This window comes from Oreochromis niloticus, linkage group LG16 (genome assembly GCF_001858045.2).
Source record: "Oreochromis niloticus isolate F11D_XX linkage group LG16, O_niloticus_UMD_NMBU, whole genome shotgun sequence".
NCBI lineage: Eukaryota > Metazoa > Chordata > Actinopteri > Cichliformes > Cichlidae > Oreochromis > Oreochromis niloticus.
Window position 1 is genome coordinate 25,964,057 of NC_031987.2, and position 110,325 is coordinate 26,074,381.

The 110,325-nt window shown below is 40.4% G+C and overlaps 4 protein-coding genes and 8 non-coding genes across 18 annotated transcripts; 6 read left to right on the forward strand and 6 right to left on the reverse strand.

Moving 5' to 3' along the window:
• Window positions 1–29,337: 29,337 nt before the first annotated feature.
• On the reverse strand, window positions 29,338–29,456 carry LOC112844252 (5S ribosomal RNA). The gene has a single exon (XR_003216997.1). It is a non-coding gene; the product is annotated as a 5S ribosomal RNA (ribosomal RNA).
• Window positions 29,457–29,922: 466 nt separating this feature from the next.
• On the forward strand, window positions 29,923–30,041 carry LOC112844254 (5S ribosomal RNA). The gene has a single exon (XR_003216999.1). It is a non-coding gene; the product is annotated as a 5S ribosomal RNA (ribosomal RNA).
• Window positions 30,042–31,470: 1,429 nt separating this feature from the next.
• LOC112844241 (5S ribosomal RNA) lies at window positions 31,471–31,589 on the reverse strand. The gene has a single exon (XR_003216990.1). It is a non-coding gene; the product is annotated as a 5S ribosomal RNA (ribosomal RNA).
• Window positions 31,590–31,899: 310 nt separating this feature from the next.
• On the forward strand, window positions 31,900–32,018 carry LOC112844255 (5S ribosomal RNA). The gene has a single exon (XR_003217000.1). It is a non-coding gene; the product is annotated as a 5S ribosomal RNA (ribosomal RNA).
• A 1,170-nt stretch (window positions 32,019–33,188) lies between these two features.
• Window positions 33,189–33,307, forward strand: LOC112844242 (5S ribosomal RNA). The gene has a single exon (XR_003216991.1). It is a non-coding gene; the product is annotated as a 5S ribosomal RNA (ribosomal RNA).
• A 969-nt stretch (window positions 33,308–34,276) lies between these two features.
• trnal-caa (transfer RNA leucine (anticodon CAA)) lies at window positions 34,277–34,386 on the reverse strand. The gene is made up of 2 exons: window positions 34,349–34,386; window positions 34,277–34,322 (listed from the first exon to the last, which is right to left on the reverse strand). It is a non-coding gene; the product is annotated as a tRNA-Leu (tRNA).
• A 413-nt stretch (window positions 34,387–34,799) lies between these two features.
• LOC112844256 (5S ribosomal RNA) lies at window positions 34,800–34,918 on the forward strand. Its single transcript, XR_003217001.1, has one exon. It is a non-coding gene; the product is annotated as a 5S ribosomal RNA (ribosomal RNA).
• An 8,205-nt stretch (window positions 34,919–43,123) lies between these two features.
• Window positions 43,124–43,232, reverse strand: trnal-caa (transfer RNA leucine (anticodon CAA)). Its single transcript has 2 exons — window positions 43,195–43,232; window positions 43,124–43,169 (listed from the first exon to the last, which is right to left on the reverse strand). It is a non-coding gene; the product is annotated as a tRNA-Leu (tRNA).
• Window positions 43,233–43,484: 252 nt separating this feature from the next.
• On the forward strand, window positions 43,485–47,586 carry dhrs12 (dehydrogenase/reductase (SDR family) member 12). Of its 2 annotated transcripts, none has more exons than XM_025903496.1 (10): window positions 43,485–43,686; window positions 44,209–44,342; window positions 44,440–44,522; window positions 44,857–44,949; window positions 45,039–45,120; window positions 45,483–45,544; window positions 45,635–45,739; window positions 45,830–45,920; window positions 46,047–46,184; window positions 46,697–46,916. In XM_025903496.1, the coding sequence occupies exons 1-10, from the start codon at window positions 43,631–43,633 to the stop codon at window positions 46,708–46,710; spliced, it is 858 nt and encodes a 285-aa protein (XP_025759281.1). In that variant the 5' UTR covers window positions 43,485–43,630; the 3' UTR covers window positions 46,711–46,916. The 2 variants fall into 2 exon arrangements, with proteins under 2 accessions (XP_025759281.1, XP_003454954.1); XM_003454906.5 differs by lacking the exon at window positions 46,697–46,916 and adding an exon at window positions 47,105–47,586 and having other exon boundaries at window positions 43,486–43,686.
• A 313-nt stretch (window positions 47,587–47,899) lies between these two features.
• Window positions 47,900–68,388, reverse strand: wdfy2 (WD repeat and FYVE domain containing 2). 2 transcript variants are annotated; one of them, XM_003454905.5, is made up of 12 exons: window positions 68,080–68,216; window positions 66,400–66,467; window positions 61,145–61,218; window positions 59,922–59,976; window positions 58,916–59,066; window positions 56,826–56,938; window positions 55,622–55,748; window positions 54,989–55,094; window positions 53,544–53,645; window positions 52,307–52,437; window positions 52,096–52,204; window positions 47,900–50,685 (listed from the first exon to the last, which is right to left on the reverse strand). In XM_003454905.5, the coding sequence occupies exons 1-12, from the start codon at window positions 68,214–68,216 to the stop codon at window positions 50,656–50,658; spliced, it is 1,203 nt and encodes a 400-aa protein (XP_003454953.1). In that variant the 3' UTR covers window positions 47,900–50,655. The 2 variants fall into 2 exon arrangements, with proteins under 2 accessions (XP_003454953.1, XP_019208503.1); XM_019352958.2 differs by lacking the exons at window positions 52,096–52,204; window positions 52,307–52,437 and having other exon boundaries at window positions 68,080–68,388.
• A 2,871-nt stretch (window positions 68,389–71,259) lies between these two features.
• Window positions 71,260–92,401, forward strand: ints6 (integrator complex subunit 6). The gene is made up of 18 exons (XM_005475376.4): window positions 71,260–71,718; window positions 71,857–71,934; window positions 72,547–72,696; window positions 77,053–77,142; window positions 78,041–78,224; window positions 81,256–81,381; window positions 81,703–81,854; window positions 83,671–83,823; window positions 84,588–84,720; window positions 84,946–85,040; window positions 85,156–85,266; window positions 87,285–87,500; window positions 87,858–87,984; window positions 88,137–88,279; window positions 88,385–88,571; window positions 89,150–89,521; window positions 90,207–90,300; window positions 90,611–92,401. The coding sequence occupies exons 1-18, from the start codon at window positions 71,608–71,610 to the stop codon at window positions 90,702–90,704; spliced, it is 2,616 nt and encodes an 871-aa protein (XP_005475433.1). The 5' UTR covers window positions 71,260–71,607; the 3' UTR covers window positions 90,705–92,401.
• On the reverse strand, window positions 92,069–107,310 carry serpine3 (serpin peptidase inhibitor, clade E (nexin, plasminogen activator inhibitor type 1), member 3). 5 transcript variants are annotated; one of them, XM_025903500.1, is made up of 12 exons: window positions 107,260–107,310; window positions 104,397–104,550; window positions 102,552–102,792; window positions 97,954–98,248; window positions 96,955–97,283; window positions 95,976–96,203; window positions 95,236–95,478; window positions 94,340–94,538; window positions 94,132–94,232; window positions 93,957–94,043; window positions 93,791–93,874; window positions 92,069–92,698 (listed from the first exon to the last, which is right to left on the reverse strand). In XM_025903500.1, exons 5-12 carry the CDS (start codon window positions 97,217–97,219, stop codon window positions 92,646–92,648), a joined length of 1,260 nt encoding a protein of 419 aa, XP_025759285.1. In that variant the 5' UTR covers window positions 97,220–97,283; window positions 97,954–98,248; window positions 102,552–102,792; window positions 104,397–104,550; window positions 107,260–107,310; the 3' UTR covers window positions 92,069–92,645. The 5 variants fall into 5 exon arrangements, with proteins under 5 accessions (XP_025759285.1, XP_025759284.1, XP_025759282.1 ...); XM_025903499.1 differs by having other exon boundaries at window positions 104,302–104,550; XM_025903497.1 differs by having other exon boundaries at window positions 102,552–104,550.
• Between the last annotated feature and the right edge of the window lie 3,015 nt (window positions 107,311–110,325).

Below are 110,325 nucleotides of genomic sequence, written 5' to 3' on the forward strand. Positions count from 1 at the left end.
CACACACAGACATGCACTCAACACTGTTGTTTCTTTCTCTAGTGGTTATGTTGAAGTCAACCAGTGTTGGCCATACGTGAATCAAAAAATATATATGTGTGGTGGAAATTTGACAGGGCACTCAATTGTTGAGCTGCGGACTTTTACAGATGATGAAGTTAAGAATGTATTCACCAACATGAATATTGATGGAGACATATTCATGATGGGTACATGATTTGTTTCTCTGATATTTTGCTACACCCACTTTGAACACAGCCTAAAGAAGGTAGTAAAGCTTGATGAGCATGCCTACATAAGCCTTGGTTCCACCACAGGAACTTTACCCAGGGATCTTGCAGCTGTCTCTGCAGCCAGTGAAAACATCGTTTGATTTTTTGGAGAATACTCCAAATAGTAGTATTATGTACATTAACATTTAATTGCATCAGGTAATTTCCCATTTTTCTAAGACATTAGTCTACAGCACACGTTCACTATTCCAAATCCAGAAGATGGATCTCTCTTTCGGATTGTGTAGTGTAGAGCACCCTTTTTAAAGTAAACTTTAATAAGCATGGTAAAGTGATGTATTGCGACTCTTTGTTAGGTATTAACATAAAAGTGACCTAAATTTCAATGACCGAATGGGCGTCACTTCATCATCACAGAATATCCCAATTAGTTTTTATATCTGGAAGACAAGTTTTTTGGTGTAGAAACATGAGCTGTTGTAGAAGATGCCTAAAACATAATTTCTCCCTTATAGGTTAAAGGAGTTTTTCCACACTCATTATTCATTAAGAGTCGTGTTGTGTACTGAGGTGACATTAATAAACTTGGAGGCCTAGAGAATGGACAGGTCTTCAAGGAGATGTGCACCGGGCCTATGGGGTAGAAAAGCAGAGAAGGTGGGGGTGATTTGGACCCACTTGGCAGCTTACCATACTAGCTCTCCTTCAATTCTTCAGCAATTATGCTGTCATCAAGCCATTTTGCCTTTTTTGAGAATGAAGAGAGCAACACAAATAAGGGCCACGCTGATTTAATTAAACTAATACCAATTCATGTTCGAGCGAGATGCTTGAGGCGTCATTAGAGGGAGAAGGACAGAAAGGGTCTGTTCCTGTGTGTTTGTGTGTGTTTGTCCGTGCCCGTGAGTCTATGCATGGATGCCCATTATATATGTGAGAAATTCTGAGCATTTGTGCATGTGAGTGTGTATGTGTGGGCGTGTGTCCCCTCACTTCCAGTCCATTGACCTGCTGCGGTGCTGGTGCATGCTCTCTGCTGTCCTGGTTTTGGTCCAACAGAACATAATGTGTGGAGGGAAGGAGAGAGGCGATGGGAGAAAGCAGAAAGCGAGGGGGGGGTTGCACGGAGGGGGCTGTTTGTCACTGTGAATCGGCTCAGGGTGGTTCACATCATCTGGCCATTGATGGCTGCCCCTCCCCTGTTGTAAAACAAGCTCCTGTGGGCCTGCCTGAACACTGGGGGCATTGTGTCCCACCCTTGCAGGAAACATACCACCCAAAGTGCTGCTACCCCCCACCACCACCGTCCACCAACAGCATCTCCAGTCCTTTGCCCTCTCCATCTCGCTCCATCTTTTCCACCCTTGCTCCAGCACAGCCTTGTGTCAACCTCAAGCTGGTGGCGGAGGCAGCACAACATAATGGTGTAGCACGATCATTTGAATGCAACAGGTAGGACTAAAGAAGATGGAGGGAAAGAGGGAGTGAGCAGCAAGTGGAGGAGCCTGAGGGAGGTGCAGGGAGAATGACAGATTTGAAGGGCTGGTGTAAAGGGGGCGTTCCCCGCGGTTTCCGTAAGATGGAGGGCTAATGGGAAGATTGATGGATTGAGACAGCAAAACAAAACAAGGGGTGGTGATAAAATGTAAAGTGGGGGATAAAGCAAGTAGGGCTTGGGCTGAATTGTGTCTTGAAGCCTCAATTCTGAGGTTGTGTGAGTGTGTGTGTCACAAGGCCAGGAGAAGGAGGAAAATTTACTGCCTTTGGGGGCAGGGAGTAGGTGCGACTCGTTCCCTAATTGCCAGGGAGGTCTCGGGATCTTTGGGTACAAGACAAGTGTGAAGGGTGGGAGAATAAGACAGGATACAAGGGGTTAGTGCAGGTCAATGCTGACCACCTAAGATGCCCCTCGCAAAAGACGCACACCCTCCCCCCATTCCATTTCACCCCTCACCAAGTGCCCTGGCTGAATGCTATAAATAAATATCGTGTCTTCCCCACTAAAAGCTGATAATTTACTGCCCACCCATCCCGTTCTGCCCATCTCTTCTCCATTTCTCAGCTCCGTTGCCAGGCGGTGAATGAAGCTCGTCCTTTGAGATTGGAGAGCCGGGCCTGTGTTTTCTGGAGGGGCTGTCCTCAAAGTTTGGAGCACTCTGGAGTGGACACACACAAACACACATATGCTTATATGTTGAATGCCACACATGCTCCTTTTATCAGCCACCTCTATAACAGCTACCCTCATGGCAAGAATTTAAGGTTTGTTCAATGCAGGTGAAGAGAGCTAACTCTTTTCTTTTCTAATTAAATGTGAGGCTAACAGGTGCTTCAGGTTGATGATTCTTAACTCTGGGTCAGAGTGAAAGGCAGATTTGCACTCTCTTAATTCATCTGCGTTGTCTGTCTGCACTTTGTTCACAAAGACTTCACTAGTAAAGTTAGTAAAACTTGTTAACCTAAAAATGTAATCCATTGTGTATGTTATACATGCATGCTTAGAGATGCTTGCAGGTGTTTTATGCAGGTTTAACATGAACAGTGCGTACACCTACTGGTAAATTTGTACAAATATGCCCTAAAAGCCCCAGAAACAAGCATGAGAAAGAAAAAAAGTCAGTAATTCAGGAGATCTGCACTAGTTTTTAGAGTACCAAGCCTAATCAGGTTACTTAGTCGGTCACTGTTAAGTGCAGTTTTTAAGATGAACTTTGCATTGGTTGCATTTACTTGACGCCTGGTTTCAGCAATACACATTCAAGTGAATGCACATTTGACTGGCTTTTCCTAGCAGCATACACTGTCTTGCTATTTTGAAATTTCTGATTTGTGGAAACTACGGAGCATCAAAGTTAAAGAAAAATAAATCTCACTATCACACAGGAAAATCAGTAGAGTTGAACGTTCAGCATAACTTCAGTTCATTTTTTTTCATTTTTACCCGCCTTTACCGCTTCCTCCCTCTGTGTGCTATCTGCGTGCACTTTGTGGTTCAACCATAATGTAGTAAATACAGGACGACGCCCTCCTTGCGACTGGCTTGTCCATTGATTGGATTTGATTTTTTTACCTTTGGTGAAGGATTGTAAGTAGTTGCAGCAACCAGAGTGCAACACCCTCAATCTCTGGGTGTCAGCTTTTGATTGATTTGACTCAACTAGTTGTGTTCTGGTATTATTCCTTTATAAAAGCAGGGTTGCCAAGCATTTTTCAGTTAAATCGTCATCCTGCAGTAACTACGTCACTATTTGTGAAATTTCAGTTTCACGTTAGTTTCAAATTTCTGTCGTTCTGTCTGTAAGTGACTCTGATTGAAAGTAGCTAATGTGAATTTCTATCTGTGTTGTTGTCTGTTGCATGTAGTTACCAACCTGACCCCGTTCAATCACAAACCGAGGTCAGACTGACTCTTATTGCTGTTTTATCACTGTCGTGATGCACCAAAGTGCTTTGAAGGTAGCAGCTGACCACGAGTGGTCACAGTCCCAGTCACCATCTTTGAAGCAATCATTTTGAAGGTAACAGGACTGCAAGTTCACCGTTTTGCCAAGTGTGACTGCAGCAATAACCGTGAAATAAAAGACACCACTGATAAACTAAACAAAAAGGAGAAATCAAAATCAAGGCAGCCAAGATATTGTTATGTGTCCTTTGAATTCCATGCTAGAGGATGAGGTAAATATTGGCAACTTTAAAGATGAGAACATGAAGGCAAACAATGTTGACAGCTACAAGAAAGTGACCCAGATTAATGTTTGCTAATCATTTTGGCATAAATGTAATTTTAGGTCACTTTTGATATTTTGAACATGAGGACCTGTTGCTTTGTCCCATATTGTGTTTAGCAATTTCCACAGGATTTCTCCAATAAATTGTTTTAATTGCTTTTTCTTTGGCACTTTTGCTTCCTATTTCTTTCTTGCAGCCATCTGCTTCCCTGGCGCCCTTGCCTGCCTGGCATCCACCTGGAAAGAAAAATACAAGAAAGAACGACAAAGCCGACAAAGACAGATACAAGTATGAAACTGCCAGGGCTGCCATGGAGTCGTTCACTGACCTACTGTAGCTCAAAAGAGGACAGAGTGAAAGAATAAGAGGGAAAAAAGAATCAAAGGGGAGGAGAGTGTGCTGGCAGCCTCTCCCTGCCTCTGCTGCCATGCCAGAGTCAAACAGGCACAACTAAGAAATTGTTACCCTAACAGGGGGCACAGGGAGGGCAGAGAGGGATGGAAGAGGGTCTATTGAGGAAGAAAATAGTGCCTGTATTCCCCAGTAAATCAGTGTTGTTGAGAAGATTGGCCTTGCCAGTAAAGTGAAGAAACGACAGTGGCAGCTGCACCCAGTTCAGTTCCTGCTGACAGAGATGAGGCTTTTGTTTGGGACACAGTGAACGACATAGGGTGGCATGGTCTGGAATGTGACATTATTGTTTTTTTTAATAGAGATGGGGTCAAAATGGGGCACACTCAGGGAGCAATTGGGAACCAGATTTTGTTTGTGTGTCGTTATAATACATGTGTGCCATTTATAGCAAGTTCAGTCATAAAGCAAACGCTCCTACTTTGAGTTTAAGCCAGAAATAAGCTATTTTAATGTTGAATGTAAAGTCAGTGTCAATTTCTTAATTTGGAACTGAACTCACCTTGTTGTTGAGTTCCAAGAGAAAGCACAAAAGGAGACACTAACAGGAAAAGTAAAACACGGTTTGGATCCACAGCGCATCTTAGAGGAAGGGGCTGCTGCAACTCGATTCAAGAGTGATCACGTTTATCCTATGAAACATTTCTATCCTGGCAGGAGGGATCTTGTCTAGCATAATGGTGCCCCCATCCACAGGGCTAGAGATTACTTCTGTTATATAAATGCAAGCGTGAAAAATAAAAGCAAAATGTTTGTCTTGTTGCAAGCAATTCAAGTTATTAGTTGTTGTTGATGCTTGTTAATCCACCTGGACTAATATTACATGATGCATTGAACATACAGCTGCTTTACCCTGACGACAGTTAACAAGTCAACGCGTGACTTCATTCTGGCTGCACCTGCAGTGTGCTTGAGTGTTTTTGCATGCGTGTGCGCAAGTGTGTGTCCCTGCATGGATGCATGTGTGTGAATTTAACAGGCAGGTGGTAATGAGGCAGACCGAGCTGTGCTGGCTTCTATAATGAGGAGGCAGGCAGTGAGGGGCAGGGCCAATGCTACTAATGGGCCCCTATAGCCTTTAATAAGCAGTAATTATAGTGTGTGTTTACCAAGTGGCTCCAACCTGGTTGAAAATGGTTACCTTCACTCGTAGCTACTTCACGGCTGGCCCTCCCACCCAGGAATACAACAGAACAATGCTGCACAAAGCTTTTTGTGCACTGCATGTGTGTTGGAATTAGCATGTATGCTAAAGTCCTGCCTTCGGTGCACTACCATCTAAAGGGTTTTTTGTATCATTTGTTGAAAAGCTGTAATGTGTTTGTGCATGATTTTCAGTTTCTGAATCTAACAGTGAATACCAAAGCATCCACGTTTAAACAGGGCAGTGACGAGCATTCCAGTGCGTATGAAGCACCTGAAGCAGATCTACTCAGATTTCATTCTCATGCTGCGTATTACAATGTAAAAATTGATGTAGTGCTTTAATACTTTGTGTCTCCCCTTTGGTTGCACTTTGACCTCTGTCCAACCTCTGGCTGACCCTGTGGAGACACTCAGCGATTTGGGGAAGCCCTCTCAGTGACCTCATCAATCACAACACCAGCAGCCAGGCTCCAGGTTCTCCCTCTTTCTGTGGCGGCTGCTGCATTGTCTTCTTTCCGTCTCCTTCTCTACGTTGATGTAACACTCACTTTCTCTTGTTCTACTTTTCTTCCTATTCTCTCATCACGCCCTCAAACCTCACTCTGACTTTCATTAGTGTTCAACTGTCAGATGTTCGACAAACTAATATCATTCCTGCCTGTCATGCACTCAGTCCCTCAGTTTACCAAAACTTCCTTCCACATTGTCTCAACATTTTCCTCTCTCCTTCGTTTTCCCCTTAATTTCTGAAAGGATGGAAGTTAGCTGAGGAAAGGCTTGTTCTTTCGTCAGAAGCTATTGAGTTAGGATGATTAACAGGTGGAGCTCTCACTGAGACACACATACTGTGCTGAAAAAAAATATTAAACCGCCACCCAGTGTGAGGTTTATCTCACTGCTGTCCAAAATTAACAGTATTAGTAATTACCAAGCTCTTTAATCAACATGACATTTTTTAAATACTAAAATATAATAATATAGTTGCTATGTTGTTACATAGTTGTTACATAGTTGTGACTCTATTTAAACACAAAAGCAGAAAAATGTAGTGAAGCAATTTATTTGCTTTCATTCCTGAACATAAGAAACAGTTTTATGCTTCTCAGAGAAGTCCAGTGTGCCGGCTCAATCAGTTTGTAATTTGCCTAATAAATAACAATATTTTTTTTTTAGTTACAAAAAAGTTTTTGATAGATTTTTAAAACATTTGTCTATTCTTGTTTTGTGACAGGTGGTCTAATAAATTTGTTAAGCGCTGTATCTATTCTGCTTTACGACAGCATGGTTATAAACTAACCAAACACAGTGTCTCAGTGCAGTGGAGCATAAACTGGCTCTAGGATGTTATAGCAGGTTTCCAGAGCTTGGCTGGTCCATCCAGTCATGGTTAGTCCAAGTATGGTTACAGATGAAGCGAGATTAAAGCTTTCGTTAGTAAAACACAAAGATTTTACGTCCTTGCATAACCAAATGATTCACCTCATTATGTTGCATATGATTTGAAGCCTTTTCTCACTGAATAACATGCCTGGATTTTTTTGCTCTGATAGTTCCTTCAGTGAAAACAATACTTTTAAAATATTTGTAGCAGGGAAAATGTTACTATGATTAGCATACATGGCTATATGTGGTCTGTACACAGTGCTCAGTCCTTTGAGAATGAACTTGAACACCTCACCGCCACAACTCTAGCTCACTATAGCTGATTAAATCCCATGGTTTTAAGTGACATGCTCTATAGGTGTAATGTTTGGGTGTTGACGTACTTTTATCCATATGGTCTTTATCAATGGGCTGTGTTATGTGTTCAGCTAAACCGAAAAATAAAACACTGAAGTGATTACACAAAGTTTGAAGGCACCGCAGCGGTTTAACGAGTACAAAGAGGTGGATTTAACGTGATATTCACACATCAGTCTGCTTTTGTCTGACAAAGATAAGCTTCAATACTTCATTATGTGAGAGAGAGAGAGACAAAACTGCCAGCCAGCTTAACAGCAGCCTGATCAGATATCAACATTCACTCATAAACACACACACACACAAACACTTGCTGCTTTCTGCTTTTGGACGTCTGCAGAGGGCCTTCGCTCGCTTTCAGGGTGGTATTTCTCTGACGGTTGGGCCCATCTTTGATGTGGAGATGAATGTGTAGGATAAAGTTGGTCCACTATCTCAGTGGCCATTCACACGTCATGAGAACAGCAAACCAGTAAAATAACAGGGTTTCTAATCTGGTGCCCATGCTGGGACAGAACCACAAGTTTGCTCACGCCACAGTTTGTGCTCTTTCTGTCTCCCTCTGTCTGTTTCAGTGTGTGTGTGTGTGTGTGTGTGTGTGTGTGTCCATGGTGCAAGAACACACAACTGCTTCATAATCAAACTTTGTGAAACACCCAAAGAAAAACTGCCATAATTAAAGGTAACATTAAAAATTGCATTGTAAGACCCAAATTTTAGCAGATGACTGTTAAAAAGGCGTAAGGTAAAAGCTGTAACTGTGATGGGATTAATGAATTTAGCACAATAGCACGTTACGTCACTGCATCACTGAAAAATGTAATGTGATTGCAGTTATGCCCAACACTGTTGTTAACATAAGTTGATTTATATTCACAGCTTGTACAAAGCCCAGTGTTCTGCTTACTTACTGTATTTACCAAAACTTTACTGAATATAATTTAAAGAAGAGCGGCAGCATCAGTTCAAAAACAACATCTGTTCACATCCGCAGTGAAGGAGGACGTCGGGAGACATTGTAGGGAGGTGGATGGGTGGGTCATCAAAGCATTAAACTTTATCAAAGATGTTTTTAATGTAACTCATCTCCTGCTAATAAAGCTCTTTAATCTTAGCAAAATACTGCAAGTTACCTAAACAAAGTTGTTTTTTTGTCGAGAGCTGATTTTGCCTGTCGACAAACAAGCGAAGGATTCGTGCTGGTTCAAGCTCGGGAGGAGACCCTTTGGGGTTTATGTCAGGGACATTCATTCGTGGAAGTGGAAGCCAGAGAATTTTTTTTGAGCAAATAGCAGTGGAAACGAGAATAAGTATTTTATATTCTGGCTTTTTGTGGAGAAACAGCTGTTAAGTGTAAATCTGTATCTGCAGTATAGAAAGCAAAGGTGGTGTAGGATCACTTTTAACTACATCTGGCAGCATCTCCCCACAAGATTCCCAAAGTAAGACACTCAGGCTATATAAATAAAAGTCAAAGTAATTTTCAATTTGACCTAAATCTCAAGTTTTTAAGAACAATAATCATATCAGAATTATATTTTACAAATTATTAAATTAATTAACTGTTTTTCTCACACTACATTCATTTGAGGATTGTACTTTTTTAGTAACTTTCCGCCATCGGGGTTTGTACACATCCTGCCTCCACCACTGAGAAAGAAATAGGCCACATTTGAGTAGTTGCGTTATCACTTGGCCCATCACTGTTTTTCCATGACAATGAAAACAAATCCAGCTTACACTCATTTCTGTTTTCTCTCAGACTCTCTGTGTGTGAGAGAAAGCCTCCCTCTGTCCTCACTCTATAAAGGCTTGATCTCTGCCTCTGTTGAATATGTTAATCCATCTGGTGGTCCCCCTGCTCTTTCTCTCTGCCCACGAGACCCCCACTACCCCACTCTCCCTTACCAAGTAGGGGAAAGGGGATCTGGGATACTTCAGCAGAGGCTTGGTGGGCCAGGACTTCATCCCCTGGATGATTATTTGTGGTGAAGAGAAGAGGGAGAAGGAGAGGTGCAGGACATAATCCTATTGACCATCCCTGTCCCATATGGTGAACGCACTGGCCTCTCCAGTGGTACAGTCAGTGGAGTGGCAGGGACAGCTTGCCTCTCCAGTCAGGGCACATTTTCACTAAGGCCCACCATCTCACGCTCTCATGCAGGATCACTGAAAAGACAAGGATTTTTTTTGTTAGTCTGTCACAGAGATGGGAGTCTAATGCTGTCTGATCACAGTTTAATTACACATGTACACGTCTGTTTACTATACTACTGTTTCTAGCCATCTTGCTAATGATCGGGTAACATATAACTAGAACAGAGGGAGGCTAAAACACACATGTATACATACATATATATATATATACACTTGGTTAAAAAAAGGGTGAAAAGACAAATAATAGTAGTAAGTTTTTTTTGTATAGGTATATTTGGATAAATACAGATGTATAAAATTGTCTGTATGCATCTTTTTTTTTCTTGGCATGAAAAAAAATGAATTCAATAACAATTTCTAATCAATATTTATTAATTAATTTGCCAAAACTGGGGGGAAAGGGCCTGAAACTATACAAATATAGGCCTCTGCAATTTTGCATTTCTCCCCAAATTTTAATGGCATGCTGGGAAAAGTTGGACGTTGCAACAACTGCAAAGAACTAAAAAGTCTAAAGACAGTAAATATATGTTGTGTACAATATTGAGTTTAGTCATTTTGTTAATGCATGACTAAAAAACACAGCTCAACAGCATCATCTGTGAAATCTGCATTAAAATCACTGCAATATCATACCAAAAACTTTTGTGTGTGCGTGCGTTTGCGTGTGTGTCTACGTCTCAGTGTCGGTGGGGGGATCTGGCCTTGTGTCAGCGGCAGGCTGAACGTCTGTTCAGCTCTGGTGGAGGTGTGGGAGCCCGCAGGGGGGCTTTTTGTCCGAGGACCACTGTTACAATCCACGTTAGCCATTCAGCCCTAGCCATGTCAATTGGCATATGGTTGATCCAACCCCAATGTGTTCATGTAACCAGAAAATGCTGCCTTTCAGGGACCTGCATTCTCCATCAAGCAAGTGAGATTAAGATGTAATGTTGCTCTCTCCCTCCACAACAGGGGGTCAGTGGAAGTGACGGGGAGAGGGAGACGATTAGGGCGCATGAGCCTGCAGAAGATGCCCCCGGGGCAAAGGAGAATGAAGCCAGAGGGAGCATGGGACACGATGGTGTTGGTTTCATGTTACCCACAGCACAAAGAATGAAAATCATATAATTACACTTGGTTGCTTTGAAACGTTAGCAAACAGTGTTGTCAAGGGAATAAGTGAATATAAAAGATTACGAAACGGGGAGAAGAGTAGAAACTGCTTTTTAGAAACTGCCAAACCAATCTTAATTTGAGGTCCATCAAACTCACAGAGGCTGGTCCTCCAACTAACCAAATTTGTCACCTATTTTCTTAGTGCAGCATTCAGCTGTGCTAAACTAATTAACTAGCCTTTTAACGTGATAAACTTGCATTAGGTAACACGATGTGTCCCTGGAACACTGTTGTTTTCACTTGGCTGTTGAAAACAAATTAAAATACAGTTAATAGAAGCAATTCAATCTAGCTATCTAAAAGCATATATATGTATATATGTAGATTATTATGAAATATTTTGCTCAATACATTTTTAACTGCAACATTGCAAGTGTGAATAATTTCGCATCTTCTGGCACTAGGTTGTCCATTTGTTTCTTTAAAGGTCTGTTTAAGGAACGATATTACTTTATGTGTCTGTGTTCTAGAAATATATTTTGATGTCTGTAATCTGGGTTCAGATTGCAACAGACAAGCATCAACTATAAATGAGTAAAAGGCATCACCCATTCATTTTTGTAGATTCTTATCTAACTTGTAGTTGGGGTGGAGCCAGCAGTCGAAGGGTTAACCCTGGGCCGGTCCTGACGACCACAGGCTCACATCCACAACTGAAGCCAGTTGACTGGCTCTGACTCCCACTTACTCAGAGAAGTGCTCCGACACCCCAGTTGTTTCTATTTCTCTTTGAACCTTGCTCTTGTTCTCTCTGCTTCAGTTTTTAGTTCCCACAGTTCAGTGTTCTGAGTCTGATTCCCACCAACGGAGCCACTATTAAGAGTAGCTTATCAGGAAGCCACATTCCCAAACCCGGTAATTCCATTGTCCACCTTATGCGCAACAGCTTCTTACCAAAAACGATTTTGAGTGACATGCCCATACACACAAACACACACTCTCAAATACACACAAATGCACAGAACTTGTCTCTCCTCTGTCAGCTTAATTTGGCTCTAACGTGGAGAATGGACACGCCCTCCTCTAATGAGAACAAATCTCTGCCTTTCTCTGCTGTCGCTCAGCTTCCTTTTCCTTCCTTCACTCTCTCCATCTCCTCACCCCTCTGGTCCCACCAGCCTTTGCTTCCTGCCTTTTGATATTGTAGCCATCTTACTAATGCCACCAATTAGCAGCATAATAGACCAGCATGCTGCTGACTGCTTGGACCTCAGTGATCCACTGCTGCTGAAGGGCCACAGGGCAGATGTAAAGTCAAGAGAGAGGTTTTGTACATTTGGCAGGGCAGACAGGAACAGAGGAAAAGAATGGGTGTAATCAAAAAAGTCCCCATGATGCCCTTCACTTCTTCACAGTCATCTTTTTTTTCTTCATTTTTATGTCAATGGAAAACAAAATGAATTAGGAAAACCCTGAAATGTAGTAGGCTTTATGGTGGAGGCTATGGTATAATAGAAAATTCAAGCTAACTAAACAAAAATGATCCTAACTCTAATGGAGAACCTTTACAGGGATTTTGCTTACATTTTTCTAAGTTTAGATAGCCATTGGCTATTGTTGTCTATCTACCCTGATTGCTCTACAAGTCAATGCAATCTTTGAAAAAAATCATTAAATAAAAATAAGGACTAGAACTAATTTGGAAATATTATTCTTTAGTTCCATTTTGGAAATTAAGTTTGGTCCTATGTTGCAATTTTTAAACCTTTTCTAGCTCTAAAGCTCTAGCTTCCTTTGTGTAAAATGTTTTATATTGTGTGTGTGTATACATTCATCTGGGCCATACTACAATGTGATTACACACAGTGCTATTAATTTTGATTGTATTGCTCTATATGTAGGGGGTGCAGACAATTGTGTGTCAGAAGTGTCAGAAAAGTGTTGGTCTTTGTAATGCAAGACGGCACCACATAGAGGTATTTTTCATACACAGATATATTTAGTGTGATCTTAATATAGGCACCTTGTTAATCATTAACACATGGCCCTACCCGCCATAGTTAAATATTAATATTTAGCACTGTGCAAAAAATTTAAGCTACCACAATTTCTTTATCTTTTTCTAGGAAAAATGAAAACTTATTGAATTGAAACATGCAAACAAATATGCCAAAACAGAGTCTGAACTATGGTTCTGTCGGAGGTTTATTCCTGGTCAAAGGGAGTTTTTTCTTTCCACTTTCACCAAAGTGCTTGCTGATAGGGTCGTTTGATTGTTGGGTTTTCTCTGTTTTCTCTATTGTATGATCCTTACATTACAATATAAAGTGCCTTGACGCAACTGGCAACTGTGACTGATATGATATAAATAAAATTGAATTGAATGCTGGATCAAAATCTGATAGTATGTGTTCATAATTCCATCAATGTTAATAAAATCCCCAACACAACTGGCTGGAGCAGCTCCTCTGTCAGTTGGATCCAGGGGTGTAATTTCCAGGGGGGGTAGGGGGGTTATGACTCCCCCACCCCCAATAATCAGACCCAACCAATATACCCCCCACCCCCCAATAAAATTATTAATTATCTTGGATAAATAAGCTGTTGATTTTATTTACTCATTTCAGTTATTACCAGCAAAATAGTTGCATGTTTAATCATCTGGGAATTTACCCAGATTTATTTATTTATTTAGACAGAGATCTTGAACATTGACCCCAATGTTCAGCACAAAGTTACGCCGATGATTGGATTTATCCCTTCATAAGACCTGTTAGCAATTATTTTCTGTGCAGTTCTTTTGTAATTTGGCATACTTGAGCCTTTTCTCCCTGTTTCCCTTCCTTAAGAATGGCTTCTTGACAGCCACCCTTCCACTGAGACCATTTCTGATGATGCTTCAGTGAAGAGTCGATGGATCAACTGAAGGAACAGGTTATGTGTCAGGTCTTTGGTGAATTTGACTCTACTTCTTAAGGGCATGAATTTCAGATACGTTTCATCTACTCTAGAAAGTTATTGTAGGCCTGCCGCTTGTCCAGCTTCCTTAAGTTTTTTGCTAATGGCCCCCTGAATCATCTTGTTGGTGCAAAAGTACTGTTTTATGCATTCAGGTCAGGTACAAGAACTGGGCTAAAATGAGTGAAAGCAACATTTTGAAACACTTTTAGAGAACCATTGCTCAAAAACATTTTACATTCCCAGATTGAGGACCTGTCCAGGGTGTACCCTGCCTCTAATCCTGCGGTAGGTGGGATAGCCCCTCCACCACCCTGATAAGGATAAGTGGAAGAGAATGAATGAATGGATAACTCAGCCTAAACCCTTTGTTGTAGATCGTGTATAGATATGAAGATATTGTGCAAAGGGACATGACGGTAAAGTTCTAAATGCACATAGCCTAGAACCAACTGCTGCTAAAACAACATCAGCTCTTTGAAAGAGTTTCCACAGACAGCTAGTAGTGAAGAACCCAGAAAAATGTTGGAGTTGAATTTCATCAGGTAGCAATATCAGCGACCAGCTGCCAGGCTTTTAGCACTGTAGCCTTTATTTCTACCTATTTCTAACTTTATGGCCACAAAAATGTTCTTTGCAATTGTTTTTGGTTTTGTGTCGTTAGGATAGATATCTGTGTCAGATTGTGAGCATGAAGCCTTTATTAAGGTCTTTATTACAAAACAAAAGCACTGTAAATTACAAAAGCATTTGAATAAGTAATGTATACTTTATGTATACTTTATTGATCCCCATGGGGAAATTCCTCTCTGCATTTAACCCATTCACTCTGTGAAGTAGTATTTTTTTACGTTTTTTAGGAAATGTAACAAAGCATCAAGTAATGAGTAACACATTTCTTTTTTGAGTAACAGTCTCTAAGACTTCCTCTTCCATGCACTGGCTGTTGTTTCAAGCCCAACTATTAATGCAAGTAGAAAAGCCCAAGTGAATATTTTAGTTTTGAAGATTACATTTTAGCTAGTTTGCTCCTCTGTTACTCTGTTTACTTGCATGCAGAAACCAGAAATCCAGCTCTTTGCTTGCAGATTGTGTAAATATACATAAGCACATATGTATATGTTTACATAGATTAACCACTCAACAGCCTATAACATATGGATCTGTGTGCTGACACATGTAAGTAGGAGCGTGTTACTCTTAACTGTTTTTGTTGTCAGAATGTCCCATATGCATCTAGTTTGGTTCCCATCATCCGTCAGCTGAGATCTGTTTAATGTAGGTTAATAACCAACGCTACAAAACAGCTTTTTCAGACAAAACAGTCCAAACGGTGCGTCTGGCTGCAGGCCTTTTGAATTAGTTTGTTGGGATTCATGTGTCTAAACTTTGGTTTTTCTCATTAAAACCAAACCAGTGTTTGTAACACTGAATGTAATATTCAGTAATCTGTTAAACCTTATGATTAATAATTGTTTTACATTAGACCGTATCATACACGTACACTATTCGCCGCCACTAACGGCAGCTAGCGTGTCATTAAAAGGAGGCCATTGTTGTCGATTAATTAATGAGCATTTTTTTGTTCATGCTAAACTGGGATTAGCATATTCATAAGGGTAGACATCTTTCAGACAGCTTTGAGCGAATCTGGCAGGTCTGTTTTCTCACTGTGTTCTTGTTTGCGCCCATACATAACCCCGTTTGTTGACCGCGGTCCTACCCCATTAACTCCCATGATCCTCGATGTCATAGACACAGCGATCCAAATGCACCAGAGAGAAAAAAGCAAGACACACGGCCCCATTTTCACACTTGAGAGAGCACGCCCCCAGGATTACAGACTAAATTGGTCCGGGTTACAAACTGATTACCATGTCGTGTTACATCTTTATTCTCATACATAATAAACAATGAGCGACTATTAAAACATGTTGCACTCAATGCCCTCTTACCTCCATCACCACTAGGCTAATGAAATCAAAGGAAAAACTGATTTAAAAAAATTAATCACATACTGTAACCATGTAATCTAAAATCCTAGTTGCCAAATACAGCGATACATGTAACGTTTTACTTTTTCTTTAAACGGACGTTTTATATCAATAAAATATTTGTAGTCACAGAATTGCCCTCTATTTGTGTCAGCATCATCTTTGTATTTAATACATTATTTTGTCTTTTTTTATGGATGGTATACTTACTTATTTATGTATCTATTTATTAATTTAGGATGTCTAATTGCATCTAACGCTTCATATAATTTTCCCAGTATGCAAGTTCTGAAATGGGCACTCAAAATGCAAGTCCACAAGAAATATATACCGACAGTCAAAGTTTTGGAAATGAATGGGAAAAAAAAAAAACTACATAATTTTCACAATACAATTTTTTTTCACAATCCAATTTCTTTAAAAAACATAATACTATTAATTATAATTAAATCATGATGGCTAGCCAAGTCCTCCACCATAAACTACCACATAAGATGTCCCTGTAAATGGTCCGCAGAGGTGTTGCAGTGTCCACAGATCTATAAATATATAAACCTTGTATAATAATTTGTTATATAAACTCACTTTACATCCAGGGACACATACAGCCACTTTGATCTTACTTGATGAGTGAAGCTCCACTTTCTGTCAGTGTAAAGAAGTTTAACAACACATTTAATCTCTGAGATATCTTAAAATAAGATAAAGAAACGCAAACTGTAAAACATGAAAATATGATTAAAAGTCCTAAAATTTGTGCCCTCCTTCATATTTTCCAAAGCTGGATTGGAGTCTTTGGAGCCAATTCTGGTCCCCGGGTCATATGATTGCTTTATATGGTGTGACAATGCTGTGGTTAATAATTTAGTTATAGAGAAATCTGGGTTGTAGATCAAATACGTTTGCAGGACCTTAAACCTCATGGTTACAGGAACAAACATGACCATAGCTACATCCCTTATTTGTCGCCTAACTCAACCGTTTTACACGTCTCTAATGTTGTAACGACGTTACAAAATCTCCTTTCCCTTTGCTACAATAAATACAACCCCTGCAGTCACTGTCACTTTGTCACATATCAGGTTTTGGAGAATTTGTGATGCTCAACAGTGAAATGTTGTCTCCAAAACCTGCTCGCAAACACAAAAGGTCATTTTTATGGGACAAAGGTCACCTGTTGCCATAACAACGTAGGGTTACATGGTAGTGATTGAGGTCACTGTGTCCCAGCATGGGGAATGAGATGCTTATTGTTATTTAATTTAACTTAATTTATTTCAATTTTTTTCTTATAAACTATAAAATGTTGGTAATATGCTTGAGTTGGCTGTTTCTTTGTGTTTTTTTTTCTTTGTACACACACAAAATACATCTAATAATATCTGAATACAGAGCTTTCAATTGTGCTTTTTTGGAATTTTGATTGTTTTTCCCACAATAATTGGAGCATCACTGTGTTCTGGTTCAGTTAATGATGTAGAGAACTTGGCTGCTGGCAGCCTGATGTGGCAGTAAAAGGCCAAGTTTGAGTGACTTATTTTTCCTCCATCACATTTTCTCCCCGCCTCTCATCTTATCTGATCTCTAAGCTGCATCGCTGCCTTATTAGTAATGTCCATCTAACTTTCTCTGACCCGCTATTTCAAGCTCTGGCCACACACAGACACGCTCATGTCGGGCTGCACTCAAATACATGCGCACACACACAGACACGTACGAAGAAGTGCATACGCACACGCACGCCCCTGTACGCGGGCAGACTGACACACTTCCCTACTCACCAGCAATTTGTTGCTTGTGACATCACATTGTGTGTTAAAGCCGTACTGGCACCGGGCTGCAGCTTCGTTAACTTCCCTCTTTAATGAGCAGTTTAATTGAGCTGTCTACCAGGCCACCTGTCGGCCCGCAGCCTCATTACCATACTAATGGACTGGGATTGTTGCTGCTCTGACAGCTCGGGCTGCATGGCCCTAACAGAAGCTGAGGAGAGGGAGGGGACAGAGAGAGGGAGGCCAAGTAGGAAAAGGGGGACTGAGGGCCACACTGGAAGAGAGGGATTACCAGACCACAAGATTTAAAAAAGAGGGGAACCTAAACTGGTTTGAACACTTTAAAGGAAGCAATATGAAAAAAAACCCACATTAATTGTTCTTTCAAGCAAATATTGCCTGTGTAATAAATTTGGTATAATCCTGATAAATGTTTCCTCTTAGTTATAGCTAAAAACTTTTAAACCCACCGCCGAGTCACACTAAATGCTAAGCCCAGGTTTGTTTTAATCAATATAACAAGAGAAAGTTTCACTGCTCAATCTACTTTTTCCCAGCAATTATCAGCAGTTATTCCAGCTATTAAGTATGATTAACATGGAAGTTTTTCTGGTTTTGTTTATATCCCGGCAACTTCACTGTACCATCATTAGCTCAAAATAAAAAAGAAAATTCCCCATAAAAGTAGCATTCCCATCTGCCTCAGTGGTAGTCTGTGGTATCCCCTAAACAGCTGGCATCAGGGTGCTAAAACTGTACACAGAGTGCATATAAAAGACAGAAAAAAAGGCATAAAAGGAGGCTGGCATGGGGCAACCACTTTTATAATGAATTCATGATATCAATCACTACTTTCAAGATTTATTGACTGAAAAAAACAAGGTTCAGATTTTAAGTTACAGTCAAAAAGAAGATGAGATCAGGGTATGTTCTGGGGCAAGCACATGTTGCAATTGACACACTACTGTCATGTAAGCATTCATTGATCCATCTCGTATTTATACAGTCTGTTGTCGAATATTGCTAATGTTATCACTTAGATCAGGGGTGTCAACCATAAGGTCCGGGGGCCAGAGTCAGCCTGGCAGAGACTTCAGTCTGGGCCCAGTGGACAATTTTAGAAAATATGAAGGAGTGCATAGATTTTGAATGTTTAAAGTTTTACAGCTTTTCTTATTGGTGAAGATCCTCCCCACCCCCACAACCCCCATGGTAATTCTGTAAGTAACTTTCTTACATATCAAAATACAACCTTTGCTAATAAGCCTTCCAGGGTATTCACGGAAATACTTAGAAATTCAAAATTTCAAACCCAGAGTGTCCCTGGAGGATATAAGATTTTTTAATGCAAATAAAGTTAGATCATTTCTTACCGGCAAAAAGGTTACTCTGTAAGATTCTGCTTCATAAAAAATAAGGTATTGAATTAGATCCAAGGTTACCTAATATAAAACACAAAATGAGCTACATCAGTAAAAAAAAATCTCTGCAGACTGTTGGAACTTGAAATGCTCACTAATTCAGTGCTCATGACTTCAGTCACTTAAATGTAATCAATGACCACATTTAAATGGGATTTACCTGCAAAATGTACTTTCTACAGCACAAAATATAAAACTTCAAAGACTGCGGCAAATAAGGAGAAACCCAAAGAACAGTGCAGGTTGTGTGCTGCTCACTGTGTTGATGAGCGCTAATGTGACAGGGGAAAGCTGGCATGAGGCGATCTCGGCACAATGGCGGAACAGGCACCACACTGGGCCTGCTACTTTGCTCTTTTCCAGGCTCATATAGCAGAGACAACAAGCTGAGTGAAAGTCAGCCCGAACAGAAGCTGTGGTAGGCTTCAACAAAATGAAAGAATAATTCAAGTTAAAACGAGTTTCAAATGTGTCCTTACAAACCGTGTAGGAACTGCTGAGTAACATCCACAGTTTCTGGTCAGTTATTCTCGATACAGTATCAGATTTATATTGTGACACTGGAAAGATAAGCTTACAGTGTTAGCAGTGTTGAGCCTACCAACTAGTATGTGACATTTCATTTGTTCCTACATCTAATTATCCAGCTTAATTTGTTTTGAGTTAGGATTCCAGGGAGCCTATTCCGGGCAGAATGATGGCATAAAAACCACGAAGGCGACAGAAAAGCTGTAGAAACTGAATGAAAAAGGAGGCCAAACAGGGTGATTACAAGTGAAAGGTGGCCATGGGAATGATGGACAGGCTGAGGGGAAGAGAGGTGGGGGTATGGCCGTAGTACTGAAGTAATATGCATTCAAGGAGCCAGTGAATGCACCCCAACTCTACAGAGCCACATGCTAATGACGGCCACTATTTAATGTGTCAAATTCACAACTCCCTTCGTTTTTTTCCCTCTTTCTCTCTCCTCCGTGGGGCTAATTGCTCCATCCCCTCCTTTTTGACAGAGAGGCTGTTGGTCTGAATTAAAGCCCATATTGTGCCGTGCGTGCCCAACCTGCAACTCTAAAAGCAGGAGCACATGCAAACAGACGCACACAGTGCTGGACAATCAACTGGTCCACCTTGCACATGTCTTCAGCCATGTGCGCATTAATAGACAAAGATTTTTCAGATCACAAGAAGGCAGATTGCACAAGCTGAAATTACTGCTGAAATCTCTAAAATAAAAAGACAATGCTTTATGTTTGTACTGCTTAGGTTGGTATGAGAGAAAGCTTGCATCATTTATGAAAGGCTGAAGTATAAAATGCAAAAAACAGGGTCGGGAATCGGAAAAATACTCAGTCGCCTTTTTTACATCAAAGACGGAAAAATACAAAAATTAAGGAGCCTAATTTTCTGTTAAATAAAGATTAGAATAACACTGGTCTGTGTAAATGTATTCTGCTACAGGCGTGGTTATTTCTGTTTCATTCTGATGACTACTTGAGATCAGAAGAGATTTTCATTTCTGATCAAATATTTGTCCTAATGTTTTCTCAACTTCAGGGAATTTAAGAAAAGGATAAGAGACACAAACTGCGTTAGCTTGTTCAATTAACACTGTTATTAACGTTACAGAAGGACTGATAATGTTTGCTACCTAGCTCCAACATTATTATTTCAGTTTTATTAGTAGCCATAGGCAGTAACCAGAACCTTAGTGATAACTTTATAATGTCTAATGTGGGTAATTGCTAATAGTTAAATGGCTAAAGTTAATATGTACGCTGGAAAGATTGATATTTAGAATAACTGTTTAACACTTCAGTATAGTTGAAACAATAGCTTTACTGAACTCACAAAATTCCCCACAAAAACAGAGATCTTTTTAAGACGCTTCAAGTTTGTTGTCTTGCTGTCCACCTGTTTAGCTGCTAGTGGGGGGAGGGGCTGTGCTGATTCAAGTTATGTGCTAGCTGAGGTAGGCAAACACAGCACTGCTGCAATGAATGCTGTTGCAAATGAGTATCTAATCCAATAGTAGTTATTATTATCCGATTGACAACTTTTTTTTTGCAACCCTACTTTGTACATATGCTGCCTTCGCCATCTATGGTAGTCAAAAGAAAAGATATTTGGGAATTTTGCTACCATAAATATCAGTACTGGTGAAAAATAAGAGGAACTGCTGTAAGGTTTTTCATCTTTTATTATGACATGGCAGCACATTTATGAGTTCATTTCAGTTTTATTTATATAGCACCAATTCACAACAGCTGTCGCGTTGAGTCGCTTTATATTGTAGGTTGCAGACCCGGCAGTATTAAACAAGAAATCAGAAGAAAAGTAACGAATCAGATCAATCAGAAAGTATTTGGTGATAGTGGGAAGGAGAAACTCCCTTTTAATAGGAAGAAACCTCTGCAGAAGAAGTAGAGAGAGTATATGTCTCCAAACTGGGAGCTGGTTCCACAGAAGAGGGGCCTGAAAGTTGAAGGCTCTGCCTCCCGTATACTGTTAAATATCCTTGGAAACACAAGTACGGCAGCAGTCGGAGAGTGATGTGCTCAGTTTGGATAATATGGTACTATGGGGTCTGTAAGATACGAGACCTCGTATGTGAGGAGAAGGATTTTAAATTAAATTCTAGACTTGACATGTACTCAATGAAGAGATGCTAATATAGGAGAAATATGATATCTCTTTCTAGTCCCTTTCAATACACTCGCTGGATTAACTGGAAACAATGGGAATGAAGATCCTGTTAGCATTGAATTAAAATAGTTCAGTCTATAAATGCATGAAGTAGTTTTTCAGCATCACTCTGAGATCAAATGTTTCCAATTTTAACAATATTGAGCAAGTGAAAGAAGGCAGTCCAACATGTTTGTTTAAGTTCTGCGTTGAAGGACATATCTTAATCAAAAATGAACCCAAGAATCCTCATAGTGTTAGGGGAGGCCAAAGTAATGTCATCCAGAGTACATATCTGGTAAGATGCCATATTTCTAAGGCTTTTAAGGCCAAGTACAATAACCCCATTTAGAATACAACCACAAAGTCATAATTGACACTTATGTATGAGCTTTAACCTTAAAGGCTGACCACACTAAACACAAGAAATACCACAAATGAATTTATGCATCTGTTTTATCATTTAAACATCACAGAGTGAACTTGCCAGTTTTATAAAATCGAATGTTACGGCTGGGATTTGCTTCTTTTTGGGTGGCTGTAGCTCAGGAGGTAGAACAGGTCATCTGCTAATCAGAAGGTTGATGGTTTGATCCCTGGCTCCTCCAGTCTGCATACCAGGTATCCTTATCATATCTAAGATACTAACCCCAAGATGCTCTCTGATGCATCCATTGGAGTGTGAATGTTAGACACAAAGCACTTGCATAGAAAAAAAGAATGGGTGCTTGGGAGAATGAAGCAAGTTGTATAAAGCCCTGTAAGGTATCGGGTAGAGTAGAAAAGCACAATATAAGAACCAGTCCATTTAGTTTACTGGTAACGGTCAGATGAATGAGTGTGTGCTGTTCAGAACATTATCTTATCACCAAATGTAAATTATTGTTATACTTTTTATAAGTGTCCACATTACTGTGGACACAAACTTGCTTTGAGCGCCAGGAGTATGCAGTGTACAGACTCTGCTTTATGTGTTACTGTCCTGCTGCTTTCCCTTTATTCACACAGAGGGCCCCCCATGGCCAACACAAGAAGAGCCAGCGACCCCTTCCCGAGCAAGGTCGGTGGTAGCTATGGGCCGGGGTGTGCTCAGCCCACCCAAAAGTGCATCCTGCCCACCCAATCGAGTTAAGAACTTTTTTCTGTTCAGCCAACAGAAAAATTGCATAGAAAACATCAGCGCCAGCTTTAACCTCTGACTAGGGGGGACAGCCAACGTCCTGCTTTGAAAGCGCCTCCTAGGACCGTCATTAACGAAAGAAAATCTACTGAAATCGGGCCTCTTCAACAAATCATTTAGTTGTGGGGGTTGTGTGGTGGGGGTGGGTGAATTTGTGTGCGTGCAAGTTATCATCGCTCTACCTGCGAGCTTTAGGAGCCTAATTGAAATAAATAGACATTTCAACTCATTATTTTATATCAAATATTCAAGGCAATATCAGTCAAACAGGCTTCACTACATAAACAGTCGTGGTATAATTTTTCAGCTTAGACAAGCTGCATAGCTGCTTAAAGGTGAGCTGGTAAAGCCCTCATTGGAGGTGCTTGCAGAGTGTAAAAAGATTATAAAACAAAATATATTAAACGACATTCTGGTGTGTTAGGATTCAGTGCATCAAGCACAGAAAACAAGCTAACTTAGCTTACAATTCGCTTACAGTTTTTAGATATGTGTTGTTGTTTGTAGAGCTGTGATATGCAGACTGCTACAAAGTTAACACTTGGGCTTTACTGGTCATCCATTTGAACAAAATGACTAGGTTTCAATTAATTTAGAGCTGACTCTGAGAAAAAGTTCAGAAAATGCAAAAAGGTAAATTAGTTAGACTTCACGGTCTCCCCTAAGGAGAGTTTGGTCAGAAGAAAGCATATCAGCATAATAATCAACCAGTTGTGCAGGAGAGTAAAGCCCTCCTGCCCAGTCTCTCTTCTTAGTGAGTGTAAGGTACACAGAGCTCTGAAGCACACACGCTGTAGCACAGTTGCCAAACTATTTTTCTACAATCCTACCCTAACACAGCGCATTAAAAACAGTCTCGTTCGAGAGTCTAATAAGCTGTTCAAAGACTGTGTGTGTTTCAGGGCTCCGGATGGTCAGACGTGGGGTTAGGGACGGGATGTGGCCCGCCCAGAAAGAGGCCACACTTTCTTTGCTTAGCATTAACAGAACATTTTGAGCCCTTCTGACCACCTGCTTCCTGATTGATGGGCTGAACCAAAAACACAAAACACAAGAAGCTTGAATGAGAGTCAGAATGTCGGGAGCATTTCTTCTATGACTCTGTAGAAACTTGTGTTAGTGTGTGTTAGTGTGTGCATGTTCCTGTACTTCTGTACTCCGGGACACTCAGTTTGTAATGTGAGAAAAAATGTAGTGGGTTATTTTATCACTATATGTGCTGTTGGACTGTTTTATTGTTTACCTGAAAATTGAGCCCCAGTGTGCAGAGTGATATTTCTTTGTAAGGCAACACAAAATAACCAGTTTCAAAATGATATCAAAACTGAAATTCAGCTTTAACTCAAGATGTTAGGAAAAGACAACATTTTGAAAAACTTGGAACTTCAAGGTGAGGTAAATTGCTTTTAGATTGCAATGTTGTTTTAGTGAGCTTCCCCCAAAGCACTTAAATAAAAATAAATGCAAAATATTCTATAAAATTGTATTCATTTTGTCTAAATGTAAAAATATGCAAATTATAATAATTTAATTAATTAATTTGAAAAATAAAATAAATGTAGGCATTTAAAAGTGTTTTTTGTGTATTAATTTTGTTTGTTTATTTCTCTATAAACTTCCTTTATTTTGAGGTTTTCTTTTTACATTTCTTTTCTTTATGGATTTGTATTTTATTATGATAATTTACTGGGTGTAATTAGGTCAGATTTGTTGATTTTTGTTTAACTCACAGGGGGGTCACTAGTATAGTTTTTAATTAGTTAGTTTGTGTTATTTTGTTCATTCTTTATGCACAAGAAAGAAAGTAAAACGTAAAAAGAAAATACATGACTAAACAGATTTCAGGGTTATATAAACACAGTGCATTTTTGTGTCGTTTACTCCTTTTTGTGTACAGCAGTTTCAGAGCTCCATAGTGAAAAAGTAACTTGTTTCCATGAATGTGCATGCGTTTATGTTCATGTGCACAGAGGCAAACTTTGGCTTCCATCTGTTGCATCCACCTCCTGATCTGTGTTTCTGCCACTCTAACAAATAGTGTTAATGTCATAATGGGGTCCAAATGGTGGGTGGATGTACAGGGAGGAAAGCATTTTGGAACCTAGCCACTCAGTGCACTGTGCCAACACTTTTCATTTCAAGTAGAAAAGCCAGGGACAAATGGTTGGAACGAAACACAGCAGTGTGTGGAGGTTGAAAAAAATCTGAGCTGAGTTTGTGACTAGATTTGATTTCTTAGGCTTAAACGAGATGCAAAATTTGTGAATGTTGAAGTTACAGATATGAGCCAGAAATAAGAACATTTTTCCGCCCTGTGGAGAGAGGTAGATTGTAGATTCTGTTCAGATTCTGTTCAGCATGTTCAGATGTCTTAAACTCATGACAATGTACCCCAGTGTACCCACGTTTAACATAGTGGGTACATTGTTAAATGTATAAACTGTTATAATTATCTTTATCTTCAAGCGATGTCATAGTATAGTGATTTAAACATTTAGCTAAGAAGCACAAAAAGTTGAAACTACAGAAGAGGATTTGTACGGAAGAGGATTAGGGCCACCGAAAAAAAAAGGTAGACACGTCTTTTTTTTTCTTTCCCAGAATTCTGAGAAAAAAGTCAGAATTCTGACATTAATCTCAGAATTCTGACTTTTTTCTCAGAATTCTTTTTTCTCAGAATTCTGACATTAATCTCAGAATTCAGACTTTTTCTCAGAATTCTTTTTTCTCAGAATTCTGAGATCAAAGTCGGAATTCTGACTTTTTTCTCAGAATTCTGACTTTTTTCTCAGGATTCTTTTTTCGCAAAATTCTTTTTTCTCGAAATTCTGAGATTAAAGTCAGAATTCTCAGATTAATGTCAGGATTCCCAGAAAAAAGAATCCTGAGGGAAAAAAAGTCAGAATTCTTTTTTCTCAGAATTCTTTCTTCTCAGAATTCTGACATTAATCTGAGAATTCTGACTTTAATCTCAGATTTCTGATTTTTTTCTCAGAATTCTTTTTTCTAAAAATTCTTTTTTCTCAGAATTCTGAGATTAAAGTCAGAATTCTGACTTTTTTTCTCAGAATTCTGACATTAATCTGAGAATTCTGACTTTTTTCTCAGAATTCTGGAAAAGAAAAAAAAAAGACCTGCCCACTTTTTTTTCCCAGTGGCCCTAATCCTCTTCCATATCTTTCGTATAATCCTCTTCCATACTAAACCACTTGTGATTGAGGAAGCAGCTGAAAGGAGTTTTTGTCTTCCAAGTTTGAGGCTTTACATGATTTAGAGCCCAACTGCGTTATCGACATCCTGATATTATCGGCCAACACTATTTGCCAGTTTGTTGTATTGGCATTTATAACAGCCAATAAAAGAAAATTTAGAAGAAAAATAAGAGATAGAAGAAACACCTTTTAACCATGTTATCAGTGTTGATGTTGCATAGTTTGTCCACAAGAGGGCACTCTGCAACTTCCCTACTGGCAACACACGTTTTGATTACCACAAACACAACGACCAGCTGATCTGAGCAGAGTCCAGCAATATAAATATATAAATGAGTAAATACTTGAGCATCACAAATGTTAGGGAAATCTGTTGCTGTGTCGTGTGTCTGAAAAAAACCCCAAAATATCAGCTGATATATCAGATTTTTAAATCACCAAATATTGATATCACTTGCGATGACTAACTGTTATGTCGCTCAGCCTCTAATATGAACATATTAGAGTCCCTTATAATCCCGTGTGCCTTATGTATGAATTCTGGTTGTGTTTACTGACCTCGAAACGATTTTATGTACACGGAGCTCGAAAATCTGTCAAATGTTTTAGTATGACTTTGCTAAGCTACGAAGCCGCACCGCTTGATGGATTGTCGGAGCATTACGGCTATCGTAGGCAGGCGCCTCGCGGAGTGATACGTACTGTGCTTCAACATAATATTACCGTATTGTGTGTGTATAACCTCTTTTTAAGTTTTGTGGATATTCTACATGGTTATGCTGAGGATATGTCGGCCAATTTCCACTGGAAATGCCTTTTGGTTAAACTGTCAGCGAGGAATTTGCACTGTTACATTTTTATATAACTTTGATGCACATAAAAAACAGCTGCTTGTTTAAGTGAAAATACATTGATGGGGTTTTTTTGCACTAATAAAGTTGTGGAGTTGTAAAGTATTTTGTCTAGTGTCAATTATATCGTCAGTTATATCGTTATCGCAAATTTTCAAATGTATATCGTGATAAATATTTTTGGTCATATCGCCCTGCTCTACTTACCAGAATACTTTAGTTATTTATTTAGCGTCTACGTATTTGGTTTTTATTTGATTTTTATTTGATTTTTTATATATATACATATATGCCTGTACAAACATTGCATGACAGAATTGTGGTACCCTCTACCGACAAGTTGTCAGAAGTACAGGAAGTGTGGTGTGGTCCTCCTAATACCCGTCTGCTTGCCTTCTTGTGTGGGTGCGTGTGAAACTGTCGTGAAACTCGTGTTCCCTGCATGCCTTTCCCTTTCTTCAACGTGCTCTTGACTCGATGCTGCCGCTGCGACCTAATCCTCTGATCAGCATGCTGAGAAGAGCACACACAGGCCTGACTGGGCCAGTGGAGAACAGGGGACTGAGGTGCTGCCTTGCTCCAGCCACTTTCTCAGATTGTTTCAGCCACTTGTGCTGATGCAGTGTGAACTTCGCTCATTGTTGACCAGGGGTGGAGGTGTAAGGGGGGGCACACACCCCATCTGCTCAACATCCATCGCCCTACTGTGATCCCTTCTTCCACAGAGGTGAGAGCTGGGTGAAAGAGAACAAGTTGTCCGTCCAAATGTTTACAAAATGCTAATTTGGTACCTGGACACTGCAGACAGATCTTTCAAAAGACAGAATTAAAACATAAACAAGGGCAAGAAAGAACTTTTCCTTAGTTCAGTGTGTCAGGTTCAAGACAAACCAGACAAAGACTGGGGTGAATAGAGTGACTTAAGAGACCAAGGGATTGAGGGGAGTTACTTGGCACACAAACAAAAAGCACTCATCCCTGCATAGCTTGCAGTGGTCCCAAATCCCCACATTTGTCCGGACAAATTGACTGGACCCCAGGTCTTGTTTGTGTAGCTCCGCTGGTCTGCTGGAGAGGACTTGAGGACAGTGGGGGATACCCCTCCAGCAGGCTTGGCTCATGGGAACAGAACAAATAAGATGTTCAGACCGAGCTCGGCAACAGTCTTTAATTCTTTCTATGGTAAAATCAAGAAACTAACCACCAGGGATACGATGATTAGGTTGTGCCTTAAACACTTATATGCAGTCTATAGTGCCATCCCAAAATCAGAAATCTTTCAGGCGGCTGAAAGAAATTTAATGCAGCATTTTACAGCCTCTCAGCTTGTTGTTATCTCAGCAGTGTTAGCACACAGTTGGAGTAACCCATTATTGGGCTCCAAGTGGTACAAAAAGAAGTTTGTGGGATCTGGTCTATACTGCTTGTAATTGTGTTCATGGAACCAAACATGTTTTTAAAGTTTCAGAATCTATAAAAGAGCAAGTTCAATTATTACAATTATGTTAATTCAAGAATAATTTGATATTATAATAATGACCCCAGACTGTGCCTATTCCAAGCTGTTATTTGAAGCTCAAGCGCTTAGTGTTTTGGGGGGTTTTCATATACAAAAATGATAATTTTACAGAAATGGAACGATATCTGATGTAGCTATTAGCCAGCTTTAATATGCAATCCCAAGCCAAGTAAACACAGCTGTCTTTATAGCATTAAAATACATTTTCAGAGTAATAGATACAAGTAGGGTGTTATCATATTTTGACAAATCCTCACCGTTCAATCTGCAGATTACTCCATTTCAGTATAAACACAGATAAAAATCCTACAAATATATGGACATTTTTTTTCATGAGTCATGAGAATCATGAGAAAACAATATGAAGACTGCAGCTGTTTTCAGACTATTTAGAAGCTTTAATGAAAAGGCAGATTGTGCAAAGGCAGAGATTTGTTGGCCATCTGTTCTTTGAGGTAAGTTGTGCAAAACTTTTCAGCAGTGGAGGTGCAGTATCGTGAAGCACTTCGAGTGTATCGGGTTTTTCAAATTTTTCATCTTTTATTTAACAAGTGCAGCACAATCATCACACTCCTGTGGATAGTGTGAGATGAAACTGTGGATTGGAGAAACCATCACTGCAGTGACCTTACAGTTTCAATGCTTTGTGTCGTTGGAAGGCTTATGGAAGACTGCCATCTAGTGCACACTGTAGGGTTATAAAACAAGTTATCCAAAGTTTATTTCTGTATAATATAAGTGAGCCTATCTCTTTTTTTTTTTTAAAGAATCGGAGTAAATCACTTTTCATTTTCATGTTAAAACTATGTCATCTACCCAAGAGTGTAAGGCTGGAAAAAAAAACAACAGAACAAGCCAGATAAGCCAAGTCAGAGTCATTGTGTACTGACTAGTGTAAATGCTGCTCCCTACCATACCACCAAACATGCTCAATTTTCAGGAGCTAAGCAGGGTCAGGTCTCATTAGTGCTTGGATGGGAGAATGTGTGCAAATCTGTGTGTATTTTATACACATGGGATAGATTTAAGTTTTCATTGACATATTTTAAAAGACAAGAAAAGTGAAAGAAAAGGAAAAAATCCTTGCCCATTGACTCCTTGAAAACAAAAGCTGTGCCCTTTTTGTTATGTCACCATATTATTTAGTAAAGCAGCAAACATGAAGCTGCGGGAGCACAAAAATTCCGAAACCAACAAAGATGAGGAGCAACAGCGCCCCCTGGTGTATAAAAAGAAAAGCTTACAGCACCTGGTATTCCCAGGCGGTCTCCCATCCAAGTACTGACCAGGCCCGACCCTGCTTAGCTTCCGAGATCAGACGAGATCGGGCGTGTTCAGGGTGGTATGGCCGTAAGCGACTGTGGAACTAACTTGAAGCATATTTATGCGTGCAAACTTCAAGGGGCGCTACCTTCCCACTTAGATTTGGATTTATCTTTGCCCACACAAAGATAGTAATGGCGCGGCAGTATTAATTCTTCATATATTCTTATCACGTTTGGTTAAAACTCTCAGTCCTGTAAATTAAAAACGTGTCAATCCAGTAGAAAACTAATAATAAATATATTTTCAGTTTGCGCCCAGCTGAAATATATTTACCTTAAATAACCTAAACTTTTGGACCAGAAAAAAATGAAAACAAAGGACAATGCTCATCCAGGTTTCAAAAAGCTAAAAACATATAGCACGGAACATGTGTTTTAGCTTCGCTACGAATCCCAAGTTGTTAAAACCTGATTCATTTCGAAGAAGTAAATCAAAATACGCCAACATAGTTCGTGTTTTCTACCATATAAAAAGCCTTCTTGTGATCGTAGCAGTCGCTTACGGCCATACCACCCTGAACACGCCCGATCTCGTCTGATCTCGGAAGCTAAGCAGGGTCGGGCCTGGTCAGTACTTGGATGGGAGACCGCCTGGGAATACCAGGTGCTGTAAGCTTTTGCTTTTATGCACCAGGGGGCGCTGCTGTAATATCGTGGTACTTTCCGAATTCTTGTGCTTCATATTTGCTTTGTTTGAAGGGGCGGGTGCTCAAGGTTAAAAAGGGGCACATAGACACATGCTGTGCACACACAGCATGCTCAGTTGTTTCAATTCATTAGCTGCCACAAGACAACTTACAAACGTGTGCATAATAATACTCTTAACCCTCCTGTGTGCTAAAGACTATCCACCCCACTTACTGTTTTTTGTTACATCAGTCTGCCTCCCAATTAATTTATGTGTTTCTTCTGCAGCTCCACACCGCCCAGGCTGCAAAAAAAGCGTGTGCTCGTAGTGAGCTCGTTGTCGGCTCTCTGCCATCAAGAGTGAGCATTGGTTAATGGTCATCATGTGACCGATGCATGCCAGCTTCTTTTACTTAGCAAAACTGTGATTAATAGTTAAACGTTTTGTTAAGGGGCATGGGCAAGACCATACACACACATTAAAATATTTAACAAAAAATGCCTGAAGAAAAGGGCACTTTAGATACCTAAGAAGAAAGGGGCAGGTGCTCATGCCCCCTCCCTCCCTGCACATGCCTGACTGTTACTAATATTAATATTGATGCATGTTCACAGTGGTATGGCCATAACCCCAGGATATTTTGATGTCATGCTGATTTGTATTTGTATTTTTCTTTTTTTTTTTGTTGATTAAAAAAAAAAAGATCCAATCTAAAGGTCTTCTATGTTTTGACACTCATGACACTCTATAGTCTTCTGTTGGATTTATACACTGTTGATTTTTATGGTATTATAACACTGTTTCGTTAATGCTGTCATCACTGTCTTTAATTGAATTGAATTAATTTAATTGAATAAACAAAGTCTTAATCTAAAGACAGAAGATAGCAAGCATTATACTTTGATACATAAACAGCCTTTTCATGAGTTCTGATGTACCTTACAGTAAGACAACCCTCGACGGACCCAATCCCTTCTAATCTTGGAAGCTAATTGGAATCAGGCCCTGGGTAGTACTTGCGTGACAAGCTTAAGTTGGGTGCTGCTGCATCTTTTATTGGAGAAAGTTTTGAAAAGCAGGGATGTCAAAAATCACCAAGGAAAGAAAATCACTTATTCACTTAAATTCAGTTATGAATAGTATTAAAAAAAACAGCAATGATTTAAAAACCGTCTTTGACAAATATTATTATTGTCATTATTGTTGTCTTTTAATAGATGGATAAGCACCTTGAGTCAGCTGTTGTGATTTACAGTTGATTTGAATTGAACTGAATTAAATGTCTCCATTATCACACGTTAACTTTATTTCTTTTTGTTATTTCACCATATTATTTAGTAAAGCAGCAAATATGAAGCACAAGAATTCGGAAAGTACCACGATATGACAGCAGCGCCCCCTGGTGCATGAAAGAAAAGGCTTACAGCACCTGGTATTCCCAGGCGGTCTCCCATCCAAGTACTGACCAGGCCCGACCCTGCTTAGCTTCCGAGATCAGACGAGATCGGGCGTGTTCAGGGTGGTATGGCCGTAAGCGACAGCTTCACCCACATGAAGTCTATTTATGCATCTCAGTGTTCGTTGTGTTTAGTTTTAGATTGTCACTGTAATGGAAATGTGAATTAAAAACGTGTAAATCCCGTGCAAAACTGATAGGAAAAAAAAAGATATCCAGATTGAGGCCCTTTTAACAATGAAATGTAGCAGTCAATAGGCTTCACCAGGTTTCCCATAATAAAAATATGGCGGAAAGAACAAAATAATAAACTACGTTACATTTGTTTTAGCTTCCAGTTCATAGCCTTTGTTGTTGCATATAAAAAGGTTTCCTGTTAGCATAACAGTCGCTTACGGCCATACCACCCTGAACACGCCCGATCTCGTCTGATCTCGGAAGCTAAGCAGGGTCGGGCCTGGTCAGTACTTGGATGGGAGACCGCCTGGGAATACCAGGTGCTGTAAGCTTTTTTTCTTTTATGCACCGGGGGCGCTGTTGCTTCATTACAACAATTTTTTTAAAACAATGAGTCACTAAACAATGTTCGTTTTTCTCCCTTTTTTTTAATTTGTCAATCAGGTCTTATAACTCGCAGGATATCTGTGTCACGGTTTTTACATTTTCAAAAGAAATACACTTTTTTTTTCTCAACTGCAAGTAGTAATATTTCCAGCCACTTCATCGGATTTACACACATTAAATTTATAGCATTATAACACTGTTTCATCATTGCTGCCATCATATGGTCGTTAAACAAGTTTTAAAAGTCTTAATCTAAAGACAAGAGACAGCAAGCATCATGATTTGATTCATAAACAGCCTTTTCATGAGTTATGACGTTCCTTACAGTCATACAAACCTTGAAGGACCCAGACTCTTGTGATCTCCTTCTGAACTCGGGTTATTCTGGTTAGTACTTGGTTGAGAGACCACCTCCGGATGGGAAAAAACAAAACATAACAGTGAATCTGTGTATAAGACAGTTTATATGGTGACATGTCATTTCAGTTTATGTCACTTCTGCAATGTGAAGTCCATCAATACTGTTGTCTTTTAATGGGTGAATATTCCCTTATTGCAGTGCAGACTGCTGCTTTAGTGTGTTTTTTGTTACGTCACCGTATTATTTACCAGAGCAGCTCATATGAAGCAAATATGAGCGCAAAAGTCAAAAAACAAAGATGAAGCAGCAGCGCCCCCTGGTGTATAAGAGACAATTTTACAGTACTTGGCATTCCCACGGCACTCTCTAATCCAAGTACCGAACTGTTCCTGTTTAGCTTCCGAGATCAGGGGTGTTCAGGGTTGTATGGCCGTAACCGTAAATATTCTGAGCTTTTAAAATGTAAAAGATAATTAAATAATTAGAAGTTTGTTCATGTTTATCAAACACATGCGCAGAAAGTATGCAATAAATGATAAATATATACCGGTACAACAGTGAGATGTAGGAGTCAGACTTTCCAGGTTTCGCAAACTGAAAAACATATAAATAGAAAAAACAAACAGCAGGTTTGTTTTATCTTCAGTACGAATCCTAAGTTATTAAGGCCTGATTTATTTCAAAGAGGAAAATATCACTGCGTCGTGTTTTTATTTTGTTGCATATAAATATGCTTCAAGTTAACATTGCAGTCGTTTACGGCCATACCACCCTGAACACGCCCGATCTCGTCTGATCTCGGAAGCTAAGCAGGGTCGGGCCTGGTCAGTACTTGGATGGGAGACCGCCTGGGAATACCAGGTGCTGTAAGCTTTTGCTTTCATGCACCAGGGGGCGCTGCTGCTCCTCATCGGGGGACACAGCTATGGGGGAAAAGACTGAAAGGTGAAATTTTATATATTTATCAAAAATGGCTGTTTGTGTGGGTTTTACCTGCACTAAGTTCAACATTTTATTGTACCTCTGATCACATTAAGATCATGAGTGCTGGGAGAGTTTTTCTTTTTTGGGTGGATGTGTTGGGCTGCCCATAGCTAGAACCTGCCTCAGTGTAAGTTATCATGTTTAGAAGTAATAATCTGGTATCATTGCTGAAAGATATACAGCAATCAAATTACAAATTACATCAAGGGCCAGTGTCCTGCAGGTTTTAGATGTGTCTTGATCCAACACAGCTGATTTAAATGGCCAAAAAACCTCCTCGGCATGTCTTGAAGTTCACTAGAGGCCTGGTGATGAACTAATCATTTGACTCAGGTGTGTTGGCCCAGGGTGAGATCTAAAACCTGCAGGACACTGGCCCTTGAGGCCTGGAGTTCCCCACCCCCTGTCATGGATGATGACAGAAGAGTGGATGAAAAACTCAACTATCTGCCATGTGGAGGTGAAAAAAGAGTGATTAGAAGAGTGGGCAGGTGATTTCATTGAGGGGGTAGGCCTAAGGAATGAGAAGTGAGGTAAGGGTAAAGTGGTGTGGAGAAAGGAGGAGACAGATAAGTAAAATAATCAGCATTTCTGCTACAACAGCACTGAATTGCAAAAATGTTAATGTGTGCCTATTTGAGGAACTCCTTGTTGAAAGAATTTTTCATTTCACATTTACACATTTTTTTGTCATATCGTCCTATCCTATTTGTCCTATCCTATTTTTCAGCTTTAAAAAGGTTTTGATTCGTATACAAAGCAGGATTTGTAAAGTGGTCGTTATCAAGGTACTCAAGTAAAGCTAAACTGAATAATAGTTTTTATTAATAATTTTTTAAAGTAACAAAAAAAAAGTATTGTCAGAAGTGGGATTCGAACCCACGCCTCCATTCGGAGACCAGAAGTCCCGTGTTGAGGAAGGTTTGTCACCTTGAGTCTGGCGCCTTAGACCGCTCGGCCATCCTGACAACTGCGATCCTCGGCCGTCAGAAAGCTGTTTCACTGCTGCTAACCAAAGTTTGCAGCTGAGACTTTCTGTCACTTTGAAAAAACAAACGGCATTTTTTAAAGAGTTTAACGTAGAGTTTATTAAAGACCTTAAGTTTGTTTGGGTTACGGTTCACTTTTATTTTCTGTTTTTATTTCGTTTTTCCGTTAATAAGAAAAACATAAAGGCACCGCCAGGAAGAGAAAAGACACAAAAAACACTACTCGACTAGCCGACCTGTGTTGAGAATTGGACTAAATAGCTATAAATATGCTTCATGTTAGCTCCACACTCGCTTACGGCCATACCACCCTGAACACGTTGCATTACATTTGTTTTAGCTTCCAGCCTTTTTTGTTGCATATAAATACGCTTCATGTTAACTTCATGATCGCTTACGGCCATACCACCCTGAACACGCCCGATCTCGTCTGATCTCGGAAGCTAAGCAGGGTCGGGCCTGGTCAGTACTTGGATGGGAGACCGCCTGGGAATACCAGGTGCTGTAAGCTTTTGCTTTCATGCACCAGGGGGCGCTGTTGCTTCGTTACAACAAAGCTTTCAAAACAATAACGAGTACTTGACAATGTTCGTTTTTGTTTTTCTCCTTTTTTTTCTGTCACAGGATATCACGAGAGCACTTCCTTTTGTACACCAGGGGGAGCTGCTGCTACACCATTGTAGACGACTTTGACAAAACATTTGGCAAGAAGTCTGAAAGAAGGAAAATCATTTATTCATCCTTAAATAAATAGTAGAAAAAATAAAGAAAATCTCAATTGACAAATAAAGATTTGAACGAGAAAAATGTCGTATAAAATGGGTTCCAAGAATTATAAAGTAACTGAAGTTTTTTTGGGTGTGTGGGGGGGTTCCTGTTTATTTATAGAATTTTTACACGTAGTTTGATATATCAGGCCTAATAAAACAAGTACCAATGATACAAAGACATACCTCAATACAGTTCAGGTCATTACAATTTGGATTTTTGAGAACTACTGAACTGCATATAACCAATACCCAGTAGCGGTTTTAGATACGGGCGACACGGGCGGTTGCCCGGGGCGGCATCGTGATGGGGGGCGGCATCACGGGCATCGGTAAAAAAAAAAAAAAAAAAAAAAAATGCTCGTATTCATGCTGCCCCAACGTCAGCCAGCGCATATTGGGAATGGCATGAGCACCGATCGGTTTTCTATCGCCCATTTGCTGGGAGTAAGGGCGCCCTCCGTTTGCGAGGTGCGCCTGCTACTTGCGGCACAGGGAGGAGAGGGCGGGGCGGCGGGGGATTCTCTGACCGGCTGGAGCAGCATCTAATTACCAACTCGCAAAGTAAAACAAAATAAAAACAAACCAACAAACACGAAAACACCAGACATTATAATACAGACCTATAATTTGCACCGATGTTTTTTCGAAATTCTATACACGAAAAGTGAGCGCGAGAGCCCTCGGTGCGCCTGCTCGCTGCTGAAGTCAAAGTAAACTTTATTGTCATCTCCGCTTCATACAGTACAGTATATAGAGAGACGACCAGGCTCCAGTTACAGCAGTTCAAGTAAACAAACAATATATATAAGAAGAGTAAGAAAATAAATATACACTTTAGGACCAGGGGTAAAGGGATCAATAACAATTTAAAATTTATAATTTACAGTTTGATGATTTAAAGTCTCACACACAACCCGTCGAAAGGGGAAGGGGGGGGGGCTGCTTCCAAATAGAGCACATTTCATTCATAATGATGTAAATCCAAGTCCATTGTGTATTCATGATTTGAATCCTGGGTTGTGTGAAATCTCAGAAATAAACCCTAGACAAAGTGAATCTGTGAACTAAGGTGTAGGTCCATTAGGTTATGTTGTGGTGATCCTCGGGTTGAGGGATGGGTGTTCATACTGGCGTGCAACATTAAAACCAATGGAAGATGGACAAGAAAAGTTCAAAGCCCAGAGCAGAAGCAGAGACTGAACTGAAGTGACGCCGGAATTGTTACCATATTTTTAGAGAGGAAATTACAACAGGGTTATCTGTAAATTGTAACAGGGAAACAGGAAGAGATGAAAATAATAGTGCTGAAAGTGAGGTAGAGATTGAGCCTCGAGGCAACACCAAGTAGGCTGAGGATCATTCAGCGAATAAGTATACTTTTGAATGTTGGCTGCCCAATAATAAAACATCAAGTTGGGTAGAGCTAGACCACCACTGAGCCTACCCTGTTGTAGTGAGGTCATACTAATCCTGGGGGTCTTGTTTGCCCATATAAATGATGAAATCAGTGGGAAAAACAGTGGGATACACTGAAGAAGAAATTTGAAGAAAGGAATATGGGTAGAATATTATTTTTTATAATATTAATCCTACCAAGAAGTGATACAGGAAGGTTTGCCGACCTTTGAAAAGCCAACCTTACATAGGTTAGCAAAGGATTCAAATTTGCAGTTTGGAAAGCTTTAAATGAACTGGTAATATGTAGTCCCTACTCCTGCACTGTAAAATATAACTTGTTGTTTCAACTTAAAAATATGAGGTAAAGGGCTGCCTTAAAATTTTAAGTTAAGTCAAGAAATAGAGTTTGTTCTTATAACACAACCAATTGTTATCTTAATGAAAAATCACATGTTGTCTAAACTTTCATCTTAGTTTAGTTGACTGAGATTTATTAGTCAGTTCAACTCCTTTAATTGTCATCTTTACTTGGGAAAACCCTTTCAGCTAAATTAAAATAATCTATTGTTTAAACTCTTGTCCTAGTTCAGTTGACTTGGGTTTTTTAGTTAATTCAAATACTTTAGTAGTTCTTTTAACTTAGGAATCTATTTTAGCTTAACTAACATAATCTGTTAGCTAAGTTGATTTAAGTTTATTAATTAACTGAGCTCCTTAAGGTAGCTGAGTGAACTTGTAAATCAGTTTCATTTTAATTATCAGAGTTGATTGACTGGATGTAAAGAAAAATGTGTATTAAACATCTTAAGTTTTGTTTTGTTTTTTTTTGGCTTTCTAACATCCATTTCAGCAAAACTACCTGTTAGGTTTATCTTAGATCTCAGGTTTAAATATCTACATTCCTTTAAATTAATTTTCTGTTGTTTACAGAAAAAAAATAAAACCCCACAGATTCCATTAAAGTCTATCTGATCATTTCATACAGAAAGTTTGTTTTAAGAACATGACAAGACAATTACTCATGAGCACCCAACATTCACCATTTATTGTGCCATCTTAGTCATCTGAGAAACAGAAAAATCAGTGACGTAGCTCATCAGGCTCACAATCCATCAAAACTCAAAGGCTGCTCCCTGTGAAACAATAAATTTGAACTTGGTCTTGAGCCCAGTTTGGGTGAAGATGAAATTCTGACCAATACTCTAGGAGCAGTAGTGATTCTTGTGAAGTAACAACATAAAGTCTGCATTAATGTAATGTATCAACGGGACACTTGCTATTTTAGAAAAGTTATTCTTTACATTTACAAAATTTTTAAACTTCATTGTGCTCAGTCACACCTGTTAGCATAAAACTTGAAATATTAAAATAGTACAAAACCTTTGATAAGTGACAGTAAAGATCAGTTTATAACAACTAAGACATCAAACTCTTGTATTTGTCTTCATTTACAATTGCAACAAATTCCACAGAACCAATATCTCTGAAAATGAGTGCATGCTTCTGAAACATTTGATAATATGAATATTTCAGAAACATCAGTTTGAGTCTGCTCAATTGCAAAACAAAGGAAAAACTACTGACTTGCATGAGATAAGCATCTGCAGAGTCCACCATTATATTGTTGTTCACATAAGTTTCTTAAACCATGAACAAATGAGTAATTGTCTAATCTGGAATGTAAAGTGTAGTCATTTAGTGACATACAAAAGTGAGAATGAGAACTTGCAAGAATAAAAAAACAAACAGTAAAATAAAAACTGTCCTTAACACTAAGGATCATACAATTACAGTTCTGCATGGCTTTCTGCAAGAGTCTGTTTCTTAGACCATGCACTAGTGAGATGCACTGCCTTCCACCAATGTTCATTAGGATGTTCTGAATGACTTCAAAGATGTCCTTAAGTTCCTTTGGATAGTGTATGTTGAGGGCAAAAAGAAGGCCCATCAGCATGGAAATGGCACTTGAGACATCCCTCAGATTAGACAGGATTACTGCCGCCTCAAGGACAACCAACACATCGATGATGTCTTCTTCTTTCACCATCACAATGCCAACTTTCATCCTCTTAGAAAACGTGTCTTCAATACCTGTCGGCTATAAAAGGGTTCAAAGACAAAAAAAAAAAAAAATTACACAATTACAATTACACAATATCCCGTGTGCTTAACAATTCATGTCTTTCCAAAGAAGAGCCATACTGATGCTTTGGATGATGGTGATTGGCTTTGGGTAACACTTATTAGTTGTTAAAGTTTTTTCAGAATGAGATATGCACCCCCATGTTACAAATCCATTTCTTGCTTTAAACAAAGACCATGTTCATAAATAACTGAGCATGTCTTCAATTGCAGAATTCAAACAAAATTTTCAATTTAAATGGTAAATGGCCTGTATTTGTATAGCGCTTTACTAGTCCCCTAAGGACTCCAAAGTGCTTTACACATTCAGTCATTCACACACATGGGTGGATGACTGAAACTCAAGAGTTGACAGTTCGTCTTATAATCGGAAGGTTGCCGGTTCGAGCCCTGGCTCCGACAGTTTCAGTCGTTGTGTCCTTGGGCAAGACACTTCACCTGTTGCCTACTGGTGGTGGTCAGAGGGCCCGGTGGTGCCAGTGTCCGGCAGCCTCGCCTCTGTCAGTGCGCCCCAGGGTGGCTGTGGCTACAATGTAGCTTGCCATCACCAGTGTGTGAATTTAAATCTACTTATGCTAAATATTGGCTGTGCTCTAAACCAAATCTGGCTGAGAATACATGAAATGTGCAAACTGCAGCTACACTACAGGATCAGATTATGGCTCCATAGACAATGCTTCTTTAATCAGTTTATTGATTAAAGTTTATTTTTCCCCCTATATTAACAGCATGAAAAAAGAGCATATAGACATGGCTGAACAGGTTGCATAATTGGCACTGAATATCAACATCCACCTTTACCCAGCTGCCCAATGACTCTCGGCCAGTAACCTTTAATTGCTTACCCAGTCTACACAGTCTCTTTTCCAGGGTCCAGGACATTTCACCAAAGTATTGCCCCCCACAGCTGTAGCAGCCACTGCAGCCCCTTAAATATCCTAATATCTCTGCCATTACAATATACAATGTGAGAAATCAAACGTAAAGCTGAAGTGAACAGTACAGCAGCGAAATGTCAAAGACCCTGGTGAAGACATGAATAAACACAAGACACTAATAATATCAATGCTAGCTTGCCAGTTAGTTTCTCTGAAACCCAGACCAAATCCAGTGTCAAAGATCTTGTAATAATACATTTGGTGAGGAAAAAGTACACATGTACTTTTTAATTTAAAATCCACTGTGGTGCTGTCATTATTAAATTTACTAAAAGAAACAATGCTAACCTTCACAGTCTTGAAAGTGTGTGAGGGATCTTCCTTTAGAAAATGAGGTCCTCTGTCCTCTTCCTTTGTGTAGGGCTCTGGTCAAAGAAGTCAAAAAGAAAACAAAAACACTTTTTAAACAGTGTTTATGAAGCATGTAGACAGCTCCAAATTCACAGCTTTTTCATGCATAATTCCATCAATATATGATTATCATTGGAGATTTTGAATCAGGCTTATCAGGACATTCAAGTAGAATATGATATCCAACCTACCACCAATATACATAGATTCTGTAAAAGTTACCACACTAAATGTCCAGTTGTGAAATATGATGACAGACTTTACTTATCAGCTTTCTTTCAATGAGTTCATCAGTTGAACTGGATAACCTAAAACTTAAACAAAGGATTAGATTTCGCAGTTGAACACTTACATCATCTCCGAAGCATCTTATGAGCCTAGTTAGCCTTTCTATGCCGCTCTTGATTTTGTACAGCTCCACGAACCTCTCCATAATGGTCAAGCACAGCAAAAAGGAACCCTTTCAGGTCAACAGATGTAAGACGGGCAAATTCTGCTTCAACCTGAGCAATAGAAGAAGAGGGGTGGAGAGTACAGGCAGAATTAAAAAAAGATTCTTTGAGACCCAAATTTAAGCAAACAGTCATCTGAGGCCCATTAGAGAAAACACAAACACACAAAAGCAAACAAACAAAAAGATGCACTTTACCTGCCGTTCAGCAAACAAGGAAGTTCAGAGAACAATAAGCTCTGTCTTGAAATCTTTTAAAGTAGAATGATTGTGAAAATGACTTATGTGATGTAAAACTTTAGTAAACGTGCGATTAAAAGAACACTGAGTAAAAGGACAAGTAACAGTTTCCTTATTCCTCAGATGTTTACCTTGATGAGCAATACTGTTTTAGTCCAACTGCCTCATTAAAGTTACACAACAGGCTTTTTACATTAAAGCCAGCAAGTCCATTACATACTCCCTTTTTAGATCTGAAATACTGTGCAGATTCTGTGTATATGTAGTGGACAGCAATTTACCCAAAAGAGCGCAAAGTTTGCAAGTCCACCTCATTTAAATGACAAAGTCAAATGTGATCATCTAGACCTGTGAAAATAAATTAATGACAAACTTGCAGTTATGGATGTTATTACAACCACAAGAACCTAAACAGTCTGCTCCATTGCTTTTGTTAATGAATCATTTGTTGGTAACACATCTGAATATTTAGTTTATGCCACCTGCATGTGATCATCAATAGTGCCATATTACTTCTTAAGAAGTACCCTGACACTACAATCTTTATATCATTTGTTCTACAGAGCTATTAAATTACAATATAATCTGAGGTGTTTCCAGTATGACAAAATGCACAAATTGTAACTTACCATTTGACTCCACTGACAAAAATAAATCCCCAGCATCAAGTTTGGCTTCACAGACCTAAAATAAGTAAAATAAAAATATATGTTATAATTATATTGTTTTCGCCATTTATTCATGTTTGCTAATTTTCTGACATATAAACAATGTTAGTTTTGTTACAATACAGAGAATGCAGTTTAATTAAAAGGTAAATTATGCAAAAAAAAACAAACTTCTGCAGTATACCATGCCAAAAATCAGTGTCTCTGATGCCAATTATTTTATCACTACAGCTCTTTTAGTATGGAAACTCACACAATCTAGTCATACTGATCACAAGAGTTCAAAAATAAGTCAAAATAGTGAGCTGTTGTTAAGCATAAAGCATTTCAGGGTAACAAATAACTGCACAATATAATTAAAGCAAAAAATAAGCACACTGAAGGACTATCTGATAAAAACTAATATAATGCTGGTTTGTAGACCATATTTTGTCTCAGTCCTCAGTGCACTCTTGCAGCTTAGCATGCAGCAGTTAATAACACCTTAAGTGATTACATAGGGGTAAACAGATGACAACAAGCATCCGAGTCCTGCCAAAAAGTTCTTTTTGAACCCAGCCAGTTATTGGAAATATTGCCAAAATGAACTTCCACCAAAATACAACAGCCTGTGAACTTGAAAGAAATTTACAAGTACAGAGACAATATGAAATAAGCTTTATTAATTAGCTGAGTTAGCTTGCTAATATCGCAACAGGGTGAGTGCACAACCTTAAAGCTAGCGGCACAATACTTGTGATTTGCTCAGCGCCACATTAAACCCATAAAAAAGGCCATGTGTCAGTTTATTAGGTCAAGTTTGGTCATGACACACAAGCTGGACCTTGTCGGCTAAAGCTACATTAGCTAAAGCAAACATTTCGGTAAAAGAGAAAAACACACATCATGCCATAGATTCAAAACATGTTCCAACTTTTGTAGCTCTCTTTCCTTATAGTTATAACCAATGTTACTCACCTTGAAAGCATATTCCAAAGAAGACGATTAGAAAACGTCCAAGTAAAGTGAGCATGTCGTTAACCGCCAATTCCCCATGATGCACCTCGGTAGCAGTCACGTGAGGCAGTTTTGAATCCTGCTGTGCTCAACTTACCCGCATTGTCAAGTTCACATAAGTTTCTGATTTAGCTGGACATGAGTTTTCAAGTTAGCTTTTTTTGGTGTAATTGGGACGTTTTTAACTTGTAATTCTATGTTATAACAACAACTTCAGTCATCTATCGTCAAACTGATATAGAATAATATGTTGAAACAACAAACAGCTAGAATTACATTTTACAGTGTGGATATCTGAAGCCTGAGGACGGTAAACGTCAAGTTTTAAGCATATATTATAAATGATCAGTTCAAGACCGAGACGGAGATCTAAGTAAGTAAACATAACCGTTTTTTAAGCACAGACTCGACAATTTATTTATTTATTTTTTATTTATTGTCTCTGGCAGCACTTTACATGTAGTTAAACTAACATGTGATTATGAATTAATTACCCTGAAGGAGAAATGTGCGGATTATAAACTACGATTCTGTTTCCGTATTTTATTTTTGACCGTAAACACGGTTTATTAGTAGTATTAAAAATGCATAGTAGTCTTAAAACATGTCAGTGTTTTAAGACTGTCGGGTTTTTTCGTTTGCGGAGAAGGGACGATAATGTATCCTGTAAGATAACATGTTATGTAAACGTAACAGCAGACGTAGCAGACGAAGAACGACGAAAGAAAGCAGCATAGCCCACAGAAAGAAAAAAAAAGGTATTGTCAGAAGTGGGATTCGAACCCACGCCTCCATTCGGAGACCAGAAGTCCCGTTTCACAGGAAGGTTTAACCTTGAGTCTGGCGCCTTAGACCACTCGGCCATCCTGACAACTCTGCCGAGCGAGCTGAAACAAACACTCATATAGCCACAACTCACTGTGCCACGATTGTGACTGCCAGAGATGCACCGAAGAGCCATTTCTCCTTTAGGTTCTTTGACATCAGTTCAAACTGAGCTTAAATTAGTTTGTTTAAATAAATGAATGGTTTATTTCGCAGCTGTTTACGAAACTGCAGTAAGCGAACATATCCGCCAGGGGCAGTATACATACGTTATGAAATATACTTCCGGTGCTTATACACGTGATTCTCCGCCCATTTCTCACTACAGACCTCTGCTTACTACATAACAAGCTGCAGTCATCCTTATGAAACGCAAATACTGGACTGTGTCCACTGTTAGGGCGACTAAAGAGCGAATTGTGTAGAGAAGCTGCGCGTATTAAAATGTCCTTTTACAGGAATACTGTGTGGTTTGTCAAAGGACTCCAGGAGTATACAAAGTAAGTGGACAGTTTCCTTTTCTGATGGGACTCTATTATGTAGTCAAATGACTTGTAGTGTTAATTGTTTGTGGTACATATAGGCTACACAACCTTCCGACACGCCGCCCAAAGTTTAACCACGTTTGCTTTGTTAGTGATAGCACTCGGTTACTGCGCGTTTGTGTCCTACAGCATGCTACAGGTAAACGATTACACAATGCTGCAAGCTTACCGTATAATCAAGACTACAACCTCTGTAAAAGATGTTTGAAACAGTAAAAGTGCTTCTTACATATGTAACTCAAATTAACACAGTGGATAAAGACATGTATAAAGCAGGGGAGTGGTCATATGGAAGAAGATTGTTTTACTTGATAAATGACCCAAATTATTACTCCGTTATATCTAGTGATTTGCTTATGGTATGCTTATTGTATCCTAGTAACCACACCCAATAGTGATGACACTGTTACATCACTGCATGTAGAAATATGGGTGACAGTGTAATGTGCTCACTGAACTCCTCTTTGCTCATACCAGGAGTGGCTATGAAGCAGCAGCAAAGCATTTTGTTCCAGCTGACCTGGATGTAAACTTGAATGGAAGGTCCTTCATGGTGACAGGTGCCAACAGCGGGATAGGGAAAGCCGCAGCGCAGGAAATCGCTAAGAGAGGTGAGAGTCTCACAGCTGACAGAAGGCAGTTTTCCTCCTTCCTGCTGGTATTTGTGTGTCCATTGTTTGCTGATAATGTTTTCATTTGTGTCTGCAGGGGGAACGGTTCACATGGTGTGTCGAAACAAGGGGCGAGCAGAAGCAGCCAAAGATGAAATCGTTGAAAGCAGTAAAAATGAGGTGAGATTTTAACCGTGCATCTGTTAAAATCTCTGTTAAAATCTGAGTTATTTCTTCTTCTTCTTTATACAGGAGCTCTCTTGTAGTTACGTTTACCTTGTGCAAATTGAGGTCCCCGAAATAAAGTGAAGCTTCGCTTTTTCTTTAATAAAAATATGCTCACATGCTTGTTTTTTTTCCCCATCAGATTTTTAAACTTATCTGTCAAGAAACGTGAATGAAAATAAACCAATCAAACAAAACAAACTAGATGAGAATATTCATACCTGCTTTTCCACCCAATTAGATTAGACTTAAAACTAACCCACACCTTTATTTTCCTGTCTACTCCCAGAATGTTCACGTCCACATTGTTGACATGTCGAGCGTGAGGCAAGTGTGGGAGTTCGCGCAGAGCTTCTCACAGAACAACACACTGCATGTGCTGGTGAGTAGCTGCAGATACGTTGTGGCTCATCTGCAGTAAAAATATTTTAATGTTAACGTTAATCTCAATCTGTTTATGGTGGTTCTCAGATCAACAATGCAGGCTGTATGGTCAACCAGAGAGAATTAACTGAGGAGGGTTTGGAGAAGAACTTTGCCACAAATACATTGGGTAAGACAAAAAAACGTATTTCTGATGCATGTTCCAACAACAAAAAGGAATCGTAACTTTGTGTAAAATTATAGTTTTCAACATTTTCTTTCCTGCAAAAATCACTTCTCAGTACTGATTGTAATTCAGATGGTCTAAAAAAAACTTACAAAACAGGCAAAATGTAAAATATTAAGATTAAAATAAGCATTTTGTATTTAAATTTAGGGGAGGTGACTGTAATGATCACTGCTGTTGGCCTTATTTGACAAATTATGTTGTTATTTAATGTCATTTCTGCAAATTTGCAACGAAAAAAAGTATGTGAAAGACTAATTTTGGCTATAAATAAATACTCTTCTGTGCGTAACTTTGTTTTTCAGGTACATACATCCTCACCACTGCACTGATACCTGCACTGAAGAAGGTCGAAGACCCAAGAGTGGTGGGTTGAATTACAACAGCACAAAAATAAATAACCAGGATGCACATATGCACGACTGAAAATGAAAGATTTCTTCTGTTTCCCCTCCAGATTACTGTCTCCTCGGGTGGCATGCTCACACAGAAATTGGACGTGGACGACCTCCAATTTGAGAAGGGGACATTTGACGGCACCATGGCCTACGCTCAGAATAAAGTAGAGTGACTGACTGAAAGATGTAGAGATCTACAGAGAAATTGTTGTGGTATTTATATTGATATGCATTTTTTTTTCTTTGTCTGACAGAGGCAGCAGGTGATCCTGACAGAAAGATGGGCTGCTCAGCACAAAGAGATCCACTTCTCCAGCATGCACCCTGGCTGGGCAGACACACCAGGTGAAGAAAAGAAAGGATACTTTAAAACTTAAGAATTTAACTGGAAGACAAAGTTTTTCATTGAATAACACGTTTGACAAGAGAATGTTGTGTCTGTGACTTAAGGTTTCAATTTTCTCTCTGTAGCGGTCCAGACCTCCATGCCTTCATTCCACGCTAGGATGAAGTCCAAGCTGAGGACGGAGGCCATGGGAGCTGACACCGCGGTGTGGCTCGCAGTGTCCGCAGCAGCCGCCAAGCAACCGAGCGGGCTCTTCTTTCAAGGTCAGGAAAAAACTTGCAAATATCTAAACATGGTTTTCTCTGTAATCAGAGAGAGAAACTAAGGAACTTGAAGGGTAGCATTGTGTATTAAGCACTTGCTAATACTTTACTAATGCTTCATTTGAATGACATCTGTATCAATTTCAACTGGATTCAACCAGCAGCAGCAATGACTGTTCCCACAGCTAGGACTTTAATATTGAGGCCGCAGAAACGTTGTCTAGAATTATATTACGCTTTCAATCACACATAGGGAAATCCCTCCATATTTCTTCTTAACACTCAGATTAATGGACTTATTTGGGTCCCTGTCCACCCAAAAAATTCTAGCTACAGTCACACAGTAGTCTGGGAATTATGAGTCTTTCATAATCTCGCTGTAACGAGACTGGCGCCTAATCAGCTCACCAGACTCATCCATACTATTGTCCAAACACCTCACATTCCCCGTGATGATCAAGATGATTGCTGCAAAAAGTTCCAGCACTGAAATTCTGTTGTTTCCTCTCTAGCTCCTCCACGATAGTTGACGTTACTGCAGGCAGTAGAACTGTCTGCGCTCTGTCAGCTGGTAGAGACTGTCTGTTGCCAAGATTGTAACATGCAGAAAAACCACCGATAGATTTGAACACCTGGACCAGGAGCAATTTCACTTTTTGCATAAATTGCAAGCGAAATCAACTGAAAATGAAATGAAATTTGTAATCACAGGTTATTTAGTTTGTTGGAAAAGTTTAATCTTCAATAAAGTGATTCATGAGCGTAATTGTAGCTTTATAGTGTTGATCAAAGATGGTACCGTGTTCATGTTTCTGTGATGCTGCAAAACTCATACATTTAAACTCATTTTTATAATCGATCGCTTAAATGGAACACAGTTTTGCGTTATGTCTCATGTATTCGCATAAAATGTCTTCCAGATCGTAAAGGGGTGGCGACACACTTGCCCCTCGCCTCCTCCCGGTCAACACCGCAAGAGGAGGAGAAGCTTCTGGCAGCGCTGGAGGAGTTTGCCCAAAAGTTCAAACCTTAATACCTCAATAAACACTTTCTGTAAAAGGAAAAAAAAACCAAGCACTCCTCACAGATTATTACTAATGTTTACACAATCTTTTTTTAATATACAGAAAAGCTTCGACCTCCAAGAACAACCTTTAGTTAAAATAAAGAAAATTTAAAAAAAACAAAATAAAACACAATCTAGTGAAGTAAATACGGTTGTTTATGGAAAGATGACTTGTACTTTATTTTTGCTCCTTGGTTAATCAAAAAAAAGAATGAATATACTTCCTATTTGTAAAGCTTATGAACATTTATACATATATGTACACACTAACAATTATGCATTTTAATTTATGTTGAATTTCTTATCTGATTTCATTAAATGAGAATTTTACTTGTTTACTTGCAGTTTATTCATAAAGGGTTGTGTGCACCTTTGTTTCTGGTGTATTATGGCTACTTTCAAATGTAATTTTTAAAGACTTTTCTTCCTGGATGGATCATCTCCTTTTGCACGTGTTATGTGTTGCAATACTCGGGAAAAAGGAGAAAGTCTGTGTTGCTGAGCAAAGTCCGATGAAGCTGCTGAAATGAAGACTCCAGTTAAAGTCGTCGAATATCTGCCGGTTTCAGTTTGCAGTCAAAGAACTCAACACTGCAGCAAGAGCCCCAAAATCACAGCTGCAATCCAATAAACAAACACTGAAGTCAAATATAGTTGAGCAGGTGAATACCTCCTCTTTTAATATGTAATTTATACACACAATTACATTGAAGGACACAACAACAATTGTTTTCTTTCCTGGGACAGAAACACAAACCACTGGCCAAAGACGGATTTATTGCATCCATTCATTTTGAATGCAGAAATCCTGTATTAGTATCTAGAAAGATGTGCATCTCCTGTGCAGTCTGGGTTTTCACATCATTGTGAAAACCCAGACTGCAATTATCATTTCCACGTGCATTTCACATGATGTCAGCAAAGAAAAAAGCTGCTTTGTTGCAGTTCTTTGGATTCTTTTGTACTCCTGTTCCACGCAGGCACCACATTACATTAGATTCAGTACAAAGTGAATAAATGAGCTTGCCATGCATTTGAAATAACACCATTTCTATAACGGAGCTAAAACACTGGTAGGGACCTTTAAAGTCTTAGTACCCAAAGTTTCACATTCACGAGTAAACAGCTGCTATACTTTTATTTGTGGCTGTAAAGTGATGTACAGTTTTCCATCGTTCTATAGTTGCAGAAAATCTCATCTTTGGAAAATACTCCACTGGGCTTGAACTGTACGAACATTAAGAATAGTTATCGGCTGAGCAGATCATTAAAGCACAAGTGTAATGATAACTAAAGACATACTTAGTCTTCACAGCATGAACTTGAGATATTTTTGCTTGTTGATTCCAGTGCATCGACAGTAAAGTCAGTCAGTATCGAGACTTTTAAAAACAGTAACAATGGGAACAAATCAATGCAAACCGTGTTCGTTAGCTTACTTTCTATTCTGGTACATGTGTATGCTGCCACTGACGAGCTTGATGATATGTGCTTTTGAATGTCAAAAACGTTTAAACCACACTTACAATAATAAATAATCTCAGAAAACAGTTCCACTGCTGTAAAGGACAGGAAGTACAAAATGTCAACTGGCTTCATGCTAGATTACACAATCTGAAAGGTGCGCTCTGCACATCAGTGGGTTTAGATAAACACTGTGTGTGCTTACACTACAACAACAAGAGTCTGCAGTATCATCAGTATCCTTGAAAACTTCCTAACCTTATAAACTTTGGATTTCTTGCTCATACTGTCAATATATTACAAAATTGCTTGTTCTGACATGATACAGAAGCACGGTGAGGTTGCAAACCAAAGAGCATCCATTTGCCTGGAGTTTTTTACCAGACCAGTATGAAAACGCCACGAGGTCTGCATGATATCCAGTCTTTTAACACTCAGTGGACTGGGTGCATCAACATCTGTGGTTTCTAGAGGCCTCCATGTGTTTGCACACCAGCATTACAGTGAGTACAGAAGACATAAAGCTCCTAATGTAGGTAATGTAGTTTATGCAGGGTTTTTTTTTTTAAAGTTGTTTCCATCCACAACCGTTTTAGCATAAATGTGAACTAAAGCTGCGCTTTATGCTACTTCTTCCCTCTAGTGGTTGATATCAGGTGTTGCAGCCTAAGAAGAAGTCTCCCTCAGATGATACTGTCAGGTCAGACCAGACGGAAAAAACAACAACAAAAAAAAAAAACCTGATTTGTATGACAAGCGCACACAGTGTGAGTGATGTGAAGCACCTGAGAAACAGCACACCTGCAGACATTAATGACATGCTCACGCGCAGCATTTACAGACAAGGACAAGAACATCTTCAAGTGACACCCGTTTTTTTTATTTTTACTGCTCGAGGCTATTTTTATTTTAGGTTCTATTTTTAAATCTGTAAAACACCCAAATGTTCAGTGCTTACTATGAACATATTGTATTTTCTGCTCTTAGGACACATGTGAGTGCCGTTCTGCATTGATAATTATACTAAAACGATAAAATAAATGAAATAGTTGGGGAAAACCTAAAAAAAAAGATAAAAGAAAGTAAGTTTGTGAGAGAACTGGGCAGTTTGGAGGCTCACGCTTTGCTGCTATTTCAACTACAAACATTTTTTTGTATTTTCAGTCTGTATATATAGACAACAAAGCCTAGTGTCTGAGGGTTATGTCAGTATGTTATGCCAAAAAGAAGACATTTGGTGTTAAACAGGTCAGTGTGACAGTTTAGGTTGTCACTATAACAGGTGGCAGGTTCCTAATGTTAAATGGAATACAATAAAAGGAGCGTCACTTTTAAATTCTCTGTCTGCAGAAGGTAAAAAACAACACGTGCAGGTCTGAACAGCTGCTGGTGCAAATGAAAATGATAAGCTCCTGTTTTGTTAAGGATCTGCAGCCAGTTCAGTAGGAATGCACGTTTGATTTTGCCAGTCTGTTTAACAAGGTGTTTCACATGTACAGAAAGTGAAGTCTGGGTTTGACAAGTTCCCGCAGTGCAAGCAGGTTTCATAAGACTGTTTCATGAATTTCCAGTTTGAAACTGGAAAGGAATGCATGGAAATTAAGCAAATGAGGTGTGTCGATAACTTACAAAGGGAAATGCCTCAACCTTTCGCACACTGTACAGACACATATATGCAGAGAGAGAGCCGCAATCCACCAGCAACTCTCTGTAACCTTGTGTCAAACAAAGCCTGTACGGTTCTCAGGCTTCACTGGCCTGCAGTGTCCTCGCTGTAAATGTTCAACAGCCACCGCGCTACACGTTAAAAAAAACGCTAAATTTTATCCAGATGACATCGATCCTGCTGGAGCTCTCACCCTGTTTCTCTTCCCAGTGGTACTGGCACCTCGACAGTTTGTCAAACAGAGATTTCTGCTGACTGCTTGTTATCCACAGATCTCAGGACACCACAGGAGTCATGTCCCAAAGCTGCAGACAAAACACAAGTAACCATCAGTCCACTTAAACGGAAACAGTTAAAGCTGTGTTTCTATAGCTCAGACATGTGCAACACTATCATGCTGGAACAAATCATAATCTGATTGTTGGATGTGAATCAGGTACTCTATGTCATTTGTCGACTTTAACTAATGCAATTTTTAAAAGACAGTAATTTAAGTGTGGAAACATTTTTGACTAAATTAACACATTAATTTTTTAAAAATAGGAGAACAATGTTTGACCCAGTAGCTAGAACTGGTAATTAGCAGGGAGGCAGTTATACAGTCAACAGGGTGGGTCAAATAAGAAATACTGTGACGTACATTTTCACTTTGTTTTACAATATGATTACTGACACACTGGGGCCAAATATAAATGTTTTTATGAAGGAACATGCGGGCACTCTAAATCGACTCCTCCACATATTTGACTTTCCAGAGTGGCTACTTAATGACTCTCCACGGTGGAGCTCAACAAATAAATGACAAAAGGGCAGAAAGCAAATTAGTTAACTGAACTGACACGTTATTAAAACGGAGACCAGAATGGAGAAAACCTGATTTCTGCTATTTTAGATTATATTCGTGCAATGCATCGAGTACTGCAGAATAACTCAGTTGTGATTACAGTTACTCTGCTATTCATATATAAAAATAGACAATTTAATTCTTAAAAGCAATGTTTGCACAGGTGTTATATCTCCACATAAAGGCTTTGCAGTCTTTTTCAAGTATTATTTTACTAAAGGGAAAATTACATTAGTGCATAGTGCAAAGAACTACCTGTTCACCAGCCAAACACAGTGTGAAAGCTCAGTAGTCACTACTTTAGTAGCTCCCTGTAAGAGGGGTCTGACTCTTAAGCAGCAAATATTCTCCAGCCCACTCTTCACCAGCCAGTCTCCAACTTTGTCTGTCAGAGCTGCCCGAGAGGCCCAAAACAAATGTGTTCCCTCTGAGTGACTTTGGATTCTCCAAGCATTTAATCTAAATACGCAACACATCCTAATGTAAGGTTTATTAATGATTGTTAGACTGAAAGCCACAGTGTAGCACAGTTTCCAGCTACCTGCAGTGTTTTATAGGCTTTCACATGCTCTGGATTTCCTTAAAAATAAATAAATATATAAATCACTGAAACTTCAAGCTCTAGTTTTGTTTAAGACTTGACTACCACCTGGGACACTGGGGCAGTCCCCCCTAAAAGAGCAATTATAGCATTGATTTTTGCATAAACAAGCACATATTACATTAAGAGCTATTATAGAGCCCCAAAACAGCTGAAAACATAACCCTCATGTCTGAATGATCCGAACACCTCGCTAAGTGTTCCTGTCTGTGCCGCACGCCTTATCTGAGACTCTCAAACACAACAGACACTCCTTGTACTTTTCCAGACCTTGATAACCTTGTCAGTGCCAGAGGTGAGCAGATTTCCAGTGGTGGGCTCGTAGTGCATGTAAACAATGCTGTGCTTGCTGTCGTGGAAGGTGGCTGTGGGTGCTCGACTGCAAGACACAAAGGCAGCGCCAGCGGTTATAGTGTGCGAATCACTGGGAAAGCTACAAAGGCTCAGTATATGACAACAACAGAAGCTGATTGTTACTCACTCCTCGTCACTGATGGACTCGTGGCAGCTGTCACACACGCGCACCTCGAACTCGAACCCCATGAGGGGGATGGTGGAGCGTTTGGACGAACATTTGCCGCACACTGCCTGGCCGCACTTCCTGCAGTGGTGCTGAGCGCACAGGAGGATATGAACATGTCAGCTTTCATTTAACATCTTATTTCTCATCAAAGAAATGGAGATGTGTCTGGTTTTTTTTGTTTTGTCTTACAATGAAATGTTTAGCAAATTTATACGCCAAGTCAAGGCCAAGTTTTGAACTTTGTGTTTCGAAAGCTACAAGAAGATACTGGTTGTGATGCATTTTTATAATTCCTATCCAGCAGACAATCTCTCTCTCTCTCTAGGAGACTGTGTGAGGTCTGCAGACAGCTGCAGCACACACACTTCATCACAGCTGTAAGTCTGAGTGAGACTTTGAGGAACGTTAACATAACACTGACCCGTGTCCAAATAACAGAATCAAACCAGCAATGTTAACCATCCAACGTCTGAAACCGGCTTAAATCAGACCAATTCAACTCATTTCCAAGAGTCCACACACGTGTTGAAACTTAAGGTAAAATGTTCTCGACTTCTCTTTTTATTATAACATCTGTATCTGCATTCACATAGAAGCTAGCATTAAAAATGCGAGACCACCAACCTGGTAAATTTTCTTGTTTTGACACTGAAGTTTTATTTCATCAGCTGCATACAGCTTAAAGCACTCTATACACATTCCTCAGTAATGCTGGAACATTTTTGTGTACAGTCAAAACTCTTTGTGTTTTTTCCCCCCTCCAGTGCAGTGAAATAGAAACACCAACATTACAGCGCTTTGTGTTTGGGTCCCGCTACACAATGTTTCAAAAGACTGCTGTGCAGTCAAAAAAACGCCTATTACTGTATCTTTGAACTGTGATTCGCACGCACACACACACACTTGGAACGAGTAACCACAACATAAAGCAGTTTCTGAAATTGAGGCAATAAAACAGCCACAGGATGTTTGCTTGCCATTAGCGTGGCAGAAGTGAAGAGTTATAGAGACTCGTTTGTTAGAAAGCCATTTGGAATAAGTTTAGAGAGTGGCTGAGCTACACATCACTGAATCTGCTGCAGCAGAGAAGCTGACGCGGTGTTAGTTATGATATATTTGATATATAATAACTTGTGTTTTTATAGAAGAGTGGAAATAAAACAAGGTGCTCGGCTAACGGGCGTGTGCGCAGTACCTGCCGTAGGCCGATCTTCTTACTGTCCCACATCTGTTTGAAGTTCCAGAAGAAAGGCTGCTCACACTTCTGACAGGAGTCGCTGTCCAGCCATTCTGGGGTCTGTGGAAACACACATTTCAAAACTCGATTGATTTCCAATATAAACACTGGAGAAATGTTTAAAATGAATTATCTTTTCTTATATTGCTGACCCAAGAGAGACTGAAGCTTTTTCTACAAATTAAGGGTCAGAAGATGGTTTAGCCTAGTTTAAATGTCGTGTTTATTCAGTAGATCCCAGTTATTTCCGTTCCTACGTAAATAAAAGTGTAAAACGATAAATTATAGTCAGGGAGGGATGGAGATGTTTATATGTTTTGCTGTACAACAGAAATAAATCTGCCAAATTCACTCTGACAACATGACATCAGGAATCAGGATACTGTTATTTTTCCAGAACAAAAACACTTCCCCCTAACCTTAGTCTGTGTAAAACTACATATATACACACAGTTGAGGACTACACTATTAGCCACCCCTATGAAACATTCTTTGAAGGTTTTCGCAAAATTGCTTCTTTTTTTTTTTCTTTCTTTCTTTTTTTTTTTTTTTTTTAAACAGAGCAAGATAACATTTCTAAATGTACTAGTTTTCTTTATAAAGCATAATTTCTTTCTAATTATTTAAGAAAAAAACAAATTACCAGGGTCAATAAGAAAACTGAGCTTTTTACTGAGCCACTGCACGAACCGCTGCTGTACAATGATGTGCTTTAACTGAACGTAACATAAACACAACCCCCCCCCCCCCATGTATATACAAAGTTATCACAGTGTTTCAATAACTGGAGTGAGAAGTATTATCAAGAAATGTAAAGAGAGCCACAGTCAGAACAAGCCTGGCAGAGGTAGGAAGTCAGAGATTTCAAAGACTCTGCAAAGAAAACTAAAGACCCCAGCACAACTGCCAAGGCTCCGGTGAACGACTTAGCCAAGCTGTTATTTTAAAGATGAAAATTTGGAGCAAATTACAGAGACTGTGGCACAACAGAACAGCGAGGCAGAGTGAAAGTGGCTCTGATTGAATATAGAAGCAATTAAAGCCTGGAGACTAGCAGAGCAAAGAGGGAGACGCCGAATCTAGACTGTGTGAGCATCTGAACGACAGAAAATCAAAGAAAACTCTGCTAATCAGGTGACCTTAATTGGAGCTCTAAAGAGAACTTTTCCCCCCCAAAGGATCTGAGAGAACAAACATCAGCAGTTTATCCTCTGAGCCGATCTGCATCACAGAATGTGCTTCCCTGTAAAACATGCAGGAAAGCACCAAGGGAAAAAAGCATGCCATTACACAGCACACATGACATTTCCATATTTTGTTCACAAGCTGTTGCAGTTCACACATCAAGCACAAGCTTGTGTTTGTGCGCTGACGTCACGCTGCTTCAGTCTGCTCTCTCTCACCTCTTGCCGTGTTACATCCATGTTCCAGATGACGATGCTTCCATCTGAGCTGCAGGAGATGAGCTGCCGGGTGTGTGAGGCGTAACACAGGCCCTGAACTTTGTCACTGTGGGGAGAGCACAGCAGTGAAGTGGGTGTCCCGGTATGCTGACATAACCAAAAGTGCTTTGCATTAAACTTCAAGAAACAACAAGTTAAAATACAAGGTAGCAGCTACACTGAGTTGGTCCTCAAAGCTTTTCAGTGGGTGAAAAGGTTGTTTTTGAAGTCAAAGCACATTTTTATAAAATGCTCCAAGAAGAAAAACATTTATTTAGCAGCTTTTAACTTTTAGGAGTCAATAAATGTCTTTGCTCAAAAAAAGTGTAAGATTCCAGAGTCTGTTTATCGTCCCCTTATGAAATCAGAACACTGTTTTTCTCTGTTTATTGAAGTTTGCTCTCCTGCAGCCTTCATGTTAACTTCATAACATTACATTTGAACTAGTCCTTCAAGCTTGAAGTGAGTGCAATGAAACGTTACTAGGCATAATTTATAAACTGAGTAAACATGACAGAAAACACACAATTACATTTCCATCAATACAAAACAGCTGAGTATATGTAAAATTTATCGGCTAATGGAGATCCTTACTTGTGTCCTTGCAGTTCGATAGCGGTGCCTTTGCGTCCGCCGATGTCCCACATGATGATGGAGTGGTCCGAGCTTCCGGAGAACAACACCCTTGTGACCGGGTCCCAACACAGCGCCGTCACATTACCTGACAAATTTACAACACAGACAAAAGTGCCTCTGTCAGCTACGCCACATTATCCTGCAGGGTTCACTGGGAGCTGGCACAGCTTTACTGACATTTAATAAAAACCAACTAAAGGTTCAAAAATCCTTTCACTGGCTTGAAGTCACTGTTGTTGGACCTCTCGTCTTTAAACTCATTTGGATGTCTCTTTATTATTAAATGGTAAAAACACATTTTTCTTTTGCCTTCTCTGTTGAAGCAGACTGCATCATGACAAGTTCCAAAGACTTTCTCGAACATTTAAAACCACCGGGGATGCACAACTCTGTAAAAATCAATGCTGAGCTGCGTCAATAAATCTGCAACCTGCTGGAGGACAACAGGCGAAGACAAACGAGGATACTGTGTGAACTTACTGCAGCTGCTGTGTGAACACACATTTATGAGAATGCTCCCCAAAATACAACTGAATTCTAAAATAAAGATTTAATTATCATACAAAGAAAAGCTGTTACTCAACTGCTACATAATTGTTTTAAAGTGGGTTTGGTTTAAAGTTTACAGATCAGAAAGTAATCACCAAATATTGAAAATATCTGCTGCTGTGATCCACATTCTGTAGAAGCTCCTCTCTCTCTCAGATCAGTGAAGAAATAAGAAAACCACACAAGCAAAAGATGCTGGCTTTTTCTCATAAACTAATATTCAGAGTCGGGAGCGTATTGAAAGCAGAAAACTGAGCGAAAATGATCCGAAACATAGCTGAGAGACAATTTGTACAGACAAAATTGGAATAAATATTTAACAATGTTGTGGCGCAGGCAGAGCCGGCAAGAGTTCAGAGCTTCATTACTATGCTAAGATTGCCACCAACAATTATTTTCAGTCTTGATCAATCAGCTGAATATTTTATCAATAAATTATTGAATTATTTATTTAATACTGGTAAATGTTAACAAAAATCCCCCTCGGCTCCTTGTCATCTGTTAACACTCAAAAAGCCAAACTAACAGTGACAGTATCAGAAACCTGATCAGCTGACTGATTAATTAATCATTTGTGCTTTAGTTTGAACAGTTGGTGCTTGTGTGTGGGTACCAGTGTGTCCTTTGAAGGTGGTGACCAGGCTGCAGCTGTCCTGCTCCAGCTTCAGGATGGTCACCTGACCAGACTGATCCCCTACGAAGGCGTGTCTTGTCTCCACGTCGAACCTGGGTCAAAATTAAGGTCAAGCTTTCCTGCTAAACATGCACTCATTCAGATCCTGTCACACAGACCAAACAGATTCACAACAGAGCTGTAAATTTCACTGCTCACAAAAATCCAGAGCCAACTCTGTGTAAACTACTACATGAAAGCTTTGAATGAAAGCACGCAGAGGCAGCACCACAGCGACTGTCAGCGGAGGACTCTCAGCTGTTTCACCGGCTTCCTTCAAAGCCCTCGTCTGACCCGATTAAGTCACGACTGAACCAAATCATTACGTCGGCCTACAAAGAAGATGAGGAAACCCAACAGTGGAAACAATAACCTAAAGATCCAATCCACTTCCACTGATTTGTCCTTTTCTTTCTGGAAATCTGAGATTTCACATTGTGCATAACTCCCAGTAAGCACAGAAAAGATTATTTTAAAGTGAAAGGATATTACAACAGATCTACACCGCTGGCTTGTCTGTCCTTCCCAACGCCGCAGAAAACCAATAAAATCTTTATTAAACATTAAAAGGGCTGTAGCAGTTTTTAAAACTCCCCCGACTGTCTGTTTAACCATTTTTCAGCCTTAATGTTGCTACAGCCGGTTAGCCACATTGAGCTGCGGTGGTTAACGCCTGTTTAAAGTATGCTAAGCTGGTGAGAAATGAAACAGTTACACGCTGGTAAAGAGTGAACAGGAAACACATCAAAATAATCTGATTCTAGGAAACGATCAAATCATAATAAAGTGATCAAGTCATATTCTTATTCATTACCCTAAAAGGAAAAACTAAAGTACAAATTGTGCATCTGAAGAATCATTGCACACTTGACTATTAACCATATTTTCAAAGTTTGTTGAGTAGAGTAGATCCTCTACATGAAACATTAGAATTTCTTTTGCTGCTCTTAGGTCTGTTTTCAGCGTAGCACCATTTTTGTTTAATGATGGCTTTTGTACTTTAATGGTAAAAAGAAAACACTGTCAGTTCTAAAGTTTAGCATAAAAAAATCTGTTCCTCAGCAAGTCCTAAAATTAGGCAAACACAACCTCAGGTGAACAATACATGTCATATTACATCGTCATTATGTATTTAATATCAACTAAGAACAACATTTAGAAGCAGTGTATGAAAAACTGAACCACTTTTAGCAGCACTAACTGTTTTCTGTTTGACTTTATCAGTCTCTCTTGTGTGGTTGTGGAGACGTATTGGCCCACTTTTCTTCACATCTCCTTTTTTAGGCTACGCTGAAAATAAAACTGGGAGCAAGATAAGATGCCTCTTTTTTGTTACTTTATATTTATCAGACCTACAGCAAAAACACGTATAACTAATGGTAAACAGCATGAGGGCACTTTTTCTTTGTTGTTTCCAAACAACAAAGCCTTCAGCCACCTGCACAGTATCAAAAGGCTTGCTTTAGTTCAAATAAGTGCAGATTTGGTTAAAAGGCTTCATGCACTATGACGGCCATTTGAACAACAACTTTTGAAACAACCCAAACAAAAAACAGCAAAACTTTTAAATTTAGACTTTTCATTTTCCACACTGTTCCTTTTTCATTATGTCTAAAATCCCTGAACAAATAAACGCCGCTGCTGCCGCTGCTCTGAATCTCCTCTTGCCATGTTATGTAGACAGGTTAGCATGTTGATGCTAAGAGGATACCAGCAGTCTGATGACCTAATAGCAGGCTCATTGGTATGGATCAGTGCCGCTGCTGAGCACTCACACAGCCTTTCATGTGGCCATTACAGAAACCTACTCAGACCGTTTCCTTGACAACAGCATGACTGATGCCTATTGTTAGCCCTTCCCATTAGTAGAAACTAACTGGAGGCTAATTTCAATTGCCCTGTCTTATGTTGCACTGACCTTAAAATAGACGATGTCATCAAAATAAAAAGACAAAGGCTAAAGAATCAAAGCTGGCTCGTCACTTCCCACTCGATCCACTCTAAAGACAAAGCTGGGTGTTAAAGGATACTGTAGTCCTGAGACCCAGGCTGAGGTGCGATATGTCCCCAGCTGCTGGCCGCTCTCTGAGCAGTGCCAGGTGAAGTTTTTGTCCTGCCCCGTGCTCAGCAGCCACTCCATCTCCAGCACAAACAGCACCACTGTCACCCTGCCCTGATGAGCTACGCACATAAACAAAAATGAATTAATTAAAATGAGAGTAGTCTACAACAAATCATGGTCATCATGAAAGAAGACGATCAAGCACTACTGCCATCGTCAAAGAAAGCAGACAAATGAAGAGGAAGTTTGTGCTTGACACTGATGAAGACGTATTTTTATACATTTGTACAGTTGCACAATACACTTAGCCACATGTGACACAAAGACACATCTTCACATACGATCAGAGAAACATATCATAAAGGTCAACTATAAATATTTCTCTATATCCATAAAACAAATAAATAAATCTTCTAAGGGTTGTTTTGGACACCTACAAAATAAAAAGCATGCAGTATAGTGGAATCTGTGGAGGATGCATATAGAGATTGATCACTGGTGCTCTGGTCCACACTTAGTGAGTTATGCTCCACAGAGAGGCATGAATTATGAACACAGCCAGAGAGCAAATACTCCTCAGGCTACAAAGCCTAAAGTACAAGGATGTGAGTGGACTTTATTAACTTTGAACTGCCCAGAATTGGCAAAAGTAAGAATACATAACAAGTAATAATAAACGATGGCAGAAATAAAGCTTAAAAAAAAATCACTTTTAAAGTGTTATATTTTTAAGGCATTCTAACACCGACTGTAATAATAACAACTTTTTTTTTTTTTTTATTTAAATGGGGCAAATCATAATTTATTTATAGAGAAAAAAAGCCCCTTGTCAGTCTTTTCTGGGGCAGTGGGGGAGGTTTATTCTGGGTATTAGTATGGGTACAAGGCATTTTGCCTTCTGAATGCAAGTTTCAGCCAAACCCCAACAGGCTTTAACAGGCAATATAACAGCATTCTTGCTCCTTCTGTCTCACCCTGGTAGGTGCGTGCTGGGGTCATCTTGTTGTAGTCTTCTGACAGAACGAACTCCTGAAAGAGAGGAAGTGGAGATAACTGGTCACCGACTGAAGTTTCCAGCAACTTGGTAAACACAGGAAAAAACTATGTTGCTGTGTTTAAATTACATTTGGCCAAGTACTCAAACAGTTCTCTGCACATCAGAGGATTTCTGCAAAATGTGCACTGCATAGCATGTATAAGTGAGAAATAAGTACTACTTCCTCAAAAATGTAAAGACAAATGACTCATAGATCAATAAATACAAGGAAGGTTCTTGTTCTGAAGTTTCCACTGAGGTCAACACCCTTAATAAAACACTTACGGGAACTTACAGTAAGTTATGAGGTTGTTCTGAGATGAATCTCCAAGAAAAGTTCAAATCACGTGCTGGCTTTATTTTAGGTCAGCAACAAAACAAGAAGTGGACAGCAAATAATGCTACATCTAAACATAGAGTGACCTGCACTGCTTAAGGTCAGAAAAGAAACTGCTGTGTTGCTAGAGACTTTTGTGTTTATAAAAACATAATGGTTACTTTTTGGGGGTTGGAGCTTTAACTGTAAGGAGTAGACCAAAAGAAAAGTCTGGTAAAGAGGTGTTGCCCTCAAAGAACAAACAAACAAAGAATCTTATTAATAAATTGCATTATGAGCTGCGTGAGGCACTATAGGAAGGATTATCAAGTGACCAAGATCACAAGCATTCTTCCTCTGATGAGCATGAATCAAATAGGTAGATCTGAAGGAACTCGTTCAGTTAGATAGCATTGTATGGTACTGTGTGAGAACAGCAAATAAAAATGAGAAGTGAGATTTATTCTCTGGAGAGCTTTGCCACAGTTTGTCACAAACGAAAGCTATTCATTGCCACCGTAAGAAAGATCAGAGGGGACAAAATTGCTATAATGATGATGATTTGCTGGAAGAGATGAATTCACATTTAAAAAGAAAAAAATCTCGGCTGAGTGGCTAGATAGCGTGCTTCAGGTGAGGACAAATGACTTCAAAACACAATCAAAGCAGATCAGGTTTGTGAACTAGGGCACTAACATTTCCACTAAAACAAAAGAAATACAACTACTCCATTCATTTGATTATAACACCACCGGCAAAAAAAGGAAATAGTTTGTCACAGAGGAAGGAGTGAAAAAGCCAGAGGTCTGCATTTAAAAGGGAAGCAGGATGTTGGCTGGACTTACACAGATACTCCCAGTGTCCATCCCCACAGATAGCCTCCTGGTCTCAGGGTTAAAGGACATACAGGAGCTTGAAGCTGGAGACACAAAGACACACAACAACAAAGGTTACAATTATTACTGACCTAACAGATTTTTGTGAGTCAATCTGTAAGATATCAGTAAAATCATAAGGATACTTGTGCCTTGTTTCTTAACATTGGTGACATTTGTTTGACATTGTAGCAAGTGTCAAGGTTAAATCACAAGCTTTTTTTAGCCTATCAACTGCATCTCACAGTCCTTTCTCAGCTGACTGGGTCATGTGACAGAGCAAAAGAGATGCAACTTAAAGGTACAGAAAACTGATGACTTTCTTCAGCACTGTTAGCCAACAAACCCTCAAATACACTGGAAAAAATTCTGACACTGGTTACAGCAGCTATCGATACATGTGAGAGAAACTTGTGCCATCTAACAGTGAGATTACAGTCTGTCATCAACTCTATTCCCTTGCCTCAGAGTCCTCCTGCGTATAGTGTGTAGGTGAACCTCAGCGGCTGCCACCTCATTTTAAAAATCCAAACCATTCCGGTCTATAAAGCTGAGCTGGCAAACTTCACTGAACAGAACTCTCTCTGTAGGGAATCTAAGCTAACACAAATAATGGACGCTTCACTTATTGTGCCATGGTTTTTCTTATTTTTTATTTGAATACAGCACGAGGTTCATAAGGTCTGATTTCGGCCTCATCAATTGTTAATATGCATCTCCCGTCTGATCCAATCTACACCAGGAACATTGTTAAATCATGTCCTCAAGCTATTAAGCTAGACTCTGGAGCTGTACTGAATCATTTTCATTGTGTTCAAAGGCTTTCAAACTACCATAGGCTTCTCTCTGAAATGAACAACACTTCGACATTCAGAGCTGAACAATGGTTGCTGCACAAAATACAAATCACCAGTTTCAGAGGTTTTCATCTCCCATGTTCTTTTCTCATCTCATCATCAGCATTACAATTAAAAAGAAATAAACAATTGTATTCTCGTTCATACGGTTTTCAAAAACAGCAATTTTTACATTTAAATATGACAGAGCAGAATAAAATGCAAGATGCCAGCTGCATCAGATTAAAAAGAAAAAGGAAAAACTGAATCTTTGTATTGTCAAGAACGACAATACTACTGTCAAGACATCAAGCAACAGTTTATTTATTATAAAAAGCAGAACATTGCGAGTTTGAGTCTTGCACAAGTGAAACAATGTTTATTTTATGTTCTGTCTATCCAGCCATCCATATTCTTAACTGCTTGTCTAACCCAGGGTTTGGAAAGGGCTGGAGCCTTTCCTGCAGGAGGGGTACACTCTGAACAAGTTAGCAGTTTTATATGCTTAATTTCTGAGAAATTACAATTTTAAATCTAAATATTTAAAACCCCCAGTGTGTGTTTTAACCCAGGGAAAATGATTCCAGAATTTATGTATTGTAGATACTTTATGGTGACTGTCTAACTACTTTGGAAAACAGTTTGTTGCAATTTCCTGGAAGAGCTGGCTGAAAGTTTTAAAAGCCAAAAAAAGAAAAACGAAAGAAAGTGCAACCAAAGTCCCTGCAAAATTACCCAATTTAGGTTTCCAGAAAGCACTAGAAATATCGAAATGTTGGAAAGCAACATAAGGATGCATAGATGCAATCAGTTTATTCTACCTGCACTATAGCCAATAGTCACTTTCCTTTGCAGTGATTACTGAGCAGTTTGTAAAAATTCATGTCAGGGTTGGTAACCACAAATATTTAACTAGTGAAGCCTCTGGCACTGCTATTGTTAGTGACAGATCTTGCTGATCACAGCATGAGAGTTCCTTCAGTTGCACAACTAAAGAAAAAAAAAAAAGGGACCAACCGTCACTGTCATGCACAGAACAGAAACCGAATATTAGCAATCAATAAGCAATACTGTTTGTAATAAAAATGAAAAGAATGCTGTTATTGTATGCCACATGTACATAAATAGGATCTATTACAGCAACAGCTGCTCTATTCTTGTTCTGTTTGTTTTTTAATATAATTTGGAAACTTTTATAGCTTTATCAAATAACTCTATCATAAGGTAATAAGTGGTTTTTAAAACTTAGGCAAAAGCCACTAAACACAGACTGTATATAAAAGATGGTCACAGCCATTGCACTATCACTCATTGATTTGTGTACCCTGTATTTTGAAGCCTAAACATTAGTGGTTTGGCTACTGCCATGTTGTATTTTGCCATAAATGATTAAGTTTGGACAGAAGGGTAAACTACTAAATTATCAGCTAAAGCTAGTATGGTTAGGGTGCTGTGTTCATAAACCGCATTCAACAACAACAGATAGTATAAAACAAGGATGTAGCGTTCGGGTCAGAAAAATTAAGCCAATAAAGAAGCACCTAAAAACCTGCATTTTGTCTGGAGGCCACCAGATGGAGATAGTTGTGGTTGCAAAAAGACTTCAGTCCTGTAGAAGTTTATGGGAAAACTGCTTTCTGACTTGATCTCTGTAAACACTTTCATTATGAGTTTATGGGCACAGTCACTCATTTTGGGTCATACAAAATAAAAACTGTTTTGTAAAATACACCATAAGGCATATCCATGTGTTATATACGGTCTATGGGCGGAACAAATAGGAACAGATACCCTGCTAATTCGTGCTAAGTAAGAGATGAATAAAATCACCAAAACTGGTAATAACGAAACCTCTTGTAACATTTTTTGTCATGATGTTATTTATCAATAATTCTACTAAAAATGCTCCAAATGGCACCACAGACATGCACTTCAGTAACTCAGATTAGCAGAGGTGAGGCTGAGCTTACAGCTGGAGGCTACAGCTGCCAATGTTGGCAGACCCATTAATCAAAGCAGCCACTCACTAACTGTAAGCCACAACAAAAGGGGGGAGTTAGAAGAAGAAAAAAAAATCAACACCTACACAACTACAAACCCATCTCCAATAATGCTGAGATGCTGTTTAAATGTAAATAAAAAATAATCCAATGAGCTGCAAATCTCATAAACACATATTTTATTCACAATAGAACATTACTAAACATCAAATGTTTAAATTGATACATTTTTATAATTTCATGAAACGTATTAGCTTATTTTGAATTGATGGCAGCAAAATGTGACAAAAAAAAGTCGGAACAGGGGAAACAAAAGGCCAGAAGTGTAAAAGGGAACGTTTTGGTGGAGGAACATTTTGTAACTAATTAGGTAAATTGGCAACAGGTCACTAACAAGTGCGTCACTGAGAAAAGGAGTTTCTCTGAAGTAAAGATAAGCAGAGGTTCACCAGTCTTTAAAAAATTGCAAATTTTTAACTAATTTCAGAATGTTTCTCAACAGTACATAAAATCATTAAAAGATTTAGTGAATGTGGAGAAATCTAACAAGGAACATGGCCCAGAATCAATACTGGATGCCTCTGATCTTCAGGCCCTCAGGCGGCACTGCATTAAAAACAGACATAATTCTGTCATGGAAATCACTGCATGAGGTCAGGAACACTTCCACAAATCACTCTTGTGAACACAGATCACCGTGCCATCCACTAACGCAGGTCAAAGCTCAGTCGTGCAAAGACGAAGCCATATGTGAATATGATACAGAAACACTGCAGTCTTCTCTGGGCCAAAATACATTTAAAATGGATAAAGTGAGGCAAAGTGGAAAACTGTTTTGTGGTCAGATGAGTTGAAATTTGAAATTCTTTTTGGAAAACACTGACACCACATCCACAGCCTCATAAGTATATTAGTGCCTAATATACTGAAAACTATATACAGCAATTGAAAACTATATAAAACCTGTATATACAGGTTTTAAAGCAACATATGCTTCCATCAAGATGACATCTTTTTCAGGGAAGGGCTTGCATATTTTAGCAAGACAATCCTACCCAGCATACTGCAACTATTACAACAGCATGGCTTCATAGTAGAAGAGTGTGGGTACTGAACTGGCCAACCTGCCATTTCACCAAATGAAAACCTTTAGGGCATACTGGAAAAACCCCAAGGCTTCTTAACAGCTAGAATCCTGTAATAGACAAGAATTTGCCAAGATTCCTCTGCCCACGATCCAGCAGTTAGTCTCCACGGCAGACTGTTGTTTAAAGAAGAAGGGATGCTACACAGTGGTCCTGTCTCAACTTTTCTGAGACGCGCTGCTGCCATCAAATTCAAAATAACAGACGATTTTTCTTAAAATGGTACATTTTTGTCAGCTTAAACATTTGGTATGTTTTTTTTATGTTTTATTATTATATGAAATATGGCTTTATGACATTTGAAAATCAATGCGTTGTGTTTTTGTTAATATTTTTTACAGTGTCCCAACATTTTTGGAAAAGGACTAGTGTTATGAAAAAATTAATTAGATAAAGATATTTATTTTAAAAAACAACAACAACGATCTGTTGTACCAGCCTGTCAAAATATTAATTTCACTGCTGGTATTGAACATTTTTACATGGAAGTCTAATGGGATTGATTCTGTTTTGGACAGCGCCTCAAGTGGCCACTGTTGGAACTGTCTCTCTTTTTCTTTATTTTTTTAGCACTTCCATGTTGGCTTCACTTTTCAGCGTCAGAGCTTTACACTTCCTGCTGCTTTTACCTTTGAAACACAGCTCCACCCACTCATCAAGGCCGCTCCAGTCTGCACATGTGGTCATCTGTGCATTTGTGTGTTAAGCGTTGATAGGCTGTTACTCGCGAAGCATAACCAATATATTAGTGCTGTGCCTGACACCTCAGGGCGACGACAGCAGCCAGAGAGAGGTAGCTTTTTACAGTAACGCATTTTACAGCTAATCTGTTTTATCGAGACTCGGTGGAAACAAGAATGATACTGATAATCTGAAAAATGTTAAGCATCAAGTCTGGTTGATCAAAGAGCAGAGTGACCTCCACATTTTCATGTGTCTCTGAAAGGAGGAGTGTGTGATTCATTGTGTCCATCATGTTGAGTCAGTACACTCACAGCGGAAGCATGTACAGAAACGGGAGTGAACACGGGCCTTTCACAGAAGAATGTGTCAGCTGAATAACTGCTAACAAAAGAGCCATTCTTGTGCTTTTTATGATTTCTTTGATTACACTAAACAAGCCAGTCAACCAGCTTATTCATAAATAAATATTGCCTTTTTTAAGCATACTGACAATTTACTGATAAGTACTGTTATGCAAAAAAAATGTGCCAGTAGAGAAAAAAAAAGGAAGGAATACCTACATGGCATTGTGTGGTAGATGCTGGGCCAGTACTGACCGCTGTCTCTCTTCAACCATACCCGAATAGTCCTGTGGGATGAAACCAACAGAGATTAGTCCTCAATGCATTTGAAGTGAGTTACATTCTTGGTGTATACTTCGTAACACTGCAGGTAATCAACTCTAGTTTGCCAGAATTTCTGAGAAAACGGAAATATATGTGACGTGTTTGTAGGTTTCACTACCACTGATAAGGAAATCAGCCTGTTCTCCAACACTCTGGAGGGGCACAGGCAGATCCAACTGCCAGTTCCACCAGAGGAAGTACTGGCATTTCCCCCAAAAGGATACATGCATTCATGATGCCCAAAATATCATGACCACCCATCCTTAAAGTGCTGCTTAAACCTCACCAGATCCGTTAACTCCTCTATGTTGCACTTGCTGCATATCAGACTTCTAGCACATCCTGTCACTGGTTTGTGGTTTGACTCTTGTCAGCCCAGTGTCAGTAGCCCCCTCACAAGGAAGAGGTGCTAACTTAGTTATCTGACCACAAAAATCTGGATCTTATCAGACTTGCTCAGGTCTTTACACCTGACAGTCTGCACAGCCCAGATATGAGACAAACAATGGTTCTAATGTTTTGTCAGCGGTGAATGCGGGTAAAAACTTTCTCCTGTGACACTGAACAACAGCCCGAGCTCCCAGATGACTGACAGTCACCTCACTGATGTACTTGTAATTTTTTACTACACCACTCAACACTTCAATTTGCAGCAATTATTCTGCACTGTTCTCTTTAGGAGTGACATATACTTCTGTGTGAAATGTAATGGGAATAAAATCATCTGTGCTTAAAACTCAATCACAGAATCCACTGAAAGGCTCATTTCCCTCGCAAGTCCACATGGCACAAAGACTTATGACACTTCTATTTCACCACCTCCTTTTCCATTTCGGTGAGTACTTAAACGCGGTTTGTTCTAGCAAATTCAATGAGCATATCCCCTGCTTAAACACCCCAGTAGATACCTATTGTAGTCCTAGATGGCTAAGTCGCCATGGATCAGGGATATGCATCATATAGCTTAGGTGGCATATAGGACTAAATTTGCAATTGGTGCAATAACTGAGTTACAAGGACATTTCAGAACATGCCGCCTCAGCATATACAGGCTCACCATCACCTTCACATAGATCTAAGTGGGATAGACGCACACTCTTGGTACCCCAAAACAGCCCCAGGCATGTGCAACAAAGAGTAAGTAAGGGGACAGACTACAGCAGCTTTAATGCCTCAAAGCTGAGACATTCTGTTATATATAGCAACTCCTGGTGCCATAATATGGGAGAAACACTCTAATAACACCAATGTTTACGCTGGTTCTTTTTTTAGTTATGTCTAGCTAACGTTAGGGCAACCAAACTACGTGTTACTGGCTTGGAGCTAACACAAAAAGAGTATGATTTACAGCCGTTAACTAGCATGTAATGGTGTGACTGTGTCAGCTGACACTTTTGTAAAAATGTTATTGAACCCTTGGACTGTTTCAACATATTTGGAAACGTTACATGACACGGGGGTGGGGGTCCACTCAATGAGTCCAATCAAGAGCAGCAGAAAAAGGGGCATTATTGTGTCGAATATTATTTCTGGAGGTTAATTTGTGCTTTAGCCAGCTTGCAGAGCGCAGCTTACCTGTCTTCAGACACGCTGATAACCCCGTCTTCTTTGGGAATTATCACCGCTGTGCTCACCACCTCTTGGAAAGCATCGATTTTGCTCAGGAGGCAAGGCTTCCGAGCCTGAGGTTGAGGCTGAATTTCAGCCGCCATGAGCTGGTGATGCACAAACCTCCGACTACGGTCCTGGCTCCGAGAAACATAACACACGGGGGTCCGACAGCAGAGCCTCGGCTGCTAGCTAGCTGTCAGGCAGGCAGCTCTCTGTTGTGACGGCGGGCAGAGGCGGTGCCAGTCAGCTGACAACAGATACGCCACCTACACTTGCACACATACAGCACTTCCTTTGAACAAAATAAAAGTCCTTAGTTGATTTCCGCTTTTGGATTTTCACAACAAAAGCGTCGACTGCCTGAACGCTAAATAAACAGAGATACGCTTTTATTAAAATATAAAACGATACGATGACAATATCTCAAGTCTTCTACGCAAAACTAATAAAGTAATATCAACAAAACGTTTTCTAATGAGTCCCTCTGCAAAGTGTGGCTATACTACTACAACTTCTGCCATACAAGAAAGAGTTAATCGTTTTGAAGCAAACAAAGCAAACAAAGCAGTTTTAAATGGCGGTGTTGAAATATTTAGAGCAAATACTGTTATGTTAAAAGGTGCAAATTATGACATGTCAATTTCCCTTTACCAAAGGTTTATAAAATGTGACAAATGTCTTCACTAAAGGGGTGCCACAGTGAGGTCGACAAAAGCTGCTGTCCCGACTTTTAGACACCGGTATGGCTCAGGGTGACCTATACTTTATTATTAGTCGCATTATTTCCCATAATGCGACTTTCTTTAAACTAGTTACGTATTTTTTTTATACGCCACAGATATGGTAGTATTTGTATAATGTTATTGATTACTATAAATAGCCAGTTTGGACATGAGTAGAGCTAATCTTGATGACTGAACTGGACTTTAGAAATAAAACCAGATTAATAGTTGGGTCACTAATAACTTCAGAGAAGCCAGATAAGAAAAACTCTAGCAGCATGACTTTTTTCACGAACCACTTACTTTCCATGAAACAGCTGCAGGGCTGCCTAGATCAAAAGTGCAATTATAGGTCGTTTATTAGAACCTCATAATATACTCATAACACTAAACCTACAACTTTCTAAAATCTATTGAGTGGAAGGCTATAACCACATTTCCAGTCGCATTTAATAATAATAACAATGATAATAATAATAATAATAATCGTATATCTAACTATCTAAGGTGATGTTTTTGGATTTTAACATGCAGCACTAATACTAATAGAGCAACAACTTCCTGTATGAAGCAGCTCAGACATGGACCGGAAATTTGTGCTTGGCTTGTCCAAGTAACTTCACATATGTTCTTGACTCACCATAGATTGTGATCAAGATTCCTTCATAGTAAAATGTAGCATTTCCGGTTCTGACTTTCATAGTAAAACTACAAACTATGGGGGGGGGGAACTTTTTAAATTACCACTACCCTAATAATCAGTATCCATTATGTTTGGAAATGACGCTTTGTGCTAAAATCAACCAACACAATAATGTGTTATATACAATATATAACTCTGGGAAACTGTTTCGGAGAAGCAGTAAAACCTATAACAGTTGTACAAGAATGTGTGTTTTAAGTGTACACTTAATACATTTTTAGTTACATAATCTTTGAGCAAATGAAATAGTAGGGTGGCAAAAAGAAAGTTGTGTCAGTTAAACCTGCATCAGTCACAAGATAGTTGAGTGTTTTGCTTGTTAAATTTTAAACTTGAAAGTTAAAAGACCCAGAATTGCGAAAGAGGAAGAAAACGGATGCATGAATGAATCTGTGGAAAGTTAATTAAACCGTCAAATAACAAAGTCAGAGAGGACCAAACAGAACAGAAGTATCTCAGATTGGTGCTTAACCGGTTACTGTGCTGCTGTGCAAGCTACAATAAATAGCTGGTTTATAATGGCAATAAATGTTATTGCAGCTGCAACTACAGTTTATCACACCTTGCACAGTTTCGTCGTTAAGATCGCTAAACCACATGAAAGGTTTTATTGTGAAAAACGTCAGTGACACACCGGAAGATAAACTCTGTGTGTGTGTGTGTGTGTGTGTGTGTGCGTGTGTGTGTGTGTTGCTTCACATCAAATAAGAAGCACACAGACGTTCCTCCGCTTTGCTATCGCAAGCCACCGGATGGTTTCGTCTTGTTTTTGCGGAAGTGATGATATTTTCCAGTCAACTACATTATGTAAATTGTATTGCACAATCGTGCGCGTGTGGCTGGGTGTCATGTAGCATTAAGAGTGAACTCTAATCTGTCAAAAGGCTTATGTGTAGCACGTTTGATGATATTCTCTGTGCAGTAACAGTTGAGGCATTATCTCACATAACTACAGATCAACAATAGCAACAATAGAAGTCTGATTCTTATCAGCGACATCTATCTTTGTGTTTGTTTGATTGTTTCAATGTCTTTTTCCTTCTTTTTACCTGCAAGTATGTCGCTCTTTGGCTATGGAAAATAAAGACAAAGTACAGACATTTCAGAGCTGCAGGGTGTGTGAGTGCGTGTGCGCGCATGTCAATCCCAGCGACTATTCAGCTAAACCTGTTTTCCTTCAGAGAAAAGGGGAGTCTTTATTTGGTCATCACATGAAAACCGAGTGCCATAACACCCGCGAGTAGTTTCTGTTTGCCCTAGGTGCATTCCCTGGTTGATATTTTACAGTTGTTTTTATATGATAGTGCCTATTTGTGCCTCCAGTTTCTCTCTCTATAGTCTTGAAGGGTTGTCTTTCACACTAGCCCACGCCCGCGCATAGGATGAAGTAAATGTTGATTATGTAATCAGATCTAAGAGCAGACACATGCCCGTTCCTGAATAACATCACCTCAATAAACCGCGGTAAGGCTCCGATAAAAGAGTGCATCGCCACATATGCTGTATTCTTTATCACACAATGTATGTACAGAATATTTTCCTTGCATTCCTGCCTCTCAGGCAAGCAAGCATGCGCATGAGACGGTCTGCTTTGGCCTTATTTGGATATGGTAATGAGGGGCCTGAGACCGCCAATGAGAAGAGAGTGTATATACACGTGACACTGCAAGACCGCTTGGGAGGCGGGGTCAGGCGCGGAGCTTAGGTTAAAACCAGTGGACAAGACACAGCGCATTCAGTGTAGGGAGAAGCAGGGACTCACTGTGAGGGGGAACTTTGTTACTATGAAACTTAGGAATATTTACAAAATATTGTAAAAATTATCAAAATCCCTCGTGAATCCATAACCTGCCCCTAGGGTTTGAGGTTTTTAGTTTAGTTCGCCCGGAAAGGGCTTCTACACTCACTATTCTTACACTTTTTTGAAAGAATGTGTGAGACAGACAGTTAGCCAGCTAGCTAGCTAGCTGAGAGGTGATACAGGCGGCAGGAGAACAAAAGATTTTTTTCCGTTTTGGCCGGTTGTACTGACACCAAGTCCATGCAGAACGTGTCATTACCATCACAATGCCCGTTTTACTTTTTCTGATAGACACGTCCGCTTCAATGAACCAGCGCACCCATCTGGGCACTACCTATCTGGACATAGCAAAAGGCGCTGTTGAGACTTTTATGAAGGTACTGTAACCACGGGACACATTAATATTGAGAGATCCCGAGCGGGAATGCAGTTCAGTTCATCGTTTTGCTGTTGCAAGCTCGCCTGTCAAAGCTGATCTCTCGATAACCGTAAATAATTCTCTACTATTTCCACAGCTCAGAGGGAGAGATCCGGCGAGCCGAGGGGACCGGTATATGTTGGTAAATTTTGAAGATGTTCCGTTCGGGATAAAGGTAGAGTTTGTTTTCGGGTCATGTCCGGCTTTACATTGCGCAGATTGACTGTCCTTCCATCGCTGCACCACGTTGTGATCACTACATCAACTGTGTAGAGAAAAATCTTCAGGAGGAGCTTTCATACCCCTTTTAAAACATGGCCGACATTTTGTTTCAATGTGAGCAGCAAGGAACTCTGGGTGTTATTTATACAGCGAGGTGATATCTAGGAGGGGGGGAGAGTAGAGGAGGAGGAGGAGAAGGGGGGATGACAGACTAGCCTACTTTACTTCTTTAGACCAAATTGCCACTTTAGTCACTGCACACATTGCGACTTTGCTACTTTGCGATTTTCTGATCTGGAGCCGAGCGCAGCAGCCTGGTAGAAACGGATCAACGTCCTGTGGCTGCAGTGCTGTCAAATTATTAGTCTGGGCAGATAGAGAGGAAGCGACCTATTTAGATATTTATTAGCTCAGACTCTCAATAAAACCGGTGAAGTTAACCACTAGTTTCCTTAGAAGTTGCCTGCTGGTCACAACAGTGGGGTAGTTATTTAGCTTTGTGCATGTAATTAACCAGCTGCTATGTTGTGTTTTGTTTGGGTTTTTTTTTTTTTTTTTTTTTAAGGCTGGATGGAAAGAGAGCCATGCCACATTCATGACAGAGTTGAGGAACCTCCAAGCAACTGGACTCACAACTATTGGCCAATCCTTGAGGAACGCTTTTGATTTACTCAATCTCAATAGATTAGTGACTGGGATAGACAACTATGGACAGGTATGTAGCAATGAAACAGGTGGAGAAGAAATCAGGCTCATAAAGTGCTAAATGCCCAAACAGACCCACTTCACCCACCCGCCTACCCCCCACCCCACCCCTTTCTGCTATCTCCCAGTCTTACAAGCATCAACCACCTCCATACTGTGGACCCACACATCCTCAGCCATACGACACAATCATGACAGCAAGTCCAAGCAGCAGGAGCAACGTAGCTTTCTTCTTTTCTTTTCCCCCCATCATTGATTAGTAACTTCAGTTTGTGTTACATACGTCACTGCTCTCATCAAGGACATGGAGATTATTACACCTGTAAATGAGCTTTTAAGCATGAAAATGCATTATGTTTTGAAACTATAAGGATCTATTGCAGGCTCTGTCTGCACAAATATGCACTGAAAGCTAGATGCTTTTTAAAAAATATATAGTTTAGTTGTATTTAAACTAGTGTAGGCTTGTGTCATTTCAGCTTTATGGCCAGTTTGTTAAAATGCACTGGATTATTATGAGAGGTGGTTCTAATATTTAGTCCATAAATGGTCTGGCCACTCTGTGGTGTGTGTACAACCTTCAAAGGAAAAGCTAAACACAATTTTAATCAAGTTGGATTTATTTTAGAGCTTTGTAATAAGACTTTTTCAGTTTTAACCAGGTCAGTCTAAATGATTTAGTTTCAAGCCTGTCAGAGGACTTTTGTGCTTTTATGAAGAATCACTGGGCGAGGTGGTAGAGCGGGTCGTCTACCGATCGAAAGGTCGGCGGATCAATCCCCGGCTCCTCCCGTCTATGTGTCAAAGTATCCTTCGGCGAGATCCTGAACCCTGTTGCCCCCGACACATCCATCAGAGTGGGTGTGCGTGAATGTTTGATGGAAGTGCTTAGCTGTAGATAAAAGTACTGTATGAATGTGCGTGTGTTTCTGATTGGGTGATTGACAGATGTAGTAAAAAGTACTTTGAGTGCTCAAAAGTGAGGCGACAGGCGCTATATAGAAGTACCAGTACCACAGATAAACAGTCATCTGTGGCATGATGAACATACTCTTTAGTTTTTATCTTTTGGTTAATGTGAATGCTCACTGATGCTGAGATTGAAGACTGTCGCCCTTTTCTTTGTTTCGCTCAAGTCTGCTTCAAAAATGCGGATCTTCTAAACAAGACCACAAATGTTAGGATATTGAAAAAAGCTCCTGGATACACGCTGATGGAAAAATGTGGTTTACATTAAAATTATCGATGTTATTCCAGTTCTGTTGTGCAGCTTAGAAAGATTTCCATACTGCAGCTTTACGACACAGGGGGCCTGATTTACAGCTGTAAGCTATTCACATAAAACTCATTCAGATTCAGTCTTGTTAAGAAATATACTCCAAGCCCACAAAGTCTGGAGCTAGTACAGCGTGATGCTGGCCAAGTTCCCTCTTCAATTTAAATCCAGTAATAGTAGCTAAACGTATATTTGCGTGATAAATACAGTTTTAGACCACCACTCTTATGCCAGCCCACTGAGTCATGTGTAACAGATGTTCAGATCTGCCTTTTGCTGTGCAGAGTTGCACAAAGTGACTAGAGAGACTCAACTTTGGTTTGGTCTCATTAGAAAAAGAAAAGCTGAAGCCAACAGAAAGCATATTGCTTGTAATACAGCATCTCACCTTCTTGAGATTTCCTCGTCTCATGGCCAGTGTTGAGATTGAAATGCATTTTTTTTTTTTTTTGCATATGAAACAAAGTGGTCATTATTAATGTAAGCTGTGAAGTCTAGCCCATACCCAGTTAGAGTGGTAGGTGAATCTGCACGCTTGTGGTTGATACAGAATCTGGACATCTGTTTTCCTGTGCAGAGGTAAGTGGGGGAGGATGCGAGCGGTAATGAATGTTTAATTAGGCATTTCCTGAGTAATAAACAGAAGATACCTACCAGCCCAGGTAATGCATACATGCAGCATGCATAATGCATGTCAGACACTCTTTGGTCATTTGAAAAAAAAAAATACCAGCGACACTGTCTGACTGTCCAATTTTGAACACACAAGCCAAGGTCGAGGTTACCGCGTCCCGCACTGTCACTGCTGACCTCTAATTACAGGTTGATTTGACAGTGGCTATAATTTAATGACCAGTTCTCTCTCCTCTGCCTATTTCCAGCAGGAGGCTAGGCAATTACTAGTATGGAGTTCATGTAGTTTATATATGCTTAGTATGTCCTTTACAAAAGTAGAGTTATTGTGAACATGGGCTGTAATTTAAAATGTGCACTGGTGTCCCTATAGCCCAACACAAGTGTTTGATACTCCGAGAGGATATTTTAACGTAACAATAGTGTGTGGGCAGGAAATGCTGGTAACGCTAAAAGCTAGAGGAATCAATGAACTTGAGTCACAATCTAAAAACTTTTCAGTACGTCATCTAACTGATTACACAAGTGTAGTCGTACTTAATAACTGCCGTAAGCTGTTTTCGCTGTCTTCTGTTTAGTTGTCATTTCCTTTTAAGTGAGGCTTTACCATTTAACCAGAAAAGCATTTCAAGGGAACTAGGAAGAGGGCACTTCCGCATGAAAACACATCTAAAATGACTGTGTGCGCTTTTCTTCTGTTTTCTTATTTAAAGGGCCCTTTGTATCATAAGTCAGTGCTCCACGTCGTCCAGCGGGTGGAGACCTGGGGGGGTTAACGGAGGGAGATGAGGGAGTTAATATTGCTCTGGAGTGCCTCAGTCTACAGTAACAAAGAGCGCTCCGGGTTGCCAGGCATCTGAAACGCCTCTCCCCTGGGAGATGAAGAAGGGTATGGAGGTAGAGGGGGGAGACAGCCGGCGGGTAATCCTGACACTGATCAGTTTCATTAAGCGCAATGAAAGAGCAGAAGAAAGGATGAACGTGAAGAAATGATATGGCCAGTGTTGTTTGGTGGTAAGTTAGGGTGTCAGCTGGAGTGATGGCCAGGGCTTTAATGGATCTCCATTATCATGGCGTTGTGGAAAGCACATCAGAGTAGCGGTAGCTGACTGCATAGACGGGTCTTAAACATGATGAATTACCTATTATTTCTCCATTCACTAATGTAATATCTCATTATCATCATTAACCAGTTATAAGAAATGCCCACTGTGTTTTCTTCTCTTTGAAAGCACAAAGAGATGTCTTCAGATGACTTGTTTTTATCTGTCAAATTACCCGAAATATATACATACTGTCTTGTCTTTTACATGAAAAGCAGCTGGGCACATTTTGAGAAGTTGTCAAAAGGCTTTATTCTTACACCGGCTCTCCTGATAGTAGGCTTTCGTCATGTGCCATCTATTTTTAATAGTCGCGTTTGGCACGAGTAAAAGCTCAGGCAGCTGATATGACATGGATAAATTCATCGCTCGACTGGCAAGTTAGCCCGATCATCAAGTCAGCATGCCAACAAAGTGCTCGATATCATGAAGGAATTTTTGAGGGGGGGTTGCCAGGTTGTCATGGATACCTGCAGCACAGGGGGGTCTTGGTAGTATCCTGCTCTGTTTACTTTGGGCCGTTTATGTGACGGGACAGATCCATCATTCAGCAGAAAGCGCAGCCTACAGGTAGAGCCCAAGCAGTGTGGCTCCACGTCCATTAATAATGGCTCTGCTGTCAGAACAGGAGGCCCTTATGGAGTCACTGTGACTCTGCAGTGAAGTCCGGTTTGCTGACTGTTTGCTGGCAGCACTTGTCAGTCTTTGTTGAGGGTTTTGGGGGTTTTTTTGTTTTCTTTTACGCTATTACCTCACCTAGTGGCTCTGTGGAGATCCCACAAGGCTGATGCACAGTGATAAATGCAGTGCTGCTCCAGTCTAATTTCATCAGAGTGGAGCGCTGATGTCATGAAATATCATGGGGTCCAGCAGGAAAGAGGTTTCGTGTAGCTCCTCAGATAATGAGCTCTGCTGTTTTGGAGTATAGAGTGAACATATACTGCAGACACTAAAGACTGAACTCTTACTCTATTTGTTTTCCCTTTGAGTCGAGGTTTTCTGTTTCACACACGCTCCTTAAATATGTCCCGTGTAATTTATCTGCTGTTTGTACTGATGCATTTAGAGTGCTTATTTATGCGTCAGATCGCAGAAGGCCTTAAAGCCACACTTGCTAAATACAGGTATTAATGGTGATCACGTCTTTTGTAAGCACAGTTTTAACAGATGTGAGAGCAGCCTCCCTATTTTTTGTCTTGTTTTTTATAGCTTGTTTGTGTCTTTCTCATTTCTTTGTGCAGGGTGACCCAAAGTTGCCTCTGAGAGTCTGAATGCTGAATTAACTCGGCATGGTTTCGTTTTTCATTTAGTCTTCAATATGTCCTGTTTTTTTCCTTTGTTTTTTTTTTTTAAGGGAAGGAATCCTTTTTTCCTTGAACCTGCCATCATCATCGCAATTACAGACGGCAACAAGTTGACCAGCAGCGGCGGTGTCCAAGATGAGGTCAGCCAGCATCTCCAATCAGGAGAGCGTTCTGTTTGGTTGGGTGATACTGTAGGAGGCTAACCGCACCACGTCCACGTCAAACTTTACCAAACCCTCGTTCTTGACTGTGATTAAGATGCCTAAAGTTTAAACCGCAGAAGCTCTACTGTGAAGTGCTTTATCATATTGTCCACTCACATAATAACAAAGCTACCTTTCATGCTTAGAAGTGTTATCAGTAGCTTTGTTATTATTGTCTTAGAAACAGCGAGGCTTGATATACTTACTTATTGATTAATCATTTGCTCCTAAAACATCAAGGAAGACAACTTCCCCAGGCCCTAGCTGACACATTCAGCAGAAAAAACACAAAAACCTCAATTTATTCTCATAAAAATCTAAAAATACTAATGAAGAGTCTCATTTGAGTCCAACACCAGTAGTATTTTTGGCATTTGTCTTGAATTTATTAAAACAGTTACTTTTTAATCATTGATTGCGCTTCCTGTTTTGACTAACTGATTAAACACTTGATCTTGAAAATGTAGAAAATAAAGAAAAATCATTGCTCAGTTTGAAAATGCACTTTTTTCTTTACAAATGCAGTAAAGAGTCATGTTTTCAAACTATGCAAACAAAAATTATATAGGCAATTACTTTTAAATTCCTTTAGCCCTAATTATGACAAAGGGTATAATTGCAAGGTTAGAAGTGTGAGCTGAGCCCTCCGTGCCGCTTTAATACCCTCTAAATTAAGGCACTTCATCAATACCGCCGTAAAAATGTTGTTCATTTATTTCCAAAGTTTCCCCACAGTAGCCTAAAACAAACGGCGATAGTAGAGAGAACAGCAACACAGTAAATCTGTTCTAATGCAGGTCTGTCATCTCATCCTGTGATCTCTTTCATTGTCCAGCTACATCTGCCTCTGACCACGCCGCTGCCGGGCAGCGAGCTGACGAAGGAGCCGTTTCGCTGGGACCAGCGTCTGTTCGCTTTGGTGCTACGTATCTCCGGCAACGCTTCGGTGGAGCCCGAGCCCCTCGGCGGCGTCCCGTCTGACGATTCTCCAATCACCCCCATGTGTGAGGTCACTGGAGGTAGGCGGACTGATACGAGCTGCTGGTTGTTGTGTACTTACAGATCAGCTCTGATAGGCATTTCTCAGCTTTTAAGTACACTCGGTTTGCCTTTTGTAGCTCTGGAGTTTATGTACTGATTTATATGCTTTATATGCCAAAGCTCTGAGTTTCAAAGATGATTTAAGAGCATTTAAAGATGGGACAAGTTTTATGGAAGAGCTGCATCATGGGTAATGCAGTCTGAAGTGTTTGTTGGGTACTTCTCAAATAGCCTCCCTTCTGCCTCTGCTTCAGCATATCTCTTACATAGCTCAGTGGTTTATAGAGGCTCACTTGCTTTATGTGTATTGCTTAGTGTCTTTAAATGAAGAGCAATATTTTCACTTTAAGTCGGTGATGTTAAGGAATTGTTGTTGTTTTTTTTTTTTAAATTATTATTATTGCATCACGCATGGAAACATGACCAGCATACAAGGAATTACACAGTTAAACAAAATAACATAAGCCAGATAGAGTAGGCTGTAGACATACATTTTAAATGATAGCATGAACAGCCTAAGATTAAGAAAACCATTTTACTGCTTCAGTTTAGTCTACAGAAGTAAAAGCTCCTTATTTTGAGTGAAAAAACACAGATCAGATGTTTTCCTCTTGGAAGTGTCAGAAGCCTAAATTTTAAAGCAGAGCCCACTTCAACAGGGGACAGCCCTGAGCGGTGTCTAGGCACTGTCTTGCTCAATATTCAGAGTTGTGCTTAAGGATTGCCAGAGAGGTACCTTTAACAGCCCAATGCAACTACAATGTGCTCCTATTTTAACCCCTGCTGGAGCTATTGTGGAAGGGTTAAGTGCTTTGTTTAAGTGTACTTGGGTAGTAATTGCCGATTAAGGTTAGAATGACTAGATTTTCCCACCTGGTCCACAATCGGACTGCCTTTGTCCTGCCTAAGTCCTGTCAAGAGACTTTCTAGCCAGCGATTTTGATCTGTAATCCCCCCATCTCCAGAATAAGCCAAAGTCCAGCTGCCAGAACATTCACTTATAGAAGCAGACTTTTATCCCCTCTGTCTCCATTCCTCACGTAGCTTTGTTTTGGAAGCAGCTGGCAGGAGGAACAGACTAGAATGATGCTGATGGCAGGTTAAGATTAACCCATGCACACATATAGAGAACAGAGGACTCCAAAGCTGCGTGTCGCAGCCGGTGGCGCTGAATGCAGAACATGACACAGGTCCATTGTCAGCGGCAGTCTACAGTACATGCTGCCTGTCCATTACTGCTGATGGCAGACCTGACACAAAGCCACAGCCTATTGAAATGAGCGAGTGAATGGGTGCACAACAAGGTCACTCGAGGTGAAGTTGAATGACAGGAAGGCTAAGTTAGACTAGTCAGTTGTAGCTCTGAAAGATGGTTTTTCTGACTTTTTTTTTATTTTACACATGTGATTGATGGCGTGACAAAAAAAGCAAAGAGAGATTCTGAGCTTTCAGAGTCACATTTCATGCAAATGCGCTATTTGCATGTAGTGTAAAGGGCTGATATGGCTGCACAAAGATGAGCAATATGTAAAGAAGAGAGCTCTTGAAATTGCACTGCACCAGTAGCAAAGCACTTCATAAACGGTGTAATGTAGTGATCCTTCTTAACCCCTTTTATTCTTGTTCATTTGATTTCTCTGACATTTAGGTGCATTACATAAACACCAAACTGCTGCTGCTGCAGTTTTTGTTCTTTAAACAGAAGTTTTAGTGGGAACTTTTCATCCTCTGTCTCTCTATCTGCAAGTTTCGGAGACAAAGATTAAGTCTAGTCCTAGAATGAGTGAAGAACTCGATGAAGCAAAAAAGTCTGAGAAATCTCAGCTCAAGTTATTTATAATTTTTGGTTAATTATGCTACAGTCACACCAGAGAAATCAATTACTGGAGACTCCGGCATGACTGAAATTACTGCGTGCAATGAACTTGAGATCTCATTGTGTCTGAAATGGTTGCTGCTAAGACGAGGACGAGGTGTACGACTTCAAAGAGACTTTGGTGTGTCAACGTAGAGATAACGTGCAATAAGATGGAGTCGGTCTGCTATCAGTTTGTGATTCAATGGGTTGAAGTTGGGGAAAAAAAGACACTGCAGACAAGTTGCGTTCATTGTTGCAGACTGACTCGGATTGAGGCAGTCTCTCTGCATCTGTATTATTTCCAAACCTTCGTCAATCTCGCTGAGATTAATTGCAGTCAGCCCGAGTCGGAGCGCAATTGTTTGGAGACAAGTTGCGTCCCATTAGGTAACCTGTGCAATCACCATGTGTTTGAAAGTCATCACCCAGAGACTGAGGGGTGGTGCATGTTTGACCTCTGGACGAGTTGGTTGACAAATGCAAACATCTCAATGAGATGACCCAGCAAGCAGCAATTTCCTTTTTCCCCCCTAGTTTCGGTTAGATTGTTTTCCTATTTTTACCCTGGCACTAATCGACAGAATTATCAGACTTCTGTATTTTCCCTCTTCTGACTCACAATTTTTTATGGCTCATTTACTCTGTGATTCAGTCTTAACCCTGTTCCAGCAGCAGCATGAAACTTTTAGCAAACAAGCTCTAATAGACCCACTGTACACTGTCTGACCAGCACCAAACAAAGCAAAGAAGACACAATTAGAAACTAGCTTACGAAAAATGTGGAACATTTAAAGCCAGATGTTATTTCTTAGCTTGGTTTCTAGTATCTGCTCTAAAAAATACAACAAATTATTATTAATTAGGAGGGAAAAATCAGGATCTAAGTGGAAGGGTCTAAATGGACAGCTTTTTGCTAGGAAATTGACAAAATGTGAAAGCATGGTGAAAATGCATCCCGTGTTGTTTCTGTCAGTTTCTGCTGCTCCCAGTTGTCCCGCAAATTCTATTAATCAAGCTTTTAAACTGCTAAACCAAAAAACAATTGAAATGATCCACAGTCAACTGAGGAAAAACATTTAATTTTAGCATCGCCATTGACTCGCTCATGTTTTGGGATATTTATACTTAAAGACGTGTGTCTTTTGTTACAGGTCGTTCTTACAGTGTGTTCTCCCAGCGTATGTTGAATCAGTGTCTGGAGTCTTTGGTGCAGAAAATCCAGAGTGGAGTAGTGATAAACTTCGAGAAGACGGGACCTGACCCTCCTCCACTAGAAGGTAAGAGACACCTCTGTTTGTTTGTTTTTGGATTTTCTAAAGTTGAATTGTCTTTTATTATAAAAGGAGCTTTTTGACATGTGCTGTGCTGCATGCGTTTAATTAGTAGAGGAGCTCTTTGCTCTCTCCCACTTGGTGTTTGTTTTAATCCATTCTGAGCTTTTCTTTCCTGTTTTTTCATAAACATCTGGTGGGTGTCACTGTTTAAACTCCTGCTTTCATATTTAACTGCTGACACACTTGTCTGATGCATTTTGTTTCATGCTGCATTTCATAAACCCCTTGTTTTTTTTGTTTTGCTTTGCTTATATTCCTGCACAGACACTCCAGCTGAAGTGGTGAAGTCTGGTCCGCAGCCTTGGCACTGCTGTCACAAGCTGATCTACGTACGACCTAACCCTAAAACTGGTGTTCCCATCGGGCACTGGCCCATCCCCGAAGCCTTCTGGCCAGACCAGAACTCCCCCACATTGGTAAGAAACTTGTAGAAGAACAGACAGAAATATGAGATTAGAAGCAGATTATGTATTCCAAAAATTGACAAATTCCTGTGTTACTACAGCAGATTAATGAAATGACAGCCTATCTTAGTAAAACAAATACAATGTCACAGAACAAAAGAGCCCAAATAGGTAAAAATAATATTAAAGAAGAGGCTTTGAAGCCATATAGTTCCTTTCTTGTATTCATATTTTGGACAGTTTTACTCTTGACAGCAGAATACACTTATAATTCTTTAAAACTTAACAAAGATTTACTTTATTCCTAATTATTTATTAAAAATACAAATTAATCTTTGTTTCACTTTTCAAAGTCTTAATAGCCAAAAAAACGACCATATTTACAAGAATGGTATAGTGTTATTAGCTACGGCTAGCATGCTTGCTTAGCATGTTAGCCTTAGTGGTATGCTAACCAGTGTCTGGCTAGTTTTATGGCCAATTGGTGCTAAGTAACAGACTAATAAGTTTTCAACATTTCACTCTCTAAAACTGAAGTACAAACTTCCTGATAAATAAAATACTTCCTTTAAAAATGCTCTTAAAGTCTCCAACAGCAGAAAACATCACCCAGAGGTTCAGTTCATTGGCTTGTATTAGCTGAGGTGAGGCCTAGCTAACAAGCAAGTACAAGAAGACGAAACTCTGTCATTTTGTTATGAAGGGGATAAATGGCTACAGGGGTTTTTTAAAATATTTTTTTTGTATCAGGCTTTTGTAGATGTGATAATTTAGTTGCTAACACTGGTTATTTTAGTGCAGGGGTGGGCAATTCCAGGCCCCGAGGGCCGGTGTCCCTGCAGGTTTTAGATCTCACCCTGGGTCAACACACCTGAATCACATGATTAGTTCGTTACCAGGCCTCTGGAGAACATCAGGACATGTTGAGGAGATAATTTAGCCATTTAAATCAGCTGTGTTGGTTCAAGGACACATGTAAAACCTGCAGGGACACCGGCCCTCGGTGCCCAACCCCTGTTTTAGTGGGAGTCAGTGGGGACTGATGCTCTTTTGGAAGCAGCCTGCAGTGATACAAAGTAGCTGTATGCTCAATTCTGAATCTTAAAATAGAAAAAATGTAAGAACAATAAAAAGACAGGCACTTACTAAGTTTATTTTTTCATGTTTATTAAAAGGCAAAACAAATCCATTATAGCTGTAATGAGCCTTCAGTGGCAGTTAGATGATATCTCCTCTACAGGAGTTACAGGTTTCAGCCCCGCACGTTGTCACTTTCATTAAACAACTTTTCTTCTTCCTGTTTGTTTAACAAGAATAATCAGTCACACTAATGTAACAGTGCCGCACTCTTATTAACTTTAACCATTTATTCCATGGCAAACAATGAGTAACTCATGATAACACAGGGATGACGTCAAACCGGCTGCAGTGATGTCACAGCTACACGAATGTGGAACAGCCCAAGCCCAGATGAGCTGTAATCAAAATTAAACAAACAAAGAAGTACTCATTATGATAGATCATGCATTGCATGTTAGCTATCATTCATAAGCCTTTCCTCTGCGCACGCACACACACACACACACACATACAGACACACACACACACACACACACACACACTCTACACTTTCAGTAGAAATAGAAGTGTCAGCAGCCAGACGGGATTCTTTTTCCCCGAACTGTATTCAGACGGTCAGCTTTGCGCATTTCTTAAACTTAGCTTAGATTAACAACACCTACTGGTGTTATTAGGCGCCAGTAGGTGTTGTTGATCTTGTTTAATATTTACCATAACATTGTGTATCTCTTACTGTGTACCTTCCCAGCCTCCCCGCTCAGCCCACCCCCACGTCCGTTTCTCCTGTGTGGATGCTGAACCCATGGTGATAGACAAGGTGCCCTTTGATAAGTATGAGCTGGAGCCGTCGCCCCTCACACAGTACATTTTGGAGAGGAAATCACCGCACACCTGCTGGCAGGTACAGCACCATCACAGAAACCACAGAAAATAACACCTGTTGAGAAGAAAGTTTGACATTAAAGCAGAAATCTGTGTTTTTAATCTTTACAGCCAGGTAGACAAAGAGGATTTTAATCTCTCACACATGGAGCGTGTTACATGCAACAGCAATGTAATAAGTACTTGATTAGATGTTCAGACATATTGAGACACTGATGTGTGGTTTCAGGTTTTCAGTGTACCAAAAAAATAAGGGTGGCAGCAAATGAAGCGATGATTCGATAGCACGTCGGCATGCACAGACTGAGCTTTAGCACATGTGATTAAATCGAAACATCTTGTCTGTGCTGGTACCCGCACACCAAGCTTTACCTGGTTTGTGGCAGGAACCTGAAAGTAAGGGTTGTCTCTGTATTCATCCCTCATATATCGATTTTTGTTTTTTTTCCCATGTTTGGCATGAGTCATCATCAGAGATGAGGTGGCAGACTTTCAGAATGACTTTTATATCAGCAATTACAAGAATCACACAGTGAAAATATTTTCCTGACACTAACCAGATGCAGTGTTATGATATTGAAGGGCTAATAGTAAGTGGTAAGCAAGGAAGTGAAGTTTACTTCTTAAGGATATTTAAAACCAAAGTGGCTTTACACTCAAATAAAATGAAACCGATTCCTAAAAAAAATTCAGACAGCATCAGCTGGTTCTGTTTTTGTTTGCTGATTGAAAAGTTCAAATGTCACAACTCACTTCGTGATTTTTCTCTTTCTGTTTTTTCAGGTGTTTGTATGTAACAGTGCCAAGTACAGCGATCTGGGGCAGCCTTTTGGGTACCTGAAGGCCAGCACAGCTCTAAATTGCGTCAACTTGTTTGTAATGCCCTACAACTACCCCGTACTTCTTCCGCTTCTGGGTAAGACCTGTGCATCCACACCACCTCATTTTTACTCTCGCTGCAGGTGTTGATGGGGAGTCTTTGTTTTGGCTATTAGTATTTAGAAGAGGCTTTAGAAAATTCAAATGATCTGCTGCAATAGCAAAACAAATGACTATTTTTTAAAATTTAGTTTTCTTGATAAAACACGTTCCTAATGAGTGAATTTTCTTTGTGTGATCTGTTTTTGATTGTTTTCCACAGATGACTTGATTAAAGTGCACAAGTTCAAGCCTACCATTAAATGGCGACAGTCCTTTGAGAACTACCTGAAGACGATGCCTCCGTATTATATTGGGGTCAGTGGCCTTATTATCATTCTTCAGCTTTTCATTAATGGCCTTTTTTGTGGTTGTTGTTGTTAACGTACAAAGCCGTGCTTGCACTGTTCTTACTGCTGTCTTCTTCTCACAGTCGCTAAGAAAGGCTTTAAGAATCATGGGAGCACCGAACCTGCTAGCTGACAACCTGGAGTATGGTCTGAGCTACAGCGTGGTTTCCTACCTGAAAAAGCTCAGTCAGCAGGTTAGTTGTTAATATTAAGTCTACTCCACAAAGCTGTGCTTGTTGCAGTGTCTGTCAGTTGTCAAGCATTTCCCCCTTGCTGTTTTCACTAATGTCCACATTGATGGATTTTTATAGTGTCATTTGTAGTTTTGGATCATTTAGTTTTTTTTCTAGTTTTCTTAATTTAAAAAAAATAAATAAATAAACACCAGTTTAGTTCAAATGTTTTATCTCAGTTTGATTAGTATTTTAATATCTTAATTTTGGTTTACAAAAGTAACTTGCAAAGAATCTTAGTTTTATAATGACATTTTTATACTCACTGGCCACTTTGTTAGGGATATCTGTTCAGAAAGGGATATATCTAATAGCCAATCACATGGCAGTACCTCAGTGCATTTAGGCTTGTAGACGGGGTCAAGCCACCCACTCATTATTATCAGGGTATGCAGAAGAGCATCTCTGAACGCACGGCACGTCATACTTTGAATCAGATGGGCTACAGCAGCAGAAGTCTGCACTTGATGTCTCTCCTGTGGCTAAGAACAGGAAACTGAAGCTGCAGTTCACATGCGCTCACCAAAGCTGGACAATAGGAGAGTAGGAAAAGGTTTCTTGGTCTAATGAGTCTCTGTTTCTGTTGCGACAGTCACTCATGGTAGTGTCAGAATTTGATTGCTGGTTGTGGAGTAATGCCTGATTTGGGCTTCTTTGAGGACTCTTTGTAGAGCCTACAACACAACTTGCATAAGTGGCTGATGTCATTGCCGACATTTATGCTTGTGTGTCCCAGCAGTCTCCCTCCAGGAATTTGCTGAGATTATAGTCCTGTGCTGTGCTATGATTATTAATCCTTGCATTGAGGTGACGATTGTTGTGAAAACTCAGTTAAAAATGCACAGGAGGAGTCGACTGCGCCAAGCAGCCCAGTCATAATAGTTGTGGGTCACGTCGACCTGGCATGTTGTTGCGTTTTTCATGAGGTTACGCTCTAGGTTAAAGCGTAGATTTCCCATTGGAGCATAAATCCTCTGTAATGATGTAGGAGATATTTTCTTGGCTCACTTTGAGCCCATAGTACCAACTGAGCATTGTTTAAACACCACAGCCTATTGGAGTGTTGTTGCTGACCATGCCCATCCCTCCTTTTGACAACACACAACGTCATAAAGCTCAAAACATCTCAAACTGGGTTCTTGAGCACGAGTTCACTGTACTCAGATGGCCTGTTTGTATTGTCCTGACTTTCTTTAGCATAGATTAAAAAGTTAAAGAAAAAAAGAACAAATGGCTTTAAATAGAAACTGCAATATCTACATCAGTCAAATCATTTCTTTCATTCATTCACTTATTTTTACTGAGTGTTTTAAATTGCACTCAAAAGACATCGCAGGCATTTGCAGAGAGCGTCTGTAACCACAGTTATATTTGATAAATAGATGAACTGAAAAACTGAAAAGGCTCCACTAGATTTAGACTTTGCATCAATACGCTGTCAACTGAAACAAAGTCTCTTGGCTGAGTGGGGGACAGCTTGTGTACGAGTCCACGGGCTGATAAATAATCATTCTGATTTAATCTCCACTGACTCTCGCTTTGTGCCGCTTTTCTCTCTGTGTTCAATTCTCTGTCAGACATTTTATGACGGAAGAACAAAAATATTTATTGTGTTGGAGTGTGTCACAGCGATACCATCACATCCTTAATTTCTAATTTATTGTTATTTTAATGGTTATTTGGTATTAGGCACCAGCTGTTTTTGTTGTTGTTGTTTTTTTTATTACAAATACGTTTTATGCTGTTACAGCTGTCTTTCCTTGTGTCAGTCGTTCTTTGTACCCACAGGATAAACCCTTATAAAGCAGTTTATAGCTTTGCACAGCTGCATTGTAATGCGTTTTAAATTTTATCTTCAGGTTTACGTATTGCTTATAAATCATCAAGTTCCTGCATTTCCCTTTTTCCTGCTACAATAATCAAGACACCAAATAGGAAGGCATTTCTGACCAGAAAACCTAATTTCCTCATATTTTCAGACAAAAATCGAGTATGACCGTCTGATCGCTTTGATTGGGAAAAAGCAGCCACCGGAGCCTGGCCTCAAGGTGCGATGGCGAGGCGGAAGTATATCTCTAGCCCAGCGTCGGGACTTCATCCAGCAGCTACAGAATCTCACAGGAGAGGCCCCAGCTCTGCCCATGGAGCTTAACCCCAAAGAGTTTCAAGGCTTTCACCTGGCACTGCTCAACAAGGTAGAGTTGGATTGTTATCTGCATTTCTTCAACATAATCACATTTATCATCGGGAGTTGTTCTGACACGATTACACACATCACCATTGGTTTTTACTGTTGAGCGACTGTTTAGATTCAGTTGGAGAGGAGTTCCTTTTTGAAATCTCACTCTGTGCTCAGATTTTTCAGGCTTCTCCCCAGCTGCCCTCCTGAGGCTTATACCATTGCTGTGTTTTCATGTAGTTGGTTTGAGCGCTTGAGGGCTTTTGAAAAATGGTCCACGCTCTCAGAATGCATCTGTATATCCACTCTCCGGTGTCGAAACTACAGCGGTGTTTCACCAGAAAAATTTCCATCTGTCTGCTGTCATCCTCAGAGCCTGAAGCCTCAGAGTTTTAGGAATCCGTACGACATCCCCCGCAGCCACCTGCTCGACCAGCTCAGCCGAATGAGGAGAAACCTTCTCAACACCAGCGTCTGCACTCTCAGAGGCCACGACTCCGGTAACCTGCTGTGGAAATCATTTTCCCCACACTTATTTGGCTGTGATTGTGCTACGTTGTGAAAATGATTTCAGTGCAAGAAGCAGGTTAGATGTATTGCTTTTGTGAACTGTTATTCTCCATTTTTGACAAAGCCTCTGTTTCCCTTCCAGACCAGCTCCACAGCGTGCCAATCGCCCAGATGGGAAACTACCAAGACTTCCTTAAAGCTGCTCCCCAGCCTCTTCGAGACGCGGACCCCGAACAGCCCAAACGGTTGCACACATTCGGCAACCCCTTCAAACTAGACAAGAAGGCAAGTCTCTTTTTTTGTCTTCTTTTTCTTATTGGATACAATGACAACTGTAAATTAACCACTAAAAAACACTCCAATTTCCCATTTTCCTCACTTTGTTTACAGGGCATGATGATCGACGAGGCAGACGAGTTTGTGACCGGCCCTCAGAACAAGGGCAAGAGACCTGGCGACAGCAACAACGTGCCGGGCGGAGGTCCAAAGAGACGCCGGTGCATGTCACCTCTGCTGCGATTGGGTAGAGCCTACACGCCTCCAGTGTCCCCGTCTGCGAGCCCTCGACACTCAGCAGGTACGATCTAAGAGACAGTCGCACATCTTTTCTACTAATAATTTAATTCTTAAAAATGACTGATGGCATGCTTCTAGTGCCGAGTGTACAACCTAGTGTACTGGCCTAATAATGATTTAGCGATATGGTATCTTAAGAAAAAAGCAAATTTTTTTTCCATAAATTTAGGGAAATTGGTCAACAGAGTGTAGATTTAACACACAGAATATAAAACTCAAGGCAGGAAAAATGTTGTATTAAACTGGGAGCTGCTCAATAAATCCCCGTTTCCAGCTAGCAGATACCTTTAATGTCCACATTATGTTGATGTGCAGTGCTGGGCAGTCCTGTCTTTCTTATACATTTGAGCACTCCAGCTTATGTTACGGTCTCAAGCTCGACAGATTCACTCCAGGCTCACTTACAAATTTGATCCCTCTGGCTCTTAAACATGTGCCAATGTGTAAAATTGGTCCCGTGTTCAAAGAGGTATGCTTTGGGATATCGTCTGCAGGGGTTATGGCACGACCCGTCCTACAGCGGGATCGGGATTAAAGTGAATGATTTTGGTTTTTGGTTTTTTTCCCACCTTTCTGTAGACATGGACGTTAACGACGGCGCACCAGAACCAGAGCTGATCATCAACCACGTGGATCAGAACCACTACAACTCAGACCGGAACTCTGACTCGGAGGTGGACCGTCCCTCGAGTCCCGTCGACCTTCAGGAGAACCACACTGCTGCGGATCCTCAGGTGATGCGGCACAGGGATGAGGACGAGAACGGGCAGACCCGTCCAGGCGAGCTGCCGCTGGGCAGCGAGGGAGGAGTGGAGATGGTGCTGATTGACGACCAGGTGCAGCACTACATTACGCCTTCAGCTCTGAAGAAGCACATTCACACCGAGACGACGAAGGTCAACAATGAGCTCAGGTCGCTCATCACCAAGGAGATCAGAAAACCTGGCAGACGTATGTATCCAAACCTGGGCTATAGGCAGGGAGGACAAAATAATAGGAACGGCTAACAGCTGCCACTAACTTTTTTTTCTTTTTCTTTCTTAAGAGCTTTTTTCTCACATGTAACCATGGTAGCATCTAAAAGTCACAAGTGTGATTGAATCATCACCTAAACAGAAATTCGAAGCTTCAGCTTTCATTGCAGGGCTGCTAAATTGAAGATGCTGCTTTGTATTTCATTCTTCCTCGCTGCGTCTTTGTCTTGTTTTTGTTCCAGAAGAAACCACATAAGTGTGGGCCTTTTTCATGGCACTTAAGCTTTGGTTTGTCCAGAAACAAAGCTGTTTTTCTTAAAAACAAAGCTAGGAAAAATGGCAAGTTTGCATATCTGTGTGTAAATTTAAAGAGCAAACTTTTTTTCTTTCTTTATCTCCTCTGTTGATTTGACCGTACACGTCAAACTAACATTGGACGTCACTCTGGACTTTGGAAACGTGCTGTGGAATGTTTGTTTTTTTTCTAGTTTCCTTTATTGATTAAATGATTGTCAAAGAAATAATTCAGATATGAGGAAGAACGCTAGCCTTTTATCTTGTTTATTATTAACATTCAGCTGTACACGTACAAAGATTTGAATTGGTAGATGTGCTCTCCTTGAATCGACTGACCCTCGTTCGCTTTGCTTTTTCTGTTTCAGACTACGAGAAGATTTTCCTCCTCTTGAAACAGATCCAGGGCACTCTCGACACCCGGCTCATCTTCCTCCAAAACATAATCAAAGAGGCGGCCAGGTACAAAGTTCAGCCCTCCTCCTCTGATGTCAGAGCGTTATTACCTCTCCCCTAATTTATTTATTTTTTACTTAAAATGAGCTGCAAACAGAAAAAGGGGACTATCTTTCTTTATAAGCTCTCTTAAAGTAAAGAGCAGCTGTATCCTAGCACCGGGAGTCTGCATTTAAAACATCTGCAGTTTCACGAACTAAACAAAATGCAAAGAAACAAAAGCGTATCATAATTTTCTATTCATGATCTCCTTCGCTACAGAGTTGTTTTTAAAAGGCAAATGTTAACACGTGTCGTTGCTTCTTCTTCTGCAAAGGTTCAAGAAGCGCGTTCTCATCGAACAGCTGGAAAACTTCCTCGAAGAGATCCACAACAGAGCCACTAACATGAACCACGTGGACACGTTCTAACGCGAACTCATTCCCAAACTGAACTTACTGGTAACCAAACCGGGCAACCCTCCACATCCCCCTAAAACCCCCCCTCCTACTGTACCAGGGGCCCCTGCAGAGATGAGACAAGGCGGCATCCAGCTACCAAACCATCGCTTCTTCACTGGACTCCTTCATTCATTTAATGAACATTATGCTTGTGTTGTTTGCACAGTAATCCTCAAAGACTGTACTGACCCTGAGTAATGCAGATGCATTTTTCAGACTTGCAAAAAAAAAAGATGAGCGAGGAAGCACATATCGCTGCAGGTGAAGTGTGAAGGTGAAGGCCTATGCAATGACATGTTTGTCCTGTAGACAGTTTGTACAGGAAGGTTCTCTGAACTCGTCCTCAGATGTTGCCCTTTAATTATTCAGCTCCCCTCATCAGATTTTTTTTTTTTTTTCCTTTTAACAAATGTGAGTGGTTATCTCTCAGACAGGGCTGCTGAAATAAACAAGGGCATTTCTGGAGAGGGTCAGATGACAGCCTGTGTGTGGATGTAATGTTCAGTCATGTGACAGTGTGATTGGACTGATAATATATAGGAAGGGTATATCGGCACGTGTGGTTGTATTTTCAGACAACTCAGGGTCAAATGGGATCCAGCGGAGATGCTCATGAGAGACTTTGCTCAAAGTCACGATTCAATTTTATTTTATTTTCCCCCCCTGTGGTGTTATTTCTGATTTGTGGAGGATAAGAGTCCGGCCGCTCACTCTCGATTGTTAAAATTGACCTTCTACTTTCCACCAAATGGACTGCTGTGCTCTGGAATCAGAACGATTGGGCTTGAAACATTGAATCTGATAACGTGTAGTCTTCCTGGCAGACTGATGCTGTATCAGTAGTAGCTTAACTTTTGGACTAAACCACCAGTTCCTGTTCCCTTTGCGGGGGGGAGGGGGCAAAGGAAACAGATCCACAGTGATCGTTGCATCTAGAGACAGTCAACTTTAAAAAAACAAAAACAAAACTGTCCTTTGCAAAGTAAAGTCATCAATGCGGGAAAAACAAAAAGCTCAGGAACTGACACATTAATGCATCACAATCAGCAATAACATCGGAGCCCTCCTCCCTGCCCTTTCACTTTGTTTTAGCCTGAAACAGCTGATATGCAACACAAACGTCTTGTCTGCTGGAGTGTAGATGAACCGAGGTGTCGGATGCCAGCCTGTCCCAGCGTGCTGGCTGCTGCCAAATAACTTAACCCAGCCCCTAAACTCCTTTTTCCACCATGAATCTCAAAGCAACTTCTTACCACTTAAAAGCAAATGCACTTGTGTACATTTGAGAATCTTTATTTATGTAATTTAAAATGAAAAAAAAACAGCCTTTAAACTTTTTTTTTTTTTTTTAGGTCAGGCTTGTTTAATGTTCTCAAATTTACACAAATAACGTCTAGAGGTCAGGAGTTGATTTCAGACTCAGAGGGCAGCCCTCTTCCGCTCCCTCCCTCCTTGGACAGGGACCAAAATCTGCCATACTTGTCTTTGTTTGTGAAGAGGCCGCTACCAAAAGAGTATTTTGAATACACTGTAAAGATGTAAATAACCCTAGAGTACTATTTAAAGAGAATGTTCAGTGGAAAAAAATGGCCTTTTTGTAAGTATTTCCATGAATAAAGCTTCTATTTTACACTGTGAAGGGCCATGTAAATAAAGTGTTCTGTAAAGATGCGAGTCTGCCTGCTTTTATTTACGCACGTTGGCCGTTTCGGTAACGTCGCGTCAAATGGAAAGAGGATCGAAACACCGAAAGTGTAAAAACATATTAAAATTTTATTTACAAATATGTACAAAAATAATGTCCCTCTTCCTGACGTGTCTGTGGAGCCTCCATTTGGTCCACAAATAAATACCAGTAGTGAAATGGGCTGCTGTAGAGGTGAATGTGAGTGGTGTTTAGGTTGGACGGTTTCAGGATGCTTGGTCTGCTGGGTTCATTACTCGGCCCATGAAGAGGATGGATCCTGAATTGGAAAGCAAAGAAATATTTTGCATTAAAGGACCATGTGGAATGCTAGCTAAGCAATAATAATTATAATTAAAGAGATATAGGGAGAAATTGCACTGATGCAGTCTTTGTAGATCAACTTAGTGTGTTTTTTGATGTCACCACTAGAGGTGGCCATATCAAATATATTCAAATCCTTCACGATTGTATGGAAAATCATGCAGAGAGCAAGACTGGCTTCAGATAAACAGAGGTACCTTGCAAAACCTATTGCTGTAATTTCATATCTTTATCCATTTCATGACACTCAGATTATGTGATCATGTCACAAAGTAACTCTGCCACCAACCCAGTGATTGGTCTTTTCGTCCCTTGACGCTTCATGTCAAACTCTTGAATTCACTTTGGCTACATGTTCCAGTCTGATCTCAAGGGGGCTGGACCAGTAACGCCACTGCATCCTGAACTAATGCAAAATCCACAATATGTGTACTGTAAATAAGCACGAGTTGGTATAGCTTACAGTCATACCAGCCCAATCTTGTTTGATCTCAGAAGCTACTTGGACTGGAGACTATCTGGGAGTACCAGGTGCTGCAAGCTTTGCGGGCAGTTGTGCTTCATGCGCTAGTCTACCAAGTGGAAGGTCACGGATCAATTCCCCAGCTGGTATAGAAAGAAGTGCTTGTGCGAATGTGTGTGACTGGGTGAATGAGGCTTGAAGTAAAGAGCACTTTGCTCAGTTACTGTAGAAAAGAGCTATAAAAGTATCAGTCCATTTACAACTATGGTGTTTCAGACAAATAGATATCTAAAAAAACAGGGTGATTTCAGCTGCCTGCACATATACACAGAAGTATTTTACTTCTTTGTGATTAATAAATTATCTGCAATTTTCCCACTGCAAACCCAACCACAGTCTCCAGGTTCTGGCCCCAGTGCAAGGCTTTTGTTTTGTCCACCATACTTGTGTATAAGAAAACGTTACTCATGCATAAGTAAATAGTGCTTTTGTTGGAGATTACGTCAGACAGTACAATCTGATTTGCAATACTGTGCCAGTTTTTTGTGTTTTGCTCAAATGTGCAAAAAAAAAAAGGATAAATACCTGTTTTAATGTGTCGAAGCAGAAATAAGAAGGGTCGGTCCGCCTTGAAAACAGGAGCGCGGGATCTTTTGAGTAGCACCATAGCTGTGTGAGTAAAGTGCATTTTAAACAACCTTATATGATAAGCACTCAATTCTGTTCCACTATTGTAACAGACATTACTCACCGGTAGCAGCAGCTGCCTTCGTTCCATCCTCTGTGACTTCTATTCTTACTTCATGGAAGGCATCAGACACATAAAGACCCTCCTCCGCTGCAGGAAGTAAAACATATTGAGCAACCGTTTGCATGAAACATACAAAAAAGCTTTTGAAACAGGTATTTTGAACGTACAAGCTGACCTGATATTCCAGTGAAGTCAGCTGCCGTTGGGTTAAAGGCGTCACTGACGCCCAGAGCAGGGAGCACCGACCTCAGGTTGAATTTGTTCTGCATTTTAAATCTGCAAATACCAGACGGAGACTATGTAATTTGCTGTTTTATTTCTCGTTTTTTCTAAACTAAACCTAAAGATGGTTTTCAAGCACAAAAGTCTGTAATCCGCTGCACCTCGGCAGGAAGATGTCCATTTTGGTTCTCCGCAGGCCGCCGTCCCAGGATGCCAGCTGGCGTGCAGTGAGCTGGGCCTCGAGGGAGGACAGCGGAGTCTTCCTGTCACTAGGAAGGACCACCTGCAGACTCAGGGAGCGGCCCAGGTATGGCAGCTGCAACACGGTGTAGCGCTGTTCTGACGCTGTCCTGAATTGACCTGCCAGACAGGTGAACAAGTTCAAGTGTTTAGTTTACAGTTTCCATCAGATCTTTTGGTCATTACATGCTTTGTTTAGCTCCTTCTTGTGGCTGCTGTGCTGGGTCTACAAACCTGTATTTATGTAAGCTTATAATATTGTAAACATACACATACATAGAAATAAACCCCTTTTAGTTTTGAACTAAAGCTTGTATTAAATATATCCAATCTGAAGGGTTGAGTGCTATGATAGCAAATGATTTTTTGATGATGAAGAAATGGTTCAAAGTTCTTCACTTCCTTTAAAATACACATGATCCAAAAGGTTCTCATGAAAACAGATAAGGGGCAAAGCATGAAACATGCAATCCAAATGATGATCGGGACTGCGATGCAAGCGTAAATAATTTAAGATTCCTAAATGTTAAAAGAAGTTTGGTCATCAGTAAACCCCTGAGGGGACTTTTAAGATGAATTTCACCAAACTGCAGTGGTGTTTTTGTCTTAGATACAATTAAAATTATCGCAGCAACAGCACTTTTTTACATTTCTATCAGCAGACCACATGGGAACCAGTTGTAAACAAAGCACTGATATATTAGCACCTCATTAAGGTTTAGCTTTTAAATGCGTCTGCACCTGGAAACAGGGTGGGTAGATAAGAGAGTGGGTGGGATCTGAAGCCTTTAAGTGTCAGTGAAACATCGCATCTTACCAAAGCTAACCTCTGCAGCCTGATACATCATGGGCACCTTGATCACATTCCCATCTGAGAGCACAAAGGGCAGATTCTGGGTGTTGGTGAACATGAACTGCTTCTGCCAGACGCCCTTGAAGGCCACTGTGTTGACCAGGGCCACCTGCGGCCGGTGTCCCCACCACAGAGCCTCTGCTTGGGCCTCGCCCGAGCCTGACAGCTCACCGCTGACGCTTCCTGCCAGGAGATGCCACGATTCATCTGAAACCCACAACGGAAGGTCAATGTACAGACCACCTGACCTACAGGCCACGTAGCAGATAACACAATCTGTAGAAATGTTTGAAAATGGGTTAGAAATTCATGTTTTTTTCTCATAAGGGTTCCAAAGAAACCACTGCTTTGAAAATTGCAATTAACACTGCTTTAATATATTTTCTAACACCAGGGGGCAGAGGAACGCCACAAGCTAAAATAATATCTCTCTTATGTTTTTATTGCCAACATATTGGGAAGCCTTTGCTCAGCAGAAACAGATTATCATCATCTCAGTGAAGTCGAGTTTTAGTTTGCTGTTGTGTGGTCAGTGTGAGAGGACTTTATCTAAGTATGCTTTCACAAATGAAACAGGAATGCACAGGGAGTGCATTAAACCAAAGCACTCTGAAAAGCTCCACATCAGTGTTTATTCCACTGTGGGATCCATGCAACCCTAATCAGTGTCAGCATAAGAGTAATACCTAGTGGAGCTCTGTTACCTTGCTGGTGTCCCGCTCGCTCCAGTTGGCTGTGGGTCTGATTGGGCTGGCTGAAGTTGGTTCGGACCACGCTGCTGTTGGCCCACTCTGATGCAAGCTGTGTGAACCCAGGCAGGAGCTGGACACCGCTCTGGATGAATAATGTGCAGGTCTGCTGCAGCCACATCCCCTGGCTGTTGTTGTTCATGCTGGCCTGGGAGTGCAACAGGAAGTCTTGTACCTGGGCATCTGCAGAAAAGGAAGACACAGATGTTTTTTCTACCCAGCTGTTGTCAACTACAGCCAGAGGAGTTAGTTAGTTAGTTAAAATGATCTATACACAAGTCAAACACTGCTTTTCAGTGCTTGCTCTGAAAAGAAACCTTTATGGAATCACATCTTGCAACTCGAGTGCCTTATTTGTGCACCTATTACTGAAGCTTTTAATGAACTTTCACTGCAGTGGTCACAATGGCATAAAGATATGCATGTATAGAATCACACCTCTGGGGATTATATCTACAGCTATCTTTGCTCTTTGCCTGGAATTCTGCCACTGATTTCAATTCAGGATTTTTTGATGACCATGTCTTTCGGTGTCGTTGAAATCGTTTTTATTTCACGATAGAAGCTAAATTAGAGTCTAAAGTCATAACTAGGAAGAGGTGGTATCTTGGAGATAAATCACCAGGTGTAACTCTCATTTTGTTTGTAAATTAAACACCTAACCTCTTGACCCAAAGGCCGAGCTGAAGAAGTCGTTAATGAGATTAGAGTTGGTGTAGAGGCAGGTATTATGGCTCCAGACACCACTATGCTCTGCAGGGCGAACAGCAGCAGGAGCACTGCTCCACGCCACCTGGTACCAACAGCACCGAGGGCCACCCTCTTCCAGCCTCTTTCACACAGCATAAGGAGCCACTAATGCCACCTGAATAAAAACTTGCACTTCCATTCCTATATTTAAAAATGTTAAAAAAAGGAAATATCAGAAACCTACCATTCACATTGTAGCCCAGTGTTCCCTCCAGCTGAGCAAGTGTGTTGCCCCTGGCGCCAAGCTGCAGGAGCGCGAGAGACAAGGAGACACTAACTGGCGACACGATCAAGTTGGAGTTGTTCTCCGTCTCTGTGAGAGTCTGGTAGAGGCTGATGGCGAACCTGGTGTGCAGCTCCCTCATGCTGTCCTGAAGGCTGCTGTTGCAGTAGCTTCTCTCCACCAACCAGAAGCAAATGATGAGTGAGGCCACCGGCAGCCGACACATCTCCTCAATGCTGCACGAGAGGATGTGTCCACAGGGAGCGACACGCGGCCGAAAACACAAAATCCTGGAAGATGAAAAAGAAAGTATTAAAAAAACAACAACAACAATACATCAATGAAATCAAACAACATGCAACTATTTAAGGGTTTTATGTTTTATACGAATGAGTGGGACACATTTTTAACCACTCTAACCACCCCAGACAGGTGGATCCGCACACTGATCGTGCTGGGAACCCTGCATCCTGCTTGTGGATCACTCAGTTATCAAATGTGGCAGCCTACGAAGAGCTGGCATACAGCAAGGCAGACCTGCACCACTCAAAAAGGGAAGCTTTAATGACCATATTACCTTTTCATGATGCTCAGTGTAGTACTTTCTCCATATAAGGGTAAGCAGATTTGGCCTATCCTGAGTGAAAAGCTGTTTCTGGCAAGCTGCCACATTAAAATGATCTTCACATGTCAATACATGACTACAAATAATAACGAAACCCTGTTTAGTTAATTTAGGATTAATACTGCAGATTTCTCTCAAATAAAAAGTAAGATTTTAAATTTAGAACTACCCTTTTATTTGGAGATTAAGTTGTTGAATTGCATCTTTCTCCAAGAGGTAAAGGTAAAATATGTCAGTGCTGCATTTTTTTTAGGTACACTTTTGGAGGACTGAATGCATTTAACATGATCATTTTCTGTTGTGATGATAACTATCGGTGCAGCTGTGTGTCGTACCTGCAGACAGGTGAGGTAGTTTCCGTTTAACTCCAGCTGTTCTCTCTGACTGGACACCGACCATTCAGCCTCTGGAGCGGACCTGTGTCCTGTCTGTCTCCTGCCGTCAGTCACTGTCCCCCGGCTTCCTGTCAGTAGAACAACCCCTCTTCTGCTCTCGGCTGTCAGCCTCTGGTTCAGTCTGAAGCGGTCTGTAGTCATAAGACCGTGTTTAAAGGGGAACGCTCCGCTCCGTGTTTGCGGTCTCCGTCGGCGATGTCCGTACCACTCGTCCGGGATTCCTACCTCCGCGGGGCTATAAGGAGCCAGGCGGAGGGAGGCATGTCACCGACCAGCAAATCCCAAACCAGGCAGAGAGGGGAAAAAACACCCACACACGAGTGCACAGAGGGGCAGGCATGCATCTGAAAATGCTGCTGTGGAGACTCCTAATTGGTTACTACTAATAAAAGTCAAACACATTGAGGGATAAACCGTTTAAAAATGTATCATAAATAAGCTAGAGGCGAAACAACAGGCTGTTTAAAGCATGTGGCTCACGAATAGTTCAGCATTTTGGGAAATTAAAGTATTTTTCTGAGTTATTAGTTCTTATATTAGTAGTTAACTTTGGTAGCTTTCATATTTGCCCTTTAGTGCAGCCCTTTAGCTTAGCTTAGCATAACTGGTACAATAAACAGCTAGCCTTCCTCCGTCTAAAAGTAACAAAAACTGCATGGCAGTAACCCTTTAAGTCCACCAGTGTTACTTTTTATACCACACAAAAACTTTCAAATGTTAGCAGTAAGTTTCTTTCTGTTTCACCCTAACTTCCTGAGTCATTAGTTTAGGACTTTTTGTGTGTTTAGCTTTTTTATATACCTGTTTTAGGACAGTACATTATGATTGTCATGGTGGGGTGAAAGCTTTTTCATTGGCAGGTGTCTCCACAAAGGCAGCTCACTATTGTTATCTGTACTGAATGGACATGGCAGAGTTGGTGTCTGTGCAGTACAGGCCAATAAAAAAGATTGTGCTCGAGTTCTGTTACTTTATTATTCTGTTTTTAAGCACAGAGTGAATAAGCAAAATACCTTCTGCATCAATAAAGTGGGGTACGCTAATAAGCATAGAAAGTATAAAACATGGTTGAAACAGTCATGGATTGGCCTCACCAGAGCCTGGACCTCAACATTATTAAAGCACTGTGGGATTAACTTGACAGAGAACAGAGCAAAAGACAGCCAACATCCAAAGAAGAGCTTTGATTGTCCTTCAAGAAGCCTGGAGAACTATTCCTGAGCACTACTTATGGAGATTTCATGAAAGCTTGCCAAAGAAACTGAAGGCTGTGTTAAAAATAAAGGTGTTCATACCAAATATTATATACCGCATTTCTGTGTATGTTTGTGCATGTTTCAAAAGAATCACTGCACCTTTTCCTAGAAAAATATCTCAGCTTGCACAGTACTATGATTTGATCATATCATATCGATCTTGAGGTTATAATATTTGCGTAAGGGGCTGACTACTGCAAACACCTTGTTTTTTTGAAGGTCACACAGACACACTCACTAAGACATCCATTCTATTATACAAGTGCTTTGGCCTTTTGTTGTGATGATCAAAAGACATTTTTGCTTTGAGTGTCACACTACTGCGTCAGCATTTTTTAATTGGTATCGCTCTGTGAGACGTGGAAGCGTTGCTCCAACATGTGATGCATAACAGCATCTCAGCCTTCAAGAAACAACATTATATGTTTTTGTACAGACTTTGAATGAGGTGTTGAAGAGTGTTTAGATATAATATTGTAGGGTTACAATGTAAGCACCTTGAGACAACTGTTGTTGAGAAATGTCTGAGTAGTGATGTTATGAAACAGATTCTTCTTCCTCATCCTTACACCTACACATTACCTATGTAGTGTTCACATATGCTTCCATTACTAACATTAACCATGACATTATTAATGCATTTGGATTTTTAAAAAAAAAAACTTGAAGAATTGCAAATATTTGATCATGGTATGCCCTTTATTTAACCTAAAATCAGCTCTGTAGTGATCTGCCCCTCAACTGTCCCTCTTAATTGAGGGAATGCGAGTCAGCAAAATAAATTGTGGGTATTTTTCCCATGAAGACAGAGCATGATTGGTAGCCATCAGGTATTTGGCAGCTTTGCCTAACAGTGGATTCCAGCCTAATGGCTGGAATCCACTGTTAGTCAAAGCTTCCAATACCTGACAAAGACTTGACTAATTAGTGAAGCCGTGGCTTGGCTTCATTAACCAGAGTCACCGCATTCTTTAAAACCCAACTCTCCGACTCTAAAGGCAGGAATCTGGAATTTTAAGGACTTTGTTGGAGAACATGAGACATCACAGTGACTGACCAAAGACAATTCTTTGTAAAGATGCCACCATTAACAGCAGCTTTCATCTTGGTGGACGAGGGGCCTTTGGTGGAACACTATGTTAGAAGTTCACATTGGTGAAGTAGAAATACTGGTTTGTACTCTCTACTTCTGATCCCTGGACGTGCTACAAAGTAAGCTTCAGCTGCACTCAGAGTTCAAGACGCAGGTCAACTTACTCTACAGTGTCGCTGCAGTGTAGTGAGTAAGAGTCATAGGAGAATGCAACCTGACAAGACCTGCATAGGAAAAATGCTCTTATTTATCCCAGTAAAATGAGCACTCGGAGAGCACAACTTCCCCCGAAGGGTTATATTCAAACTTTGATGTTTTATGCTGATGTCAGCAAATCCTCAATAATGACATCTGGATTGTTTTCATGGCTCATTTGTACTGATGTACAATGATTAACGTATTGCTTTAAAGTTTGGGGAAAACAGTGAAAGCTAAAGCTTTTTCCCTGTCATTTGACCTTGAAGCATTACATACAAAAATTGTGTTTTTTGCAGCTTTACAGTATGATTGGAGCAGAATTGGCTTCTATAAGCTCTTTTTTTAAGTGCGTTATACAGCTCTCTCTAAGTTTTTATTAATTTCGCCACTTGGTATGATCTTGACTTTGACCCAAGTTTCACCAAAATTAAATCCACTTGAGCTCTTATTAGTATCTAGCATCACACAGAGTTTGAAAATGATATCTTGAAAACTGTGGAGGCTGGACTGCTAACAAAGAGACTGATGGGCAAACAGACAGATGGAACCGAGCACTGATAACACAGTCATGCTGCTCTTTGAGTAAGCGGCTACTTGGTCACTGAAGCAGTGCCCTTGCATGACAGTTACTTTGTACCAGGCTACAGTGAAGACTAAACTACAAGGCAAAGCACTTCTGCCTTTTAGTGGTCCGATTGAAGTCTTGCAGTTTTTATATAGACTGGGCCCAAGTGCAAACCCTAAGTTCATGCTCTGTCTGAAAGTAGCCATGTTAGCTCTACCATCTATTTAAGCCAACTTTTTTTTGATTGGCTGTTGCTTGTTTGGTTTTTAATGAAGTGGTGATCTTGTATGGAAGGTTGTTTCCTCCAATGAAAATGTTTTTGGGTTGGGTTTTTTTTGCCATCCATAAGAAAAAGATTTGGCTTAGTATCTCACAATTTTGAGATAACAACTCAAAAAATTTATTTAGCTCTGCCTAGAAGGTTTATTTATTTATTTATTTTAAGTGGTGGGAACAAGTTTCTATACTTTGAGCCCTGGGTGTCCCACTGCTCGACGAAGAGGCCCAATCTACCCTGGACCACAATCCCCAAGGGAGCAGGCCAGCAACCACGCCAAAACACCCAGTGAGTCACCAAGCGCTTAAAGATATCTGCTGTCTTTGACATCATACAGATCAAAGAGTGGAAAAAAATTGCAAAGTGAGCATTTAGAGCCTTCTGACACATCATTCATCCACTGACACACGTGAACACACACTTTGCAATCATTTTTAGTTTCTCCTTGGTCACTTTATATCTCTTTGCGGTTGTTTTTCACCTATTTATGCAGAACTCAAATGTAGTGCTATAAAAACTGAAAATGTAGTTAATACTCAAGATGAAGAGAAGCTCTTGATTCCTGTCTAAAGCCACCATTTCCTGCAGATCTACCTGACACTCCTTTGCACACATATTATATTATATAATAAAATTCATGATGCAAGATACGCTCCCTTAGGTTCCTGGGCACATATCTGGTTGGTTTGTTCAGGTAACGATCCATGCCAGTAAACTGTCCAGTCATGCTAACACCTTTCATGTGCACATGCATTCAGCTTTTTGTTTCCAAGAGCTTAGAAATATTCAATGAAGTTTGTTGCCTTCCGAAAGCAGCACCGTTAATTGATGAGTATTTGTGCAACTCTGTGATATCTCTGCCTTTCTCCACATAGCAGCAACTTAATCCCTAACTAGTGGAGGCTATCCCCAGGCTCTCCATTCATGTGCTTCACTGCAGTCTTCTCTCCACCCAGTGACTTTTACCCTTGTAGGGAAAATAAAGGTCATCTGAGGTCACAGTGTAGAAAGCAAAAACTAGAGGAAGAGGAACTATTACAACTAAAATCAAGACACAAGAAAAAAGAAGACAATAAAATGAAGGTGACAAAGGATTGAGAGAAAGCAGCTTATATATAGTTGTAGAAATGATGTGACAGACTCACTCACTCTGCTTCACCTCCAGTGGCCTACTTCCCTTCAGGCCCCGGGGCCTTGGGGCAGTTCATTAGGATTAAAGGGGATGCGGGTGTGTGGGGCCGGGCCAGGCTGCAACAACGCCGGTGTCGCCAGAGCGATCTGCCAGGTACGCCACGGCGGATTAGAGCCAGTAGTGCTGGCACTGGGAGAGGGGCGACGTGAGGGGACGTGTCCCATGCAAGCATCACCTCACGGGGACATGAGCGTGGCTCTGGAGAGTTATGGGAAAAATCTCGGTTTTACTTTTTTATTTTTTATTTTCTTTGAAGCTCAAGAAATTGGAAGTGGGTGTGGAAATAACAGGTACTATGTGGGAAACTGGAAATACCCTGAATGTTTAAGAAAGTATCCCATGCTGCAACAAAGAAATAAAACATCAATGACACAAAAGCATCATTTGTGAACCTTTTAAGAATCAGACAAAGTAACTTTAAAGCAGCTGTAATTGTAACTTTTAAAATCCTATTTCTGTTTCACTATAGCACCATCTGCTGCCAGTTAATACAATCTCTTCACAGCCTAGTCAGACATCTGTTAACATTAAAAAGTCATAGTGGGACATAATTAAAACGAATTTGTTAGGGAAGGCACAGATAATTAGGTATATTTATATCGATTTGTCAGGGTTTGCACACCCGCCTAAGGTCACAAGGCTGTGTTGTTTAAACAACACCTAGTTGGTACAAAGAGTGCAAATAAAATAAGCAGCCCAAACTGTTAACATAAAGCAAGATGAATCCATGCTTAATGTTGTTTATGCCTAATTCTGATGCCACCATCCAAATGTCACAGCAGAAATTGAGATGGGAGTGGCACCTGCATACGTTGCTCAAAGCAGTCTGGCTATTCTCCAGTGACCTCCTGCAACAACCAGGTATTTTCACCAAACTTCCACTCACTGGATATTTTCTCTGTTTTGGACCGTTCACTGTAAACTCTACAGACGGTTGTGTGGGGAAACTGCCAGTAGATCATCCATCTGGCACCAACAACCATGCAACAGTCAAAGTCACCTTAATAACTTCTTCCCCATTCTGATGATCTGATGTAATGATGATCTGATTCAGCATGGGCTAAGTAGATATTTGTGTGAATGAGTGGCCAGCGAGTGTATAATTAAAATAGTAATGAATACAGAGTTATTACACAATACACTGTAAGGAAAACTATACTGTTCCCCTTTATGCTAATAGCTTTATTAAACATACTGTGAAGAGGTATACTTATGGATATATAATAAGTGGGCACTTCTGACTCATATCTATAGGGCTGATTACCAGTGATAACATCCATCAAATCAAGTGATAGTATTTGAATCTGGTAATCAATAATCAATCAGACCTATAATCAGGTTTTCTTTTTTTATATATATATTTCTAACCAAATTTTTAAACCCACTATCCTCCTTTTTCTGTCTTTCCTGCCTCTACATTGTGTCTTGTCTAAGTAATTTTCAGATCTTTGTTTGGTTTTTTTTACATGTTGCAGAGCCCTGTAGTCCAACTATTATTCATTTCATTTTATCCCAATATGTCCAACAGTTTCCTTGCAGATTTTTTAAAATTTTATACATTTAAATCTAAGTTGTTGAACAAATTTTCCAAAACTCTGTCTGGGATCTCAGGATCTCAGCTTGCAGACTGATCTGTTTTCCAGACTTGGCCTGAAGAAGTAATATATTATACAAATCTCTGTGTTGATTGGTGGATGATTACATCACCTCCTCAGGGTTGCAAGATTTCACCATGACAACCAATGTGCACTAATGTTGGATTTTTCTTCTTCAGACTGTGGACCACACAGGCAGGCTCGCACCTGCGTAAATGCTCAAACAGTGCAGAGAGACAGGTTTCACAGTTCGAGCTGAAACGGTCGTTAAAGATTTTCCCGAGACGCAGAAGAGAGTTGCAGACCTCAGTGAAGGCAGCTGTGACACATGCAGATACTGTTTCAGTGAGTCCTGGAAAACCTGTGGAGAGATTACCTGAATTTATTCATGTGGAGATTACTTCAAAGGCGAGACACAACTTTTAAGTAGTAATAAAAAGAAAATCACTAGAAGTGAAACTCTTGTACTCAAATTACATCTTAAACCTCAACGTTCAGCACAAGAGGGCAGCACTGCATTGTATTGAAATACTTTACTGTAGTCTGCACATTCTAAGAAAATTCTCTTAAGAAGATGTCTTTTTCATTCATTTAAGTAATTTGTATTTAGGGAATGATTTTTTTATTATAACAGTGCTTCTTACACTGCTGGAAAGCCTTTCCCCATAAACTGTGCCACATCTGTAAGGAAAAATGCATTTGAAGGTTGAACAGCAGATTGAGTATTTGGTTGGAACACATGAGAAACTTGCCAAATCTCTTCTGCCAATGCCAAACAGCTTATTCTGCTGTTGACTCTTATTTTGAGGTTGTGGTACCCCAGGTGCTTACAATCGTATGCCTGATGAACAGCAACTGTGAGCATGGACCCTGCTACAGCGGTCTTTTGGTGTCTGTGCCAAGCATGCCATGTTTGACTGATCTGGATATGGTCCTTTCCACAAAAGTTGCAGCATTGTTTGGTGTGAAACCTGGTACCATCTCCAAATTTAAAGCCAAGTTCCATATAATGGCGGATGTCAGAGACAGGCCACGAAATTGGCATCCCAAGAAGAAAAAGAAGACGCCACAGGAAGACCGTTTCCTCACTGTGTCATCACTTAGGAACTGTAAACTGTCTTCTACAGATTTGCAGGATAATATGGCTGAGGGCTCTTTACCCAGACAAGCCAGAACACACTGCACACAGCTGATCTCCAGTCTCATTGGGCTACAGGAGGCCTCCCATGACTGCCCTTCAGTGTCAGGTGCTGGTGTCTGCAACATGTGCACTGGAACCTGAACATGTGGAGAAACTTTATGTTATAATTTGTGCAGATTCTGTCTACGGCAGTACACACAGAACACCATGCTGATTGCTGCACTGACACAGTAACAGCTTTTGGTGGAGACGTGATGGTGTGGGGAGGGATCTGCCTCACTAGGAAAACGAGCCTTGTCATCATTGAAGGAAATCTCAGTGCAGAGATTCTGCAACCAGTGACAGTCCCATATCTCCACAGTCTGGAACTGAACTCTATCTTCCAAGATCACATTCACCTCATAGAGCAGGGTTTATTGGAGACTACCTCCAGAATTTAAAAATGGAGAGGATGGAATTACCTGCCAGCAGTCCTGACCTCAACCCTGCTTATGGGATCAGCTTGGACATGATGTTCATGCCAGAGTGACCAACACAATCACATTTACCTACTTGTGACAAATGCTGGTTGAAGAATGTGACGCAATACTACCGAGGCCACTCTTTGTTAAAAGAATAAATTATTAAATTGCCAATTTGTTTTTCGTCTTCAAATTTCAGTTATCCAGTCCAGTAAACAACACCAAACAACAGCCAGTAACAGAATCTGCTGTTTGGCATTGGCAAAGAAGATCTGGCAAGTTTTCATGGGCGCAACCTACAAATGCATTTTCCTTACAAATGTGGCACCATTTAAGGGGAAATAAACAGGCTTTCCAACAGTGTAAGATTTATTGCCAAGAAGCATCACTACAAGAAATAATTTCCTTACTTTTAGTGCCAAGTTTAGATAAAATACTCCCTTTGAACAGAAAGAAACTTGCAGGAGAATCATGTGTGTGTTATTGTTCCTGAATCTTGTATCCTACTCTGTGGTGCAGCTTTCTGTACCTCTTGCACTTTTTATATTTGCACAAAATGTCTTTTATTTTCACCATCTGGCTTCTTTTTAACATGCAAATGATCTTGTGCATATTTTTTTAATATACTTACCACACATCTGACCACATTTACGTTTACCATTACTCTTTATGTTTGAATTAAGGTTAATTTAAGGTTTTTAACTACTAAATTACAGGCTATATGAAAAAAAGAATGAATGAATGGGATCTTAAGTACAAATCAAAATAAACACATCCCCAGTCTGTGTATCTTAAAATGTGGAAGGAATTTAAAGCATTTCTCTTAACCTGAATGATTGCTTTCCCTCTCGTGCTTCTCAAATTAATTTATGGCTACATTTCTTTGACCATTTAAGACCACATGACTGTAGGGGAGACCGGGGATAGTTGTAACATTTTTGACATTTCTGTCTGTAAATTGGAGCTCTTTTAAGGTAGTGGATTCAAAATGTAATACAAAGTATTTACATGTCTCTGCTATTAAATAGTACAGCTATTTTCTCTGCAGCACAATTACTCATTGCATGGTATGGTCTCAAACACAAAGAGTGAAATGTTACAATTAACCCCATAGCCTGGGTTAGTTGTAACATATCCTGGGGTGAAATGTAACACAATGAAATAAGGGTACTGACAAAATGTTAACATGTAATCTTTTTTATTCAACATATGAATGCACTTAGAGCCGTTGATATAGCTATGTGTGTGTGTGACAGAATGCAGAAATCTAGTTTTTGAACATATTCCAACCCCCCAAAAAAGACAAATTATGGAATTTTCTGCAACTGAATATTTCATTAATTTTGGATGGGTCAACTTTGCTTGCCAGAGACAGAGAGAGGCGTTGAAAGGCTGCTCCAACGGAACTTATTTTTTCCGGAGGAAAACACGAACACAGTGTACAGTCCAGTCTTAATAGCTTACTTACAGCTGGGCTCATCAGGCACTCTTCTTGGCTGCAGTGGTTATTATTATATTTACATGCTTCCAGCTCCCGTTTTTGCTCCGTGACAGCTCGGACTTTTCCTTTCTCTCCCTCCCTCACTCACAGACACATAACGTGTATGGCAGTCCATTCTCGCTGCAGCACGGACTACACTGCCCATGATGCTACATTCTTTAGGGCCATGCCTGTAGCATTCTGCCTTTTAGCTTAGCACAACAACAACAACAACAAAAAAGCGCTCTCTCACCCAGGAAACACGCAGAGAGAGAGCGCGTCACCATGTAACCATGGCAACCGTAACGCTGCCGCCTGGAACAACATTACGTAGCTGTCAAACAAACCCAAACAATCCTGACCCGCGACAATATGAAACAGGGAAGTACCGCCGTGTAATCCATTTATTTCAACAAAGTAACTGTATTCTGAATACCACCTTTTTAAACGGTAACTGTAACGGAATACAGTTACTCATATTTTGTATTCTAAATACGTAACGGCGGTACATGTATTTCGTTACTCCCCAACACTGCCAATGGCATTAACCGCATATACAAAGGTGACCAGTGAACCTCTCTCTGCTGATGTCGTTGCCCCAACTTGTTTAATATAAGTTAAAGTAATAGTGTGGTAAGTTGTAACATCTACATTATTGTTACAACTAACCCAGACTGTTGCTGTTACAACTGACCCAGACTCCTATAGCCATGAACCAGCTAACATTACAGCCAACGGCTAAAACATTAGCACTAAAGACCTACACAGAATATATCCCCATAAATTATGTTATTTGTATGTCTAAGTTTGATGAGTTTAACTGCAAAGCAGATAATGCTATTAGAAATTGAAGTAAAAAAAAAAAAAAAACAACTTACTTTTTGGCATACAAATTACTTTTTTTCTTCTTAAATTGTCTGTGTTTGACAAAATGTGCTGATTTTTTCACATGTGATAGAAGAACTGAATTGGGCAAGTAGAGGATGAATCACATCATTTGAAACTTAGCCCTGATTGGAGAAATCGGAAGTGTTACAACTGACCCACGTTACAACTATCCCCGGTCTCCCCTACTCTAACTTTTAGTAGCTTCTGCTGCTTTCTCTGTGATAGCTTTACATATTTTATCCACCAACTTTGAAATACCCAACAAGTTTGCAGATCCATGTACTTTTCAGCACTGTTAGTGTGTCAATCTTATTTTGGTCTGGATGGGCCTGGGCCCCCCTTTCCCTGGCGGGTTGCAGAGTATGGGGGTGCCTACTGGGGTCAGCGGGGAGCTGGCCCCAGGGAGGGGTCACTTGCCCCTCCCTTCCTTCCCTCTCCATCTCCAGCTGCCTCCCTCTTCCCGCTCCACCACAATCACCCACACATGCAGGGCCTTGGGGTAGGGGTGTGTCACCAGGGTGCAGAGGAGACATCCCCCCCCTCTGTCCCCTTCTGGCTGCCTCTGCCTCAATTTTATCCCACAACTTAGACATTCACATTACTCACACTTTCATTACACATACATATAGGATCTTGGGGGTGGGCACGCTACACGGATGCCAAATTACCATCAGGGTGTACACTTCACCCCTGGCGTCGTTGCCCACCTCTCAATTTTAAATACACGTAGACATTGAGGGCTAGCAGGAGGGGCTATACGCTTACCTGCTGCTCTGGCAGGTAGCTCCATGCCCTCCTGGGTTTTAAATGCACCTTAGAACACACATGCATCAACACTACATATGAGCGGGTGGAGGGAGGTTTGGAGTCTTCCTACACCCCCGTTCTCTGCGGCCTGCTGGAGCGGGGGGGCTAGGAGGAGGAGTTGGCCGTCCGACTGGGGTCTGGAATGTGGGGCCTCCCTGCTGCTGCGGAGTCGGGGCGGTCTGCTTCTCCCCACCGCAGGGAAAAGGGTAACACCACCTGGGTCTGGGCGCAGTTTCCCCCTCCAGGGGCAAGGGTACCTAGACCCGGGGCTTAGAGTACGCTTGGGGAGTGTGATTGTGTGTACAGCGTCTCTTCATGTCTGTCTCCACGTTGGGTGAGTGTTGAGTAATTGTATATGAGAGCATGAGGGTGGGAATAGATGTTTGTATCTGTGTGTGCCTGTTTGTCTGTGTCTATATGTCAGGTTGGGTATCAGACGCCACCTCTCTGGGGACATCTCAGGCCCTCCAAGGTTTGGAGGCCCATCTCCCCCACCACTTCCCCTGCCGGTGGCAGACGCCCTCAGACATCGGTGCGTTGGTGGTTCTTTGTGTCCGGGGGTGGGCGCCCAGGTACCCACCGGCTCACTCCTTGGCGGCTGCTTATCGGGGCATGGAGCCTGGGGCTCGCTCGGGCCACTTCGGGGATGGGGTGCCCTTGGCCTCTCGGCCCGGGGCTCGGTCACTCAGGCACAGCTGGCTGCCGGCGGAGCTCACGGGCACGTCACTGCAGCCCCCCCGGCTTCTGCTCCGCGGCTGCTGAGTGACCCCTCATCTGGGACTCTCCTCAGCTCTTCTGGGATAGTGGCGCGGCTGCCCCTCTGTTGGTCTTCCTTGGTCTCTTGTGTTCTGGGGGCCTCTGGATGTCTGGAGTTTCGATCTCCTCCATACCTGCTTCATGCCCTGGAGGTCGGGGCAGTGGCCCCCCACACCCTCTAGCAGATCATTACATGAAGGAACCTTTTAAAAACAAGCGCGTTCATGCTCACAGGTGCACACACAGGTGATCACACACAAACTACACCCTTTTTGGCTCCTACCTCAAAGCACACACTGCGCTGTCGATCTCACGTGCTGCACAATAATGTTTAATATTTAGTATTTACTGTCATATTCCCATATATCATTGTGATCTTGTTTATTACTCTCGTTTTCTTCTGCTTGCTTTCTTTTTTCTTTCTCAACAGGTGATCCAGGTGATCGATATATGTATTTTTTGTCTGCTTATTCTGTTGGTTTTTGTTTTTTGCCCTTTTTCCCCGTCCCTCTTCTCAGGTTTTTTTTTTTTTTTTTTCCCCCCCTCTTTCTTTCTCCCCCTTCTTTCCACCAGTCAAGTCTGTCCCGTATTCAGCAAGTGAAA

What these genes read in the sequence shown, in the direction of transcription:
- dhrs12 (XM_003454906.5), top strand. Translation starts at nt 43,631, where the DNA reads ATGTCCTTTTACAGGAATACTGTGTGGTTTGTCAAAGGACTCCAGGAG. An exon ending in TTGAAAGCAGTAAAAATGAG is followed by an intron (nt 44,523 to 44,856) that starts GTGAGATTTTAA and finishes GTCTACTCCCAG; the next exon opens with AATGTTCACGTCCACATTGT. An exon ending in ACAACACACTGCATGTGCTG is followed by an intron (nt 44,950 to 45,038) that starts GTGAGTAGCTGC and finishes GGTGGTTCTCAG; the next exon opens with ATCAACAATGCAGGCTGTAT.
- wdfy2 (XM_003454905.5), bottom strand. Translation starts at nt 68,216, where the DNA reads ATGGCGGCTGAAATTCAGCCTCAACCTCAGGCTCGGAAGCCTTGCCTC. An exon ending in ATCAGCGTGTCTGAAGACAG is followed by an intron (nt 66,468 to 68,079) that starts GTAAGCTGCGCT and finishes TTCATCCCACAG; the next exon opens with GACTATTCGGGTATGGTTGA. An exon ending in CACCTTCAAAGGACACACTG is followed by an intron (nt 55,749 to 56,825) that starts GTACCCACACAC and finishes TAAATTTGTCAG; the next exon opens with GTAATGTGACGGCGCTGTGT.
- ints6 (XM_005475376.4), top strand. Translation starts at nt 71,608, where the DNA reads ATGCCCGTTTTACTTTTTCTGATAGACACGTCCGCTTCAATGAACCAG. An exon ending in CTGTTGAGACTTTTATGAAG is followed by an intron (nt 71,719 to 71,856) that starts GTACTGTAACCA and finishes CTATTTCCACAG; the next exon opens with CTCAGAGGGAGAGATCCGGC. An exon ending in TGACCCTCCTCCACTAGAAG is followed by an intron (nt 81,382 to 81,702) that starts GTAAGAGACACC and finishes ATTCCTGCACAG; the next exon opens with ACACTCCAGCTGAAGTGGTG.
- serpine3 (XM_025903500.1), bottom strand. Translation starts at nt 97,219, where the DNA reads ATGTGTCGGCTGCCGGTGGCCTCACTCATCATTTGCTTCTGGTTGGTG. An exon ending in TGACTTCACTGGAATATCAG is followed by an intron (nt 94,044 to 94,131) that starts GTCAGCTTGTAC and finishes TACTTCCTGCAG; the next exon opens with CGGAGGAGGGTCTTTATGTG. An exon ending in GCTTCGACACATTAAAACAG is followed by an intron (nt 92,699 to 93,790) that starts GTATTTATCCTT and finishes TTTCCAATTCAG; the next exon opens with GATCCATCCTCTTCATGGGC.